Here is a 134557-nt window from a genome sequence, read left to right as displayed (position 1 = left end):
CATAGCTTTCCAGGTTCCTCTGTCCATGGGATTTCCCAAGCAAGAATACTGGAGTGGGTTGGGATTTCTTTCTCCAGGGCATCTTCTTGACCCAAGTATTGAACCCAAGTCTCCTGCCTCGTAGCCAGATTCTTTACCACTGAGCCACCAAGGAAGCCCCTCAACCAACTATATGCTGTAGTAAATATGTATCAATGCAAAACACTAAAGAGGAATAGTTATATTGGACTCAGCTTTGCATTAATTTAACAAATGCATTAAAGATTTTACTTTCTTTATCCATTATAAACTTAATGACACGTTTAATTAAAGTTTTAATTTCAGTATTTGATATATAACTGAAAGAAAAATGGCATCCATCAGCTTACTGAACTTTTTAAAACTTTTATTTATTTTAATATGGTATATTGAAAGTTACCTCCAATTTAAAAATAATTATATCACTGAAGTATTTCCTCTTGAATATGGGGCCTCCCAGGTGGTATAGTGGTAAAAATCTGCCTGTTAGTGCAGGAGATACAAGAGACTCAGGTTCCATCCTTGCGTCGAGAAGATCCCTGGAGTAGGAAGTGGCAACCTGCTCCAACATTCTTGCGTAGGAAATCCCATGGACAGAGGAGCCTGGTGGGTTACAGTCCATGGGGTCATGAAGAGTTGGATATGAGTGAGCACACATGCACACACACTCGAAAATGTACAATACTGAAAAGGCAAATAAATTCTATAGATTTATTGTGAAGACTGAATATGTATTTGTTAAATGTTATCTTTCTAAAAAGGTGAGTCATCCTGATATGTTTTGACTTTAACAATCATGTTTTGAGAACAGATCTTTCTTTGCTCTATTCTCAATTTATTTTTGCCAATTAGAATGTAGCAAATAGTTTAGGTCTCATGAGAGCTGTGCTGGCTATTCCTGGCCACCTGGCCATGAACACTATCTAAGTGCAAGCACCCATTTGGTTTCTGAGATTGGATACCCATTACATATAGGATTAACTTCAGCTCCATAGCTGCTGCTCACCTGGTAGCTCCTTCTGACTCTAGTTATCTACAGGTTTCTTCCTTTGCCTGAGAATCTCACTAATCTCTTAGAATGTTACTGCTATCTTTAGTGAGAATTGAAACTATGGAGGAAGAAACAGATGGTCAAAGATGTAGAAATGGAAGCACAAAGCAATTGCTGAAGACGTGGTCTCAAACCAGGAAGAGAATGGTGAAATATAATTACTATCTTCCCCCCATTGCCTAAATCCAGCTAGAAGCTACAGAACAGAAGAATTCAATTAATACAGTACACAGATGTGAGCATCCTGAGATACAAAATTTGAAAATAAAATTGAGGCTATTAGGTCTGGGGAGACAAATGAAGAATAACTAAAGCATTCCAGGATCACCATTATGAGCAGATTCAGAGGACGCTTTGAAGCGAGAATAAGGAAGAATGACTAGTTATTAGGAACAAAACTGGGGGTTCTTTCTTAGAAAACCAGGAGAGGATGATGCTTCAAGAATGAAGGGATGAACAATTATGAAATAAACATTCTAATTGACACCTGGTATAAAACCAAGGAACTTGTTAGAATACATTAATTTCAAAGTAAACATGAATTATTAAGAAAGAGACCAATGCATTCAATTTTACAGATACAATCATTTACTTAAAATTTTAAAAGTTATTAATTGAATAATCATGAGAAGTAATAACAGTTCAATAAAGTGAACAGCTCTGAAAAACTATATGAGTATTAAAATTCATTGAATATATTTTCTTCAGCTGTTTTGTTTGGTGATTTATGTACGTTTCTTTAGTACTTACAACCCTCTCATACAGACATGTTCACTTTATTAGAATGAGTAAGAAAGTTATATGCATTTAATATAACTTTATGGAAATATATTAATTTAAAACAGTAAGTGAAAAGAGGATGTTTATATATAACTATGCATATTTAGTTACATGTTTGCTTGATATTTACTCAAAATTATGCATGCTAATACAGGGCTTCTCCATAACTCAGCTGGTAAAGAATCCGCCTGTAATGCAGGAGACCCTGGTTCAATTCCTGGATCGGGAAGATCCCCTGGAGTAGGATATGGCAACCCACTCCAGTTTCTTGCCTGGAGAATCCCCATGGACAGAGGAGCCTGATGGGTTACAGTCCATGGGGTTGCAAAGAGTTGAACATGACTGAGCAACTAAAAACAGCACATATATGCTAATGAGCAACTACTAGAAATAAGTTTGAAATCTGATATTTATTTCATTCACTCATTTATTCAGCAAATATTTTTAGAGAAAATATGGAAATATTTTGGAGACTCAGTGTGCTCTTTTAGGGGATGTAATAGTTAACAAGATAAACACTGTATTTTTCTTTATGAAAAATTACTGTCTGATAGGGACTTTTAATGGGCCCATACTATAATCTCCATTGCTGATAAATAAATAGGAATAGTCATGTTCATAGCAGAAAAATGCAGAAAGATATGGCAATTTTCCACACAAAGAACAAAGGAAAGAGTCATAACTTTAAGAAAGCATGGCTATGAAAATAATTTAAGAAGTTTATTATTTGTACAGCATAGGATTTTACTTTCACCACCAAACACATCCACAACAGGGCTTCATTTCTGCTTGGCTCAGCCTCTGTATTCTTTCTGGGGCCATTTCTCCACTCTTCTCCAGTGGCATATTGGACACCTACCAATGTTGGGAGTTCATCTTTCACTTTCGTTTCTTACTGCCATTTCATACTTTCATAGGATTTTCAAGGCAAGAATGCCATTCCCTTCATCAGCGGATGGTGTTTTGCCAGAACTCTCCACCATGACCCATCTGCCTTGGGTGACCCTACACAACATGGCTCATAATTTCATTGAGTTATATAAGGCTGTGACCTTTGTGATCATTTTGATTAGATTTCTGTGGTTTCCATTCTCTCTGTCCTCTGATGGATGAGGATGAGAGGCTTGTGCAAGCTTCCTAATGGGAGAGGCTCTCATAGTCAACAAGAGTCCAAAATTCAGTACTCGAGCACAGTCTCAAAAATGACAGAGTGATCTCAGTTCATTTCCAAGGCAAACCATTCAACATCACTGTAAACCAAGTCTATGCCACAACCACAAATGCTGAAGAAGCTGAAGTTTAACGGTTCTAGGAAGACCGACAAGACCTTCGAGAACTAACACTAAAAAGAGATGTCCTTTTCATTATAAGAGACTGAAATGCAAAAGTAGGAAGCCAAACGATACCTGGAATGAGACAAGTTAGGCCTTGGAGTACAAAATGAAGCAAGGAAAACGATAACAGAAATTTGCCAAGAGAACACATTGGTCATAGCTAACACATTTTTACAACAACACAAGAGACAATTCTAAACATGGACATCATCAGATGGTCAGTACCAAAATCAGATTGATTATATTCTTCACAACCAAAGATGGAAAACCTCTATACAGTCAGCAAAAACAAGACCTAGAGCTGAATGTGGCTCAAGTCATGAGCTCCTTATTGCAAAATTCAGACTTAAATTGAAGAAAGTAGGGAAAACCACTATGCCATTCAGGTATGACCTAAATAAAATTCCTTATGATTATACAGTGGAATGAACAAATAGTTTCAAAGGAATAGGTAGGATAGACAGAGTGTCTAAAGAACTATGGATGGACGTTCACAACATTGTTCCCTAGGCAGTGATCAAAACCATCCCTGAGAAAAAGAAAGGCAACAAGTCAAAAAGGTTTTCTGAGGAGGCCTCACAAATAGCTAAGAAAAGAAAAGAAGATAAAGGCAAGGAGAAAATAAAAGATATACCCATCTGAATGCAGTAGCTCCTCTCGGCCGCCGCCCTTGACCTTGAATGTGGGGTAACTCCTCCCCTCTGCTCCTGTGCCGTCGCAGCCACCACACTGCTGAATTGAGGAATCAGTGAACTAAGACGGACTGAAATGAGTGAATTTAACTCAGACGACAATTATATCCTTTACTGTGGGCAGGGATCCCTTAGAAGAAATGGAGTGGCCATCATAGTCAACAAAAGTGTCTGAAACGCAATACTTGGATGCAATGTCAAAAATGACAGAATGATCTCAGTTCATTTCCAAGGCAAACCATTCAATATCACGGTAAACCAAGTCTATGCCCTGACCAGTAACACGGAAGAAGCTGAAGTTGAACGGGCCTGTGAAGACCTACAAGACCTTTTAGAACTAATACCCAAAAAAGATGTCCTTTTCATTATAAGAGACTGGAATGCTAAAGTAGGAAGTCAAGAAACACCTGGAGTAACAGGCAAATTTGGCTTTGGAGTACAGAATGAAGCAGGGCAAAGGCTAATAGTGTTTTGCCAAGAGAACGCACTGGTCATAGCAAACACCCTCTTCCAACAACACAAGAGAAGACTCTACACATGGACATCACCAGATTGTCAACACTAAAATCAGACTGATTATATTATTTGCAGCCAAAGATAGAGAAGTTCTATAGAATCAGCAAAAACAAGACCAGGAGCTGACTGTGGCTCAGGTCATGAACTCCTTATTGCCAAATTCAGACTTAAATTGAAGAAAGTAGGGAAAACCACTAGACCATTCAGGTATGACCAAAATCAAATCCCTTATGACTATACAGTGGAAGTGAAAAATAGATTTAAAGGACTAGATCTGATAGGCAGAGTGCCTGATGAACTATGGATGGAGATTCATGACATTGTACATGAGACAAGAATCAAGACCATCCCCAGGAAAAAGAAATACAGAAAGGCAAAATGGCTGTCTGAGGACACTTTACAAATAGCTGTGAAAAGAAGAGAAGCAAAAAGCAAAGGAGAAAAGGAAAGATGTACCCATTTGAATGCAAAGTTCCAAAGAATAGCAAGGAGAGATAAGAAAGACTTCCTTAGCAACCAGTGCAAAGAAATAGAGGAAAACAATAGAGTAGGAAAGACTAGAGATCTCTTCAAGAAAATTAGAGATACCAAGAAAACATTTCATGTAAAGATGAGCTCGATAAAGGACAGAAATGGTATGGACTTAACAGAAGAGGAAGATATTAAGAAGAGGTGGCAAGAATACACAGAAGAACTGTACAAAAAAAAAGATCTTCACAACCCAGAAAATCACAATGATGTGATTACTCACACTCACCTAGAGACAGACATCCTGGAAAATGAATGGCCTTAGGAAGCCAAGGACAAGTGGGCCTTAGGAAGCATCACTATTAACAAAGCTACTGGACGTGATGGAATTCCAGTTGAGCTATTTTAAATCCTAAAAGATGATGTTGTGAAAGTGCTATACTCAATATGTCAGCAAATTTGGAAAACTCAGCAGTGGCCACAGGAGTGGAAAAGTCAGTTTTCATTCCAATCCCTAAGAAAGGAAATGCCAAAGGATGCGCAAACTACTGCACATTCATACTCATCTCACACGCTAGTAAAGTAATGCTCAAAATTCTCCAAGCCAGGCTTCAGCAATACCTGAACTGTGAACTTTCAGATGTTCAAGCTGGATTTAGAAAAGACAGAGGAACCAGAGATCAAATTGCCAACATCCACTGGATCAATGAAAAAGCAAGAGAGTTCCAGAAAAACATCTATTTCTGCTTCATTGACTATGCCAAAGCCTTTGTGGATTACAGCAAAATGTGGAAAATTCTGAAAGAGATGGGAATACCAGACCACCTGACCTGCCTCTTGAAAAACCGATATGCAGGTAAGGAAGCAACAGTTAGAACTGGACATGGAACAACAAACTGGTTCCAAATAGGAGAAGGAATATGTCAAGGCTGTATATTGTCACCCTGCTTATTTAACTTATGTGCAGAGTACATCATGAGAAACGCTGGGCTGGAGGAAGCACAAGCTGGAATTAAGACTGATGGGAGAAATATCAATAACCTCAGATATGCAGATGACACCACCCTTATGGCAGAAAGTGAAGAGGAACTAAATAGCCTCTTGATGAAAGTGAAAGAGGAGAGTGAAAAAGTCGGCTGAAAACTCAACATTCAGAAAACTAAGATCATGGCATCCAATCCCATCACTTCATGGCAAATAAATGGGGAAACAGTGGAAATTGTGGCTAACTTTATTTTTTGGGGCTCCAAAAATCACTGCAGATGCTGATTGCAGCCATGAAATTAAAAGACGTTTATGCCTTGGAAGGAAAGTTATGACCAACCTAGACAGCATATTAAAAAGCAAAGACATTACTTTGTCAACAAAGGTCTGTCTAGTCAAGGCTATGGTTTTTCCAGTGGTTGTGTATGAATGTGAGAGTTGGACTACAAAGAAAGCTGAGCACTGAAGAATTGATGCTTTTGAACTGTGGTGTTGGAAAAGACTCTTGAGAGTCCGTTGGACTTCAAGGAGATCAAACCAGTCCATCCTAAAGGAGACCAGTCCTGGGTGTTCATTGGAAGGACTGATGTTGAAGCTGGAGCTCCAATACTTTGGCCACCTGACGTGAAGAGCTGACTCATTTGAAATGACCCTGATGCTGGGAAAGTTTGAAGGCAGGAGGAGAAGGGGATGACAGAGGATGAGATGATTGGATGGCATCACCGACTCAATGGACATCAGTTTGGGTGGACTCTGGAAGTTGATGATGGACAGGGAGGCCTGGCGTGCTGTGGTTCATGGGGTCACAAAGAGTCGGACACGACTAAGTGACTGAACTGAACTGAATGCAGTGTTCCAAAGAAGAGCAAGGAGAGATAAGAAAGTCATCTTAAGTAAACAATCCAAAGAAATAGAGGAAAACAATAGAATGAGAAAGACTAGACATCTCTTCAAGAAAACTAGAGATACCAAGGGAACATTTCTTTCAACGATGGGTATAATAAAGGATAGAAAAAGTGTGGACCTAACAGAAGCAGAAGATGTTAAGAACATATGGCAAGAATACAGAGGAAAAACTGTACAAGAAAGATCTTTAATGACCTGGATAAGTACGATTGTGTGGTCACTCACCTAGAGCCAGACATCCTGCAGTGTGAGGTCAAGAGGGCCATAGGAAGCATTACTAAGAACAATTCTAGTGGAGATGACAGATTCCAGCTGATCTACTTCATATCCTAAAAGATGATGCTGTGAAGGTGCTGTACTCAATATGCCAGCAAATATGGAAAACTCAGCAATGGCCACAAGACACTGAAAGGATGGAAATCCTTTCAGTTTCCATCTGAATCCCAGAGAAAGGAAATGTCAAAGAATGTTCAAACTGCCCCCACAATTGCACTCATTTCATATGCTAGCAAGATAATGCTCCAAATGCTTCAAGTTAGGCTTCAATAGTACATGAACTGAGAAATTCCAATGTTCAAGCTGGATTTAGAAAAACAGAGGAACCAGAAATGAAATTGCCAACACTTCTTGGATCTTGGAGACAGCATGAGAGTTCCATAAAAGCATCTGCTTTTGCTTCATTGACTATGTTAAAACTTTTGACTGGGTGGTTCACAACAACATGTGAAAAATTATTAAGGAGATGGGAATACCAGACCACCTGAGAAACCGCCTGAGAAAACTGTATACAGGTCAAGAAGCAACAGTCCAAACCAGATATGGAACAATGGACAGGTTCAAAATTGGGAAGAGACTACATCAAGGCTGTACACTGTCAACCTGCTTATTTAACTTATATGCAGTGTACCTCATGTGAAATGCCAGGATGGATGAAGCACAAGTTGGAATCAAGATTGCTGGGAGAAATATCAATAACCTCAGATATGCAGATGACATCACTCTTATGGCAGAAAGTGAAGAGGAACTTAGGAGCCTCTTTAGGATTGTGAAAGAGGTGAGTGAAAAAGCTGGCTTAAAACTCAACATTCAAAACATGAAGATCATGGCATCTTGTTCCATCACTTCATGGCAAATAGATGGGGGAAATATGGAAACAGTGATAGGCTTTATTTCTGGGGGCTCCGAAATTGCTGCTGAAGGTAACTGCAACCACGAAATTAAAAGATGCTTGCTCCTTGGAAGAAAAGCTGTGACCAATCTAGAGAGCATATTAAAAAAGTAGAGACATCACTTTGCTGACAAAGGTCTGTATAGATAGTGAAATCTATGGTTTTTCCAGTATTCATGTAAAGATATGAATTCCCTCGTTGTTCAGTGGTTAGAACACTCTGCTTCTACTGCAGAGTGCCTGGGTTCAATAACTAGTCAGGGAACTAAGATCCCCCATGCCTCACAGTGCAGCCAAAAAGATATGAATGTTAGACCTTAAAGAAAGCTGAGTGCCAAAGAATTGATGCTTTAAATCTATGGTGTTGGAGAAGCTTCTTGAGAGTCTTTTGGAAAGCAAGATCAAACCTGTCAATCCTAAAGGAAATAAACCTTGAATATTCATTGGAAGGACTGACGCTGCAGTTCTAATACTTTGGCCATTTGATATGAAAAGTCAACTCCTTGAAAAAGACCCTGATGCTGGGAAAGACTGAGGACTGGAGGAGAAGAGAATGACAGAAGACGAGATGGTTGGTTGATGTCACTGACTCAATGGACGTGAATTTGAGAAAACTCTGGGAGATAGTGAAGGATGGGGAAGCCTAGCATGCTGCAGTCTGTGGAGTCACAAAGAGTTGGACACAACTGAGTGTCCGAACAACAAATTATTTGTACAATCTGTGAAATAAGCTGGGATGAATAAATATTAGTAGGACAAAATCATGTAAGTCATGTAAGCTCTATTAAGCTGTGTGGACTTGCCCTCTGTCTGACCACCAGCCTATAATTAATGCTCGGACTTTGAATCTCTCAGAATTCAGTTATCACAAATAAAAGGATGAAGTACAGGAGGTCTCAATATTGCAAAGATGAGAAGGAAATTACCTATCCATTTCTTTAAGTCAAGATATTATAATGACTATGCACATACTCAATGGATAGCACGCTTAGATAAATAACCCACCACTCATCAAATTTATAGCCTTTTTGACTTCACTGGTGTGAACTTGAACATGAAAAAATAAAATCAATTAACAAGCACAATGCCATACACTGGCTATACAGTATCTGAGAGGTAGGTGAGCTGAACTTTGAATCATAGACTAAATGCTAAAAATATTTACATAAACTAACCTTTACCCTTCTGAAGAACTCTGTGTTCTTTGCTGGCTCTAGGCAGTGACCTCCACTCCTGTGTTATTGGGAGGGTGTCCAGGTTTTGTGAACCACTTCATAGGCCCCTGTTTCCATCTGTGGCCCTTCTTTCTCCATATTCAGCAATCCTCGCGTAGTGATAGGAGAGACTTGTGTCAGTGGCCACCACTGACAGTGAAGGACTAGGTGTTCTATGAAACAGAATTATGTTTGATGTCCAGCTCTGATGATAAAGACCAAACACTTACAGCAGAGGTACCTGTGATCCCCACTTCACCACATCTTTCCCCACACCCTGTGGAGACCAAGCCTGTGCGTGAGTCAAGAAATGGCAGAAGAGGCAGAAGCACCCACTCTCCTAGAGCCACAGGCAGCAAAGTCAGTGACACCAACAAGACCAGGGCACCAAGGACTCCAAAGTGGGGATGGTGCCAGCATCAGGCAACACGTCTGACAGAATTCAGTTCAGTTCCATCGCTCAATCATGTCCAATGCTTTGCGACTCCATGGACTGCAGCATGCCAGGCTTCCCTGTCCATCATCAACACATGGAGCTTGCTCAAACTCATGTCCATTGAGTCGGTGATGCCATCCAACCATCTCATCCTCTGCTGTCCCCTTCTCCTCTTGCCTTCAATCTTTCCCAGCATCAGGGTCTTTTCTAAAGAGTTAGTTCTTCACGTCAGGTGGCCAAAGTATTGGAGCTTCAGCATCAGGCCTTCCAATGATTATTCAGGACTGATTTCCTTTAGGGTGGACTGGTTTGATCTCCTTGAAGTCCAACGGACTCTCAAGAGTCTTCTCCAACACCACAGTTCAAAAGCATCAGTTCTTTGGCACTCAGCTTTCTTTAGAGTTCAACTCTCATATCCATACATGACTACTGGAAAAAACATAGCTTTGACTAAATGGACCTTTGTTGTCAAACTAATGTCTCTGCTTTTTAATATGCTGTCTAGTTGGTCATAGGTTTTCTTCTCTGACAGAGTTAGTGGAGGGTGAAAAGTGCCTACTTTCAAATATAACTAGAAAGAACACATGCAAGAAAAAAGTTTTTGTGCTATCATGCCACCTACTGGAAGGTAATAGAAGAACAATTAATTTCCAACCCACTGAATCATTACAATCAATAAAAAAAAATTACTTAAGAAAAAAAAAAGACATTCACTACTGCAGTGGGGCCAGCAAGGGAAGAACTTTTCAAGCTCCATGAAGATCCACAGGAAAATTGTATGAAAAAAGAAATGGCGGTTCTCCAAAAACCAATCGTTAAGCAAGGAATATCATGATCTGATAGAGAATTCAAAATGGTGATCATGAAGAAATTCAAGCTACAAGAAAACTCAGAAAGGCAACTCAGTGAGTTCAGGAATAAAAGTAATGAATTAATTAACAGAAAGAATATTTTACCAGGAAGATTTAAATCCTTAAAAACAAAAAAATCAAACAGCAAATCTGTAGATGAAGAACACGGTACACTGGAGGTACCATGCTCCCTGATTTCAAACTGTACTACAAAGCTTTGGTAATCAAGACAGCATGGAATTGACTGAAAAACAGACACAGAATTCAATGGGACAGAATTGACAGGCCAGAAATAAACCCACACGTATGTGGAGAATTCAGTTCAGTTCAGTTGCTCAGTTATGTCTGGCTCTTTGTGATCCCATGGACTGCAGCACACCAGGCTTCACTGTTCATCACCAACTTCCAGAGCTTACTCAAACTCAAGTCCATCAAGTTGGTGATGCCATACAACTATCTCATCCTCTGTCATCCCCTTCTTCTCCCACCTTCAATCTTTCCCAGCATCAGGGTCTTTCCCAATGAGTCTGTTTTTCGCATCAGGTGGCCAATGTATTGGAGCTTCAGCTTCAGTGTAAGTCCTTCCAATGTATATTCAGGACTGATTTCCTTTAAGTTGGACTGGTTTGATTTCCTTGCAATTCAAGTAATCCTCAAGAGTCTTCTTCAATACCACTGTTCAAAAGCATCGTTTCTTTGGCCCTCAGCCTTCTTTATAGTCCAACTCTCACATTCATATATGACCCCTAGAAAAACCATAGCTCTGACTAGACAAACTTTTGTTATGACAGGGTACCAAGGAATATATAATGTGTTCCTTGTTATTTTGTCATAAGAAAGTAACTACACTACATGCCCAGAAGTACAGTCCAGGCTTCCCTGGTAGCTCAGACAGCAAAAAATCCACCTGTAGCAGAAGACCTGGGTTCAACCCCAAGCTGCGAAGATCTACTGGAGAAGGCAATGGCTACCTACACAGTATTTTTTTATGATCGTTGGATCACAGAAAAAGCAAGAGAGTTTCAGAAAAACAGCTACTTCTGCTTTATTTACTACACTAAAGCCTTTGACTATGTGGATCACAACAAACTGTGAAAAATTCTTCAAGAGATGGAAATACCAGACCACTTTACCAGCCTCCTGAGAAATCTGTATGCAGGTCAAGAAGCAACAGTTAGAAACAGACATGGAACAGTGGACTGGTTCCAAACTTGGAAAGCAGTACATCAAGGCTGTATATTGTCACTCTGCTTCTTTAACCTATATGCATAGTACATCATGCGAAATGCCTGGCTGAGTGAAACACGAGCTGGGATCAAGATTGCTGGGAGAAATACCAATAATCTCAGATATGCAGATGACACCACCTTTAAGGCAGAAAGCAAAGAGGAAACAAAGAGTCTCTTGATGAAGGTGAAACAGGAGAATAAAAAAGCTGGCTTAAAGCTCAACATTCAAAAAACGAAGATCTTGGCATCCAATCCCATCACTTCATGGCCAATAGATGGGAAACAATGGAAATAGTGACAGACTTGACCTGTCAAAGATTTTCTTGGGCTCCAAAATCACTCCAGTTGGTAACTGTAGCCATGAAATTAAAAGATGCTTGCCCCTTGGAAGAAAAGCTATGACCAATCTAGATAGTGTATTAAAAAGCAAAGTTTACTTTGGCTACAAAGGTCCATCTAGACAAAGCTATAGCTTTTCCAGGAGTCATGTATGAATGTGAGAGTTGGACTCTAAAGAAAGCTGTTTGCCAAAGAACAGATGCTTTTCAACTGTGGTGTTGGAGAAGACTCTTGAGAGTCCCTTGGACTGCAAGGAGATCCAACCAGTCCACCCTAAAGAAAATCAGTCTTGAATACTCATAAGAAGGACTGATGCTGCAGCTGAAACTCTAATGCTTTGGCCATATGATGCGAAAAACTGACTCATCAGAAAAGACCCTAATGGTGGGAAATATTGAAAGTAGGAGGGGAAGGGGATGACAGTGGATGAGATGATTGGAGAGTATCATTGACTCAATGGACATGAGTTTGAACAAACTCTGGGAGCTGATGATGGACAGTGAAGCCTGGCCTGCTGCAGTATGGGGTCGTAAAGAGCCGCACATGACTGGGTGACTGAATTGAATTGAACCAGTATTTTTTCCTGGAGAATCCCAGGGATAGAGATGCATATCTAAGGCTATAGTCCATAGGGTCACAAAGAGTCGGACAATACTGAAGTGACTTGGCATGCACACACAAATGCATTAACTAGAAATGTGAATTCTAGGATATTCTTATATTTTATTTTAAAGGAAATAATTTTAAACTTTTTCACTTGAAACAAGGTTAAATTTATAACCATTCATATTAGTTCAAAGAAGTTGCTTTCTCTAATTCTGAAGAAAATTATTTTGTTGAAAATTGAAGGCTTAGACAAACATTTTAAAGCTCTTAATAATAATAATAGGGACTTCTCTGGTGGCTCAGAGGTTAAAGTGTCTGCCTGCAATATGGGAGACCTGGGTTTGATCCCTGGGTCGGGAAGATCCCCTGGAGAAGGAAATGTCAACCCACTCCAGTATTCTTGCCTGGAGAATCCCATGGACAAAGAAGCCTGGTGGGCTACAGTCCACGGGGTTGCAAAGAATCGGACATGACTGAGTGAGTGAATAATAATAATAATAATAATAAATTTTACCTTCTTTTCTTTTAACCTGCTAATAGTGTATTGTGGTTGCTCTTCAATCCCTCAGACATGTCCAATTCTTAGGGACCTCATGAACTGCAGCACGCCAGGCTTCCCTGTCCTTCACTATCTCTGAGAGTTTGTCCAAACTCATGTCCGTTGAATTGATAACATCCAGGCATCTTATCCTCTATTGTCCCCTTCTCCTCCTCCTCTCAATCTTTCCCCAGATTTGGGTCTTTTTCAAAGAGTCAGCTTCTTACATCACATTGCCAAAGTATTGGAGCTTCAGCTTCAGCATCAGTCCTTCCAATGAATATTCAGGATTAATTACCTTTAGGATTGACTGGTTTGATCTTCTTGCTGTCCAACGGACTCTCAAGAGTCCTCTCCAGCACCACAGTCCACAAGCATCAGTTCTTCAGTGTTCAGTATTCTTAATGGTCGAACTCTCCTATCTGTACATATCTAGTTTTGACTATATGCACATTTGTTGGCAAAGTGATATCTCTGCTTTCTAATATGCTGTCTAGGTTTGTCAAATGAATGCCGAAGAATGTTCAAACTATCACACAATTGCACTCATCTCACACACTACTAAAGTAATGCTCAAAATTCTCCAGGCCAGGCTTCAGTAATACATGAACGTGAACTTCCTGATGTTCAAGCTGGATTTAGAAAAGGCAGAGGAACCCGAGATCAAATTGCCAACATCCATTGGATCATTGAAAAGGCAAGAGAGTTCCACAAAAACATCTACTTCTGATTTATTGACTATGCCAAAGCCTTTGACTATGTGGATCACAACAAAATGTGGAAAATTCTTCAAGAGAGGGGAATATCAGACCACCTTACCTGACTCCTGAGAAATCAGTATACAGATCAAGAAGCAAGAGTTGGAACTGGACATGGAACAACAGACTGATTTCAAATAGGGAAAGGAGAATGTCAAAGCTGTTTATTGCCACTCTGTCTATTTAACTTAAATGCAGAGTACGTCATGCAAAATCCTGAGCTGGATGAAGCACAAGCTGGAATCAAGATTGCTGGGAGAAATATAAATAACCCTAGATATGCAAATGACACCACTCTTATGGCAGAAAGTGAAGAAGAACTAAAGAGCCTCTTGATGAAAGTGAAAGAGGAGAGTGAGAAAGTTGGTAAAACTCAGAATTCAGAAAACTAAGATCATGGCATCTGGTCCCATCACTTCATGGCAAGTATATGGGGACACAGTGGAAACAGTGACAGACTATTTTCTTGGGCACCAAAATCACTGCAGATGATGATTGCAGCCATGAAATTAAAAGACGCTTGCTCCTAGGAAGAAAAACTATGACCAACTTAGACAACACATTAAAAAGCAGGGACATTAGTTTGGCAACAAAGGTCTGTCTAATCAAGGCTATTGTTTTTCCAGTAGTCATGTATGGTTGTTAGAGTTGGACTATAAAGAAAGCTGAGCACCAAAAAACTGATGCTTTGGAACTGTGGGCTTGAAGACTCTTGAGAGTTCCTTGGACTGCAAGGAGATCAAACTAGTCAGTCCAAAAGAAATCAGTCCTGAATATTCATTGGAAGGACTGATGCTGAAGCTGAAACACCGATATTTTGGCCCCCTGATGTGAAGAACTGACTCATTTGAAGAGACCCTTATTTGGGAAAGATTGAAGGCGGCAGAAGGGCACAACAGACAATGAGATGGTTGGAGGGCATGACCAACTCAATGGACATGTTTTTGAGTAAACTCCAGGAGTTGGTGATGGACAGGGAAGCCTGGCGAGCTGCAGTCCACGGGGTCACTAAGTGTCTGACTGTGTGACTGAATTGAACTGAAGTGATATGATATTGAAAAATTTTCTATTAAGCTTTCCTTCTATCTTTAACTCATCTCTTGGTTATATTTTAAATATTCTCGTTCACCATTGAATCCATTTTGCTCATATTTTGATAAAGACATATTTGTATTCATGAGTGATTATGGACCTAGAATGTGTTTCTCCTTCAGCCCTTTTTAAGGTAAGTTTATATTGTCTTTGGGATTAATGAAATATTTCCTTTTTTCTAATCCTAAAAAAATAAGGATTTATTCTTGGAATTTTTTGCTAAAGTTTATCTGTAAAATCATGTGGGTTTAGTATTTTCTTTGTGCAAATGTATTTAGCGGCCATCTTGATTCTAGTAAGGAACAAATTTATAATGCAAATATATAATCTGGTTTTTAAATCTGTTTTTTACAACTTAGTGTATGTACTAGTACGCATCAAGTCCTGCTTGCAGGAGAGCACTGGAGAGGTGTCTCTGCAGATTTCCTTCAGGTACATAAGCACTACCGGGGGTCCGGCCCCTTCTCACAGGAGTCATTCTTGATAAATCCTGGGTTCACCATGGACTCGGGCTCATTCACTAAGGCTGTAGCATCTGTGGCCACTGCCATCTCCTCCTTGGAACGATCGCCCTTCTTAGGGTCTCTGCTCTGGGCCATGGCTGGAGATACTGGGTCACTCCTGGGCGTCTGCTGCCTTCTTTCCTGTCAAAAGTGCTAGATTCTCCTCTGAGCTCAGAAGGCTGGTCTGGCGATTCAGTGGTGGAACACAGAGCTGTTTTCCACTTCAGTGTGGGTGGCCAGCTTAGCCAGGAATGGTGGGGAGGGCATCACCCCCAGGTCCAGGGCCATCTCTGGCTTCTTCCACCTCCCTCCCTCCACAGAGACACATAGCCCTCTTGGCACTGGGCTCTGCTTGGGCTCCATGACCAGTTTAGCACCTACCTCATCACAGTCCTGGGCCCACTTCTGGTGGCAAGCCTCCTTCTTAGCCAGGGGGGCTCAGGGCCTGGCTCCAAGACAGTGGGAGATGGCTCCTGCCCATTCTCCTGGCACCAACTCCTGGGTCCCTAAAAGTTTCTTCAGCAGAGAGGACCATGTGAACAGAGGCATCTTCTTGTGCAGTGACAGCTGCAGGAGGCCACATTTGCAAGCCTGCACTTTGGTACAAGAACACCCCACTGCCAACCACTTGGGAGCCGCACCACACAGCCCGTGTCTGTGAAAGCAGTGTTGACTTCCTCCAGTCCCATGGGACCAATCCTCATATGCAGCTTGACAATCACCTCATCAGCACTCTGCCTCCAATTGAACACCAAGTCCAGGGAAGCCTGATGTCCTGCAGTCTGTGGGGTCTCAAAGACTCAGACACATCTGAGCCACTGAAGGACAACAACAATTGAAAAATTTGATGTAAGTAGATTTGATTAAAAGAACATAAAAATAGGGCTGAGTTGTACAGCTTGGTTGCAAAAAAAAAAAAAAAAAAAACAAAACCCACAAGTTTTAAAGAGCGAAAAAAGACTTGTAAGAGGAGGAACCAAGTAGACAACCAACAACTAGATTCAGAAGTCTCAGTCTATTCTCCATGCATCTTCACCATTCTATCATATTTCCTATTGCAATTTTTTTAAATTCAGAACTCAATTCCACATAACATCTTTTGATTTCTCTTTTGACTCAATGTTTATTTGTATGAAAGTGTTTTCTTTCAGTCGTGTCCAACTCTTTGTGACCCCATGGACTTTAGCCCGCCAGGTTCCACTGTCCATGGAATTCTTTAGGCAAGAATATTGGAGTGGATAGCATTCCATTCTCCAGGGGATCTTCCTAACCCAGGGATCAAATCCATGTCTCTTGGCATTGCAGGAAGATTCTTTACCATCTGAGCCACCAGAGTCTACTCTTCAATCTATCTATTCACTTAAATTTGATTTGTTGAATTATTAATTTGGAGAAATTCACTTTATTTCTTTAGCAAATTTTCATAATTATTCTTTTTAATTTCTTGTTCTTTGCACATATTTTCAGATTTCATTTTCATATCCTTAAACATATTGTAAAATCTAATTTATTTTTCATTTCAAACTATAAAACTACTTTACCTCATTGAGTTAATATTTCTGTTACTTCTGCTGGTTCCCAGTCTTGAAGCTTTCTTTTCTTATAACAGGGAGGTGCTTATTTAACTTGAAATTTTATCTATAGGAAACTTTGAAGCTTGGGGCAAAGTTTCTTCAAAGAGGTTTTTCTACTTTGAACTGTAAACCCATACCAAGGCTTATAGTGTTAAAAATTCTAAGGGAAGAGTTCTTTTATCCAGGGAGCACTAAGTCAAAACAAGCGATATTCCTTGCAGTAAACTTCTGTATAAGGGAATTCACTTGTAAAAGTGAGATCTTATCTTGAGAATCTAGCATTACATGATCTTGGGCAAATCTTCAGATTTTTGATCTCTCCACTCATGCCATATATTGTCTATTCTACAAAGAAATGGCAAGGGTGAACATCAGAATTCCTGCTTTGGTTTTGATTAGGGATTCTTCTGATTTTTTATTTTCTTACCAAATCAAAAACAAATTTTTATGAGGCAATTTTATATTTTATCTAGATTTTTAATATTTCAGTTGGATATAAGCAAACATATGCCTCCTATACTTTTAAATTTGTGTGAATAAATCCTTATTTGAAATCTGAGCTCTGCTTTAGTTTTCTCATATAATAAAATAACTTAGAAATATTTCTCTCCCAGTTTACACAAGTATGTTGAGGTCAATTTCTGAGGTATATTATATCTCTCCACTAAATTGTTTACAACATGTGAACTTTGTCATAGTGATTAGATAAATTTACCAGTTTTATTCTTTTTTTTCCAAATCACTTCTAGGTTATTTACCATGTATAAAAATACTTTCCTTTTTTAAGATTATATTGTTATCTCAATTTTCTTTTAGTGGATTCATGATTCTGTCCCATCTTCTTGTTTTGTGATTTTTTTTTTCTTTTTTGGATTCTGATTTTTACCAATTAATACAGAACTTATATAAACCCTAATTATGCAACAGGACACAACTCTTAATCCTTGGTCAAGGTTTTGTCTTGGCATCTTCTAAGCAAACCTACCCGGTGTTTTCATTTTAGCGAACAAAACAGGAAAAAAAAAAATTCTCAAGGGATTTGTAATTTCAGTATGTCTCTTCCAAATTATTAAAGTGAATATAATTTTGTAACTGAATATAACCCTTCATATAACTATGCCGCACTTCTTAGAATACAGATACATTAATATTTCCTTTTACTTCTAAGTGGTGCTTTTCCACCTGCTAAACAGACTCTTAAAGACAGCTAAGTCCATCATTCCCTTCCTCTACCAAAGAATCCCCTTTATAGGCTTTGCAATTCCTCAGTTCATCTCTACCTTCTCTGATCCTTCTCCCTTAAGCTTGCAGAATAAGTACTGGCTAACTGGCTAACTTATTTTGTCCAATAGTCTGTGAAATCATTTTGAATTAGAACTGTATTTTACTTGTTTTTTTATGCCCTGTGCATAATACAGAATCTAGTATACAGTAAGTACTAAAATTTGCTTGTTAAAGGTATGAAATATAAAGAATTTGGAGAGGAAGTGGAATTAAATTGAAATTCATGTGAGTGACTGAATATAAAATGAGTACTTCTAAATTCATCTTTCCTTTGAGATTCACAGACATGTCCTGTCTTTAACTTACACATTGCAGGTCAAAAACACTTCCCGTCGCTACTCCTTTAGTGTTTCATGAATTTGCTAGAGTCATTATCACACTCTGGTTGCTTAAAGCAAAAACCAAACACTTCCTGGTTAACTCTTGGTCACCTCTCACTTCCCATCAGTCATAAGACTCATTCTTTGCTCTCCATTCACAAATCAATATTTCAATATTATATTCTTACTTAGTTAAGACTAAGCCACTAAGCAGAGCACATTCTTACTGATAATCTCATCAAATCTTGCTTTCTTAATATATATTTTTTAAAAAGGAAAGAAAAGTGTGTTAGTCGAAAAGTCGTATCCAATGCTTTGCAACCCCATGGACTATAGCCCACCAGGCTCCTCCATCCATGGAATTCTCTAGGCCAGAATACTAGAGTGGGTAGCCATTCCTTTCTCCAGAGGATCCTGTTGACCCAGGGATAGAAACAAAGTCTCTTGCATTGCAAGCAGATTCTTTACTGTCTGAGCCACCTAATTTTAATCAATGACATATTCATTTTTCTCTACAACTCAAATCCTTTTTGTTGCCAGAATAGTTTTATTAAAGGATATATATGATCATTTTCTGTACCTCATTTGAAAATTTGAGTGGACATCTTTTTATGGTAATTAAACATGACCCAGAACATAGCATCCAAGGCTCTCCAAAGTGTCCTATTTTAACTAATATTTCCTTTTTCTGCACAGCTCTGTGTTAGCCTATGACTATATACATGGAACTGATATCTGTATATTTAAATGACCATGACTTACATATCATTCATCTTTTTCTCCTTTTCTTCCATACACTTTCAGAACCCTTTTTCTGTAATCTTTGCTTCTGGACTCAGTTGAAATGTTCCCTCCATTTTGAAGTTTTGACTGATTTTCTTCATATTGCAGTATAGCATCTTCTGGGGCTCTGAAACACTGTACCTTTGTACAGTATTTAGTATATTTCTCTTATATCATGTGATATTTGTGCTTTATTTGCATATTAGCATATGACCAATCTTATTTTTATGTTTCCCCATTTATTAAGTTCCATAAAACATGTTATTTAGTAGACTTACTAAAATGAATTTTTATGCTTTAAAATTGTCAATTAAAAATATCATTTTTCTATTTTAACCTATTTAAAGCAAGCTCCTAGAATGTCAAAATTATTTCCTCCAAAATGTATACTTATTACATATCTATTCCTGAATAAATACTATACAATACTGTGCCAATTAACAACTGTCAAAGTTCTCTGCATGTAAGTGCCATTTCCGAACTCCAGAAATTAACTCTTAACGTGATCTATGTCTAAATGGCCACTTCACTTCTGGGCCCAGCAAACATTCATCTTTTGCAGAGCAGTGTGTGAGGGAGCTGCTGTTACGGCATCTGAGAAGCGGGTTTCAGCAATTCCATTGCTGCAGCCCTGCTATATTGGCTGTGGATTCTGTGAGAAAGCTTTGGTGTGGCCCCTGACATGAGCCACTGGCTCAATCTGAAGGTTATTGTGGAGAAACTCTTGGAAAGAGGCCATGAAGTGACTGTGTTGGTGTCTCCACAAAATTTTATCATTGACTATAGCAAGCCTTCCACCATGAACTTCAAGATTCTCCCCATGCCACAGGACAGAGAAGCTAATGAAAATAGACTAAATGACTTTTTAGACCTATCAGTTAATGTCATGCCTTCATTGTCACCTTGGCAATCAGCAAAATCTGCAAGATTTTTTTTTTTCAAATGAGTGGCTATTTAAAACTTGTCTGTGAGAGTATTGTCTACAACTGGACAATCTTGAAGAAACTCCAGGACACCAACTATAATGTTATGATTATAGACCCTATGATGCCGTGTGGAGAGCTGATTGTTGAGATTCTAGGAAACCCTTCTGTATACACACTAAGGCATTCCATGGGTGGCATGATGGAGAAATACTGTGGGCAAATTCCATCCTAACCTTCCTACGTGCCTGTTGACATGGCAGGACTAACATACAAAGTGATCTTTCTGCAAAGGGTAAAAAATTTAATGCTTTCCATTTTCTTTGACTTCTGGCTCCAACCACATGACACTCAGCTATGGGACTAGTTTTAAAGTGAAGTGTTAGGTAAGAGACTCTGCTTTTCATTCTAAAGTACTTATCAGGAAAAGCTAAGGAGGTTTAAGAAAAGTCTAGGAAGATGAAAGGAATATATTTTTAAAACTGTCACTTCCCCCCTAATTCCACAATTAATATCAATGAACTGTGGTTCAACAATTAATTGGGAAAGGGAGGCAAGAAATGTCTTGCTGTGTTTCCTCTTTCTTTACAGTTATCTATTTTGTAGAATACTTCAATACCTAAACGATTGTTACCAAAACAAAATAAATATAAAACTTGCTGCTGCTGCTGCTGCTAAGTCACTTCAGATGTGTCTGATTCTGTGCAATCCCATAGACGGCAGCCCACTAAGCTCCCCCGTCCCTGGGATTCTCCAGGCAAGAACACTGGAGTGGGTTGCCATTTCCTTCTCCAATGCATGAAAGTGAAAAGTGAAAAGTGAAAGTGAAGTTGCTCAGTCGTGTTCGGCTCTTAGAGACCCCATGGACTGCAGCCTACCAGGCTCCTCCATCCATGGATTTTCCAGGCAAGAGTACTGGAGTGGGGTGCCATTGCCTTCTCTGATAAAACTTGCTAATAAGGGTCAATCCAATGAAAGATGTATTTTTTGTCACATGAAGAATATCACAAGTAAGTCTAATACACTGAGCTTTTCAGCAGTAAAGAATCTCCCTGCAATGCAGAAGACACAGGAATTGCAGGTTCAATCCCTGGATCAGGAATATACCCCACACTGGCAACCCACACTAGTATTCTTATTAGGAAAATTCCATGCACAGAGAAGCCTGTTGGGCTATAATCCATAGGGTTGCAAAGATTCAGACACAACCAAGCAACTGAGCACAAACACACAGCGAGTTTTCATAGGGGAGGACATTGGACTTCTGCTTCATTCAGTTCAGTTGCTCAGCTGTGTCCAACTCTTTGTGACCCCATGGACTGCAGCACACCAGGCCTTCCTGTCCATCACCAACTCCTGGAGTTTACTCAAACTCATGTCCATTGAGTCAGTGAAGCCATCCAACCATCTCATCCTCTGTTGTCCCCTTCTCCTCCTGCCCTCAATCTTTCCCAGCATCAGGGTCTTTTCCAGTGAGCCAGTTCTTCACATCAGGGGCCCAAGTGTTGGAGTTTCAGCTTCAACATCATTCTTTTCAATGAACATTCAGGACTGATTTCCTTTAGGATGGACTAGTAGGATCTCCTTGCAGTCCAAGGGAATGCTCAGTAAAGGTAATGTTTGTTAAATGAGGAAGATAATCTCCTTACCTGATTCCAGTAATAAACTGAAAGGGATTAAATTTGTTATTTGAATTTTTCTCTACAATTTTTGAAAATCACATTAGAATTTAAATTTATACCATCATTCTCTTTGCCCATAGTACCCTCTATTCCTATGTCTCTCTTAAATTTGGGATGAAAATGTAGTAAGTCCTATGTGAACTGCTTCATTATAGCTGGTCATATTGAAAAGTTTCCTAGTATGTTATACTCTTGCATGGATGCTCAATCACTTTAGTCATGTCTGACTCTTTGTAACCCAATGGACTGTAGCCCACAGGCTTCTCTGTCCATGGGATTCTCCTGGCAAGAATACTGGAGTCTGTTTTCGTGCCCTCCTCCAGAGGATACTCCCAACATAGTAATAAAATCCATGTCTCTTGAATCTCCTGCATTTTAGGTGGATTCTTTATTTACCCAGTGAGCCACCTGGGAAGCCTGTTATACTTCTTAGGGGAGTATGATACAGAAACCTAAAAAATTAAGTACAAACTTGAAAGAGTTTGTAGCTCTAAGTGTTAAAAAGAGCTTATTTTTCACTACAGTAGTTACATATATTCTATTTGTAATTGTTTGCCTTTCCTAATAAAGAATCACTTTCTTTTGCCATTTTCACATATCTAGGTTATATCTGATTCCATCAACTGAGGCCAGCTTTCATTCCAAATTCTTTCTTTTTTTTTTTAATAAAGTATAGTTGATTTATAAGGTTGTGTTAATTTCTGCTGTATAGCCAAATGATTTAGTTTTGCATAGTATACATTTTTTGTAATCTTTTTCATTATAATTTATCTTACAATATTGAATATATTTCTCAGTGCTTTACAGGGCTTCCCTTGTAGCTAAGTCTGTAAAGAATCTGTCTGCAGTGCAGGAGACCTGAGTTTGATCCTTGGGTAGGGAAGATCTCCTGGAGAAGGGAATGGTCAACTCACTCCAGTATTCTTGCCTGGAAAATTGCACGGACAGAGAAGCCTAGTGGGCTACAGTTGATAGTCAATGGGGTCACACAGAGTCAGACACAACTGAGTGACTAACACACACACCTCTTTAAAGGACCTACCTTCAAATACTCTCAGACTTCAATATATGAATATTAGAGGAACATAATTCAGTCCATAATTTTGATTTTAATAGATACATTGTTTAATAGAGCTAAGATAAAAAAAAATGCTTAAAAATCCTTAGCTTTACACATGACTTTGAATTTACATTGCATTTATTTCACAATAAATAATATAACAACCAATAAGCACTTCCTGGTGTAGACAGTGAATTAGGTACCTTATTCAAGGTAAATAAGACCAGGGCCTTGACCTCAATTCTTCATTCAGAAATACATGTAAAATATAGAATTAGAAATATATTCTGATAATTAGAGGTACTGTCCTAGTTCCACTCAGTAATTTTCTGGGATATTTGTTGTATTACTCATTAATATAGGGAAGGTATATGATTCTGTTGGGCTTCCCTGGTGGCTCAGCGGTAAAGCGTCTGCCTGCAATGCGGGAGACCCGGGTTCGATTCCTGGGTTGGGAAGATCCCCTGGAAAAGGAAATGGCAATCCACTCCAGCACTCTTGCCTGGAAAATCCCATGGATGGAGGAGCCTGATAGGCTACAGTTCATGGGGTCGCAAAGAGTTGGACACGACTGAGTGACTTCACTTCACTTCACTTCACTTCATATGATTCTGTATGGATATATATTATGAAACAAATATAGTACTTAGTAACAATTGGAAAATTTTAACTCTGTTATCTCTAACAGATCTTTCTTTTACTGTAAGCACTGTGCCTCCCTGATAGCACAGGCAGTAAAGAATCCACCTACAATGCTGGAAACCAAGGCTCTTCCTGAGTTGGGAAGATCCCCTGGAGAAGGGAATGGCAATCCCCTCCAGTATTCTTTCTTGGAGAATTCCATCGACAGAGAAGTCTGGTGGGCCACAGTCCATGGGGTCACAAAGAGTCAGACATGACTGAACAACTAACACTTTCACATCATCATTGATTTTCATTGCTGTACTCTATCATGTTCTTTATTAAGCAATTCTGAATGCACTATGAGTATCATTTCATTCTTGATATAATGATAAATATAGCTAACATAAACTGCTAAAAAATTGAATAGACAAAAGCATATATAATAAATGATAATCAGCTTCATGTTTTTCCTATATAAGAAGTTTTAACTTTTCTTGATTTTCATCAAGATATTGTCTATGTATTATTAAAATATATATATTCTTTTTACCAATAAGAACAATGACTAATCATCTTTATCTATTTTTTCACTTAATATGGATTTGATATATTTACTCACAACATATTAAAATCTACATTATTCTTTAAATTGATGCAGCAATATTCATATGAATGGATATAACAGATCGTTGAGTTGATCTAATGTGAAAGCCCAGACTTATATTTTCTAGCTCTGGTGTTACCAAAATAAATTGTTGCCCTAAACTCATTGTATTTATATCTCATGCACAATACCCTCTAACATTTTTGAACCATTTAGCTCTTATCCTCAGACCTTTATGTACATGTGTTAGTCACTTCATCGTGTTCAACTCTATGAGACCTCATGGACTGTGGCCCACCAGGCTCCTCTGTTCATGCAGTTCTCCAGAGAACACTGCAGTGTGTTGCCATTCCCTTCTCAGGGGATGTTCCCAACCCAGGGATTGAACCCTGGTCTCTTGTGTTGCAGGCAGACTCTTTACCATCTGAGCCACCAGGGAAGCCCAATTATTTCATTTTATGATGGGCTGTTTATCTTTTTGATCTCTAACTGGTCTGGTCTGGCATTTAGGGAATTTAAAGCCTTTTGTTAATGACATGTATTACAAACATCTTTTTAACTCATTAATTGACTTTGAAATTGTAACTAATTTATATCAACAAAATATTTTATAAATATTTTAAAGTATTATACATGTGATTTCAGATTTTAAAAATATCAAACCAATACAAAGTGAAAAAATACAAGTATATAGTTGAAATATATGAGGAAATAAACTTCTATATATCCTGTAAACAAGTTAAGAAATAGTTTGTTTTCTTAACAAGCTATTTCTTGTTCCTTAACAAGTTTCTTAAGAACACCTTTCTTCCAATAGAAACTACCAGACTGAATTTTGTGAACATTTGCTTAGAAATTTTATGTCTATCATTATATGTGATTTCCTCAACACTCTACAGTTTAGATTTTCTAAAATACTATACAAGTGGAATCACAGATGTGCTACTTATGCTGAATACTCTTAAAGATGAAATCATGTGTTTTCTTAATTTTTTAAGCTCAACGGATAGTGCTCTGTTGTGTGATTATAACATGACATTCTGTGGATGGACAACTATTTACAGTATTTTAGATGACGTGACTATTATCAACATTCCTGTATATTCCTCTGTTGTAGAAGAGAAATAGTACCAATAGGATATAAACTGTATATTTATATTTATATTTTCCCCTACTAGATAATTTTGGAGTTTTCTCCAAAGAAATTATACCCAAACCAAATCTATACAGATTTTTGCCTTAGCCAAAGCAGCATTCTAGTCCTCATTGTGCCGCATCAGTCAGTTCAGTTTAGTTCAGTGGCTCATTCATGTCCGACTCTTTGCAGTCCCATAAATGACAGCATGCCAGGGCTGCCTGTCCATCATAAACTCCCAGAGTAAACCCTAACTCATGTTCATCGAGTCAGTGATGCCATCCAGCCATCACATCCTTTGTCATCCCCTTCTCCTCCTGCCCTCCATCTTTCCCAGCATCAGGGTCTTTTCCAAAGAGTCAGCACTTCACATCAGGTGGCCAAAGTACTGGAGTTTCGGCTTCAGCATCAGTCCTGCCAATGAATACCCAGGACTGACCTCCTTTAGGATGGACTAGTTGGATCTCCTTGCAGTCCAAGGGACTCTAAAGAGTCTTCTCCAACACCACAGTTAAAAACCATCAATTCTTTGGTGCTCAGCTTTCTTCACAGTTCAGCTCTCACATCCATACATGACCTCTGGAAAAACCATAGCCTTGACTAGACGGACCTTTGTTGGCAAAGTAATGTCTCTGCTTTTTAATATACTATCTAGGTTGGTCATAACTTTCCTTCCAAGGAGAAGCATCTTTTAATTTCATGGCTGCAATCACCATCTACGGTGATTTTGGAGGACCCCCCCCCCCAAAAAAAAGTCTGACACTGTTTCCATTGTTTCCCTATCTATTTGCCATGAAGTGATGGGACCAGATACCATGATCTTAGTTTTCTGTATGTTCAGCTTTAAGCCAACTTTTAAACTCTCCTCTTTCAATCTCCTCTTTCACTTTCATCAAGAGGCTTTTTAGTTCCTCTTCACTTTCTGCCATAAGGGTGGTGTCATCTGCGTATTTGAGGTTATTGATATTTCTCCTGGCAATCTTGATTCCAGCTTGTGCTTCTTCCAGTCCAGCGTTTCTCATGATGTACTCTGCATATAAGTTAAATAAGCAGGGTGACAATATACAGCCTTCACGTACTCCTTTTCCTATTTGGAACCAGTCTGTTGTTCCATGTCCAGTTCTAACTGGTGCTTCCTGACCTGCATATAGGTTTCTCAAGAGGCAGGTCAGGTGGTCTGGTATTCCCATCTCTTTTAGAATTTTCCAGAGTTTAGTGTGATCCACACAGTCAAAGGCTTTGGCATAGTCAATGAAGCAGAAATAGATGTTTTTCTGGAACTCTCTTGCTTTTTCCATGATCCAGTAGATGTTGGCAATTTGATCTCTGGTTCCTCTGCCTTTTCTAAAACCAGCTTGAACATCTGGAAGTTCACGGTTTCACATATTGCTGTAGCCTGGCTTGGAGAATTTTGAGCATTACTTTACTAGCATGTGAGATGAGTGCAATTGTGCAGAGGTCTGAGTATTCTTTGGCATTACTTTTCTTTGGGACTGGATGAAAACTGACCTTTTCCAGTCCTGTGGCCACTGCTGAGTTTTCCAAATTTGCTGGCATATTCAGTGCAGCACTTTCACAGCATCATCCTTCAGGATTTGAAACAGCTCAACTGGAATTCCATCACCTCCACTAGCTTTGTTCATAGTGATGCTTTCTAAGGCCCACTTGACTTCACATTCCTGGATATCTGGCTCTAGGTGAGTGAGCAGACCATCGTGATTATCTGGGTCGTGGAGATCTTTTTTGTACAGTTCTTCTGTGTATTCTTGCCACCTCTTCTTCATATCTTCTGCTTCTGTTAGGTCCATACAACTTCTGTCTTTATCAAGCCCATCCTTGCATGAAATGTTCCCGTGGTATCTCTAATTTTCTTGAAGAGATCTCTAGTCTTTCCCGTTTTGTTGTTTTCCTCTATTTCTTTGCATTGATTGCTGAGGAAGGCTTTCTTATCTCCCCTTGCTATTCTTTGGAACTCTGCATTCAGATGCTTATATCTTTCCTTTTCTCCTTAGATTTTGTTTCTTTGCTATTTACAGCTATTTGTAAACCCTTCTCAGACAGCCATTTTGCTTTTTTGCAGTTCTTTTCCATGGGGATGGTCTTGATCCCTGTCTCCTGTACAATGTCACAAACCTCATTCCATAGTTCATCAAGCACTCTGTCTATCAGATCTAGTCCCTTAAATCTATTTCTCACTTCCTCTGTAAAATCATAAAGGATTTAATTTAGGTCATACCTGAATGGTCTAGCGGTTTTCCCTACTTTCTTCAATTTAAGTCTGAATTTGGCAATAAGGAGTTCATGATCTGAGCCACAGTCAGCTCCTGGTCTTGTTTTTGCTGACTCTATAGAGCTTCTCCATCTTTGGCTGTAAAGAATATAATCAATCTGATTTCGGTGTTGACCATCTGGTGATGTCCATGTGTAGTCTTCTCTTGTGTTGTTGGAAGAGAGTGTTTGCTATGACCAGTGCATTCTGCTGGCAAAACTCTATTAGCCTTTGCCCTGCTTCATTCCATACTCCACGGCCAGATTTGCCTGTTACTCCAGGTGTTTCTTGACTTCCTACTTTTGCATTCCAGTCTCTTATAATGAAAGGGACATCTTTTTGGGGTGTTAGTTCTAAAAGGGCTTGTAGGTCTTCATAGAACTGTTCAACCTCAGCTTCTTCAGTGTTACTAGTTAGGGCATAGGCTTGGATTACCATGATATTGAATGGTTTGCCTTGGAAACGAACAGAGATCATCCGGTGGCTGCTATGGACATTGCAGAAAACGTGATGGCTGCGTCGGACCACTCAGGAAGCATGACTGAGAGGAGCTACCCCACAGCCAAAGTCAGGGCAGCAACCGGAGCGCCAGGCTGCGACGGCACAGGAGCAGCCAAGTGGAGCTACCCCATGGCTGAGGTTATGGGCAGCGGCCGAGAGGAGCAACCCCACGTCCAAGGAATGGCTGCGCGGGTGCAGGAGGGCCGAGAGGAGCCTCTCCACTTTCAATGTCAGGAGGGGCAACTCATCCAAGGTAAGGAGCAGCGGCTGTGCTTTGCTGGAGCAGCCATGAAGAGATACCCCACATCTGAGGTAAGAGAATCCCATGTAAGAAAGTAGGTGTTTTGAGAGGGTTCAGAGGGCAGACACACTGAAACCATAATCACAGAAAACTAGCCAATCTGATCACACAGACCACAGCCTTGTTTAACTCAATGAAACTAAGCCATGCCATGTGGGGCCACCCAAGACGAATGGGCCATGGTGGAGACGTCTAACAGAATGTGGTCTGCTGGAGAAGGGAATGGCAAACCACTTCAGTATTCTTGCCTTGAGAACCCTATGAACAGTATGAAGAGGCAAAATGATACTGAAAGAGGAACTTCTTAGTGCCCAATATGCTACTGGAGATCAGTGGAGAAATAACTCCAGAAAGAATGAAAGGATGGAGCCAAAGCAAAAACAATACCCAGCTGTGGATGTGACTGGGGATAGAAGCAAGGTCTGATGCTGTAAAGAGCAATATTGCATAGGAACCTGGAATGTCAGGTCTATGAATCAAGGCAATTGGAAGTGGTCAAACAGAAGATGGCAAGAGTGAACGTTGACATTCTAGGAATCAGCGAACTAAAATGAACTTGAATGAGTGAATTTAACTCAGATGACCATTATATCTATTACTGTGGGCAGGAATCCCATAGAAAAGATAGAGTAGCCATCATGGTCAACAAAACAGTCCGAAATGCCACATCATTACTTTTAGCATATTATTGAATGAGTTTTAGTAACAGTCATCTTGAGAAATAATTGACATACCATAAAATTTCCCCACGAACTGTGATATTTACTGTGTTTACAAAGTTCAACCATTGTCTCCATGTTCTAATTCTGTAATGCACCCAAGAAATGATTTTTTTTTAAGTTTTGTTAGTTAGATGGGTCTGAAATGGTATCTTAGGTTTTATTTAGATTCCCTTGGTTATTCCTGAGATTGAGTAAATTTTAATACAGGGGCTTTTGTCAGTTCATGAGCCACTTCAAGGTCCACAGCTGGTACTGAGGTCTGGATATTTACTACTCAGCGTGGAGGTGGGAATAACTCTTCTTGTGTGCCTTGGCATATGGTGTGGGTGATACAATCAAAAAGAAACAGCCTGTCCCTGAGTTCTCAGAGATATAAAGCTTTTTGCCATGTCTGCAGCCAGGAACACACTCTTTGGGTCTGTAACCTTGTGCAAACTTCCCTTCTCAAATGTCATTTTCTGTTTTGGAGTGCACCCAAATTTCACAATCTCCTATCTGGATCCCAGAGCTCCCACAAAGACACATAGGTCTGTGAATAAACACCAAATCATTGCTGGGGAGAGTACATGAGACACATCTTATTTGGTCATCCTGCTCAAAATATTTGGAAGGGTAATACTCCCTTCCCTTGTATTTCTTCTGGAGTACCTTGATTATTCTTAGCTTTCTGTTCTTTTATTATGGATTTTAAAAATTAAAAACAAAATTCTACAAAAATCATCAAACTTCATGAAGCTTGGGGTTTTGAAATTTTAGTAAGAATTACAAGGAATCTGTATACTGATTTGAAGAGAATGGTCATCTTTATGATTTTTGATTTCCTACCAATGAATGTGATAGCTCTTTATTTTACTATAATGGTAAAACATTATAATTCTAATTATATAAAGTTTGCATATCTTTTTTATAACTATTCAGGAATTATAAGTCAAAGTATACATTTTAGTTATATTTTCTTTTATTCATACACAAAAATTGTCATTTTATCTTTTTTTGTATTCATTGAAATGACAGACTGTCACATTTATTCTAATAACAAATCTGTATATTCTTTTGGAATAAACAGAGAATTTCAGATTATCTAAACAGACACTCAAGAGCAAAAACTCAGGATGGGAAATCACCACAGGAACCAGTGCCTAGGTAGGAACACCTGAAATGTAATTGATGAATTGCTGGAGATTCACTGTGGATAATTCTGAGAAAAAAATCCATTGGGATCCAGTCCTATGGGGGTCCCCAAAATATAGTAAGTTTTACTTCCAGAAACTCAAGCAATTTCCATATTAAATATCAGAAAAAAATCTCTTCCTTTCAGTGAGGGGAGGCAGAAAGGAAACATTCTGAAAGAAGCCGGAACACTGTTCTTTCCAACAAGGTCTGTCCTCAGAGTAAATTAGTTAATAGGTGCACAACGTGCTGGGAGAATTATCAGAGCCTAACTGACCTGGGGCAAGAAAAACTCCATACTCTAGGTCCCTCTAGACTACTTCATGGAAAAGGGATATTTTAACTCTAGACCATCTTGCTCCATATAAAGTGGAAAAAAAAATTGAGAAATAGTTGTGAAGAGTCCAGAGACTTAGACTAATACTGAGACTAATCCTAGGACTCTAGGATGCTTCTCTCCCCAATTTACCACCACATTTTAAAAAATCCATTTACAATTCTACCCAGTACATAATGTCTGGGTATCAAGAAAAAGATTACAAGGCACATCAAAAGGCAAAAACACATTCTGAGTAGACAGAGCAATCATCAGAACCAGAAATGCCAAGAATGTTGTAATCAAAGCAAGGATTACAACAACTCTGAGTAATATGCGAAGGGTTCTAATGGATAAAGTAGACAGTATGTAAGAATAGATCACCTTATAAGCAAAGACATGCAAAACCAAAAAAGAGATAAATACGTTGTAACAAAAATGAATTCAAGAATGAAATTATGCTAATTCTATGCAGTCATTTTTATTTTATTTTCCAAGGAAGAGCTAAATGCAAGTTTATTTATATATATATATTTAAAAAAATTTTTTTTTACTTTACAGTACTGTATTGGTTTTGCCATACATTGACATGAATCCGCCACGGGTGTACATGAGTTCCCAATCCTGAACCCCCCTCCCATAACCCTCCCCATATCATCTCTTTAGGTCATCCCAGTGGACCAGCCCCAAACATCCTGAATCCTGTATCGAACCTAGACTGGCGATTAATTTCTTACATGATAGTATACATGTTTCATTGCCATTCTCCCAAATCATCCCACCCTCCCCTTCTCCCACAGAGCCCAAAAGGCTGTTCTATACATCTGTGTCTCTTTTGCTGTCTCTCATAGAAGGTTATCATTACCATCTTTCTAAATTCCATATATATATGTGTTAGTATGCTGTATTGGTGTTTTTCTTTCTGGCTTACTTCACTCTGTATAATCAGCTCCAGTTTCATCCACCTCATTAGAACTGATTCAAATGTATTCTTTTTAATGGCTGAGTAATACTCCATTGTGTATATGCACCACAGCTTTCTTATCCATTCATCTGCTGATGGACATCTAGGTTGCTTCCATGTCCTGGCTATTATAAACAGTGCTGCGATGAACATTGGGGTACACGTGTCTCTTTTTAAAGGATAGAAATTGAGGGAATAATTTCTAACACATTTTATGAGAATTGTTGTTCTTGTTTAGTTACTAAATGCTGTCCGATTCTTTTGTAACTCCATGGACTGTAGCCTCCTAGTCTCCTCTGTCCATGGGATTTTCCAGGCAAGAATACTGGAGTGGGTAGCCATGTCCTCCTCCAGGAGAATCTTCCCAACCTAGGAACTGAACCTATGTCTCTTACATCTCTTGCATTGGTAGGCGGGTTCTTTACCACTAACACCACCTGGGAAGGTCTTAGTGCCCATTAATCAATTATTTATATAATTCTCCACTGTGTTCATAACTCATTTTGTGTAATATAATTCCAGGAAAAAGATTAGCAGTAAATTTTAATTCCATATATTTTTTTTAACCAGTCCTCAGTATGACATTTAGAATGTCTTAGGAAATTATATAACAAATTTTGCACACTTTTGCACAATTTTGTTCTTTTCACATTTGATTGACTTTGCATTTCACACTGTGCATAACTATTTCAAATAGAAAATTCTACTGAACACTTTAAGCTTGGTCTTTCTTAAAATGTGGCCTGCAGTTTTAATCAATAACTTTACCCAAGGACTTAGGATTCAAAGCAGGATGTCACACATATGGAACAAGACATGAGAAGAACATAAACATATTGGTAAGAAAACTAAGGCAGTGCTCTCATCTAATCTCTGACATTTTCAAGCTCACTATCCCTGGAAATTGCCTCTTTACTATCAAATTAAATCATTGCCTATGTTACTTCAGACATATATCCAAACACTACAAAGTAGTAACAATTCTAAAAACAGGTTATCCATCCTAGGGAATATTTGATCACCAATTTTGAATAAAACCCTCAAGAAATGAGCATTCAAGTTTCTTTTTTTGTTTTGTTTTGTTTTGTTTTTGTTTGTTTTTTTTTTCTTTTTTTCTTTTAAAATTACTTTTACTTTATTTTACTTTACAATACTGTATTGGTTTTGCCATACATTGACATGAATCCACCACGGGTGTACATGCGATCCCAAACATGAACCCCCCTCCTACCTTCCTCCCCACAACATCCCTCTGGGTCATCCCCACGCACCAGCCCCAAGCATGCTGTATCCCAAGTTTTCTGTGTATATAAGTGATTGACTGGATACTTGCAAATACATGTTTTTTTCCTCCATAATTTTCTAATATTAATACTTGGAATCTGTCTCTTTCAAAAACATCATTGAGAGATAACACTCAAATAAGTGTTTGATATTAATAATGCATGCATGTGTGCTCTACATTCCAGAGATGATTGTATTAGGTATAAGTTATTCTGTGATTTCCTACTGAGAAAATAATGGAAAATCAATGAAGTGATGATATTTGACTCAGCAAGTTAAGGTAAACTGATATTTGTGAGATTCTTCAACAGTGAAAGTGAACAAGCAGCAGTGGAAGCTGAAACAAGCTGAAAAGTAAAAATAGAGGCTGAATGGAAAGAAAACCACTGAGAGTTGATTTGGTGTTAATAAGCTAGAACTACTCTGTCATCTGCATTTAATTGGGAAGAAACAATGAGTATTAAATCCACCGGTACTTGGAGTAGTGTTTAAAATTTTTGATTGAATTTATTTCCTGAAAGAACTTATTTTTGTCAAAGAATTGCATTTTATTTGATTTTGTTGAATTTATTTTTATTTTACACATTACTGTTCTTTCACTACCCAAACATTCTTTCTGCCTCCTTCCCACCTCCCATCCTTGTCTTCTATCCTTTTTCCTTTGTTCCTTCCCTCCCTGAATCCCTTCTTCCTTATTCCTTTGCATTTCCTTTCCTTTTAACATCTAGATGTGATAAATCTAGAGAAACCACATTTATTGTTTTCCCCTGTAGCACATCAGAAAATCAATGCTGCAATTTTCCCCCAGCAAGTATGTACACAAATAACTTGGAGAAAACTTTATTTTCTCCAGGAAGACTCACTATGCTTTGTGAGACCATGGGAAAAGCAGAATTTGGCTCATCAGGACTTATTAGGATTTTGAATTTCCTTGCCCATACCTACTGAATTTTGAGTTTGTAGGTTTGTATTGCATATCTGCCAAACCATTACCTAAGGTAAGTCTATTACAGTAAAGGGATTTTTTTTGTGCGTCTTTCATGATAAAATCTTTACTGTTCTTTAAAGTTTATGTTTCAATAACAGAGGTATGCTGCTTAATGTCTTCAGTTTACTACTCCAAATATATTTTCAAAGCCATTGGGGTCTCATATGAATGTTGTTACCTTTTTTTCTTCCCCCTTACATTGATATTTAAGCAAAAGAATGAAGTCTTCCAAGTGACATGTTAAAAAATATGTGTGTTCATATATTTGCAGATATTGGGTTGAAAGAACCTTGGAAATCACTAAGGAGCCTGCTGTAGTCTTCCTAACAAGCATGATGGACTTATGAATAAGGGTATTTATTATAATCAGCTGAGTGATAAGTTGCTTCAGTGAGTCTTGAGCAGACTCGTACTACAGACTTTGGTCAGTAAGAAGAAGTTAAGTGTTGCTGGAAGACGTGAAATCAGATAGGGCTTCTTGGAGAGCAATGGACTTTACTCAGTCAGGAAAGAGTTGAAAAAGTTTTCTGATATGACGATGAGTTCAATTTCAAGTTCATTTTAAGAAGTGAAAAGAATTTTCTGGTGAAGATTTCTAGAAACTGTCTGGTTAATACAAAGTTTCAGTCTCATCAGAGAGCATAAGAAATAAATCAGGAGTAATCAACATAAATTAGAAAACATAAAACTGAGAAATCTAAATGTTGAATTGGTTCTTTATGACCATAATATCTGGGTATTTTGGACTGAAAAAGAAAATCAGATATCAATATTTCAATGTTATTAAAGAATAAATATGAGCTGCCAGAAATATTGGAAGGAAACAATATTTAGAAGTAAAAGGAAATAAGAGGTAAACATAGAAAGAATATCGTTCTATGTCAATAGGCAGTGAGGAGACAGTTATTCATTAACCTGGGTGTAGGTAAATGATCTGGTAAAGAATTTGTCCATGATATGGGAAACCCCAGTTCAATTCCTGGGTCTGGAATATTCCCTGGAGCAGAGGTAACCTCCAGTATTCCTGAGCTTCCCTGGTGGCTCAGATGCTAAAGAATCTGCTTGCAATGTGGGAGACCTGGGTTCAATCCCTGAGTTGGGAAAATTCCCTGGAGGAGGACATAGCAACCCACTCCAGTATTATTGCATGGAGAATCCTCATTGACAGAGGAGACTGGTGGGCTGCAGTCCATGGGGTCACAAAGTTGCTCACATGAGCAGCTAAGCACAGCACAGCACAGGTAACTGAGCATAATCTCTGTAGGAGGTAGCAGGTGAAGAGATATTCCCTGGAGAGTTCTGATTTCTGTTAAGGGTAACATTGATACTGAAATTTAAATTTTCACTTCATTTGGAGGAGAACAGATGCATATATGTGTGTGGCTGAGTCCCTTTTTGCCCACCTGAAAATATAACAATATTTTTGGTCTGCTATATTGCAATATAAAATATGACAATAACTTTTTAAATGAAATTTGTTAACTACAAATTGGCACTTACCAAGAGCATTGCCAATGACTGAACAACAAGGCAGTTGTCATCTGCCTCTACTGAGATTGAAGCCCATGCTGCTATAGCTGTTGACCTTCAACAAGCCCTGAGGGAGTTCAGGGTGGAGTGAGGCACTCTGTGCTCCAGGGACTCTAGTAGGACAGGTCTTTAGATAGTTGGATGTTTCTAAGAACAGATTTTATGATCTCAATCCTTACATCTCCTCATAGCTAGAGAAGCACTAAATCCCTTCATGGTGACATCAGACCCTCATGACTAACAAAAACCTTTTGTAAATTGAGTGCTTCATGATATTGAACTCCCCCTTCACCAAAACCTTATATATTGACTTTCCCCCACTGCTGCTTTGGAGCAGTGCCTCAGAGCTATCTGAGATGCTGCCTCCTGGGCTGCAGTCCTCATTTTGCCCCAGATAAAACTTAACTCACAACTCTTAAGTTGTACATCTCTTTTTAGTAGACAAATTTAACTTCAGGATTCTGAATATGTTTTCATACCAATCAAGTTATAGCTGAAGACAAGCTCTATTGAGTGTTATTACTGGAGATAATAATATATTATCTAAAATAGTTGAAGGAACAGAAAGAGACATGATGTATTCCATGGCTCACCAGATAATACCATGCCACGTTATTACATTTATCCTTCCACCCCCAACTTTTCACATGCAATTTCAGACATGTTTCATGAGGGGGAAATTATTCTATTCCAAACCCAATTATTAATATAGATACTTGCATAATATGAATACCAATCATGGCTTATGTCTCAGATGAAAAAATTATGCCAGTCACTAAACACAGAATAGAAAAGCATTGTAAGTTAAATCAAGACTCCTAATGAAACATGGTATAAGTGTGTAAGTCTTAATATATCTGTGTGTGTAATTTTTTTTTTTTCAACCACTGTTTAGGGAGATGAATCAAAATGGTAAAACACCAATTCCTAGGATATCAGATATTCTCTTAACATTAGTTAAGCTAAAAATAGTCTACATTTGTTTATGGCACTATCCTTCCCCTGGTAATTTTACTAGTTTTAAATAAAGACACATCATTAATTGTAGGGTGACTACAAATAGTTACAAAGAGATAACACATCTTTAGAGGGTAACATTCACATATATTCCATTTCTTAAAAGATCGTTTTTAGCCCTATTAATAAGTGAAGCAATAAAGGTGAGTAAAGGCTGCGCAGGCACAGGAGAGCCTAGAAGAGCTATCCCACATTGAAGGCCAGGAACGGTGGCAGTAAAGAGATACCCCTTGTCCAAGGTAAGGAACAGCGGCTGTGCTTTGTTGGAGCAGCCATGAAGAGATACCCCAAGCCAAGGTAAGAGAAACCCAAGTAAGATGGTAGGTGTTGCAAGAGGGCATCAGAGGGCAGACAAACTGAAACCATACTCTCAGAAAACTAGTCAATCTAATCACACTAGTACCACAGCCTTGTCTAACTCAATGAAACCAAGCCATGCCTGCGGGGCAACCCAAGACAGGTGGGTCATGGTGGAGAGGCCTGAACAGAATGTGGTTCACTGGAGAAGGGAATGGCAAGCCACTTCAGTATTCTTACCTTGAGAACCCCATGAACAGTATGAAAAGGCAAAATGATAGGATACTGAAAGAGGAACTCCCCAGGTTATTAGATGCCCAATATGCTACTGGAGATCAGTGGAGAAATAACTCCAGAAAGAATGAAGGGATGGAGCCAAAGCAAAAACAATACCCAGTTGTGGATGTGACTGGTGATAGAAGCAAGGTCTGATGCTGTAAAGAGCAATATTGCATAGGAACCTGGAATGTCAGGTCCATGGATCAAAGCAAATTGGAAGTGGTCAAACAAGAGATGGCAAGGGTGAACGTCAACATTTTAGGAATCAGTGAACTAAAATGGACTGAAATGGGTGAATTTAACTCAGATGACCATTACATCTACTACTGCGGGCAGGAATCCCTCAGAAGAAATGGAGTAGCCATCATGATCAACAAAAGAGTCTGAAATGCAGTACTTGAATGCAATCTCAAAAATGACAGAATGATCTCTGTTCGTCTCCAAGGCAAACCATTCAATATCACAGTTATCCTAGTCTATGCCCCAACCAGTAAAGCTGAAGAAACTGAAGTTGAACAGTTTTATGAAGACCGACGAGATCTTTTAGAACTAACACCCAAAAAAGACGTCTTTTTCATTTTACGGGACTGGAATGCAAAAGTAGGAAGTCAAGAAACACCTGGAGTAACAGGCAAATTTGGCCTTGGAAGGCGGAATGAAGCAGGACAAAGACTAATAGAGTTTTGCCAAGAAAATGCACTGGTCACAGCAAACACTCTCTTCCAACAACACAAGAGAAGACTCTACACATGGACATCACCAGATGGTCAACACCAAAATCAGATTGATTATATTCTTTGCAGCCAAAGATGGAGAAGCTCTATACAGTCAACAAAAACAAGACTAGGAGCTGACTGTGGCTCAGATCATGAACTCCTTATTGCCAAATTCAGACTTAAATTGAAGAAAGTAGGGAAAACTGCTAGACCATTCAGGTATGACCTAAATCAAATCCCTTATGATTATACAGTGGAAGTGAGAAATAGATTTAAGAATCTAGATCTGATAGAGTGCCTAATGAACTATGGAATGAGGTTCGTGACATTGTACAGGAGACAGGGATAAAGATCATCCCCATGGAAAAGAACTGCAAAAAAAGCAAAATGGCTGTCTGCGGAGGCCTTACAAATAGCTGTGAAATGAAGAGAGGTGAAAAGCCAAGGAGAAAATGAAAGATATAAGCATCTGAATGCAGAGTTACAAAGAATAGCAAGAAGAGATAAGAAAGCCTTCTTCAGCGATCAATGCAAAGAAATAGAGGAAAGGAACAGAACGGGAAAGACTAGAGATCTCTTCAAGAAAATTAAAGATACCAAGGGAATATTTCATGCAAAGATGGGCCCGATAAAAGACAGAAATGGTCTGGACCTAACAGAAGCAGAAGATATTAAGAAGAGGTGGCAAGAATACATGGGAGAACTGTACAAAAAAGATCTTCATGACCCAGATAATCATGATGATGTGATCACTAATCTAGAGCCAGGCATCTTGGAATGTGAAGTCAAGTGGGCCTTAGAAAGCATCACTATGAACAAAGCTAGTGGAGATGATGGAATTCCATTGGAGCTGTTTCAAATCCTGAAAGATGATGCTGTGAAAGTGCTGCACTCAATATGCCAGCAAGTTTGGAAAACTCAGCAGTGGCCACAGGACTGGAAAAGGTCAGTTTTCATTCCAAATCAAAAGAAAGACAATGCAAAAGAATGCTCAAACTACTGCACAATTGCACTCATCTCACATGCTAGTAAAGTAATGCTCAAAATTCTCCAAGCCAGGCTTCAGCAATACGTGAACCATGAACTTCCTGATGTTCAAGCTGGTTTTAGAAAAGGCAGAGGAACCAGAGATCAAATTCCCAACATCTGCTGGATCATGGAAAAAGCAAGAGAATTCCAGAAAGACATCTATTTCTGGTTTATTGACTATGCCAAAGCCTTTGACTGTGTGGATCACAATAAGCTGTGGAAAATTCTGAAAGAGATGGGAATACCAGACCATCTGACCTGCCTCTTGAGAAATCTGTATACAGGTCAGGAAGCGACAGTGAGAACTGGGCATGGAACAACAGACTGGTTCCAAATAGGAAAAGGAGTATGCCAAGTCTGTATATTGTCACCCTGCTTATTTAACTTATAAGCAGAGTACATCATGAGAAACTCTGGACTGGAAGAAACACAAGCTGGAATCAAGATTGCCTGGAGAAATATCAATAACCTCAGATATGCAGATGACACCACCCTTATGGCAGAAAGTGAAGAGGAACTAAAAAGCCTCTTGATGAAAGTGAAAGAGGAGAGTGAAAAAGTTGGCTTACAGCTCAACATTCAGAAAACGAAGATCATGGCATCTGGTCCCATCACTTCATGGGAAATAGATGGGGAAACAGTGGAAACAGTGTCAGACTTTATTTTTCGGGGCTCCAAAATCACTGCAGATGGTGACTGCAGCCATGAAATTAAAAGACATTTACTCCTTGGAAGAAAAGTTTTGACCAACCTAGACAGTATATTCAAAAGCAGAGACATTACTTTGCTGACTAAGGTCAGTCTAGTCAAGGCTATGGTTTTTCCTGTGGTCATGTATGGATGTGAGAGTTGGACTGTGAAGAAGGCTGAGCACTGAAGAATTGATGCTTTTGAACTGTGGTGTTGGAGAAGACTCTTGAGAGTCCCTTGGACTGCAAGGAGATTCAACCAGTCCATTCTGAAGGAGATTAAACCTGGGATTTCTTTGGAAGGAATGATGCTAAAGCTGAGCTCCAGTACTTTGGACACCTCATGTGAAGAGTTGACTCATTGGAAAAGACTCTGATGCTGGGAGGGATTGGGGGCAGGAGGAGAAGGGGACGACCGAGGATGAGATGCCTGGATGGCATCACGGACTCAATGGACGTGAGTCTGAGTGAACTCCGGGAGATGGTGATGGACAGGGAGGCCTGGCGTGCTGCGATTCATGGGGTCGCAAAGAGTCGGACACGACTGAGCGACTGAACTGAACTGAACTGAACTGAAAGTATCCTGAACTAATAACAGGAAGTTAGATCAAGTTATTTAAAATATATTGCCTATAAACCGGTATGCTACAAATTTTAAAAGTCTAGTTTGAAACTCTTCTTGGGCTTCCTTATTAGGAATATCTTTACAAATTTGTGAACAGGTCTGTTGGTTCATAAAATTAAATTTTGAGAGGCAACAGTAAAGAATCTACCTGCAACGCAGAAGACCTGGGTTTGATCGCTGGGTCAGGAATATCGCCTGGAGAAGGGAGTGGCAACCCACCCCAGTATTCTTGCCTGGAGAATTCCATGGACAAAGGAGTTTGACAGGCTACAGTCCATGAGCTTGCAAGAATTAGACACAACTGAGTGACTAACACACACACCATGTGAACATCTGGCTTTTATCACTTATTCATTTTGGATAATGTTTTAGTTCCATGTTTTTAGGTGTAATAACTCATTATATACTAAAGCCATCATTTTCAGAAACTCATTTCCTCTTAAGCAAACTAGATGGCTCTAGGTGGCAGGAGACAGAATCAGTCTAACAGTGTCTCTCACAAATCTCTCAAGTCTGCCTATCTGGAGGTGTAGGAGAGCTTCTTCCCACTAGGATCCTGCACTTGCGTAACAGAGAGAAATTTATCCCTGCAGGAAATGGAAGAATTTGCTCAAAGTTCAGGCGAATATAGTATTGTGATGTTTCCTCTGGGGTCAGTGGTCACATACTTCACAGAAGAAAAGGCCATTTGCATTGCCTGAGCCCTCGCTCAGATTCTAGAGAAGGTTAGTTCAAACTCCAATCCTGGTGAGAAGCCACTTTACAAACTGGAGAGAATGTGTAGCTAATAGTACTCTTTTCAGATGAAAGTTGTAACTCATCCTTTACTGAGTGGAACTAGTACCACCTTTAAGTAAAAATGTCTCAAAACATTCAAATGTATACGGGGCGCATTTTACCGTTTGCCTTCTGAGTCTTCACATTACTGAAAATACATCTTTTTAGGAAATCACTGATTTTCAATGAAAGAGAGATGAAAATGTTAAGATTCTAGTAACTTTTTATTGTTTGAAATCTTATGACTTGTACTGATTCTTTCCAAAAGTTCTCAGAGGTGTCAGCTCCAAGGTCCAGGAAAAGAGAGGTAACACGTAGAGGGGAATCACACTCAAGAATATTCTTTATGTCTCTAGGCTTTATTAAGACTTAAAGTGTAGTTGGTTTAGAAATAGAAGCTTAATCTTCCAACCAGTCCATTCTAAATGAGATCAGCCCTGGGATTTCTTTGAAGGGAATGATGCTGAAGCTGAAAGTCCAGTACTTTGGCCACCTCATGCAAAGAGTTGACTCATTGGAAAAGACTCTGATGCTGGGACGGATTGGGGGCAGGAGGAGAAAGAGACGACAGAGGATGAGATGGCTGGATGGCATCACTGACTCGATGGACGTGAATCTGAGTGAACTCTGGGAGTTGGTGGTGGACAGGGAGGCCTGGTGTGCTGCGATTCATGGGGTTGCAAAGAGTCAGACACGACTGAGTGATTGAACTGAAATGACTGAATCTTTCTAAATTGAATTTTCTATAGTTAGAACAATTAAAAATCTTAATGCTATTGTCAAACAGTGTATATTTTCTTTTTTATTGCATTCAATTAACTTTGTTTATTCTAAATTTCTACTCTTCATATATTCCCATTCATGAAATACCCTATCTTTATATTTTTATACTAAAGTACATAAAACTCTATAATTGTACTAATTAGGCCTGTTAAAACTCTGTATTTTTAATTTTAGCTGTTCTAGTAAAAAGTTTGCTACCTATTAGTATTTAATCTGAAATTCTTCATGCGGAGTTTAAAAAAGAAAAAAAATTATGTAACAAAAAATTAGCATCCTAATGAAAAGTTGTTACTGAACCACGGAACATGCTGGGATTCTTGGCCTCTGGAGAAGAATTCAGTCCAGGGCCAGGGACGAGGCTTGATCGCTCAGAGCTTCTGTGTAATAAAGTTTTATTAAAGTATAAAAGAAATAGAGAAAACTTCTGACACAGACATCAGATGAGGGCAGAAAGAGTGCCCCCCTGCTAGTTTTTAGCCAGATGTTATATAGCTACTGCTGCTGCTGCTGCTAAGTTGCTTCAGTCGTGTCTGACTTTGTGAGACCCCATAGACGGCAGCCTGCCAGGCTCCCCTGTCCCTGGGCTTCTCCAGGAAAGAACACTGGAGTGGGTTGCCATTTCCTTCTCCAATGCATGAAAGTGAAAAGTCAAAGTGAAGCTGCTCAGTCATGTATGACTCTTAGCGACCTCATGGACTGCAGCCTACCAGCTACTAGCAATCTGCTAATTAGAGTAAGGCAACGTCTCAAAACTCAGAGACTGGCACCAGTCCCCTCACCCACAACATACTTTTTGTGATAACATTGGCACCAGGTGAGTTATCCGGGGTCATAAAACGATTGACATGAATCTGGAAGAAAGGCAGATTTCCAAGTAAATATAGAGTTCCATTAACATAGATTAGGAGACCAATGTATGAGTAAAACATACTGGTTTGTCAAGTTTGTTCTGAGTCTTAGGCGAACTTCAAGTCTTAGACTTGAAGACAAGAGTCTAGGGTAAATACATAGTTCGTTAATATAGCTTAAGGCAAACATTTCCAAACAATGATTAAGAAAAACGCATTGGTTAGTTCAAGGTTTGAGAAAAGTTAAGTTCAAGTGGAGCCAGGTGTCATCATGGCAACACAGAATTTTAAAAGAAACCTCTTTTTAAATTTGTATGGAGAAGAGGGAAAAATCTAACACTTGTATGTTTCCTCCTGCCACTTAAAGTGAAACTGAAGTCACTCAGTCGTGTCCGACTCTTTGGGACCCCATGGACTATAGCCCCAAGGGTCCTCTGTCCATGGGAATTTCCAGGCAAGAATACTGGAGTGGGTTGCCATTTCCTTCTCCAGGGGATCTTCCTGACCCAGGGATTGAACCTGGGTCTTCTGCTTTGTAGGCAGACACTTTTACCGTCTGACCTTGTAGACTCTTTCCTCCGTTTAGAGACCTCTGGCCTTCCTGCTTGTTACCCTCTTACTAACAAGATACTTCGTTAAGTAATAGAGTATAAGCAAATCCTCTATCTCATCCCCCTTTAAAAACCAAACTGACAGTATCTGTACAACATTGAAATGGGCTAGAATAGTATGATTTAAGAAAACTAACAAGAGGATTTTTTAACAGCTTAAGTCCCCATAAACAGACTTATTAAAATAAGCTTTACCTCTAGTGATTTAAGAAGTACAGATTCAATAAATGATTCAAACATCTTAAAAAAAGAGAGAGACAGGAAGAGAGAGAGAAAAAAACAGGAGAGAAAAAGAAGGAAGGAAGTGAGGGAAGGGAAAACACAGCAAATCAGTCAAAAAGCAGACAATAAAAATTTAAAGCTAATTAAATTTTTGGAAAACATTACATTTGAAACTTAAGAGTTCAGATGCCCTCATGACAAGTAGTAACCATGTTTGTTTTAATGCCTCTTAACACTCACCTTCTGTCTAAACTCATCCTGTGTATTTTCTATTTTTCACTTACAATGCCACTCTCGAAAGCCCTTCAAAAAAAGAAAAGACAAATAGTTTTACTTAATCTCAATGTTTGCAAACTACCTCTTTTGTTTTGATGTGCTCCTCTTCAACTTTTAGTTCTCTCAAACTAAATGGCTCAGACCGTAAAGCGTCTGTCTGCAATGCAGGAGACCCAGGTTCCATCCCTGGGTTGGGAAGATCCCCTGGAGAAGGCAGCCCACTCCAGTACTCTTGCCTGGAAAATCCCATGGACAGAGAAGCCTGGTAGGCTACTCTGTCCACGGGGTCGCAAAGAGTCAGACACGATTGAGTGACTTCACTGTCACTTTCACTTTCTCAACTATCACAGAAACTAGGACCGGCTACAAGAACTCTATGTGAGCGGGGTTACCCACACAGAAGAAATGAGGGTTTGTGCGCCACCTGCCGGTCATTCAGGGCAGAGCAGGATGAATTTAGAGGACATGCGTGCCCACCCTACTGGCTGAGATGTTAAGTCCCTCTGTCTGTCAGCGCCCCCAGATACTTTGCTCATGGCACCTAGTGATGTTCTGCTCCAGTCATGCCTACTTTCCTGTCTGGGACGTGCCTCACTCCTTGGAGCCAATACGTGTGAAACAAAAGAGTCAGCATTTTAGGCTACTATAGTGAAAAGAAAAGAAAAAAAACAAAAAACAACAACAAAAAAACCCCCTTTATCCTGTCTCATCAGATTTTCCTCCACTGGATCTTCATCCGGTTAGGCACAGAGAACTGCAGCTCTGCTTAGAATAAAATCCTACTTGATAAAGTACTATGCTATCTTGATCATAATCACAAATTAAACTAAAGGATAAGATGAAAGTGAAAAATATTTCGTATTGTCCCATTTGGGAATTGAAGTACAGAGTCGACTCCAAGAAAGCAGGGGCTATCTGAAGCTGTGGAATACAACCGTCATGTCTTGGAGCTTATCAGGGAAGGAGTCACTCTCAAAATATAAAGGAATAAGGAAGAAATTTATGTTCATGACCCTCTCTATTCAATTGTATTTTTATGCACGAGAGTAATTGGCATTCATACCAGTTATAAAATAGCTGAAAATATGTTTCATTACCTCCGATTGTTTCATAATCTGATCTTTGAGGTGTTATTCAACTCTCAAGTTCTCACTTTATTTAAACTCTCTTCTTCTTTTGAATTATGTGTAATGCCGAATTACATTGTAAGTTCTTAATTTTTATGTATTTTTCCCTAATGTTGTGCAAGTTGTTGTTAAGTCACATTTTTCATCTTGCTTTCAGTGTTTGCTCTAAATGTGAATAGATACCATATTTTAAAATGTATTTCCAAAAAAAATAAAATAAAATGTATTTCCAGGTTATCTCAGACTCAATCGTTTTTATTCAGACACAAGTCTCGGAGCATAGTTATAACATTCCATGAACACACTGAAACATGAACGTCAGGAGGTAGGAGAGAAGGTACACTCAAATGAAATATTGTGCAGCTTTTCTAGAGGAGCTAGTCTGTGAAAACCACCTGCTAAAAGCCCTAGAGACAAGCCTTTCTAGACAAAGACGTCAATGTATTCATTTCCAAAGGAAAGACACTCAAGATTTGCCATGTGTGCATTCTGAAAAGTCATCCTTGTGGTCCATTTTCCACTCCCACCCATATTCTAGTCCAAAGATTTTTGTCTAGATACGTGCTCAAGTCATAATTTTCATAACATTGTAAATTTCATCAAGAGCAGGAAAGGGAGTTAAGAAGCTTCATCAGGCCTTGCTATGATGTTTTGTTTCTCAGAAATGATGATCTTGATGTCTAATTGTTTTGCTGTTACCAAGTTGTTAATTGCTGATAATTTAGTTCATTTTACTGAATATCAGATTGGTAAATTCCATAATTTTAAAAAATTCGACTTCTCTTTATTAAAGGCTTATAATTTTCTTGTTGATTTGGAAGCATTGCTGTAAAAATTATAAATACACTTAGAGTATTCCAAAAAAATACTTGAAATTGTTTATTTTACAATGCCTTAACATGAATCCTGAACTTAATTTTAAGTCTGAAATTATCTGAGTATAAAAGTGTTTAGTGTACAGTGTATACATATAATGTATTTATATTCCATTTTTTTATTTAAAAGAATTAAGGAATACAAGGATTATACTTAAATACATACACATAGCAACTTTGAGTATTCATAATATTCTAACATAACAATCATAAAGAAGTAGGGTACTGCTGTATTGTTCAGTCGCTAAGTCATGTCCCTCTCTTGACCCCGTGGACTACAGCATGGGGCTCCTCTGTCCTTTACTATCTCCTGGCACTTGCTCAGATTCATTTCCATTGAGTAGGTGATGCTATCTAATCATTTCATCTTCTGTAGCCCCCTTCTCCTGCCTTCAATCTTTCCCAGCATCCTGGTCTTCTCCATTGAGTCAGCTTTTCGCACCAGGTGGTCAAAGTATTGGAGCTTCAGCTTCAGTATCAATTTTTCCAACGACTATTCAGAATTGATTTCCTTTAGGATTGACTGGTTTGATCTCCTTGGTGTATAAGGGACTCTCAAGAGTCTTCTCCACCACCACAGTTCAAAAGTATCGATTTTTTGGCGCTCAGCTTTATTTATGGTCCAACTCTCACATCCATGCATGACTACTGGAAAAATCATAGTTTGACTAAATGGATCTTTGTCAACAAAGTAATGTCTCTGCTTTTTAATATGTCTAGGTTTGTCATGTTTGTCAAGGCTGTATATTGTCACCCTGCTTTATTTAACTTCTATGCAGAGAACATCATGAGAAACGCTGGACAGGAAGAAACACAAGCTGGAATCAAGATTGCCGGGGGACAGGGGAGGGAAAGATGGCGGAGGAATAGGACAGGAAGACCACTTTCTCCCTCACAAATTCCTCAAAAGAACATTTCAACGCCGAGCAAACTCCACAAAACAACTTCTGTAGGCTGGCAGAGGACATCAGGCAACCAGAAAAGCAGACCATTGTCTTCAAAAACAGGTAGGAAAAAATATAAAAGACGAGAAAGGAGACAAAGGAGGTGGGGAGGGAGCTTCGTCCCGGGAAGGGAAGCCCATCCCGGGAAGGGAATTTGAAGAAGAGAGGTTTCCAAACACCAGGAAACACTCTCCCTGCCGAGTCTGTGGCGAGCCTTGGAAACACAGAGGGCAACATAACAGGAAGGAAAAATAGATAAATAATTAAAACCAACAGATTACAAGCCCAACAGTAACTCCCCCAGCGGAAAAGCAGCACAGACGCCTGCATCCGCCATTGGGAAGTGGGGGCAGGGCAGGGACGCGCGGGAGGCGCGGGCTGCAGAACTTTGTAAGAATCGGGCAGGAACGCCCCACGTGCAACCAGAACGATCTAACTAGGGCTAGCAAACCAGACTGTGGGATAGCTACCACGCGAAAAGCTCGAACATAAGACACCACCAGGACCAAGCACAGAACAAAGGACGGAACGGAAAAAGCCGGCTGCAGACCATCCCCCGCCGGGGACAGGCAGCCAGAGCCATAAAGACTGGAAAGGGGCAACTGCAGACCCGGAGAGACTTTACGTACCTAACTGCAAGCAGGCTCCTTTGCTAAGACCTCTGGGGGTGCTGGACAGTCACAATCTGCCTCACGGGGTGCGCCAGCGGTCCACCCAGAAAGCTGAGCAGCAGCGGCAGAAAAGGTGACAAGCCGCGGCGATCGTGCTAGCCAAACTCCTGAGCTACTCGGACCTGGGAAGGGCACAAAGCGCAGTCCCAGCCGAATTTGTGCCTCTGAGGGCTGCCTAAGCACCGAACCTGAGCGGCTTGGACCGGGGGAAGTGCACGCAGCCTAGGGCCGGCCCCAGACGGTTCCCGGCTGAGCATCGTAGAGCCGGAGAGGTTTGTGCGCCGTGAGAAAGGACAGGTCAAGCGGGGCTGAGATACGGGGTGCACACGACAGTGCTATTTGTTTGCAGCATCCCCCCTCCCCACAGCGTGACTGAACTAGTGAGCCTAAAAAAACAGCAAACAGAAGAAGTTAAACAGAGGGAACCACCTTGGAAGTGATCCCACACGGCCCATAACATCAGAGAAGGGCCAGATATATTTTTGACTATTTTTAAAATCATTCCTTTTTTATTTTTTTTGCTTTTTTGTTTTTCTTTTTTTTTTCAAACTTTTTTTAATTGTTAAGTCTTCTATTTCTCCTCTAATTTTTATTTCTATAACCTATTATTACTATTTAAAAAAATACTTTTTTTTTGTTTTAAGTCAAACACCATATATAGTCTTTGGATGGTTGTTGGTGTTTTTTTTGTTTGTTTGTTTGTTTTTTAATAATTCTTTTTTTTTCTTTCTTCCTTTTTCCTTCTGCTTTTCTTTAATATTGTATCTTTGAAAATCCAACCTCTACTCTAGATTTTTAATCTTTGCTCTTAGGTTTTTGTTGTCAATTTTGTACATTTAAAAACCCAAACTTCACTACCCAAGTTTACCTGAGAGCAAGATTACTGGCTTGATCACTCTCTCCTCCTCTGGACTCTCCTTTTTCTCCACCAGGTGGCCTCTGTCTCTTTTCTCCCCCATCTCTTCTCTATCCAACTCTGTGAATCTCTGTGTGTTCCAGACGGTGGAGAACACCTAAGGAACCGGTTACTGGCAGGATTTGTCTCTCTCCTACTCATTCCTCTCTCTTATCCTCCTGGTCACTTCTGTCTACTTCCTCCCTCTCCTCTGCCCCGTATAACTCTGTAAATACCTCTGAGCGGTCCAGACTATAGAGCGCACATAAGGAAGTGACTACTGGCTAGCTTGCTCTCTCCTCTTTTGATCTCACCGCACCTCATTCCAGTTACCTCTAACTACCCCCTCCATCTTCTCTTCTCCTTGTAACTCAGTGAACCTCTCTGAGTATCCCTCAATGTGGAGAAACTTTTCATCTTTAATCTAGATGTTTTATCATCGGTGCTGTATAGATGGAGAAGTCTAGAGGCTACTGTAAAAATAAAACTGAAAACCCGAAGCAGGAGGCTTAAATCCAAAGCCTGAAAACATTAGTGAACTCTTGAATTCAGGGAACATTAAGCAATAGGAGCTCATCAAATGCCTTCATACCTACACCGAAACCAAGCTCCACCCAAGGGCCAACAAGTTCCAAAACAAGACATACCACGCAAATTCTCCAGCAACACAGGAACATTCCCCTGAGTTTCAATATACAGGCAGCTCAAAATTATCCCAAAACCTTTGATGTCTCATAACCCATTACGGGTCACTCCACTGCACTCCAGAGAGAAGAAACCCAGCTCCACCCACCAAAACTCCAACACAAGCCTCCCTAACCAGGAAACCTTGACAAGCCACTGATAGAACCCCACCCAAAGTGAGGAAGCTCCATAATAAAGAGAACTCCACAAATTACCAGAATATAAAAAGGCCACCCCAAACGCAGCAATATAACCAAGATGAAGAGACAGAGGAATACTCAGCAGGTAAAGGAACAGGAGAGTTGCCCACCAAACCAAACAAAAGAGGAAGAAGTAGGGAATCTACCGGAGAAGGAATTCCGAATATTGATAGTGAAAATGATCCAAAATCTTGAAATCAAAATGGAATCACAGATAAATAGGCTAGAGACAAGGATTGAGAAGATGCAAGAAAGGTTTAACAAGGACCTAGAAGAAATAAAAAAGAGTCAAAATATAATGAATAATGCAATAAATGAGATCAGAAACACTCTGGAGGCAACAAATAGTAGAATAACGGAGGCAGAAGATAGGATTAGTGAAATAGAAGATTGAATGGTAGAAATAAATGAATCAGAGAGGAAACAAGAAAAACGAATTAAAAGAAACGAGGACAATCTCAGAGACCTCCAGGACAATATGAAACGCTCCAACATTCGAATTATAGGAGTCCCAGAAGAAGAAGACAGAAAGAAAGATCATGAGAAAATCCTTGAGGAGATAATAGCTGAAAACATCCCTAAAATGGGGAAGGAAATAATCACCCAAGTCCAAGAAACACAGAGAGTTCCAAATAGGATAAACCCAAGGCGAAACACCCCAAGACACATATTAATCAAATTAACAAAGATCAAACACAAAGAACAAATATTAAAAGCAGCAAGGGAAAAACAACAAATAACACACAAGGGGATTCCCATAAGGATAACAGCTGATCTTTCAATAGAAACTCTTCAGGCCAGGAGGGAATGGCAAGACATACTTAAAGTGATGAAAGACAATAACCTTCAGCCCAGATTACTGTACCCAGCAAGGATCTCATTCAAATACGAAGGAGAAATCAAAAGCTTTACAGACAAGCAAAAGCTGAGAGAATTCAGCACCACCAAACCAGCTCTCCAACAAATTCTAAAGGATATTCTCTAGACAGGAAACACAAAAAGGGTGTATAAACCCGAACCCAAAACAATAAAGTAAATGGTAGCGGGATCATACTTATCAATAATTACCTTAAACGTAAATGTGTTGAACGCCCCAACCAAAAGACAAAGACTGGCCAAATGGATACAAAAACAAGACCCCTCTATATGCTGCTTACAAGAGACCCACCTCAAAACAAGGGACACATACAGACTGAAAGTGAAGGGCTGGAAAAAGATATACCACGCAAATAGAGACCAAAAGAAAGCAGGAGTGGCAATGCTCATATCCGATAAAATAGACTTTAAAAAAAAGGCTGTGAAAAGAGACAAAGAAGGCCACTACATAATGATCAAAGGAACGATCCAAGAAGAAGACATAACAATTATAAATATATATGCACCCAATATAGGAGCACCGCAATATGTAAGACAAATGCTAACAAGTATGAAAGGGGAAATCAACAATAACACAATAATAGTGGGAGACTTTAATACCCCACTCACACCTATGGACAGATCAACTAAACAGAAAATTAACAAAGAAATGCAAACTTTAAATGATACATTAGATCAGTAAGACCTAATTGATATCTATAGGACATTTCACCCCAAAACAATGAATTTCACCTTTTTTTCAAGTGATCATGGAACCTTCTCCAGGATAGATCACATCCTGGGCCATAAATCTAAACTTGATAAATTCAAAAAAATCGAAATCATTCCAAGCATCTTTTCTGACCATAATGCATTAAGATTAGATCTCAATTACGGGAGAAAAACTATTAAAAATTCCAACATATGGAGGTTGAACATCACACTTCTGTATAACCAACAAATCACAGAAGAAATCAAAAAAGAAATCAAAATATGCATAGAAACGAATGAAAATGAAAACACAACAACCCAAAACCTGTGGGACACTATAAAAGCAGTGCTAAGAGGAAAGTTCATAGCAATACAGGCATACCTCAAGAAACAAGAAAAAAGTCAAATAAATAACCTAACTCTACACCTAAAGCAACTAGAAAAGGAAGAATTGGAGAACCCCAGAGTTAGTAGAAGGAAAGAAATCTTAAAAATTAGGGCAGAAATAAATGCAAAAGAAACTAAAGAGACCATAGCAAAAATCAACAAAGCCAAAAGCTGGTTCTTTGAAAGGATAAATAAAACTGACAAACCATTAGCCAGACTCATCAAGAAGCAAAGAGAGAAAAATCAAATCAATAAAATTAGAAATGAAAATGGAGAGATCACAACAGACAACACAGAAATACAAAGGATCATAAGAGACTACTATCAGCAGTTGTATGCCAATAAAATGGACAACGTGGAAGAAATGGACAAATTCTTAGAAAAGTACAATTTTCCAAAACTGAACCAGGAAGAAATAGAAAATCTTAACAGACCCATCACAAGCACGGAAATTGAAACTGTAATCAGAAATCTTCCAGCAAACAAAAGCCCAGGTCCAGACGGCTTCACAGCTGAATTCTACCAAAAATTTAGAGAAGAGCTAACACCTATCCTACTCAAACTCTTCCAGAAAATTGCAGAGGAAGGTAAACTTCCAAACTCATTCTACGAGGCCACCATCACCCTAATACCAAAACCTGACAAAGATGCCACAAAAAAAGAAAACTACAGGCCAATATCACTGATGAACATAGATGAAAAAATCCTCAACAAAATTCTAGCAATCAGAATCCAACAACACATTAAAAAGATCATACACCATGACCAAGTGGGCTTTATCCCAGGGATGCAAGGATTCTTCAATATCCACAAATCAATCAATGTAATTCACCACATTAACAAATTGAAAAATAAAAGCCATATGATTATCTCAATAGATGCAGAGAAGGCCTTTGACAAAATTCAACATCCATTTATGATAAAAACTCTCCAGAAAGCAGGAATAGAAGGAACATACCTCAACATAATAAAAGCTATATGTGACAAACCCACAGCAAACATTATCCTCAATGGTGAAAAATTGAAAGCATTTCCCCTAAAGTCAGGAACAAGACAAGGGTGTCCACTTTCACCGCTACTATTCAACATAGTTCTGGAAGTTTTGGCCACAGCAATCAGAGCAGAAAAAGAAATAAAAGGAATCCAAACTGGAAAAGAAGAAGTAAAACTCTCACTGTTTGCAGATGACATGATCCTCTACATGGAAAACCCTAAAGACTCCACCAGAAAATTACTAGAGCTCATCAATGAATATAGTAAAGTTGCAGGATATAAAATCAACACACAGAAATTCCTTGCATTCCTATACACTAATAATGAGAAAGTAGAAAAAGAAATTAAGGAAACAATTCCATTCACCATTGCAACGAAAAGAATAAAATACGTAGGAATATATCTACCTAAAGAAACTAAAGACCTATATATAGAAAACTATAAAACACTGATGAAAGAAATCAAAGAGGACACTAATAGATGGAGAAATATACCATGTTCATGGATCGGAAGAATCAATATAGTGAAGATGAGTATACTACCCAAAGCAATTTACAAATTTAATGCAATCCCTATCAAGCTACCAGCCATATTTTTCACAGAACTAGAACAAATAATTTCACAATTTGTATGGAAATACAAAAAACCTCAAATTGCCAAAGCAATCTTGAGAAATAAGAATGGAACTGGAGGAATCAACTTGCCTGACTTCAGGCTCTACTACAAAGCCACAGTCATCAAAACAGTATGGTACTGGCACAAAGACAGACATACAGATCAATGGAACAAAATAGAAAGCCCAGAGATAAATCCACACACATATGGACACCTTATCTTTGACAAAGGAGGCAAGAATATACAATGGAGTAAAGACAATCTCTTTAACAAGTGGTGCTGGGAAAACTGGTCAACCACTTGTAAAAGAATGAAACTAGATCACTTTCTAACACCACACACAAAAATAAACTCAAAATGGATTAAAGATCTAAATGTAAGATCAGAAACTATAAAACTCCTAGAGGAGAATATAGGCAAAACACTCTCCGACATAAATCACAGCAGAATCCTCTATGATCCACCTCCCAGAATATTGGAAATAAAAGCAAAAATAAACAAATGGGATCTAATTAAAATTAAAAGCTTCTGCACAACAAAGGAAAATATAAGCAAGGTGAAAAGACAGCCTTCTGAATGGGAGAAAATAATAGCAAACGAAGCAACTGACAAACAATTAATCTCAAAAATATGCAAACAACTTATGCAGCTCCATTCCAGAAAAATAAACGATCCAGTCAAAAAATGGGCCAAAGAATTAAATAGACATTTCTCCAAAGAAGACATACGGATGGCTAACAAACACATGAAAAGATGCTCAACATCACTCATTATTAGAGAAATGCAAATCAAAACCACAATGAGGTACGACTTCACACCAGTCATAATGTCTGGGATCCAAAAATCTGCAAGCAATAAATGCTGGAGAGGGTGTGGAGAAAAGGGAACCCTCCTACACTGTTGGTGGGAATGCAAACTAGTACAGCCACTATGGAGAACAGTGTGGAGATTCCTTAAAAAATTGCAAATAGAACTGCCTTATGACCAAGCAATCCCACTGCTGGGCATACACACCGAGGAAACCAGAATTGAAAGAGACACATGTACCCCAATGTTCATCGCAGCACTGTTTATAATAGCCAGGACATGGAAACAACCTAGATGTCCATCAGCAGATGAATGGATAAGAAAGCTGTGGTACATATAACACAATGGAGTATTACTCAGCTGTTAAAAAGAATTCATTTGAATTAGTTCTGATGAGATGGATGAAACTGGAGCCGATTATACAGAGTGAAGTAAGCCAGAAAGAAAAACACCAATACAGTATACTAACACATATATATGGAATTTAGGAAGATGGCAATGACGACCCTGTATGCAAGACAGCAAAAAAGACACAGATGTGTATAACGGACTTTTGGACTCAGAGGGAGAGGGAGAGGGTGGGATGATTTGGGAGAATGGCATTGTAACATGTATACTATCATGTAAGAATTGAATCGCCAGTCTATGTCTGACGCAGGATACAGCATGCTTGGGGCTGTATCCTGCGTCATGGGGATGACCCAGAGAGATGTTATGGGGAGGGAGGTGGGAGGGGGGTTCATGTTTGGGAACGCATGTAAGAAATAAAGATTTTAAAATTTAAAAAAAAAAAAACTGAAAAAAAAAAAAGATTGCCGGGAGAAATATCAATAACCTTAGATATGCAGATGACATATGGCAGAAAGTGAAGAGGAACTAAAAAGCCTCTTTAAGAAAGTGAAAGTGGTGAGTGAAAAATTTGGCTTAAAGCTCAACATTCAGAAAATGAAGACCATGGCATCTGGTCCCATCACTTCATGGCAAATAGATGGGGAAACAGTGGAAACAGTGTCAGGCTTTATTTTTTTGGGTTCCAAAATCACTGCAGATGGTGACTGCAGCTATGAAATTAAAAGACACTTACTCCTTGCAAGGAAAGTTATGACCAAACTAGATAGCGTATTGAAAAGCAGAGACATTACTTTGCCAACAAAGGTCTGTCTAGTCAAGGCTATGGTTTTTCCTGTGGTCATGTATGGATGTGAGAGTGGGACTGTGAAGAAAGCTGAGCACCGAAAAATTGATGCTTTTGAACTGTGGTGTTGGAGAAGAATCTTGAGAGTCCTTTGGACTGCAAGGAGATCCAACCAGTCCATTCTGAAGGAGATCAGCCCTGGGATTTCTTTGGAAGGAATGATGCTAAAGCTGAAACTCCAATACTTTGGCCACCTCATGCGAAGAGTTGACTCATTGGAAAAGACTCTGATGCTGGGAGGGATTGGGGGCAGGAGGAGAAGGGGACGACCGAGGATGAGATGGCTGGATGGCATCACTGACTCAATGGATGTGAGTCTGAGTGAACTCTGGGAGTTGGTGATGGACAGGGAGGCCTCGCGTACTGCGATTCGTGGGGTTGCAAAGAGTCAGACATGACTGAGTGACTGAACTAAACTGAACTGAGGTTTGTCATAGCTTTTCTTCCAAGGAGCAATTGTCTTTTACTTTCATGGCTGCACTCACCATCTGCAGTGATTTTGAAACCCAAGAAAATAAAGTTTCTCACTGTTTTCTTTGTTTCACCATCTATTTGCCATGAAGTGATGGAACTGGATCTTCCCTTGGGCTTCCCTCGTAGCTCAGCTGGTGAAGAATCTGCCTGCAATGCAGGAGACCTGGGTTTGATCCCTGGGTTGGAAAGGTCCTCTAGAGAAGGGAAAGACTACCCGCTTCAATATTCTGGCCTGGAGAATCCCATGTATCGCAAAGAATTGTACACAACTGAGCAACTTTCACTTTGATATTTCTTCTTGATGGGACCGGATGACATGATCTTAGTTTTCTGAATTTTGAGTTTTAAATCAACTCTTTCACTCTCTTCTTTCACTTTCATCAAGAGGCTCCTTAGTTCCTCTTCATTTTCTGCCATAAGGGTGGTGTCATTTGCATGTCTGAGGTTATTGATATTTCTCCCAGCAATCTTGATTTCAGCTTGTGCTTCATCCAGCCTGGCATTTCGCATGATGTACTCTGCATACAAGTTGAATAAGCATGCTGACAATATACATCCTTGACCTATTTCATTCCCAATTTGGAACCTGTCCATTTTTCCATGTCTAGTTCTAACTGCTACTTCTTGACCTGCATACACATTTCTCAGGAGGCAGGTAAGATGGTCTGGTATTCCCATCTCTTTAACAGTTTTGCAGTTTGTTGTGATCCACACAATTCATGACTTTAGCACAGTTAATGAAGCAGAAGTTTTTCTGGAATTCTTTTTCTTTTCCTATGATCCAATGGATGTTGGCAATTTGAATTCTGATTCCTCTGCCTTTTCCAGATCCAGCTTGTACATATGGAAATTCTCGGTTCACATACTGCTAAAGCCTAGCTTGAAGGATTTTGAGCATAAACTTGCTGACACGTGAAATGAGAAGACTTGTTTGGTAGTTTGAACATTCTTTGACATTGCTTTTCATTGGGATTAAAATGAAAACTGACCTTTTCCAATCCTGTGGCCACTGCCCAGTTTTCCAAACTTCCTGACATATTGGGTGCAGCACTTAATATTATCATCTCTTTGGATTTTAATTATCTCAGCTGGAATTCCATAACCTCTGGTAGTTTTGTTCATAGTAATGCTTCTTAAGGCCCGCTTGATGGACTACATCACACTCCAGTATGTCCAGCTCAAGTTAGTGACCACACCATTGTGATTATCCGAGTCATTAAGACTTTTTTTTAATAGCTTTGTTTATTCTTGGCACCTCTTCTTAATCTCTTCTGCTTCTTTTAAGCCCTTATAATTTTCCTCCCTTATTATACCCATCCCTAAATGAAATGTTCCCTCAATATCTCCAGTGTTTTTGAAGAAATCTCTAGTCTTTCCCGTTGTATTATTTTCCTGTATTTCTTTGCATTGTTCATTTAAGGAGGCCTTCTTATCTCTCCTTGCTATTCTCTGGAACTCTGCATTCAGTTGTATACACCTTTTCCTTTCTCCCTTGCCTTTTGCTTCTCTTCTTTCCTCAGATATTGCAAAGCCTCTTCAGACAATCAGTTTTCCTTCATGCATTTCATTTTCTTGGTCACTATCTCCTGTACAATGTTATGTATTCTCATCCATAGTTCTTCAAGCACTGTCACCTGATGTAATCCCTTGAATCTATTCATTATCTCCACTGAATAATCATAAGGGATTTGACTTAAGTCATACCTGAATGGCATAGTGGTTTCTCTACTGTCTTAAATGGAAGCCTGCATTTTGCTATAAGGAGTTCATGATCTGAGACACAGTCAATTACATGTTTGTTTGTTTGTTTTTTGTTGCTGATTGTATAGAGATTTTCCATGTTTGGCATTAAAGAACATAATCAATCTGATTTTGATATTGATCATCTGGTAATGTCCATGTGTAGAGTCATCTCTTGGGGTGTTGATAATGGGTCTTTGCTATGACCAGTGTGTTCTTTTGACAAAATTCTGTTAGCCTTTGACCTGCTTCATATTGTAATCCAAGCCCAGATTGCCTGTTATTTCAGGCAGCATAGTATAATTAACAGTATGGTCTAGGCTGTTGGAATATATTCTTTTTCAGTCTACTTTCTTCATCTTATATATGTACTTGAGTTTTAAAATAGTATTTGAGTTTAAAATAGTTTGTATAAATTTAAATGAATAATTTTTTATAATCTTCACTTCACATTTACATTAGTATTGTGAAATGAAAATATCTAACTTCCATATTAATAAATAAGAATGTCACAGCCATCAACAATTTCTGGCCTGCAAATGAGAATGAGGTCTCCCAAAACTGTGATCACGTGGATGCTGCCACCTCCCACAGTGACTGCTGAGGAGCTGGGGGGTGGGGCGGGGAGGATGCAAGAAGCAAGGTAAACTAGGAAAACAGAATTGGCCCAGATAGCTGAGGTACATATGAAAAGAATGAGTTCAGGGAGCCCAGAGGCTTGCATCTTCCCGTACATAGAATGCTAAATTCCTTAGCTTGATACCTGATCTTTGATGATCAGACTGCCTGCTCCCTTTATTGCAAATTTGTACACAGCCTGACTTCCCTCCTGCCTCCTTGGAAAAGTTTTCTCAGAGCTCCTTAGATGCTGTCTCCTGGGCATGGAGTCCTAAACATGCCCACCAAATGAAATAGCTCTCTACTTTTAGGTTGTGACTCTATTTTTTAGTTGACAGTATTTAGTGGGAAATGTTTTTGAGCTTTTTAGGGTTAATTTTCATAAAATAGCTCTCTACTTTCAGGTCATGACTGTATTTTTTAGCTGATAGTATTTAATGGAAAATGTTTTGAGCTTTATAGGGTTTTTTTCTCCTTCACTGTTTCTTTACAAGACAGTTCTTAATAACAGAGAAGTTCCTAAATTTAAATAAACCAGTATAAATGTTGCAAATATGAAAAATATTAATATGTTAACTAACTTTATTTTAAGATACTGCCTTTTTAATTTTTAGAATTAAGTAGAACAATTTTGGAATTAATTAGAAATCAGTTTAGAAACGTGTTTTTAATTTTTAGAATTTACTGCATAAGTTATAAGTGGCAATTTGTTTCAAAAAATTAAGAAAATTTCATTATCTTAGCATGATACTCAATGTGCCTGCCCTAAGTAAAATATGCATATTTGAAACACAGCTACAGAGATAGGTTCCTTGCAGTTATTTTTAGGCCACACCATACACTGTGGTTGGAGAAGGCAATGGCAACCCACTCTAGTACTCTTGCCTGGCAAACCCCATGGACAGAGGAGCCTGGTCGGCTGCAGTCCACGGGGTCGCTAGGAGTCGGACACGACTGAGCGACTTCACTTTCACTTTTCACTTTCATGCATTGGAGAAGGAAATGGCAACCCACTCCAGTGTTCTTGCCTGGAGAATCCCAGGGATGGGGGAGCCTGATGGGCTGCCATCTCTGGGGTCGCACAGAGTCGGACACGACTGAAGCGACTTAGCAGCAGCAGCAGCAGCATACACTGCGGTATGCAAGTCGTTTCTTCCCTAGCAGTGGAGAAAAACTTAGATCAGGATTCCAGTAAGTCATGCAGATTTTCTTAATCTTAAAGCATGTGGAAGAATGGTGTTACACAAGAAATACCTGGGCCATTTTGCAAAGCTGGTTTAAAGAGCACAGAAGATAAAGTTACAAAAGGGCTGGAGTACTGTAAAAGTTGCAAATGTGTAGTTAAATCAATAAAGTTATAAAGGCAAGTTTTGTCGTGTAACTTATTCAATATTAGAGAGGCAATGCTGCCGCTGCTGCTGCTGCTGCTGCTAAGTTGCTTCAGTCATGTCCGACTCTGTGCGACCCCATAGACGGCAGCCCACCAGGCTCCCCCGTCCCTGGGATTCTCCAGGCAAGAACATTGGAGTGAGTTGCCATTTCCTTCTCCAATGCAGTATCAAATATTTCTCTTGACCTTTGACAATAAAAATATCACAACTGACTTAATCCTTTCCTGTTGGAAGAGCTTGCTTTTCCTGTTCTGAATTCTACTGGCAAATATCCTGGTACTTGGAGTTGGTTTGTATGTCTTTAGACTTTAACCACCACCTTAACAATGCAGCAGTCTGAGTATTGTAATTGATTCATTAAGTGCTGATATTAAAAACACAGCAAAATTTAAAAAAATATATCAATGTTTTTAAGAATTATGAGAGTTTAGATTTTTACTACTATGAAATTTTTAATAATCACATTTATTCCTATATATTTTAAATAAAAAACAGTTATCCTACAAAAGTCCCTCAATTCAATGAAATAGATTTGTACCAGAGAAAAGTAGTGCTATTTTCTTATATCATCTTAGAGGTAAAGCACCAAGACAGATGTGTTAATGACCGTCTGATATAAAACGGTATGGGGTAAAGAAGACTAATCAAAAAATTAATAAAATTTCTGGATGAGGCAGTTAGTGAATTCAGTTCAGTTCAGTCGTTCAGTTGTGTCTGACTCTGCAACCCCATGGACTGTAGCACGCCAGGCTTCCCTGTCATCACCAACTCCCAGAGCTTACCCAAACTCATGTCCATGGAGTCGGTGATGCCATTCAATTAGCACATAGTGTGATTTATTTATCAATTCTTAACAATAGATGGCAGTAAAGAGAAAGGTTTTGTAAAGAACTTGCCATATTGCAGCAAAGCAGGATTTCTTAAAATGAGTAATAAAAACATCTATATTCTATTAGACATGTCAAAAAATATAAGAACCAACCAGAAAAAAAAATAGCTTATTAATTTGTCCCAGGGTGATAAGATGTGACCAACGAAAGTAGTATACTTATTAAAACACTTAGCTTGCTCAGTAAGACAAGACTCAAGACCTCAATTCACTGTGTGGAGCAATCTAAAGTTATGCCATTAAAAAATAAAATAATAAATTAATGTCATAAGCCTTGTTCAGTGCCAACCTCTTCCTTACATTACAAAGTTCCCCTCGATTTCACTTTCCAGGCCTCAACACCCTAATTATCTGGCCCAGACTTCCCTGTTCTGAAGCAGTAGTAAAGTCCTGTCAAAATACTTCACACCCTTCCTGTTATGAATCAAATTAACTTGGCTTTGTTGATTTTCCTATTTCATAAGCTTCTGACCATAGTACATGATAAATGGCTGTTTGCTTTGTATCTCCTCCCATCAAGAGGTGGAGGCTACTTCTCCACCTTTTGAATTTGGAATTGACTAATGACTTGTTCTAAAACTCAATAGCAGAAGCAGAAGTGACATTGCATGACTTCCAAACTCAGGGCTAGAACTTTTATGCAAGCTGGTCTAGGATTCTGTTATCATGGGAAAAGTCCAAGGTTGTCTGCATAGAGGCCACAGGAAGGTGAGAATCAAGGATTATTGCTAAACCACAGCCAAGAGAATGATGTCTTCTTCGATCATTCTCCCTCAGCTAAGATAATGGCTAACTGTATAGTAAAGAATAAGCTCAGGAAATTAATAAAGAGGGCATTTCCATGGGCCCAGCCCTAATTGCTGATTACAGATGTTCATGAACAAATACTACAGTGCTATTTTAATTGTAAGTTTAGTATTGTTTGATTATACAGCAATATATAACAGAGATATTATGATTTAAGATAACTGATACATATGTAACACTTTAAAGAAACAAACCTAAGAAATATTAACATAGTTGATCAATGTCAAATTAGAGCAAGGTCCAAAATCTCAAAGACTTCTAGGTTGCTTGTACAAACTCTCAATAATGGTTGAAAAACATCCATTCATATTTCTATTTCCTCACCGCTCTTCACAAAATATATGTTTAATTTATAATTCATATATTATGCATATACTACTGGAAGAGTTCAAGGATAAATATCAGAATGATGAGGACCATTGTTACCCTAAAATCATAATCATTTGACACATTTTTAGGCCTGAGAATTTTCAGATCTGATCCATTGACTAATGAAGAGACTGGGTCCATCAGAGGAAGAATGGTGTAACATCCTGTGAAAGTGAAGTGAAATTGTTAGTAGTTCAGTCATGTCCAACTCTTTGTGATCCCATGGACTTTAGCCCACCCAGCTCCTCTGTCCATGGGATTATCCAGACAAGAATACCGGAGTGAGTGGGTAGCCATTCCCTTCTCCAGGGGATCTTCCCAACCCAGAGATCAAACCTGAGTCTCCTGCATTGCCGACAGATTCTTTGCCCTCTGAGCCACCTGGAAATTCACAATAATATACTGTAGTCAACTGTCAGGCACTGTTGGGATTCAAACCCTGGATCTCCTGTTTACTAGACAGCTTCTTTAGCATGTACACTATGATGTTACCATCTGAGTCACCAAGGGCTTCCCTGCTGTACATGCTAATGATCCGCTCAATCATTTCTCAAGAGGACAGTAGTATCACAGTCACAACCAAGGATTTTCTCAATTACCAAATGGGTAATATAATAGATACACTTTGATGTTGGCCCAAACCCAAATTGTATTCCTGGCCTGTGGAAAAAGAGTAGAAAAAATCAAGTAGAATACTCTGTATTGGGTTTCTAGGGCTGCTATAGCAAATTGCCACAAACTTGGTAGCTTACTGTAGTGTTTGTTGTTCGGTCGTGTCTGACTCTTTGCGACCTCATGGACTGCAGCCCACCAGGCTCCTCTGCCCATTGAATTCTCCTGCAAAAATACTGGAGTGGGTTGCCATTCCCTTCTCCAGGGAATCTTTCAGACCCAGGGATAGAACCTGCATCTCCTGCCTTGCAGGCAGATTCTTTACCATCTGAGCCACCAGGGAAGCCATGGCTCAGATGGTAAAGTATACTTTAACAGAAATTTCTTCTTTCACAGTTTTGGGAGCCAGAAATCTCAAATCAAGGTGTTGCCACAGTTCATTATTTTTTGAGTTTTTGAAAGAATCCATTTATTCTTGTCTGTTGACTACTGATAGTGCATTGTGTTCCTTGGCTCTGAAAGTGAAAGTGAGGTCGCTCAGTCGTGTCCGACTCTTTGCGACCCGTGAACTGTAGCCCACCAAGCTCCTCTGTCCATGGGATTCTCCAGGCAAGAATACTGGTGTGGATTGCTATATCCTCCCCCAGGGGATCTTCCCAACCCGGGGATTGAACCCAGGTCTCCCACATTGCAGGCAGACGCTTTAACCTCTGCACCACCAGGGAAGCCCTCCTTGGCTCTGAGACACTGTTATACCATCTATCATAGGATAGGCATTAAGCAATAACATAAGCCAAATTACCCAGCCAGGCCACAACAGACAGCCTCTATCATGATCTACCCCAGTGACAGTCCCTAGAACAAATTAACCAAATGGCTGTGGTAATGGCAAGTGAAGCTATACATGGTCCTCAATGTTTGGACTCCTATTCACCAAACTCATGTAACTGTGTGCCAGAGTCGAGCTCTAGCAGCCAGGGATTCAACCTGAAGGTGTGGGGGGTGTCGGCAAGAAAGTGAGGCAGCCTCTCATTTTTCTTGGACTGCCTGTTTATTTCAAGCTTATGATTCCCTTTTATACTTTATTCAAAAGCATTAGGTCAGAGGTTTGAAATTTTTAGTTCCCATTGACCCAGATTTGTTTATCTCCAAAAATCATTGTTGCCCCTCAAAAGGAGTTCCTTCCTCAGTGATTCTTCTTATCTACTTTTTCTCATTTGTCCTTAAATGTCTGGGCTGCATACCACATTCCTCAGTTTAATTCTTATCTTTCTAAGTCCTATTTGCCCCTACTATCCTAAGCTCACTATTTCTTAGAAAGGGCTTCTAGCTAATAATATCTCTAACGTCCCTAATTTCTATAAGCTATAGTAGAATATTGTAACATTACAGCAATCCTTAAATCTTTAGCTTCTAACTATTTTAATTATTCCTAAGCCCTAAATTCAGCAAACTCCTTTGCCATAAACACTTTTCTCACAAATGGGCTTCAGATAGCAATCCCTCCCATGGCCTCAAGCTGTGGCCTGTGTGCTCACCTTGGAACACTTTTTTGTAAAAGTTCTTGAACAAATGTCAGTGATTAACTTTATGAATTATTCTTTCAGCACAGCTGCAGAAGGCTTTATGCCTTCTCATGCTCCTCTCAAAAACAATAAGCACCTTAATATTCTCTACAGTTAACTCAGCTGAGGAAAGGAAAAAACAAGTCAGAATCACAAAGCCTAACTTCTTCATTCCAGGTCCGGATCTGTGCCTATGGAACAAAGTGAGAGGATTTAGGGCCGTGCCTCTATTTTGTCAGTAATGCCTAACGTGGCTCCTAACAACTATGCCCTAACTGAGTGTCAGGAGGATCACATCTGCTGGAGATCTAATTAAACACTGAATTCCTGATATGGCACCATAGTTTGAGTAGATCAACTGGATACTTGGCACCTACTTTCTAAGTGGATCTCTTTCACAGTGGCTATTTACCCTGATAGGAATAGTCACATATACTGGGAATGATTTTATTTTATTATCTGCATGAACTCAGCAAAATGGTTACATGCCATTAACCTGACATTTTTAGCAATTTTAGCTATTCATAAGACTGGGATATATAAAAGTGATATGAGCCACTGGTTTTCCAATCTCATTAATTGAGTATATTATCCATTTCCCTTTTAATGTTATTTGACCCCATATCAAATATTAGCTGATGTTATATTTGACACTTGTTTAAATTCTCATTTCTGTTCCATTGGCGTATGTGCATAATTTATGCCAGTGTCATACTGTTTTATTATTATTGCATTGTGACATAATTTGAAGAAGAAGTATAATGCCTCCAGTTTCGTTCTTCTTTCTCAGAATTGCTTCAACAATTCAGGGTGTTCTGTGGCCTATACAAATATTCAGATTATTTTCTATTTGTTTAAACATGCTTTGTAATTAGTATATTAATTGCATTGAAAAAAGTCACCTTTGATTAGATGGACATTTTGACAATATTAATTCTACTCATCCATGAATATATAGATACACACACACACACATATATATATATATATATATCATTGTAACTTTTTATGTTTCTTCTATTTATTTCAAAGAAAGTCTATAGTGTTCAGAACTTTCACTACCTTGTTAAATTTATTTCCAAGTACTTTATTGCTTTTGTTTTGATTTTGAATAGGGTTGTTTCCTTTCATCATTTTTAAGATGTTTTGCTGTTGGTGTATAGAAATGCAACTTAGTTTTGTATGGTGATTTTTACCCTAAAAATACTCTGAATCCATTAATTGCTTCTAACAGTTTTTGGTGGAATCTTTGAATTTCTTATATATGAGATCATATCATCTGAAAAGGAAGAAAATTGTATTTCTTCCTTTCCGATTTGGATATCTTTTATTTCTTTCCCTTGCCTGATTGTTCTGGCTAGGACATCTATTTTTCTATTGAGTAGCACACATGCATTATTCCTGATGGAATTTTAGAGGAAAACTTCCAGCCTTCCTTCATTTTGTATGATGCTAGCTATAGGCTTGTGATGCTCAGTCACTTCAGTTGTATATGATTCTTTGCAACCCCATGGACTATAGCTCCCCAGGTACCTCTCTCCATGGGTTTTTTCCCAAGCAAGGATGCTGGAGTGGGTTCTATGCCCTCCTCCAGGGGATCTTCCTAAAAACCTAGGGATCAAAACTGCATCTCTGTGTTTCCTGCACTGCAGAGGGAGTTTACCACTGAGCTGTAAGAGAAGCCCAGGTTGGTCATAGATGGACTTTATTATGTAAATCATGTTGTTTTTATATCCAGTTTGTTAAGCATTTTTATCATGAAGAGTTGTTATGTTTTCCAAATTTGTTCACATATATTAAGATGAGCCTTTAATTTTGTTTTTCATTCTCTTAATGACGAGTACCGCATTATTGATTTATGTATCTTGACCCATCCTTGAAACCCATAGACAAATTCTGTTTGATCGTGGAGTATGATCCAATTTTTGTGCTGTTGAATTTGATTTGCTAATTTTACATCTTCATTCATCAAAGATCCTGGTCTGTAATTTTGTACTCAGATTTTGTTTGTCTGACAATATGTTGACCTCTCTTTTATTTCTGAAGAACATCATTTTCACATAAAATTATTAGGGATAGTGCTTCTTCTTTAAGAACTTTGAATGTATGAACCAACTCTGTTTTGGCCTGGACTTCTAAAAAAATCAGTAATATCCCTGTGCATGCATGCTATATAACTTCAGTCATGTCCGAATCTGTATGACCCTATGGACCATAGCCCTCAAGACTCCTCTGTCCATGTGATTCTCCAGGAAAGTATACTGGAAAGAGTTGTTATGCCCTCCCTCAAGGGATCTTTTTGACCTAGGGATCAAACCCATGTCTCTTAAGTGTTCTACACTGACAGGAGTGTTCTTTGCCACTGGTGCCACCTGGGAAGCCTGAATATCCCTATAGGGTTTCCTTTGTATGAAAAGAGGTGTTTTATTTCTTCACAGTTCTTTCATAATTTTATCTTTGGATAATTACTGAATTATATTTTCATTATTAGCCAATTATTTTTAAGATGATACTATTATCATCACATACTTTTATTGATTATTCACTTGAAGAAAGTTAACTTTTTAAGCAGAAAAGTTATAGATGAAGTTATTGCCCTAAATATCACTGAATCCATTTTTACACTAGATCATGGCTTCCACGAGTAAAAATCCAAGCCCCTCCCCTCCAAAAAAAAGGAATTCTACATTATAAGAAATATCTTCAAACAGAAAGTAAAGGAAATAGAAGCAGATACCCTTCGAATGAAGGATAAAATTATCAAGATATCTTTATGACATACCTTTTCCACTGTGAGATATCTTTTCACAACATAATGTGAATCAGATCTAGAATCTGAACTTTAATTCATATTTACAGCTATAGTAGAAAGATACATTTATCTCTTTTTCATAAAGATATATGTCATTTAGTGAAAAGAGCACTTTATTTAACATCAAAATATTTATTTGAAAGTGTCTCTGCCTTAACACCTCTTAAAGTGGGCATATTCTTTCCTTATGGCAGTAAGTGATGTTCTCTTTTCTATGTGGAATATCTAGTATAATTATCACTAAAAGAAATACTAGAGATATTTATACACTTTTGATCAAATGAACATTTAAATAAAGCCAGAGAAAAAGATCCCAAACATCCAGTCTTAATTAAATATGCATACCTGATGATGAATTTTCTTAACATTATTTAAAAGTTATTATGGGTTTATATTTAACTTTAAGCCCTTTCTTTTGATATTCTCTGAAAGAAACTTACAAACTCTTCTTCTGAGTTTTTTTCTCTTATTTTTTATTAACTTTAATCAACATTTTTCCAATCAATAACACCTACATTTCATTTTAGTCTTTATTGCAAAGTACACAATTCAAAGTTCAGCCCAACCTACTATAAACTTGGGAGAATTAAGGAAGAGATCTTTGAATTGTGAGTTTCACACACTTGGCTTAAGCCCAAATTTAGTTTGAGCAAGAGTTAGTCACGAAGACTGTGAAAGACTTCTGTGTCCTTTTCATGCTGATTCTATGTCTCTTTGACCCTGGAGAGTTTCCCTCCTAGCTCAGTGGGTAAAGAATCCACCTGCAATGCAGGAGACCCCGGTTCAATTCCTGGCTTAGGAAGATCTTCTGGAGCAGGGAAAAGCTATGCACTCCAGTATTCTTGGGCTTCTTTTGTGGCTCAGCTCATAAAGAATCTGCCTGCAATGCGGGAGACCTGGGTTTGATCCCTGAGTTGGGAAGATCCCCTGGAGAAGGGAAAGGCTACCCACTGTAGTATTCTGGCTTGGAGAATTCCATGGACTGTATATTCCATGGGGTTGCAAAGAATCAGACATGACTGAGTGACTTTCACTTTTCACTTTGACCCTGGAAGGATGAGGAAAGTACTGGAAGGCCTGAGAATTTTAGTTGATTGGATTAAAAGTTATTCTGGAAGAACTCCACCTTCCTAGACACAAGATACCCTTTCTTGTACCTTCACCAAGCCTTCTGATGGATCATACCAAGATTCCTTTTAATGTAGAGATTATCCAATGGCCAGTAAGTAAACAAACTCTCATGGAAGGGCTCAATACTGATCTCTATACAGTTTCTTTTGAACTGCCCAAACTGTCACTGTGGGACTTGAAAAAAATGCAAGTAAACCGGAAAAAAACTAATGAATACTTTATTAGCAAAAGCCAAAAGAGTATGTGATAGTGCTATTACAAATAGGAGTTACCTAGCACGCTACAGGCAGCTAAGTTTGATATCTGTATTGCTGATCCTTTAAATTTTTGTGGAGAGTTGGTGGCTGAGCTCCTCAACATTCCCTTTATATAAATCTTTTCGGAAAAAAAAAATTTTTTTTTCGGGTTTCCTTTGGGAATATCATTGAGCAATTGTGTCCTGGACTTCTATGCCATTTTCATATGTTCCTGTCAGTGCATCAAGACTGACAGACAACATAACTTTTGTACAGAGACTGGTTAATTGTTTATTGTATACAATGAGTGATATGACTTATTCATATTATGTATTTCTACAATGGAATGAGTATTACAGCAAGGTTTTAGGCAAAAGAAATTTACATGTAAGAATGATTCTTATTTCATATGTATAGTGTAAATATTTATCTGATTGTATGAAAATTTAGAAAAGATTTTTAAGTGAAATCTCACATGGTCCTGTTGCTAAATTGTTTTGAGTGAAGAAAATACTTTTTCTTTTTTTTTTTTTAACTTTCTTTTCTTTTTATTCTTTTTTTCTTTTTCTTTTTGTGTTTGTTTTATATGATTGAGTACTGAACACATATCAGAGAAGGAATATTCTCTCTATTTATGAGTAAAACCTGCTTGATGCTGCTAAGTTAAAAAAAAAAAATTCTGAAAAAACCCGAATCTTACAGTGTGCTTATTTTCTATAACCTTGGTTTACTTCTTTTTTGTTTATGTCTCCTTTTTTACAGCCTGCTTTCTTTCTGATTAATCTATTTCTCAGGCTTTTTTTTGCATCCTATCTAGACTTGGTTGGCTGGTTGTAGGGCTTGACATGTGGTGAGCATGAAACTAAAAAATAAATATATCTTGTTTTCATCTGTTCTTGTCTTAGAAAAGGGAAAACAAAATTATGATTTTTCTGTAAAGGACTATGTTTATAAACTTTTAATCTAATTGCATTTTTCCTTATTCCTCCTGCTCCTGCTTAGTTGCTCAGTTGTGTCTGACTCTTTGCGAACCCATGGACTGTAGCCTGCCAGGCTCCTCTGCCCATGGGATTCTCCAGGCAAGAATAATGGAGTGGGTTGCAATGCCCTCCTCCAGGGGATCTTACCAACCCAGGGACTGAACCCAGGCCTCCCACATTGTAGGCAGACTCTTTACTGTCTGAGCCACCAGGGAAGCCCCTTTTTCTTGTTGGTGGTGTTCTATTCATAATTGCATTAGCAGTCCACTAGAGAGCTGTAACCCTGAGCACATTTTTTTTCCTCTATTTTAGCACATCTGTTTACTCTTTTGTTTTCCCTTTTGCATAATTGATCTTTTATATATAATTGTGTTAGGAATGATTTTGCCTAAAATATCTTTGAGAAAGCAGTTCCCTGCTTATACTCAGTTTGATGTTTTAAAGATATATTTAACATAACACATTGCATTAGTTTCAGGTGTCAGTGAAAAATTAATCAATAGTCATTATACAAAATAGATTGAAAATCTTAATCAAGTCAAATTTAGGATTATAACCCAGAAGATAGTCTTTCAGAAAGCACTGAAGAAATTTCTCTGCCCATTAGAAGTCAGAAACATATTTGTATAGGTTTTTGATATAAAGGGTTATACATCAGAGTAATATTGACAGATTCCATAGGCCAACAAGGCAAGTGGTGTGTCATTGTGACCCTTTACGTGATTAAGGAAGGAGTATTATCTTCCGAGGCGTTAATTTTCTGGCAGCAGGAAGAAGTTTTTTGTTTTGTTTTTTTGGTGAGTAGGCATTTCTGAGACTTCTAAGGGGATTTAGTTAATGTATAATGCAGATAAATTGAAGGAGGGGATGGAGTATTATCACAAATGACAGAGGAAATTTTGTATTAAATTTTCCTTGTCCTGCCTTAAAATCATTTTCCTTTATCACAGATATATGATATAATGATTTTATATGTGTCCTATTGTGAAATGAAGGCTTCCCAGCTGGCTCAGTGATAAAGACTTAGCCTGCAATGCAAAAGACATGGGTTCAGTCCCTGGGTTGGGAAAGTAAGGAAATGACAACCCACTCCAGTATTCTTGCCTGGGAAATCCCATGGACAGAGGAGACTGACAGGCTACAGTCCAAGGGGTCACAAAAGAGTTGGACACAACTTAGTGGCTAAACAACAACACTCACTTCAGTGTGCTTGCCTGGAGAATCACACGGACAGGGGAGCCTGGCAGGCTATAGTCCATGGGTCGTACAGAGTTGGACTTGACTGAAGTGGCTTAGGATGCAAACAACAACACTGTGAAATGAACACCACAAGAACTCTAGTTAACACTCATCATTGCACAAAGTTACTTACAATCAACACATTTTTTGCCAATGAAAAGTAAGTTTATTCCTGTAGCATAAAAATCTTGGAAAACATTTTCTGCATCCCGCTGGTTGTGGAAGCATTTTTCCTGCAAAAAGTCATGGAGATCCCTGAAGAAGTGATAGTCAGTTGGCAAGAATGAATATGGCAAATGAGGCAAAACCTTGTAGCCCAATTGGTTCAACTTTTAAAGCATTGGTTGTGCAACTTGTGGTTAGGCATTGTTGTGAAGAAAAATTAGGCCCTTTCTGTTGACCAATGCTGGCCTCTCATTGATTTTCTGAGCATACTTCTCAGATATAATGGTTTCACCAAGATTCAGAAAGCTGTAGTGGATCAGTTGTGCAACAGACCACCAAACAAAGACCAGGGCTCATTTTTGGTGCAAGTTTGGCTTTGGAAACTGACTTGGAGCTTCTTCTCAGCCACTGAACTGGTCATTGCTAGTTATTGTATAAAATTCACTTTTTGTTGCACATCACAATTTAATACAGAAATGGTTCTTTTTTGCTCCATAGAAGAGAAGAAGATGACATTTTAAAATGATGATTTTTTTTTTTTTTTTTGACTTGCAGTCAGGTCATGAGGCACCCACTTATTGAGCTTTTTAACCTTTCCAGTTTGCTTCAAATGCAGAACAACTGTGGAATGGTCGATGCAGAGTTCTTAGGCAACTTCTTGTGTAGTTGTAAGACGATCAGCTTCCTGGTCCTTTCTATTGGTCATTATCAACTTCTGAAGGTCAGTTACTGTGCTGCTCATCTTCAAGGCTCCAGCCTCCTTTGCAAAACTTCTTGAACCTCCTCTACACTGTACGTTCATTAGTAGTTCCTGGGCTAAATGCAGTATTGATGTTGTGAGTTGTCAGCACTGCTTTATGAGCCATTTTGAACTCAAATAAGAAAATCACTAGAATTTGCTTTTTGTCTAACATAATTTCCATAGTCTAAAACATACATAAAATAAATAGCAAGTAATAATTCATTAGCACAAAATAATGTAAGAAATACATATTAAAATGATGTATATCATAACCACATTTAAGAATGTATTCCAATATCAAATGTCAAAGGTCAACAATGCAAGACTGAAATTATTTTCCCACCAACCTAATATCTCACTGTGGTTTTAATTTGCATTTCCCTGAATAGCAATGATGAGCATCTTTTTATGTACTTGTTAGCCACTTGAATATCTTCTTTGGAAAAAAATTCTATATTCAGATCCTTTGCTAATTTTATAAAATTGACTTTTGGTACTGAATTGTATTCGAGTTCTTTAGAGATTTTGAATCATAACCCTGAATCATATATATGGTTTACAAATATTATCTCTCATCTATGAGTTGCCTTCTCAGTTTGCAGATCATTTCTTTTTCTATGCATAGTCCTTTTTGTCTGAATTAATCCCGCCTGTTTATTTTTAATTTTATTGTTTATGCTTATGGTGTTAATTTAAAAAAATCATTGCCAGGATCTGTATTAAGAAAATTTCTACCTTATTTTCTTCTAGGAAATTTATGGTTTCAAGTCATACATCAAAGTCTTTAATCCATTCCTAGTTAATTTTTGTAGTGGAATAAGATTGGGGTCTATTTTTATTCTTTTGCATGAGAATATTCATTTCTTCAGGAAGAATTATTTAAAAGACTATCTTTTTTCCATTGAGTATTTTTGGCTCCATTGTGAAATATTCGTTGACCATATATATATACATGAGTTTATTTCTGGGATTCTGATTGTGTTCTGTTGGTTCATGTGTCTGTTTTTATACCTGTACCATATGACCTTGATTAGTATAGTTTTATACCATTACTTGAAACAAGAAAGTGTGATGCCTGTGGGTTATTCTTTTTTCTCAGGATTGCTTAGTCTATTGGGGTCTTTTTCAATTTCATATGAATTTCAACATTGTTTTATTTATTGATATTTTTGACAAAAGGATCTCTAATAATATATCATTACCAAAAAACAACAACAACCTATTTCTTAAAAATTAAACTATCAGCACCTGATAGTTGCAGCATCTTGTTTTATAGCCATTTCCCCTTTCCATTTTTTTGAGTATCTGTTCTAAATTTCCTGTAAGGAATTATTTCTTCAAAGACTCACAAACAACATGAAAGCTTTTAATGAAGTATGCTGCCAAGAAATAGGAAATAAGTTCAAAAGGCATATGACCTAATCAAGGTTGACTTGTTGCATTGAGACAGTTTCCTGAAATTTTGTAACAGAAATAGGTGCTGTTTCTCTAGTCTTTACCCTAAAAAATGTAGGGGAAAACTGCTGCATATATTGCTCACTCATGTTTAGAGTCCACGATACAAGAGGCAAAACTGAAAACAGATAACTTAAAATCTCATCCTAGTGACATTTTCTGAGTCATGGACCAACCAGTGACTGACCTATACCTGGATCTAAGTTGTTTACTTCTGGTTCCAGCAGTTTGGTACTCAGTTTTGGAACCTCTTTTATAGTGAAGTATTAATAATGAGATAAGATTCTGATTCTCTCCTAGCTCTTTCTATTCTCCCCTAAAATATTCTTTGAGAAATATATCATTAATGTGAGAAAGAAGAATACAGTCTTGTAAAACAGAAGAAAAACATTTATTTTACTTTCTTAAATTAAAAAATACTATTAGATATAGATTGTCATTCAGGATCAGTTTAGAATCTTCATTATATAATGTATTCCAAGTATATCTTTAAAATTTAAAGATATAAATTATAATTTATATAATTATTAAAATATGTACCAATATGTTCTTATAATTGAGGAAGAAACAAGTAAGAGAACATCTGGTTCAAAAAATATTTTGAGGAACTATAAACACCTTGGGGAAAAAAGAGTGCAAAGATAATATTATTAGGGTATACACAAAAATAGTTGATGTCTAATAGGGCAATAAATCATAATTTAAGGGATGATTTTTTTTTACCAGACAGAAATATGCAAGTTAACATTTAACTTCACAGTGTCTAAACACAAAAATCTGCATGAAATCAATAATAAATACAAAATAAAACATAGGTGCACTTTTCTATAAATGTAAAATATCTTTCAATCATTCATTCTTCAACAAATGCCCTAGCATAGTATCAAAAGTGGTATGTACTTTTGGAAATGGGGAAATGCGTTTCCAAATTTGAAATATTTTTCTCACAATTTCTTTATCCAGATCAATTATATCAATAATTGATATAGTTTTTAGTTTTCCTACTATATTGTCTTCATTTCAATAAGATGTTTGAAGCACAGTGGATTACTAAGGAGAATCCCAGGGACAGAGGAGCCTGCTGGGCTGCCGTCTATGGGGTCGCACAGAGTCGGACACGACTGATGCGACTTAGCAGTAGCAGCAGCAGAGATTTAACAACAACCAAAAAGTATCTTGATATGAAATAAAGCAAATCAATGACATGATCCCACAATTCTACTCATAGGTCTATAACCAAGAAAAATGAACCCATTTTCCCACACAAAACACATACATGAATGCTCATAGCTGCCCTATTCTTAGTAGCCAAATAAGAAAACAACCCAAATCTTTATCAACTGATGAGTGGATGAAAAAAAATGTACATTATCCTTGAAAAAATAGTATTCAGGAACAAAAAGTAATGAAATATTGATACATTTGGCCACACTATGAACCTTGAAAATGTTACGCTAAGTGAAAGTGGCACAAAAGATCACATAGTGTATGCTTTCGTTTATATTAAGTGAAACAAGGTTTTTCTGAAATAGGAAAAGAGAGAGAGAAAGTAGAATAGTGGTTGTCAGGGGCTGAGAAGAGGAAGAAATGGGGAATGGCCATGAATGGATACAGGATTTCTTTGGGGAGTAATAAAATTTTCTAAAATGTAATGACGGTGATGGTTTCACGGTGTTATAAACATACAAAAAGCTATATAGATGTTTAGATAAAAGGAATAATTACATGATGTTTAAATTCTATCCTAATAAAACCTTCATAGGCTTAAGGGCATGGGAATAAATCATTTCACAGAGAGAATAAATTATACCCTTGGCTGACACCAGTAAGGCTCCAAAATGCAATATATACTGAGTCTGAAATAGGGTTTTGATTTTTGGCGTTACCAGAATCAAACCACTAAACTACAGAGTTTTGCTTGTGATCTCTTATGTATACAGATTTTCTTGACAGATCAAAATCCTCACATTTCCTAATTAAAACTTTAGCACACTTGGAACACCAAGGAAAATATTCAAAAAGCCTTATGGTGAGAAACCAGAGAGCTACGGTTTCCTCCTCTCAGTGATACAGAATGCATATTTCAAAAAGACACCAACTCTGAGTAAGGTTCCCTACACCACAGTAGTTATACAGAATTCAGAAATGAAGCTCAGGCTGCAAACTAAGGAAAGTGATTTAATTCAGAGTCACCTACTTGCATTCTTATTCTGTAAATATTCACTTGCTTTCCACTTTGTTTGGAAGGGAACTCTTTTGTACTGTTAGCAAATATGTTAAAAGAGCAAATATTTAGCCGCCAGATTATGATGCAATACTCTATTTTCACAAAAGGGGACAAAGCCGTAGGAAACAGAAACTTTCATTTTGTATAAAATGAAAGAATTACTTTAAAATTTTTATTGTAAGATTTCCTCTCTGGATAGGATGTAATTAGTTGTGGCAGCACATTTCCAAACACCAGGAAAGAAAGAAAGAAAAAAAAAGTCAATTACAAAAGTCATTATTAAAGCTATCAAAGGCTTTTGGAGTGAAGAGGATAAGATAAAATGGAATTCCAGAAGAGAATGAGCTTCTACCATAGAGGGCTGAGGATCACTGGCTGAGTTTCTTGTTCATTGCTAGAAGCAAGTACTGATTCTGAGCATGGAGTGGGGCTCGGGTTTAGCTCAAACAGAGAGAAAGCAGCAGGCTTTTGGTTTGTTCCATGCTCAAATCAGCGTTTGTTTCTTCATAATCTCAGTGTTGTGTACTCTTGGTGGGAGAAGAACTATTGATTTTTCATGGGTTGCCTAAGACTAATATAGGTTCTTTAAAGACTTTACTCAGAAAATTTGATGGCAATACATGTATCAGATTGTTTTCCCTTTATCATCTTTCATTTTGTTCAGGAAAACCTACCACATTATGTAAGATTATGGGAAAAAGCTGAAATGTTGGTTTGAACAGAATTTTGAATTTCCATACCCTTACTTAACCTAACATTGAACTTGTTGGAGGACTGCAATACAAGTCTGCAAAGCCCCTGCCTAAGGTAATTAACCATGCTTCTTTTTACTTCTCTGAGTACTTACTTCCTGGAATGATTTCCAGTTTATTTAGCATTTAACACTCAAACTGAAAACCTGAGCACAGGAATTAATGGGAATTATCCACCTTAGATTGTTATGCTACCAGAAGTATTTAATTCATTATTGTGGTAATCATTTGTAATGCTCAACAAATATGCCAGATATTTGACAACAATAATGCCCCTAGTCCTTGAGCTTAGTACAATTGTGCAAAACTCTCTGACCAATGAAAATGAACTGAAGTGGCATGTATCAGTTCCAGGTCCAACACATAACTGTTAGGTCCAGATACTCCAGGGGCTTCCCCGGTGGCTCAGCAGTAAAGAATCTGCCAACAATGCAGGAGCTACAGGAGACTTGGGTTCGATTCCTGGGTTGGGAAGATCTCCTGGAGGAGGGTATGGCAACTCACTCCAGTTGTTCTTGCCTAGAGAATCCCATGGCAGGCTACAGTCCAAAGGGTCGCAAAGAATCTGACACAACTGAAACGACTTAGCTCGCTAGATACTCCAGAGTTCTCTTTTCCTTTGTGATGTCAACAGGATGTGTCCCAATGTTGCTACTCTGTCGACTTGTTATTGTTCAGTTGCTGAGTCCTGTCAGTCTCTTTGCAACCCTGTGGAATGTACCATGTCAAGCTCCTCAAACTATTTCCCAGGGTATTCTTGAATTGCTGTCCATTGAGTTGATGATGCTACTTACCAATTCATCCTCTTACAGCCCCTGTTCCTTCGATCTTTCCAGGCATCAGGCTCTTTTCCAATGAATCAGCTCTTTCCATCAGGTGGCCAAAGTATTGGAGCTTCAGCTTCAGCATCACTCCTTCCAATGAACTTTCAGGACTGATTACCTTTAGGATTGATTGTTTTGATGTCCTTGCAGTCCAAGAGACTCTCAAGTCTTCTCCAACATGACAGTCTAAAAGCATCAATGCTTCAGTGCTCATTCTTATTTGAGGTTCCCTCACAGCTCAGTTGGTAAAGAATCTGCCTGCAATGCAGGAGACCCGGGTTTGATTCCTGGGTCAGGAAGTCCCATGGAGAAGGAAATGGCAACCCACTCTGGTATTCTTGCCTGGAGAATCCCATGGACAGGCTACAGTCCATGGGGTCGCAAGAATTGGACATGACTTAGTGACTAAACTATCCTTCTTTATGGTCCAACTCTTATATTCATATATATCTAGTGGAAAAACCATAGCTTTGAGTATAAGGACCTTTGTCAGCAAAGTGATGGCTTTGGTTTTTAATATGCTATCTAGGTTTATCATAGTTTTCCTTCCAGTGAGCACACATCTTTTAATTTCTTGGCTGCAGTCACCATCCTCAGGGATTTTTGGAGCCCAGGAAAATAGTCTGTCACTGCTTCTATTTTTTCCCCCCTTTTATTTGCCATGAAGTGTTGGGCCTGGATGCCATGATCTTAGTTGTTTGAATGTTGAGTTTCAAACTACCTTTTCCAGTCTGCTTGGTCACCCTCATCAAGAGGCTCTTTAGTTCATCTTCACTTTCTTTCAGTAGAGTGGCTCCTATTGTTGTTCAGTCACTAAGTCGTGTTTGATTCTTTGCAACCTCATAGACTGCAGCATGCCAAGCTCCTCTGTCCTCCACTATCTCCCAGAGTTTCCTCAGATTCATGTCCATTGAGTCAGTAATGCTATTTAACCAACTCATTCTTTGCTTCCCTTTCTCCTTTAGTTTCCAACCTTTCCCAGCATCAGAGTCTTTTCCAGTGAGTTGGCTCTACCCATCAGGCGCTAAAGTATCAGGGCTTCATCTTCATATCTGAGATTGTTGGTATTTCTCCCAACAATCTTGATTCTGGTTTGTTATTCATTCAGGCTGGCATTTCACATAATGTACTCGGTATAGAAATTAAATAGACAGGTGACAATAAGCAGCCTTGTCATGTGCCTTTCCCAATTTGGAACCAGTCAGTTCCATAACTGTTTCTAACTGTTGCTTCTTGACCCTCATACAGGTTTCTCAGGAGATAGATAAAGTGGTCTGTTATTCCCATTTCTTTAAGAATTTTCCACATTTTGTTGTCATCCACACAGTTAAAGGTTTTAACATAGTCAATCAAGCTGGAGTAGACGTTTTTCAGGAACTCCCTGGCTGTCTCTAGGATCCAAGGAATGTTGGCAATTTGATCTCTGGTTCCTCTGCCTCTTCAAAAGCCAACTGGTACATCTGGAGGTTCTCAGTTCACTTATTGCTGAAGCCTAGCTTGAAGGACTTTGAGCATAACCTTGCTAGCATGAATGAATACAATTGTAAGCTCTGTAGTAATTATATGGCTACTTTGTTTCTAACCGTGTTTGTGGTAGCTCACACAAAGAGAAAAGTATAAATAATGTAGACTCAATTGAAACTTAGACAACAGAAAAAATGTAAATACTTCAAGAGTATGCCATTATACTGACTGTGACTAAACTGAAAAATGAAAGAAAGATAATCTTATTAACATCCACAGTCTAACAAAGTACAGCATCAGAACTATTTAACTTAAAGCAGAAATCAAAAGTTCTTCATTCAGAGCATTGTGGAGAGAGTGTCAGAATGGAATAATGTTTACTGAATATACTCATTGGCTCTACAAAAAACAAGCTTAATTTAGAAATTTACCTCTGCCAATTACTGCTCTGTAGCCTTGGACAAATTACTCAACTTTTCTGAGATAGTTTTCTCATCTGCAAATATATACATATCTGTGAAGATTATAATATATCTAACTTAAATGATAGCATATTCAAAAGCAGAGACATTACTTTCCAACAAAGGTCTGTCTAGTCAAGGTTATGGTTTTTCTAGTGGTCATGTATAGATGTGAGAGTTGGACTGTGAAGAAGGCTGAGCGCTGAAGAATTGATGCGTTTGAACTTTGGTGTTGGAGAAGACTCTTGAGAGTCCCTTGCTCTGCAAGGAGATCCAACCAGTCCATTCTAAAAGAGATCAGCCCTGGGATTTCTTTGGAAGGAATGATGCTAAAGCTGAAACTCCAGTACTTTTATGGCCACCTCATGTGAAGAGTTGACTCATTGCAAAAGACTCTGATGCTGGGAGGGATTGAGGGCAGGAGGAGAAGGGGATGACTGAGGCTGAGATGGCTGGATGGCATCACTGACTTGATGGACGCAAGTCTGAGTGAACTCCAGGAGTTGGTGATGGACAGGGAGGCCTGGTGTGCTGCAATTCAAGGGGTCACAAAGAGTCAGACACGACTGAATGACTAACCTGAACTGAATTTTCCTAAAAACCAATGATTTCAGGTCATATTTTATACTCCTAAACGGTTATTCTAATAATTCAGACACATTGTGAAAAGTGTGTGACTCATTCTTATAACATAAACTTTCATATTTCATGGGCTAGTTTCTAGGAGTTACAAGAGTTTGATGTTTACTCTTGGGTCAGTGGTCCAAAACCTCACAGAAAAAAGTCTAATATGATTGCATCAACCCTTGCCCAGATTCCACAAAATAATCTTATTTTCTGAGGGGCAGTTATTTTAACATCCATGAAGCTCTCCTTAAAACTGAGCTTAAAATGTAGGAAAAGTTTTTGGCATTGTCCCTGGTGGCTCAGGTGGTAAAGAATCTGCCTACAAAGTGGGATACCTGGATTCAATCCCTGGAGGAGGGCATGACAACCTACTCAGGTATTCTTGCCTGGAGAATTCCCATGAACAGAGGAGCCTGGTGGGCTATAGTCCATGAGGTCACAAAGAGTCAGAAACCATTGAAAGACTAAGCACATACATACAATGTCAATTTAACTAAACTATAAAAAAAAAAGTATTAAATGTTAAAACAGGATATTTAATTTGTATCCTAATTTAAACTTGGCATTACAAATAAGAAGCATATTGCAGAGGTTTCTTTAAATAATGAATGAAACTTGTTATTGACTATTGTTAATCAGTAAGCTTTGTGCCTAGGTTTTAAGGCTTCTGTGTAATTTAACATTGTTTTGCTGTTCCTATTTGTTTTTTCAAATGTGAGACCTATACACAAGTTACAACTGTCATCATGGATAATTAAGGAATAGATATTTTAAAATATAATTTTGGTTCACAGAATACCTTGGGACTGTATTCCCTTTTAAATAATGAATTTGAACCAGGCCCTGTTTGAGCCTGAAACTGACAATATAGACTACTAGAATATGCCTAAATAGCTCTACTTGTTTATAAACAATTGAAAACTTTAATTATACAGTAAAGAGTTCTGCAGTTCACTCTACGATGTTCTGACAAATTAAAAGTCTTATTGATATCTTTTTATGTTATAACTAAGTGATGTTCTTAAACAACTGGGGACCTGTTTTCCCTTATCCTTACTTAAAATAAAGAATTACATGTAATTTTAAGCTATGAATGCTCATAATAATTATTCTATTCATAATTTAACTGAATACTGTTAAAAGAATTCTGTTCAGTTCCGTCCCTCAGTCGTGTCTGACTCTTTGCGACCCCATGAATCGCAGCACACCAGGCCTCCCTGTCCATCACCAACTCCCGGAGTTCACTCAGACTCACATCCATCGAGCTGGTGATGCCATCCAGCCATCTCATCCTCTGTCGTCCCCTTCTCCTCCTGCCTCCAATCCCTCCCAGCATCACAGTCTTTTGCAATGAGTCAACTCTTCACATGAGGTGGCCAAAGTACTGGAGTTTCAGCTTTAGCATCATTCCTTCCAAAGAAATCCCAGGGCCGATCTCCTTCAGAATGGACTGGTTGGATCTCCTTGCAGTGCAAGGGACTCTCAAGAGTCTTCTCCAACACCACAGTTCAAAAGCATCAATTCTTCGGCGCTCAGCCTTCTTCACAGTCCAACTCTCACATCCATACATGACCACAGGAAAAACCATAGCCTTGACTAGACAGACCTTAGAGAATTAAGTCCCACCAAACCAGGTGTACAAGAAATGTTAATGGGGCTTCTCTAAGTGAGAAAGAAAAGACCACATCTAGAATCATGAAAATTACAAAAGCAAACATCTCATGGTGAAGAGAAATATACCATAGTGCTAGTAAATCAGCCAGCATAAAGCTAGAAGGAAGGTTAAAAAACAAAAGTAGTACAATCATGTATACTTCGATAAGTAGTCAAGGGATACAGAAAACAGTAAGATTTAAAATGCAATTTCAAAAACACTTGAGTGTGGTAAGAAAGTAAAAACGCAAGATTCTTAAAATGCATTTGAACTTAAAAGATCATGAACTTAAAATAATCATATCTTTTACATATATACGTATATTTTTGCCAAGCAGAGTGAGGGAACTATACACAGTAACTATGTAATATTGTTATATATTGTAATTAGGTTTACTGTTGTGATCATTTTGAAATACATAGAGAACCCAAATCACTATGTTGTCTACCAGAAACATACTGCTGTGAAAGAAAGTGAAAGTGAAAGGCACTCAGTCGTGTTCAACTTTAGGCCAGAATACTAGAATGAGTAGCCTTTCCCTTTTCCAGGGGATCTTCTCAACCCAAGAGTGAACCCAGGTCTCTTGCATTGCAAGCAAATTCTTTACCAGCTGAGCCACAAGTGAAGCCCAAGAATAATGGAGTGGGTAGCCGATCCCTTCTTAGGGTATCTTCCAATCTTCCAGACCCAGGAATCGAACCAGGGTCTCCTGCATTGCAGGCAGATTCTTTACCAACTGAGCTATCATGCTTCAAAACAAGAAAGAATTAAACAAACTCAGAGAAAAATAGATCAGATTTTTGGCGCTCAGAGGCAGAAGACTGGGGAAGGGTCAACTGGAAGAAGGTGGCTAAAAGGTTCAAACTTCCAAACCAAATAAATACCAAAGATGCAATATACATCATAAATTTAATGAACACTGATGTATGTTATACACAGAAATTGTTGGGAGAGTGAGTTCTCATCTCAAGGGAAAAAAAAATTTATTTCTGCAAATTTGTACCTATATAACATGACAGATGGCGCTTCCCAGGTAGCTCAGCTAGTAAAGAATCTGCCTGCAATATGGGAGACATAAGAGATGTGGATTCGATCCCTGGGTCAGAAAGATCCTCTGGAGAAGGGAATGGCTCCCCTCCAGTATTCTTGCCTGGAGAATCCCATGCACAGAGGAGCCTGGAGGGTTATAGTTCATAGGGTTGCAAAGAATTGGACACAACTCAGCGACTTAGCATGCATGTATGTCAGCTATATATCAATACAACCAGAAGAGAAGAAAGGCTATTATAAAAATTGTACAACAAAATTAGACAAGCTAGAGGCTATGGGTAAATACCTTAAAAAACTCACCTTACTTAAGCTTTTTGCTTATTTATAATAATTTATTTGTATAGCAACTATTGAATTGCTTTGATCATCCATCTACATAATAGTGTTAGATCCCAGTATTATATTTATTATTACTAAATGTGTTTTTTCTATACTGGTAGAAATCAAACAAAATGGTTGCATCATAATTATGTAATTACATGTCTACCAACTCAAGAATCCTCAAATTAATTAACTTTTGAAAAATTTGTCCAGATTTAAAGGTTTCTTTCAATTTACAGTTATTACAAAATATTGGCTATACTCCCTGTGTTGAACAAGAGATCTTTGAGTCTGTCTTTTACACAACAGTTTGTGCCTCCCCTTCCCCCTACTCATATATCACTCCTACCCCCTATCTCGCTGACAATCACTAGTTCTCTGTATCTGTGAGTCTGAGTAAAAAGTCAATTATTTCAACAGATTTATGTCAAATTAAGAGATTGAATAAATAAGCAAAAGTCTCCCAAAAAGGAAAAATCCTGGAGAGATAATATAACTGGTAAATTCTATTAAACTATTAAAAAATTAAATAAACTAATCCTTTTCAAATCTTCAAAAAAATTTAAGAGAAACTTGTACTAAATAATTTCATGAGATCAGATTCACCCTGATACAAAAGCCTGATAAAGGTACAGATCTCCCTCTGGTACAGATTACCTTTTTATTCTTTATCTCCTAAATGAGAATTAACCTGATGATGACAGCCTAATGATTAAGATTTTTGCAAGCACTTGAAAATATGTCTATAAGGTCAATATTTAAAAACATTAATTGCTTACATAGGGCCTCAGTTTGCTTGTGTATTACTTGGAGTTATTGAACCAAATTAATTCTAGGTTAGTTGGCTTCCTCTGATAGGATATGAAAAACCTAAAAATCTTCTAATAGTGTAAAGACATTTGTCTTAACAGGTTCTGTGAAGATACACAGGAAAGAAATCAGAAATATTAGGAGCCAATACCTAGCTATATGAATGGATTCTACAGAATGATCTTCTCGGTAAGACCAAAGAAAAGAATATTAAATAGAACTGAATGAGGGATAATGTGAACAATTACTCAATAACAAATAAATTCAACAAATTTGCATTCAAAATAAGCAAAAAAAATTTTTTTTTGGTCTTTTTCACATTTCTTCTAGAGAAAAAAATATTCACGACACTTGCTAAGACTGTAAGGCACACTTTATTCAAGATCATTGTGATAAATATAGTTGCTACTACAGTAAGTCGAAGAGATTGGATTCAACTGAGTACAAAAGGGGAAAGTGGTCAAAGTGCAGAGTGGGGAGTCACCAGATAGAAAATTCCTGAGAGGAAACATCAGAAATATGGGTTATTCAGTTTCTCAGTCGTGTCTGACTCTTTGTGACCACATGGACGGCAGCATGCCAGGCTTCCTTGACCATGATGTCTTTCATCATCTCTTGGAGTTTGCTCAAAGTTTACTCCCTTCTCTGGTGGCTTATATGGTAAAGAATCTGCCTGTAATATAAGAGACCTGGGTTCAATCCTTGGGTTGGGAAGATCCCCTGGAGAAGGGAATGGAAACCCACTCCAGTTCTTGCCTGGAGAATTCCATGGACACAGGAGCTTGATGGGGCAATAGTCGAAGGGGTTGCAAAGAGTTGTACTGATTGACTGAACGACTGACACAGAGAAGGGGACTCTGGCAAAAGCCAACCTAACCAGATGCATGCTTAATGCAGGCCAGGGTGGAAGATGGTAAGAATGAATCAACAGCGAAAAAGGTGATCAAATATCAAGGTTGGAGAAGTCTAGCTAAACTGACTCAGTAGGATGTTTGCTAAAATTGAGTAATGCAGGGATTAACAATCAAGCTTCCAAATCAGGACCTGGTTGAGAAGAGAGTTCAGAAGAGCCTGACTAGACTTTGGTCAAGGACAGAATCTTTATCAAGCTTTAACATAAATATGAAATTTATAATTTTCCCATTTATGATGCAAACTCTCCCACTTCAGCATCACGGTAAAGGAAAATATGTTTAAATCAGGTTCTCATTAACTTTTGTACAGAATACTGCAGCACTCTTTGACTGTCTGTATCCATTCTCTCCCACCTCTCTGCACTCTCCCCACAGTAAGTATCTGGAAAAAAAAATGTGAAACACCATTTTATTATCTATCATATTATAAATGCTTCCAGATTCCTATGGGCTTCCCTGGTGACTCAGTTGGTAAAGGATCTACTTACAATGTGGGAGACTGGGTTCAGTCCCTGGGTGGGGAAGATTCCCTGAAGGAGGGCATGGCTACCCACTCCAGTATTCTGCCCTGGAGAATTCCATGCATTGTATAGTCCATGGGGTCACAGAGTTGGACATGACCTAGTGACCAGATTGCTATAAATTCAAATACAAAATCCTGTTTTCTTAAACATATATTTCATGAACTTTCACTAGTTGATCTTTCTAGCCTGTGATGCCAACATTCTCTCATTGAAACCCTGCATATCTCACCTTCAATTTCCCATTCACACAAGCATTTGTTTACTTAAATTCCTCCATTCCTGTTTATTAAAGTATCCTCACCCCAACAACCTGTCCAGTGGCAAGTACCCTCCACATTTAACTCTACACAAAACTTTCAGAGGTTAGTGGAATTACTTAACTGCTGGAATTACTAAATGATGCTTAGCCAATCAATTACTACCTTCTTTGGAGCTTATAGGAATTTATATATGGCCTCATGGCACAGAATTATATAGAAGATGTTACTTAATTGAATTAATGATTTATACGGGTGCCATGATTTTCTGTGTGTGAAGCTATTACCATTTACCATTTAAACACTTGTATATATATATTTCAGGCCATTCCAAAACCACAGCTTTTATCACTCACTGTGGAACCAATGGGATCTATGAAACTGTTTATCATAGGTCCCTATGGTGGAAATTCCCTTGTTGGGTAATCAGCTTGATAATGTTGCTTGAGTAAAAGCCAAAGGGACAACTGTTGAATTAGACTTGCATAGAATGATGAGTTCTGATCTGCTTAATGCTTTGAATGAAGTTATTAACAACCTTATGTGAGTATAGGATGCATGCTTTTCTGAGAAGCATCAGTATTTTAAAAGGAGTAATTCATTTCATTCAATTAAATTTAGTACTTTTACATAATCTCCAGGACATAGCTAAAATCAAAAGGAATTGTCTTGTATGTCTTAATTTCTATGAAAGTATTAGATTCCAACCTCAAAGAAATTTATTTAAAGAAACTAAGCTATTTTAAAAAAGACATATTTTTTTCATTGTTAATATTTATTTTTTAAAAGATATTACTACTGTAAAGAATTTAGGTAATATGACAAAAATATACAAAAATAAAAATGAAAAAAGTCACTTAACTCACCTCATGTAGTTATAACAAATTACCAGTATAGAAATATTAATTTAGATATTTTTGTGCTAGTTTATAAATAGAAAAGAAAAAAGAAATAATTATAAAAATGGAACCATGCTACTTAATAATTATTTAAAATATTCTATATTGACATATTTAAATTAAAGGAAGAGAAAGTTCTTGAAGTAAAATGGAGAGATACAAATGGAAACATAGAATAACCCGGCCTCACTACTCCCTAAGGTCAACAATTAGTCACTACCCATGAACAAAAACATCTTTGAGAGATCTAAAGTCCACTTATGATATTTCAGCAACACTGTGGAACAAAAACAAACAAACAAACCTGAGAACAGTCACACAGTTTGGAATGAAGAAGACAGCTTGCTCCTGGCTGCATCATCATATTCTCAAGCCAGCATTGCTTAGCTCCAAGAGAGAACTTCACAGCTAGAAAGAGTTCCTCTAGGAACCTAGCTGGGAAGAATGAGTTGAATGACCAGCTTTTAAAGCATTTTGGGGCACAGAAATGGAAAAAAAAAAAATCCTAAATATTTATGAAGTCTCAAAGAACTGAAATAGCCACAGGAATCCTGAGAAATAATAATGAAGCTGGAAGCATGCCACCTCTTGTTTTAAACTCTATTACAAAACTATAGACATTTTAAAAATATGGTATTATCATAAAAAACACATAGATGAGTGAATAGGATGATAAACCTTTACCTATAAAATTGAATAATATTTGACAAAAAAACCCCAAAACAATAGGAAAATGGTCATCTGTTCTATGAATAGTACTGAGGAAACTGGATAATCATATGGAGGAAAATGAAATTTGGACCCCTAGAGGTTAAAGCGTCTGCCTGCATTGCAGGAGACCTTGGTTCGATCCTTGGGTTGGGGAGATTCCCTGGAGAAGGAAATGACAACCCATTCCAGTATTCTTGCCTGGAGAATCCCATGGACAGAGGAGCCTGGTGGGCTACAGTCCATGGGGTCGCAAAGAGTCGGACACGACTGAGCGACTTCACTTTCACTTTCATTACATCACCAAGAGAACATTTCATGCAAAGATGGGCACAATAAAGGACAGAAATGGTATGGACCTAACAGAAGCAGAAGAGATTAAGAAGAGGTGGCAAGAATACATAGAAACAATACAAAAAAGATCTTCATGACCCAGATAACACAATGGTGTAATCACTCACCTAGAGATAGGCATTCTGGAATAAGAGGTCAAATGGGCCTCAGGAAACATTACTACGAACAAAATTAGTGGAGGTGAAAGAACTAAAAGATGATGCTGTGAAAGTGCTGTACTCAATATGCCAGCACATTTAGAAAACTCAGCAGTGGCCACAGGACTGGAAAAGGTCAGTTTTCATTCCAATCCCAAAGAAAGGCAATGCCAAAGAATGCTCAAACTACCACACAATTGCACTCAGCTCACACGCTAGTAAAGTAATGCTTAAAATTTTCAAAGCCCGATTTCAACAATACATGACCTGTGAACTTCCAAATGTTCAAGCTGGTTTTAGAAAAGGCAGAGGAACCAGAGATCAATTGCCAACTTCTGCTGGATTATCAGAAAAGCAAGAAAGTTCCAGAAAAACATCTATTTCTGCTTTATTGACTATGCCAAAGCCTTTGACTGTGTGGATCACAATAAACTCTGGAAAATTCTGAAAGAGATGGGAATACCAGACCACCTGACCTGCCCCTTGAGAAACCTGTATGCAGATCAGGAAGCAACAGTTAAAACTGGACATGGAATAACAGACTGGTTCCAAATAGAAAAGGAGTACATCAAGGCTGTATATTGTCACCCTGTGTATTTAACTTCTATGCAGAGTAAATCATGAGAAACACTGGGTTTTAAGAAGCTCAAGCTGGGATCAAAATTGCTGGAAGAAATATCAATAACCTCAGATATGCAGCGGAGAAGGCAATGGCAACCCACTCCAGTACTCTTGACTGGAAAATCCCACGGACGGAGGAGCCTGGTAGGCTGCAGTCCATGAGGTTGCAAAGAGTCAGACACAATTGAGAGACTTCACTTTCACTTTTCACTTTCCTGCATTGGAGAAGGAAATGGCAACCCACTCCAATGTTCTTGCCTGGAGAATCCCAGGGACGGGGGAGCCTGGTGGGCTGCTGTCTCTGGGGTTGCAGAGTCCAACATGACTGAAGTGACTTAGCAGCAGCAGCAGCAGCAGCAGCAGATATGCAGATGACACCATCCTTATGGCAGTAAGCAAAGAAGAACTAAAGAACCTCTTTCAGTCATGTCCCACTCTTTGTGACCCCATGGACTGTAGCCCACCTGGCTCCTCCATCCATGGGATTCTCCAGGCAAGAATACTGGAGTGGGTTGCCATTTCCTTCTCCGGCAATCTTCCTGACTGAGGGATCAAACCCAGGCCTCCCGTATTACAGGCAGAAGTTTTAACCTCTGAGTCACCAGGGAAGCAGATGATGAAAGTGATAGATGAGAGTGAAAAAGTCTGTTTAAAACTCGGCATTCAGAAAACTACAATCATGACATCTGGTCCCATCACTTCATGGTAAATAGATGGGGAAACAGTGGAAAAAGTAGCAGACTTTATTTTGGGGTGCTCCAAAATCACTGCAGGTGGTGATTGCAGCTGTGAAATTAAAAGACGCTTGCTCCCTGAAAGGAAAGTTATGACCAACCTAGATAGCGTATTAAAAAGCAGAGATATTACCTTGCCCACAAAGGTCCATATAGTCAAGGCTATAGTTTTTCCAGTAGTCATGTGTGGATGTCAGAGTTGGACTATAAGGAAAGCTGAGCCCTGGAAGTGATGCTTTTGAACTGTCGTGTCATAGAAGACTCCTGAGACTCCCTTGGACTGCAAGGAGATCCAACCAGTTCATCCAAAAGGAAATCAATTCTGTATGTTCATTGGATGGACTTATGTTGAAGGTGAAACTCCAATACTTTGGCCACCTGATGCGAAGAGCTGACTCATTTGAAAAGACCCTGATGCTGGGAAAGATTGAGGGCAACAGGAGAAGGGGATGACAGAGGATGAGATGGTTGGATGGGATCACCGAGTCTATGGACATGAGTTTGAGCAAGCTCTGGGAGATGGTGAAGAATGGTGAAGCTTGGTGTGCTGTAGTCCATGGGGTTGCAAAGAGTTGGACACGGCTGAGTGTCCAACAGTAGAGACTTGGCAGGCCAAGACAGTTGTTTGGTATATTCAAAGTTCTGAAAGACAAAATATGTGACTTTTTATTAGACAGTGAATTCCTTCTTAAATGAGAAGACATAATTAGTTCCCAGACAATCAAAATATGAGTGGGTACAAAATTATAGACAAATATCCGTGGCTCAGTGGATAAAGAATCTGCCATCAGTAAAAGAAATATTAGAGAGACCATTCTGTTCAATGAACATTCAAATCAAATCAGAGGAAAAGATCCAAAAAATCTAGTCTTAATTGAATAGTCATCAAATAATGATGAACTTTCTTAACATTATTTAGAAATTACTATGAATTGATGTCTAACTTCATGTCCCCTGTGTTTGATATCCATGAAAAGAAGTTTTGAAAATCTCATTCTGAAGTTTTTTGTTTGTTTTGTTTTTTCTGTAGCTATTTCTTCCTGACCCTGGGATTGAATCCAGGTCTCCTGCATTGAATGCAGATTCTCTACCATATGAATCACCAGAGAAGCTCATAAAAGAAGCTTTGAAACTCATTCTGAGGTGTTTCTCTTTTTCCCTTAATTATTTTATTGACATTATAGACTGTTTCTTTTTTTTTTTTCCCATCAAGGAAGTTTCATTTGGCTTTAATCTTTAATACAAAGTACATAAATCAAAGTTCAGTCCTACCTAGTATAAATTGATTGGGAGAGTCAAGGAAAGATGTTTGGATTTTGAGTTTCATACACTTGGTTCAAGCCCAGATTTAGTTTCAGAGAGTTGATTATGAAGACTGTGAAAGGCTTCTATGTCCTTTTCATGCTGCATCTATGGTTCTTTGACTCTGGAAGGACCGGAAAGATACTTGTGTGGCCCATGGATTTTAGTCACTGGATTAATTTAAAGGTTATTCTGGATGAACTCCACCGTGGTGGGCATGAGATAACTGTCCTCGTACCTTCAACAAGTTCTCTGCTTGATCATACCCAGATTCCCTTTAACGTGGAGATTCTTCAAATTCCAATAAGTAAAGAAAGTTTCATGGAAGAATTCAATGCTAATCTCTACACAGTTTCCTTTGAACTGCCGAAAGTTTCATGGTGGGAGAGGCAAGTACAACTGACAAAAATGTTAAAAATGTTTTTAGCAACAACCAGAAGCATTTGTGACAGTGTTGTCACAAACAAGGAGTTGCTCACCAGGCTTCAGGCAGCTAAGTTTGATATCTGTATTGCTGACCCTTTAAGCTTCTGTGGGGAATTAGTGGCTGAGCTTCTCAATATTCCATTTATATACTCCTTTCGATTTTCCTATGGAAATGTCTTTGAGAGATTGTGCGCTGGGCTTCCTATGCCTTCTTCATATGTTCCTGGCACCATATCAGGACTGACAGACAGCATGACTTTTACACAGAGGCTGGAGAACTGGTTATCGTATACAGTGAATGAGCTGATGTATTCATATTTTGTATTTCCAGAATGGGATGAATATTACAGCAAGGTTTTAGGTAAGAGATATTTGCATGTAATAATATTCTTATTTCATAGGGAAAATGTAAATGTTTATCTGACTGTATGGAAACTTAAAAAAGCTTTTCTTTGAGTGATACTCAAGCTCATGTTTACTTAACTGTTTTGAATAACAACAATAATAACAATTCTTTATCTTTCTGTATTCTTTTCTTAAACTTTTCCTTTTTTGTTTTTAGATTATTGAGTACTAAAAATTTATCAGAGAACAAATATTCTCTATATTTATCCATAAATCCTATTCAATGCTGCTAATTTTTTTTTTTTCAGGATATGTACAAAACCCAAATCTGACAGTTCCATAACCTTTAAGTTCTATAACCTTGGGCTACTTCTCTCTTGCTTACTTCTCCTTGTATGTGCTGGTTTCCTAGGTGGTGTTAGAAGTAAAGAACCTATCTGCCAATGCAGGAAACATAAGAGACAGGGGTTTGATGATTCCTGGGTCAGGAAGATCCCCTAGAATAGGGCACTATACCTTCCGTTTTCTTTCTGATTAATCTACTGTTTCTCAGGCCTTCTGTTTGCATCCTCTGAAGGCTTGGTTTGCTGATTCCCAGGCTTGTAACGTGATGAGTAAGAAACTGGAAAATAAATAAACATACATGGGTTTCATTTGCTCTTTGCCTTCCAAAAGAGAGAGAAACAAGAAATGTTTTTCTCTAACTAGACTTTTAAATGTATTTTATTGTTGCCTTATTGTTGCTGTTCCATTCATAATTGGATTAGAAGTGAGCTATTGAGCTTTGATCCTGAGCTCAAAGATTTTATCTGTTTCAGCAAGTCCTTTTATGCTTTCATTTTTCCTTTTGCATAACCGATATGCTTATTTTTTTTTAAATAAAGTTTATATAATTGTGTTAAGGAGGATTTTGCAGAAGATCTTTTTAGAAAGCCATTGATAGGGCCCACATGGGATTTCATTGATAAGATGGCTCCTTATGTCAACCTCACAAATACAGAATAAAGCACAGTGATCTGTGAGATTGCCCAAATTGCCCAAATGACATCTGGTTATCTCACTGGCTCCTATCTTCTCAAAGCTGTGAGACCACCAAATTCCAGACCTCCAGCTATGTGACCATCCCTTCAGAGAAGTTTCCTTTGGTGGGATATAAGGAATCCATCACAAAGGGAGAATGCTGGTTCTCCTTAAGGGCCAGTCACCCTCTCTTTTCCCTCTAATAATTTCCCTTTTCCTGTCTGACTGCCTGGATCGCTCTCTTTTTCCCTGCACTTGCGTTACATTTTGGTGCCGAAACTCAGGAGGGAAGATCCTGGGTGGGCTCCTCTCACAAGCCCACATCCGGTGGTCCCCTCCCTTGGACCGTGCTGAGAAACTGAGATGAGCTCTGGGACGGGACTCTCCACTCGCCTTGCTGGACTGACATCCACACACCAGCCCACATTTCATCCATCGGTTACAAGGGTGAGTGAAATACCACCTTTGAGCCACTGCTCTACATGGCTCCAAGCCTCCCTCAACCAACAAAGAAAGGAAGCCAACTGGTTCCTGCTTCAAATGTGGCAAAGAAGGCCACTGGGCCCACTCATGCCTAAAGCCAAGGCGCCCTCCAGGTCCATATCCCAGCTGTGGCATAAAGGGACATTGGAAGGTGGACTGCCCAAATCCACCTTCAGGGATCCAGACATCCCCTCTTGGTCCAGAGCAGGAGTCCTCTGACCCAACTCTGCCTAGCCTCCTCAGACTTGCCTCAGACTTGCCACTGAAATCTGAAGGTACCCAGGGCTCCAGGCCCCAACTCTCATCACCTCTATGGAGCCCAGGGTAACTCTTACAGTGGCAGGTAAGCTGATCTCCTTTCTCATTGACACAGGGGCCACTTACTCCGCTATGCCTGCCTACTCTGGAAAAACCAAGGTCTCTCAGGTCTCTGTTATGGGGGTTGATGGTTTAATAGCTACACCACAAATAACGAGCCGTCTTATCAATGAGACCCCATGTGGGCCCTATCAGCCATTTCTGCTTGCATTATTCAGTTAGATTTTTTTAAGATATAATTGACATGTTACTTTGTATTAATTTTAGGTGTCAACAAAATATTGTCAATCTGTAGAAAAAATTGCAAATTGTAATTGAGCCAACTTTAAGATTATAACCTGCGAGACAGTTTTTTAGAAAGTTCTGAAAAAAGTCCTTACATTAGAAGTCAAAGCACAGTTATATGAGTTTTTGAGATAGAGGGTTATACATCAAAACTTTATCTATCAGAGTAATGCCGGCAACTTATATAGGCCAAAGCGAGTGGTGGGTTATTATGATACTTTATAGGATTAAGGAAGAAATGTTTTCTCCTAAAGAGTTACCTTGCTAGCAAAAGGAAATTGTTTTGTCCATTTGTTTGTTTGATGAGTTGGTATTCCTGTGTCTTCTAAAGAGACCTAGTTAATGTGGAATATAGATATGCAATATACGCTAAAGAGGAAGGTGGTGAGTGACTCAAATGGCAGAAAAAAACTTTTTTTTTGCCTTGCTTCAAATTAATTTTTTTTATCACAGGCATATAATGTAATAATTTTGTATTTATACATATTGTGAAGTGATCACCAAAAGGTCTCTAGTTAATGGTCATCACCTCACATAGTTACAACTTTTCAATTTTGAGATGAGAACTTTTAAGATCTACTCCCTTAACTCATTTCATATATACAATACAGTATTGCTAAATATAGTCAACATGCTGTACATCATATCCCCAGGACTTACTTATCTTATAAGTGAAAGCTTGTACCCTTTCACCACCTTCACCTACCTATTGTACCCACTTTCCAATCCTGGCATTTGACAACCAACAATCTGTTCTTGGCTTCTATGAGTTCATTTTCTTTTTTGTTTTGTGTGTGTGTGTGTGTGTGTGTTTTAATATTCCACATTTAAGTGATTTCACATAGTTTTTGTCTTTACCTCTCTGACTTCTCTTACCATGATTTCCTCAAGTTCCATTCATATTGAGGCAAATGACAGGTTGTCTTTTATTTTCTCATGATTTAATACTATTTCATGGTATATATAATCATATTTTCTTTATCTATTCACCCATTGAAAAACATTCAGAATTTTTCCATATTTTGGCTACCGTAAACAATGCTACAACACTGCAGTGAACATGGGAGGTGGTAGCAGTTTTATCATTTTATTTTTTGATGGACCTGCATACTGTTTTCCAGAGTTTTGCACCAGTTTTCATTCCTACCAACAATGCACCAGGGCTCCTTCTCTCCATATCCTCTCCAGCATTAGTTATCTCCTGCCTTTTCACGATAGCCATATTAACAGGCATGAGGTGATATCTCATTGTGGCTTTAATTTGCATTTCCCTGATTAACAATGGGGAGCACCCATTTATGTACTTGTTAGCCATTTGAATATCTTCTTTGGAAAAATGTCTATTCAGGTCCTTTGCTCATTTTTACTGGAGAAAGGCATGGCAACCCACTCCAGTATTCTTGCCTGGAGAATCCCATGGACAGAGAAACCTGGTGGGCTACACAGTCCATGGGATCACAAAGAGTTGGACACGACTGAAGTGATTTAGCATGCATGCACGCATGCCCATTTTTACATTAAATTATTTGTTTTTTATTTTTGTACTGAGTTGTATGAGTTCTTTAGACATTTTGAATGGCAATCTTGTATCAGATATATGGTTTGAAAATATTGTCCCTAGTTTTATAGGTTGCCTTTCCATTTTGTTGATCATTTATTTTGCTGTTCATAGTCTTTGTAGTTTGAAGTAGTCCCATTTGCTTATTTTTAATTTTGTTGCTTATGCTTTTGGTATCATGTTTAAAAAAATCACTGTCAAGACTCATATCAAGAAAAGTTTCTGCCATGTTTTTTTCTAGGAACTCTATGGTTTCAGATCTTACATTGAAATCTTTAATCCATTTCCAGTTAATTTTATGGTGGAGTAAGATTGGAGTCTAGTTTCATTTTTTTCATTTGAATATCCTTTTTCTTTTTTTTTTTTTCCAGTAAGAATTATTTAAAAGATGATCTTTTCTCATTGAGTATTTTTGGCTCCCTTGTGAAATATTAGTTGATCATATATATATGGGCTTATTTTGTGGCTTTTGATTCTGTTCCACTGGTTCATGTGCCTGTTTTTATGCCTATACCATATGGCTGTGATCACTATAGCTTATAATATTGCCTGAAATCAGAAATGTTATGCCTGCAGGTTGCTTTGGCTTTTAGGAGTCAGTTTTAGTTTTATATACATTTTAAAGTTGCCTTTTTTTTTTTTTTTACTATTTTGAACAGAAATATCTCTAATAATATGTTATAACTAAATGATTAGTTTATTACTAAATTTAAAAATTTTCCTTTACAGTTGTAATCTTTTGTTTTATATAGATCTTTTCATTTTCCTTATTTTCAGCACATTTAAATTTCTATGAGAAATCATTTATTCAACAATTCAGAAACAATGTGAGTGTTTCTAATGAAGTATTCTGCTCAGGAATAAGTTGTGTGTTCAACAAGGCATAAGAACTAATCCAGGTAGACATGTAACACTGAGACAGTTTCTAGGCATTTTGTGACAGAAACAGGTGTTTATTCCTCTAGACTTGACCCTAAAAATAGGCAGAAACTGTTGCACCCATCGCTTGTCCAAAGTACAAGGTACAAAAGGTGAAACTGAGAAAAGGTCATTGATATCTCATCCTGGTGACATTTTCTGAACCGTGGATCAAGAAGTGACTGACCTACAGCTGGATCTAAGATTTTTGTGTACTCCTAGTTCCAGCAGTTTGATACTCAGCTTAGGAATGTATTTTAGTGTGAAGTTAGTGATAGGACATAACTCTTGTCTCTGATTCTTTCCTAGCTCTTGGCAGTTGAGATATTCTTTGGGGAATATATCAATAATCTGAAAAAAAAAGAAAAAAGTCATAAAAGGAAAACATTTATTTTACTTATAAATTTAAAAATACTATTAGATACAGCTTGCCATTCAGGATCAATTTATAATCTCTATTATATAATGAATTCTAAGCATATTTTTTCAAATTTAAAATATAATTTATGTAATTATTAACTTTATTATGTATGAATATGTTCTAATAGTTGATGAGGAAACAAGTAAAATGACATCTGCTTCAAAATATTTTGAGGAACTATTTACAAACAGTTTTGGAGGAAAAAGAATATTAGGATAATACTATTAGGTTAGATACAAAAATAGTCAATGTCTAATAAGGCAATAAAATCATAATTTAGGAGATGATTTTTTCTCCTAAATAGAAATATGCAAGTTAACATTTAACTTCACAGTATCTAAAAACAAAAATCTGTAGTAAATCACTAACAAATAGCAATATAGAATGTAGATACATTTTTCTAAAGATATAAATAATCTATGAATTGTCCAGTACCCAACAAATGCAACATCATAATACAAAAAGTGGCATTGCTTTGGAACTTTGGGAAATGGCTTTCCAAATTTGAGATAGTGGCTCACAATCTTTATTCAGATCAATTATAGTTTTTGTACAATATTGTCTTCCTTTCAATAAGATGCTTGAAGCACATTAGATTAATAATAAAAGAGTGCAGATTTTAACTAAAAAAGATATTATTTGGATAAAAAAGGCGAATCAATGATATGACCCCATAACTCTAATCATAGGCTTATAACAAAGATAAATGAATGCATTTATCCACACAAACTACATACCTTAATGTTCATAACCACATTTTCATAGAGCAAAATATGAAAACAACACAAATATTCAACAATTACTGAATGGATTAAAAAAATGAAGTATATCTGTATAAAAGTATTATTCAGAAATAAAAATTCTTGAAGTACTGATTCATATGATCTTAGGAATCAATCTTGAAAACTTGCTAAATAAAAGAAGGTAGCATAAAAGACCGCATAGTGTATTTAAAAGGAAGAATTGTATGGTGTAAACTGTATGTCAATAAAATCATCATTAAAAGAGCAGAGGAGCAAAACATTTCAGAAAGAAAATAAAATTATACCCACAGCTGACACTGAAGGCTCAAATATGAGGTCTATATTAGATCTGAAACTGGAATTTGAATACCTTGGACATTACCAGAATCAGACCCCTAAATTACTGAGATTTGCTTTTGATCTCTTAAGCAGATAGGTTTCCCTGACAATTCAAAAATCCCTCATATTTTCTATTCAAAACTTCAGCACTCTTAGAATATCAAGGAAAATATTTTTTAAAAAAATCATGTGGTGAGAATCCAGATAGCTATAGTTTCTTTTTATTGGTGATGTGGAATACATATTGGAGAAGGCAATGGCGACCCACTCCACTCTTGCCTGGAAAATCACATGGATGGAGGAGCCTGGTGGGCTGCAGTCCATGGGGTCGCTAAGAGTCAGACACGACTGAGTGACTTCACTTTCACTTTTCATTTTCACGAACTGGAGAAGGAAATGGCGACTCACTCCAGTACTCTTGCCTGGAGAATCCCAGGGATGGGGGAGCCTGGTGGGCTGCCGTCTATAGGGTCGCACAGAGTCGGACACGACTGAAGCGACTTAGCAGCAGGGGCAGAAGGAGTACATATTTCAAAAGAACACTGACACTCTGAATAAGGTTCTTTATACCACAGTAATTATACAAATTCAGAAATGAAACTTTTGCTCCAACTAAGAAAAATGATTTAATTCAGAGTCACTAATTTGAGCTGCTATTATGTTAATATTCACATGCTTTCCATTTCTTTTGAAAAGGGACACTTTTGTCCGGAAGTAGGTCAAAATAGCAAATATTTTGCCACCAGATTATGATGCAGTGCTTTATCTTCACCAAAGAGGACAAAGTTTTGTGAAACTAATTTTGTAAAGGAGATAATCACTTTAAGATTTTTATTATAAGATTTCCATTCTGGATAGGATATACTTAGTAGTAATAGGAGATTTCCAATACCAGAAAAGAAAACAGTGGTTCAATTTAAAAAGCTGCTTATTTTTAAAGCTATCAGAAGCTTTTGGAGCAATGAAGTGAATTCGCTCAATCTTGTCTGACTCTTTGCCACCCCATGGACTGTAGCCCACCAGGCTCCTCCCTCCATGGGATTCTCCATGCAAGAGTACTGGAGTGGGTTGCCATTTCCTTCTCCAGGGGATCTTCCTGACCCAGGGATTGAACCCAGGTCTCCTGCATTCCAGGCAGACGCTTTAACCTCTGAGCCACCAGGGAAGCATTGGAATTCCAGAAGAGGAGGAGACTGTACCACAGTAGGCTGAGGATCACTGGCTGTTTCTTGTTCATTGCTAAGAGCACCTGCTGATTCTGAGCATGGAGTAGAGCTCAGGTGTAGCTCAAGCTGAAAGATTTTGTTGGTAGAGATAAAGCAGAAGATCTTTGGTTATTCCATACTTAATTCTGTGTTTGGTTCTTCCTAGTCTAAGTATTTTGTACTCTTGGAGGGGGAAAAGCCTATTGATTTCTCTTGGTTTGCATAGAACTAATATTGGTTCTTTAAAGATTTTGCATAAGAAATTTGATGGTAAAACATGTCCCACCTAGCATATCAAGTAATTTTCCCTCTGTCATCTTTCATTTTTGTTCAGGAAAATCTACCAAATTTTGTGAGATTATGGGAAAAGCTGAAATGTGGTTGATTCGAACTAGCTGGGATTTTGAATTTCCTCACCCTTACTTACCTAACTTTGAATTTGTTGGAGGACTGCACTGCAAGCCTGCAAAACCATTGCCTAAGGTAATTAAATGTGTTTCTTTTTGCCTCTCTCAGTATTTACCACCTGGAATGATTTGTAGTTTATTATTTCTAGTATTTGATATTCAAACTGAAAGCCTAGACACAAGAATTAATGGGACTTACCCACATTAGACTTTTATGCTACCAGATTTTCTACATCATTGTGGTAATCATTACTGATGCTAATCAAATATGCCAGATGTTTAGCTAAAATAAAATTCCCAGCCCCTGAGTTTAGTGAAATTGTTCAATATTCTCAGGGCAATGAGTATGAGCTGAAGAGGCATGTAAAACTTCTATATCCAACTCTTAATTGGTAGATGCACTTACTCCAGAGTTCTCTTTCCCTTTGTGATGTGAAAAGCGTGTGTCAATCTGAATCCTGATTAAAAATACATGGAATAACAGATATATGGTAAAAGAAAGAAGCTGTTGCTTTAAGGCACTGAGATTCTTGAGCCTTTCATTTACTTGTTTATTTTTGGCCATACTGTGGCAGCATGTGGGATCTTTGTTCCCTGACCAAGATTACACAGGCGTCCCCTGCCTTGGAAAGCAGAGTCTTCATCACTGGGACAGCAGGGAAACCCCAAGACACTGAGATTTTTGTTGCAAGTTATTCAGCATAACCTAGTCTAAGAAATGGACATAGTAGAGGAATTATGATACTTTGAGAAAACATCAAATAGAGGTGTGATGGCTCACCCGAAATCTGGCAGAACTTGCAGTAATTATTTGTTTGGTTTAAATAGAGGAAAGAAATTAGCCTGGAAAGATGATCATAGGATAAATTATGAAAAAAGCAACTGAGCAATACTAAGTAGTCTTTGAGCTTCCACCAGATGGTCAACACCAAAATCAGACTGATTATATTCTATGCAGCCAAAGATGGAGAAGCTCTATACAGTCAATAAAAACAAGACCGGGAGCTGAGTGTGGCTCAGATCATGAACTCCTTATTACCAAATTCAGACTTAAATTGAAGAAAGTCGGGAAAACCACTAGACCATTCAGCTATGACCTAAATCAAATCCCTTATGATTATACAGTGAAAGTGAGAAATAGATTTAAGGGTCTAGATCTGATAGATAGAGTGCCTGATGAATTATGGAATGAGGTTAGTGACATTGTTCAGGAGACAGGGATCAAGACCATCCCCATGGAAAAGAAATGCAAAAAAGCAAAATGGCTGTCTGGGGAGGCCTTACAAATAGCTGTGAAAAGAAGAGAGGCGAAAAGCAAAGGAGAAAAGCAAAGATATAAGGCATCTGAATGCAGAGTTTCAAAGAGTAGGAAGAAGAGATAAGAATGCCTTCTTCAGTGATCAATGCAATGAAATAGAGGAAGACAACAGAATGGGAAGGACTAGAGATTTCTACAAGAAAATTAGAGATACCAAGGGAACATTTCTTGCAAAGATGGGCTCGATAAAGGACAGAAATGGTCTGGACCTAACAGAAGCAGAAGATATTAAGAAGAGGTGGCAAGAATACATGGGAGAACTGTACAAAAAAGATCTTCACGACCCAGAGAATCATGATGATGTGATCACTAATCTAGAGCCAGACATCATGGAATGTGAAGTCAAGTGGGCCTTAGAAAGCATCATTATGAACAAAAAGCTAGTGGAGATTTTGGAATTCCATTGGAGCTTTTTCAAATCCTGAAAGATGATGCTGTGAAAGTGCTGCACTCAATATGCCAGCAAGTTTGGAAAACTCAGTAGTGGCCACAGGACTGGAAAATGTCAGTTTTCATTCCAATCCCAAAGAAAGGCAATGCAAAAGAATGTTCAAACAACCGCACAATTGTACTCATCTCACCTGCTAGTAAAGTAATGCTCAAAATTCTCCAAGCCAGGCTTCAGCAATACATGAACCATGAACTCCCTGATGTTCAAGGTGGTTTTTACAAAAGGCAGAGGAACCAGAGATCAGATTCCCAACATCTGCTGGAGTATCGAAAAAGCAAGAGAGTTCCAGAAAAACATCTATTTCTGGTTTATTGACTATGCCAAAGCCTTTGATTGTATGGATCACAATAAACTGTGGAAAATTCTGAAAGAGATAGGAATACCAGATCACCTGACTTGCCTCTTGAGAAATCTGTATGCAGGTCAGGAAGCAACAGCTGGAACTGGACATGGAACAACAGACTGGTTTCAAATAGGAAAAGGAGTACATCAAGGCTGTATATTGTCACCCTGCTCATTTAATTTATATGCAGAGTACATCATGAGAAATGCTGGGTTGGAAGAAACACAGCTGGAATCAAGATTGCTGGGAGAAATATCAATAACCTCAGATATGCAGATGACACCACCCTTAAGGCAGAAAGTGAAGAGGAGCTAAAAAGCCTCTTGATGAAAGTGAAAGAGGAGAGTGAAAAAGTTGGCTTAAAGCTCAACATTCAGAAAACAAAGATCATGGCATCTGGTCCCATCACTTCATGGAAAATAGATGGGGAAACAGTGGAAACAGTGTCAAACTTTATTTTTTTGGGCTCCAAAATCACTGCAGATGGTGATTGCAGCCATGAAATTAAAAGACGCTTACTCCTTGGAAGAAAAGTTATGACCAACCTAGATAGTATATTCAAAAGCAGAGACATTACTTTGCCGACTAAGGTCTGTCTAGTCAAGGCTATGGTTTTTCCTGTGGTCATGTATGGATGTGAGAGCTGGACTGTGAAGAAGGCTGAGCACAAAGAATTGATGCTTTTGAACTGTGGTGTTGGAGAAGACTCTTGAGAGTCCCTTGGACTGCAAGGAGATCCAACCAGTCCATTCTGAAGGAGATCAGCCCTGGGATTTCTTTGGAAGGAATGATGCTAAAGCTGAAGCTCCAGTACTTTGGCCACCTCATGTGAAGAGTTGACTCATTGGAAAAGACTCTGATGGTGGGAGGCATTGGGGGCAGGAGGAGAAGGGGACGACTGAGGAAGAGATGGCTGGATGGCATCACGGACTCGATGGACGTGAGTCTGAGTGAACTCCGGGAGATGGTGATGGACAGGGAGGCCTGGTGTGCTGCGATTCATGGGGTTGCAAAGAGTCGGAAATGACTGAGCGACTGAAGTGAACTGGTGGCTCAGAAGGTAAAGAATCCACCTGGAGTTGAGGAGACTTGCATTCGATCCCAGGGTAGGGAAGATCCTCTTGAGGAGGGCATGGCAACCTATCCCAGTATTCTTGTCTGGAAAATCCCCATGGATTAGAGGAGCCTGGTGGGCTATAGTTCATGGGGTCGCAAAGAATCAGACACGACTGAACAGCTAAGCGCAGCATAGTACAAGTACTCTTCACCTCAAATTTAATATCAATGACAGATCAATATATAATTTTTAAGCAATAAAGTGATACAGCTTACCACTTCATATAGTTTGGTTATTGAATTCTTTGGAATGGAATACAATTTAAATAGGCTGAGATGTAATGGGCTGAGAAATAGGTGCAATAGTTTCAGAAAGACTTTATAGAAATCCGAACTGAAATATGATAATAATTTTGAGTATAAATCGAAAGATTTGGTGAATATTTACAAAGAAAGTCAGATTTTCAGATAGCCTGGAGGTGGCAGTTCAGAGTGACAGTTTCAGAATTAATCCTTAGCTTTTTATTTCTTGTATATGTCATACCTTTGTATTTACTCTATTGTATGGGAATTTAGTATAGAATGTTGTCATTTACTAAGTGAAGAAGGAAAAGGAGCAATTTTGAGGGAAAATGGTCAATTCATGTTTGTATATGATGAATGAGGTACAATGCAGTATCTAGCAAGCAGCTATTAAACACACTGTTTTAATCACAGGAGACAGGTCAATTAAGTATTTATGAAGTTTTTTAAATTAATAAACTATTTTTAGAGACATTTACATTCACAGCAAAATCTTAAAGCACAGTGTTCAATATTTTGAAAAGATAGATGATGTTGGATATCCATTCTACATTGTCATAAGCCATTTTTTTCAGCTCAGAAAGTAATCCTTTAAGTATTCTGAGTTTTTTTTTTTTCTTCATTATTTTTAATAAAAGATCTATGCCTTATAAACATTCAGTTCTAAATTCCTAGAAATCAAATGTTGGAGTAGTGTGAGGCTTGCTTATAAACATATTAGATATATTTAACAGCTCAAAAATATGAAGATTCTTCTATTGTCTTAGTATTGACCAATAACACATATGTATGTGTAATGTTTAATGTGTATGTATATGTATGTGTAATGTTTAATGTGTATGTATATGTATGTGTAGTGTATGTATTTAAGTATTTATTTATCAATAATGTGGCATCAAGGGTCAATCTGTTATTTTTTGCAGGGGGTCCAGAAAGCGTAAGAGCTTTGTAGATTTTCCAGTGAATCTATCTCCCCATCTCCACCCACCAGAGAACACTAGGGCCCTGGGGACACTACAAAAGCACAATCACATCTTGGCAGTCACATAATGACATGCTCTCACACATATGAAAAAAAACAAAGATTCTTAAATCTATGATATTAGTAGGATTCTTCAATGTAGCAAGCATTTTCATAACATTGAATTTTTTGAATAATTTGTATTGCTAAGGCTTTGATGCTGGGAGGGATTGGGGGCAGGAGGAGAAGGGGAACACAGAGGATGAGATGGCTGGATGGCATCACTGACTCGATGAACGTGAATCTGAGTGAACTCTGGGAGTTGGTGATGGACAGAGAGGCCTGGTGTGCTGCGATTCATGAGGTCGCAAAGAGTCAGACACGACTGAGCACATGACTGAGCGACTGAACTGAACTGAACTGAATGTTGGTTCAGTAATATCCCTAATTACAAAAATTAGACAACAAAGGACACTAAATCAACATGTTATATACAGCTACAAGAGTCAATGCAAATGTGCAAAGTAAGGCATAAAGAGGGTGAAGAGTAAAGTAATCACGAGGTTTGAGGCTCTAATAGAAAGGAATATGATGGAGAACCTGGTGAAACTTGAACCTTTTCATGAACAATAACAGCTTTTGTGGGCTGTTTCAGAGTTAGTGCATGTACAATGGTAAGTGATGAGTAAGCCAATGGCTATATTCAGTTCTCTTTATTACCTTTTAGCATCCTCTCTACAATGGTCCAAATGAATAACATTTGATTCTTAAGTAGTTCTGGTGCTTCACCTCATATTTAGCCATGGATGCTAATAAGATTTATCTTTCATTTTCTATTGAAGCACAGTCAATATAATGACATATTTTTGGTACAGTTACTTTGTTCTGTTTTCTAAATTTCAGTTTTGTTTTATATTGCCTATTTTTTCTCTTGGTAGAAGGTTCCACAGCACATTTAGAAATGAGATGGCTATATAACTTCCTGACTGGACAAGTAATGCAGAAGTACTTGAGAATGACAGTAATATAATAGACACATATAGCATCACATTCAAAGTAAAATGGCATATTTAATCGTGCTGAAGTAACTTAGAAATTTGGCTAAACCCTACAGCTGTGTGAAAGTGAAAGTCACTCAGTTGTGTCCAACTCTTTGGGACCCCATGGACTGTAGCCTGTCAGGCTCCTCTGTCCAAGGAATTCTCCAGGCCAGAATACTGGAATGAGTAACTGTTACCTTCTCCAGAGGATCTTACCAACCCAGGGACCAAACTCAGCCCTCCCGCATTGCAGGCGAATTCTTTACAGTCTGAGCCACCAGAGAAGCTCAAGAATACAGGAGTGGGTAGCCTATCCCTTCTCCAGCATATCTTCCCACCCAGGAGTGGAACTGGGGTCTCCTGCAATGGAGGTGGATTCTTTACCAGCTGAGCTACCAGGGAAGCTCTATAGCCTTGGACAATTTACTTAACCTTTCTGAGATAGCATTCTCATCTGCAAATGTATACATATTACTTTAGTTACCATGTATCAGAGTCAAATGATACAAGTAAAGAGCTCAGCAATGGCAAAAGATACATATAGTCAATGATTTGTAAAGACATACACACACACATCTCTAATGTGCTAAAAGGGAACCTCCAATTTAAATCATTTTTAATTTGCCTATTAACCAATGATTTCAGGTCATATTCTGTACTCTGAAATGGTTAACATGAAAAAAATAGAATCATTCTTAGTTCAGGCACATTGAGAAAAGTGTGTGACTCATAACTCTAAACTCTCACATAACAAAGACTGTTTTCTTTACAGGAGTTCGAAGAGTTTGTTCAAAGTTCTGGAAAAAATGGAGTCGTGGTGTTTACTCTGGGATCAATGGTCAAAAACCTCACAGAAGAAAAGTCTAAAATGATTGCATCAGCCCTTGCCCAGCTTCCACAAAAGGTCAGATATTTATATTTTTTGAGGGAGGGGCAGCTATTTTAGAATCTAGGAAAAACTCTTTAGTTAAAAAGTGTGCTTTAAAATGTAGAAGTTATTGGTACTGTTATTGTCAATTTAACTGAGATATTAAAAAAAGTATTAACTGTGAAAGCGACATATGTAATTGCTGTCCTGGCATTGCTAGCAGGAAAACACATTGCAGAATTTTCTTTAAACAATAAGCTAATACTGAATCATTCACCACTGTTAATCAGTAAGCTTTGTGCTTAGATTTTAAACCTTCCATGTAATCTAACATTGTTTTGTTGTTTGTATTGTTTTATTTTAATATGAGGCATATATACAAGTTACAACTGCCATGATTGAGAATAAAATAATATTTATTTTAAATATTTTGAATGTTTATTTTTAATATTTTAAAATATTTATTTAAATATTTTAAAGACTACAATATTTTAAATTGTAGTCTTGATTCACAGGATGCCTTGGACTATATTTTCTTATAATTAATGGGTTTGGGTCAATCAGGACCTGGTTGATCCTTGAAGTAACAACATAGATTCTTGGAATACTCCTAAGCAATGATTCTTCTATTTACATAATTGAAAACTTTAATAACATTAATTCAATAAAGATTTATGTAGTTCACCCTATGATGTTACCCTAATTATAATTTTTATTGATACTATTCTAGGTTATAACTGAATAATATTCTTCTTAAACTCCCAAAGACATTTTTCCCCCTAGCTTTAGTGAAAACAGAGAATTACCTGTAATGTTAAGTTACAAATGCTCGCAATAATTATTGTAGTCATAGCCAAATTACTTTCAAAAATTGTTTTGTGGAAGTAATATCTTCTAAATATTTAATGTAAAACAGCATCTTCATAACAATATTGAATTGTATTAAAATATACAATGCTTAGGGGTTAAACCAGGGCAGAATCTGAAGCACCAAGACCTCACTCTCTGCATAAACAAAATTGTTTCAGCAAAAGCTATCTGAAGTAACCATATTTGAACTCAGGACTCCTAAGTACCTGCAACTCACAGTGGAAAGACTGGGTGGAAATTGTGGTTAATTTCAGTCAATTTCAGGCCTTCCAGTCATCACCCAGCCTCACAGTAGCCAACATGCCTGTACCCCTGGTGTGATTTGTGGCACCATGAGAGGCAACAGAGACTTTAACCTCCAAATACTGTGTGTCTGAAATTTAATTGCTGACTACTGCCTGTGATAATTGAGGTGAGGCACAAAATTTGACCACAGTCATTTCAATCTTCATTAGAAGGTGCAATTTCCAGGAACTTTAAAGGATAAGCTTATTTTTTCCAATTTCCCATTTTTGTCCAATTGGGAGCAAGTCACTGAGTTAGGCCTTCAAAAAACAACCTCACACAGTGGAATTTAGAAAGCTGTATGCAGGTCCATGAAAAGGTAATGGTTCATAAAATATTTAGAAGGCCTAAAGCTTTAACCTCAGGCTGTTTCCTGGCAAAGAAAAATGCTTCAATAGTCAAACAAACAAATATACAAAGCAAACCCTACCAAAGGGACAAATCAGATTTCCAGAGTTAGAATCTTATTTAAAAATTCAATGTACACATCTCAACCAATATTACAAGACATAGAAAGTTAGATGAAAATATAGCCCAATAAAAGGAATGAAGGGGGAAAAAAAGAAATAATATAAATTGAGAAAAACAATTTCTGAGGGACGCTAGATTTTGGAATTACTATAAACAAATACTTTAAAAACTCTGTCCTAAAGATGGACAAAGAAACAAAGGAAGACAATGATAAAGAGAAGAAAATGATACAGGGACAAAAGGAGATACTGGCAAAGAGAAAGAAATTATTTTTAAAAGAATCAAAAAGAAATTATAGAACTAACAGTTACAATAACTAAAGTGAAAAATCCATGGAAGGGGTACTAAATCAGACATGAGTCAAAAGCATGAGCAAATGTTCAGCTCAGTTCAGTTCAGTTGCTCAGTTGTGTCTGACTCCCTGTGACTCCATGGGCTGCAGCAGGCCAGGCCTCCCTGTCCATCACCAACTCCCAGAGTTTATTCAAACTCATGTCGATTGAATCAGTGACGCCATCCAACCATCTCATCCTCTGTTATCCCCTTCTCCTCCTGCCTTCATCTTTCCAAGCATCAGGGTCTTTTCAAATGAGTAAGCCTTTCGCATCATGTGGCCAAAGTATTGGAGTTTCAGCTTCAACATCAGTTCTTCCAATGAACACTCAGGACTGATTTCCTTTAGGATGGACTGGTTGGATCTCCTTGTAGTCTAAGGGACTCTCAAGAGTCTTCTCCAATACCACAGTTCAAAAGCAACAATTCTTCGGCACTCAGCTTTCTTTATAGTCCAACTCTCACATCCATACATGACCGCTGGAAAAACTATAGCTTTGATTAGATGGAACTTTGTTGGAAAAGTGATGTCTCTGCTTTTTAATATGCTGTCTAGGTTGGTCATAACTTTCCTTCCAAGGAGTAAACATCTTTTAATTTCATAGCTGCAGTCACCATCTGCAGTGATTTTGGAGCCCCCAAAATAAAGTCTGCCACTGTTGCCACTGTTTCTCCATCTATTTGCTATGAAGTGATGGGACCAGATGCCATGATCTTCATTTTCTGAATGTTGAGCTTTAAGCCAACTTTTTTCTCTCCTCTTTCACTTTTTCATCAAGCGGCTCTTTAGTTCTTCTTCACTTTCTGCCATAAGGGTGGTGTCATCTGCATATCTGAGGTTATTGATATTTCTCCCAGCAATCTTGACTCCAGCTTGGGCTTCATCCAGCCCACCTTTTCTCATGGTGCACTCTGCATAGAAGTTAAATAAGCAGGGTGACAATATACAGCCTTTACATACTCCTTTTCCTATTTGAAACCTGTCTGTTGTTTCAAGTCCAGTTCCAACTGTTGCTTCCTGACCTGCACACAGGTTTCTCAAGAGGCAGGTCAGGTGGTCTGGTATTCCTGTCTCTTGAAGAATTTTCCACAGTTTATTGTGGTCCACACAGTCAGAGGCTTTGGCATAGTCAATAAAGCAGAAATAGATGTTTTTCTGAAACTCTCTTGCTTTTTCAATGATCCAGCAGATGTTGGGAATTTGATCTCTGGTTTCTCTGCCTTTTCTAAAACCAGCTTGAACATCTGGAAATTCATGGACCACTTATCGTTGAAGCCTGGCTTGGAGGATTTTGGTCATTACTTTGCTAGCGTGTGAGATGAATTCAATTGTGCAGTAGTTTGAGCATTCGTTGGCATTGCCTTTCTTAGGGATTGGAATGAAAACTGACCTTTTCCAGTCCTATGGCCACAAGTGAGTTTTCCAAATTTGCTGGCATATTGAGTGTAGCACTTTCACAGCAACATTTTAGGATCTGAAATAGCTCAACTGGAATTCCATCACCTCCACTAGCTTTGTTCGTAGTGATGCTTCCTAAGGCCCACTTGACTTCACATTCCAGGATGTCTGGAATGCAAATGTTAACTGGGGACTGGAATGCAAAAGTAGGAAGCCAAGAAACACCTGGACTGACAGGCAAATTTGGCCTTGAAGTACAGAATGAAGCAGGGCAAAAACTAATAGAGTTCGCCCAAGAGAACGCACTGGTCATAGCAAACACCTTCTTCCAACAACACAAGAGAAATCTCCACATATGGCTATCACCAGATGGTCAACACTGAAATCAAATTGATTATATTCTTTGCAGCCAAAGATGGAGAAGCTCTATGCTGTTGCTAAATCTCTTCAGTCATGTCCAACTCTGTGAAACCCCATAGACGGCAGCCCACCAGGCTCCCCTGTCCCTGAAATTCTCTAGGCAAGAATACTGGAGAGGGTTGGCATTTCCTTCTTCAATGAGAAGCTCTATACAGTCAGCAAAAGCAAGACTGAAAGCTGACTGTGGCTCAGATCATGAACTCCTTATTGCCAAATTCAGACTTAATTTGAAGAAAGTAGGGAAAACCACTAGACCATTCAGTTATGATCTAAATCAAATTCCTAATGATTATACATTTGAAGTGTGAAATAGATTTAAGGGACTAGATCTGATAGACAGACTGCCTGATGAAAAATGGATGGAGATTTGCGACATTGTGCAGGAGACTGGGAGCAAGGCCATCCCCAAGGAAAAGAAACACAGAAAAGCAAAATGGGTGTCTGAGGAGGCCTTAGAAATAACTGTGAAAAAAAAGAGAAGCCAAAAGTAAAGGAGAAAAGGAGAGATATACCCATTTGAATTCAGATTTCCAAAGAATAGCAAGGAGAGATAAGAAAGCCTTCCTCAGTGATCAATGCAAAGAAATAGAGGGAAACAATAGAATGGGAAAGACTAGAGATCTCTTCAAGAAAATTAGAGATACCAAGGGAACATTTCATGCAAAGATGGGCTCAATAAAGGCCAGAAATGCTATGGACCTAACAGAAGTAAAGAATATCAAGAAGAAGTGGCAAATGTTAATAAAGAATAATTGAAATTATCAAGTTTGAGGAACAGAAAAAGAAAAAAATGAAGAAAAATGAACAAAGCCTAAAAGTTGTGAAGATCCATCCTGTGAATTAGCATATTTACTGAGGGAGTCCCAGAAAGAGAGAAATAAGGAGATAGCATACTAAAATAAATAATGGCTTAAAATAGCCCCAATTTAATAAAGGTATGAATCTATACGGAGCTTCCCAGTTGGTGCTAGTGGTAAAGAACCTGTCTGCCAAAGCAGGAGATTTAAGAGCTGTGTGCTCAATCCCTGGATCAGGAAGATCTCGTGGAGGAGGGCACAAAACCCACTCCAGTATTCTTGCCTGGAGAATCCCATGGACAGAAGAGTTTGGCAAGCTATAGTCTATCGGGGTCGCAAAGATTCAGACATTATTGAAGCAGCTTAGTATGAATGAATTCACACCTCCAAGACGCTTAATGAACTTCCAGTTGATAAACTCAAAGCAACCTACATTAAGACATATTATAAGCAACTTCTTGAAAGCCAAAGATAATGAGTAAGTATTGAAAGTAGCTAGGAAGAAAGAATTCATTACATATATGGTATCTTTAACACAGTGATCAGCCAATTTCTAATCAGAAACCTTGGAAAGACAGTAAGTTGTTAAATTCAAAGTGTTGAAAGACAAAATTGTCAACAGAATTTTATATGATGAAAATGTCCTCAAAGCTGAAATACAAATTAAGATATTCCCAGAAAAGAAAAGTTGAAGAACATCATTAACATTAGATTTTCCCTGTAAAAAGTGCAAAAGGAAAACTTTCTGGTCGTAATAAAAGTCTGCTAAACAGTAACACAAAACTATATGAAGAAATAAAGATCTGCAGTGATGTGAAATTGCAGTAAATTCAGTTATAAAAGTTAGCATTTTTGTAGTTCTGGCTGTATATCTAACTTTTAAAAATCTCAAAAATTTAATATTTAAATGTTCATAAACAATTATGTAGTTAGGAACACAATGCATAAATATATAAATTATGATAACAGCAAAAGAAAGGATGAATCTATAAAGAAGAGGAGCTATTTTCTGCTGTTGGATCAATAGGTCAAGGAATAAGGCATGAGAGTAATTAGAAAATATCTTTTTAAATGAATGAAAACACAAGAGACAAAAAATATATGGTGAGAAAGGAGGGCCATAGAAAAAATTTTAATTATCGAATTTGAATTTTAGTAATTAAGTAGTGTTCAACTCTTTTGGAACCCCATGGACTATAGCCCACTAAGCTCCTCTGTTCATGGGATTTTTCGCAAGAATGCTGGAGTGGTTGCTGTTTTCTACTCCAGGGGATCTTCCCAACTCAAGGACTGAACCCATGTCTGCTGCATTGACAGGCAGATTCTTTACCATTGAGCCATCAGGGAAGCCCTCATAACTTTATGTAACTACATTGAAACATAGGAAAGATCTAAAACAAGCAGCCTAAGATTATACTTTAAAGAACTATAAAAAGAAGGCTAGCTGAACCAAAGCAAAGAAATAATGATTATTAGATCAGAGATAAACAAAAATAGGTTAAAAATAAAACAGGGATAATCAATAAAATAAAAAGCCAGTACTTTAAAAAAGTCAGCAAAATTATCAAAATTTAGCTAAACTGGAAAAGAGAAAAAAGAGAGTTGATGCAAAAAATTAAAATTAGAAATGATCCTAGATAAAAAGACTATGAGAGAATATAATGGCAGTGTGGCTCATACCACACTGAGTAGAGTAGAAAGACCCCAGCTTACCTTTTTCCTTAGGCACACTAAAATAGATCCTATTTACAAAGTAATTATTGATGAGAACAAGCAGAAGACAGGCTGTAAAGATCTACACCTAAAGGCATAAAGAAGGAACTACAATTAGATAAGAAGGATGGAGATTGAATACAATCAAGACTCATATCCCCAAGTAGGCTAATTAGCAGAGGTGGTTCCCAAAGACTGAAAGGTTTGAGCCCAGTCCTGGACTCCTTGGCCTAGGTATTCTGTGCTCAGAATTTAATCCCCTCAGAGCACTGACTTTGAAGGCAAGTAGGTATTACTTTCAGAGGAGCCAGTGGCTCACAGCAGTCAATCTGATCTCAGGGAAATTTAGCAGGCAGTGGCTTGAAGCAGGGTGTCAATTCCTTAACCAGATATTGAAACCAGGTCTAGGCAGTGAGAGTACTGAGCTATTAGACTGTGAGGGCCAGTAGCAAGTGAAAAGGCCCTGTCTTCTTAGCTTTGTAAAAATGAATTTCAACAAAGAGACAGAAATTAGTGAAACAAGTGAAGTGTTTATTGGGAGAAAAAAGAAGAGTACTTGTGAACAGACACACATGGGCAGGTTCAGAGAGAGAGTTGTGATTTGTGGTAGCTTAAATCACTCTATGGATCATTTCTTTCCAAATTTCATCTGGCTGATATTGCTTTACCTGGCTCTGAGTTTTATTGGTATAACTCAGAGTCTTCCCCTGTGTATGCATGCATCGCTTAGCTAGGATGGATTCCATCTCAGAGGCCTGTGGGAAGGTTTATACTACCTATTATGGGGTGGCACTCCGTTCCTTTTTGACCCCTAAGAAGACTCTCTGCACATGTGTGATGGAAAAGGTCTCCTTGACCTCAAGAATGAAAAATCTGTGGTCTCTTTATATGAGCAGAACTGAGCTCCTCTCTGCCCCGTATCATTTTTATCTCGGATTATTGGTCCACAGGGGACAGACTTCAACTGCTCAGCCCGGGGCCCATCTCTCTGCTGCCTCAAACCCATAACAGAAAGATGCATGTAGCCCAAACACGGGCACCCCAGTAGCTAACAACAAGACACTGGCTTGTCTGCTTTGTAAAAATGAAGAGGTAACCAGAGGAGGGTACACTGCTTGGATGCACAGGATATCTCCTACAAAAGGTCTCTTCTCCAAGATCAAGCAAGGTAACCAAACTATAAGTTACATAAAATAAAACAGAAAGTAAGGTGTCATAAGGTGATAGAAGAATATGGTCAAGTGGAACAACAATATAAAACTCCAGAAAAAAAGAACTAAGTGAAATGGAAGCAGGCAATCTGCCTGGTGGAGAGTTCAATTATTATGGTTGTAAAGATTTTCAAAGAACTTGGGGGAAGATTGGATGAACAGAGTGAGAAGTTAGAAATTTTTAACAAAGAGAAAATATGAAGCACCACTAAATAGAGATGAAGAATATAAAAACTGACATGAAAAATACACTAGAAGGAAAAAACAGTATATCAGATAATGTAGAGAAACAGGTCAGTGAGCAAAAAGATAAAGTACTGGAAAACACTGAAGCTGAAAAGAAATAAAAAAAAAAAGAAATGAGGGCAGCTTAAGAGACCTGCATGACCGCATCAAGCACACTACATTAGTATTATAGGGGACCTGAAGAAGAGGGAGAAAGGGGCAAAGAATGTATTTGAAGGTGTAACTACTAACCTGCAAAAGGAAACAAGCATCCAATCATAGGAAGCAGAGACAATCTCAAACAGGACCAGTTCAAAAAAGACCACATTAAGACACATTGCAATTAAAATGGAAAAAAATAAAGATAAAGAAAAAAATGTAAAGCAGCAAGGGAAAAGAAACAAGTTATGTACAAGAAAACTCCCTTAAGACAACAGCTGATTTTTCAGAAGAAACTGTAAAGGCCAGAATGGAGTAACTTGACATATTTAAAATGATGAAAGGAAAAACCTACTACCAAGAATACTCTATATAGAAAGGTTCTCATTCAGATTTGATGGTGGGATCAAAAATTTTGCAAGCAAGCAGAAGCTAAAGGAGATGGGAGCCACCGAACCAGGTTTACAGAAATGTTAAGAGAACTTCTTTAAGTGAGAAAGAAAAGGTCAAAACTGGAAACATGAAAATTACAAAAGGAAAAATCTCATTGATGAAGAGAAATTTACCACAGTGCTAGTAAATCAGCAAGGTATAAGGCTAGCTGCTGCTGCTAAGTTGCTTCAGTCATGTCCGACTCTGTGCGACCTCATAGACGGCAGCCCACCAGGCTCCGCCGTCCCTGGGATTCTCCAGGCAAGAACACAGGAGTGGGTTGCCATTTCCTTCTCCAGTGCATGAAGGAAGGTTAAAAGACAAAAGTAGTACCATTAAGTATACTCATAATAAGTAGTTAAGGATACACAAAACAAGAAGACTTAAAATATGATATCAAAAGCAATAAGTGTGGTGAGAGGAGTAAAAACACAGGTTCTTAAAATGCATTTGCACTTAAGAGGTCAGCAACTTAAGATAATCATATATTTTACATATATTTGTATGTATTTTGCCAAGTACAGTGTGGGGAATGACTGTGTAATATCTTCACATGTTGTAACTACATCTATCATAATGATCACTTTGAAATATATAGAAATATCAAATCAATATGTGGTCTAACAGAAACTAACATAGTGTTGTAGGTCAATTCTACTTCAAAACAACAGCAACAAAAAATTACAGAAATTCATAGAAAAACAGATCAGATTTTTGGTTACCAGAAACATGGGATTGGGGAAGGGGCAATAGAAGGAAGGTAGTAGGTTTAAACTTCCAGTTACAAGATAAATACCAGGATGCCATATACATTAAAAACTTAATTAACACTAAGTGAAGTCGCTCAGTTGTGTCTGACTCTTTGCGATCCCATGGACTGTAGCCTACCAGGCTCCTCCATCCATGGGATTCTCCAGGCAAGAATACTGGAGTGGATTGCCATTGCCTTCTCCAAGGAATCTTCCCAATCCAGGGATTGAACCCAGGTCTCCCACATTTCAGGCAGACGCTTTAACCTCTGAGCCACCAGGGAAGCCCTGCTGTATGACATACACAGAAACTGTCAGGAGAATAACTTCCTGATTTCTCATCTGAGGATTTTTTTCTATTTAATTTTATACATATATAAGCTGATAGATATTCACTAAGCTTATTGTGACAGTCATTTCCTAATATATGTAAGTTGAATCATTATGCTGTACAACTTAAGCTTACACAGTGCTGTTATGTCAATTATATCACAACAAAACTGGAGGAAAAAGTGATATAAAAATTGCACAGCAAAATTAAACAAACTAGAGGTCATGGATAAATATCTTGAAAAACTCAATTTACTTAAGGTGATTTTTTTCTCTTATTTATAATAATTTATTTTTACAGTAATATTGAATTACTTTGATTATTCATTTATATAATAGTACTAACTCTCAATATTATGTTTTTATTACCACATCTGCTTTTACTGTCTTAGTAGAAATCTGACAAAATGGTTGAATCAGAATGTGACAATTGAACATGTCCTATTCAATTACACCTGAAATACCCCTGAAATATTCCCAGTGAAATGTGTTATGCAAATCTGCACCATAAAAATCTATAAATGTCAAATTATACACTTTTTTAAAAAAAAGGTTGGCAATATTAATATAAGAATTTAAAAATTTCTCTTCCATTTTTATTAAATGTTATTTAACTCTTTAACTGTCTTTTGAACCTTCTGAAAAATGTGTTGTATAAAAATCACACACTTCCAATCATCTATAATTGCATGTATATGACCCAAGAATCATTAAATTAATAAATTTTTAAAAAATTACACAAATTTTAAGGGTTAGTTTCTATTTATAGTTACCACAAACTATTGGCTGTGTTCCCCATGTTGTACAATACATCTTTGAGCTTATCTTATACTCAATATTTTGTGCTTCCTACTCCCTTACACTTATATTAACCTTCTTCCCTTCCCCATTGGTAGCTACTAGTTTCTTCTCTATATCTGTGAGTCTGATAAAAAAAAAAAAGAAATAGATTATTTCAACAGACATATCAAATTCAGAGATTGAATTATAAATTATAATAAAAAATCTCTCCTAGAGGAAAAATCCAGGACAGATCACATCACTAGTAAAGTCTACCAGACTTTTAAACAATAAAATTAGTTAATCACTTCCAAGTTTTCAAAAAATTTTAAGGGAACACTAAATAATTCTGTGAGACCAGATTCACCCTGATACAAAAGCCACATAGAGACATCACATAACATAAAATTATAGACCATGATCAGTTTTAAATGTAAATATTAAGATACTTAAGAAAATATTTGCAGATCAAATCCAGTAGAATATTGAAAAAGAGTATTCACCATAATGAAATGGTATTTAATTTCCTTACATGAGGATGGTTAAGCAAAAGTAAATCAATCAGTATAATAACTTGATATGAGTGTAATGATCATACTCAGAGTTATAGAGAAGAAAATAGTGGCTACCAGTGGGGAAGGGCAGAAGGGTAATATATGTGTAGGGGAGAAGGAAGCACAAAATATTGGGTATAAGATAAGCTCGGGGATGTATTATACACCATCAGGAACATAGCCAATACTTTCTGACAACTATAAACGGAAAGTAACCCTTAAAATTTGTATGGTTTTTTAAAAGTTAATTAATTTAATGTTATTTGGTTTGTAGACATATTATGAATGACTGGAAATGTGTAATTTTTACAGTAACACATTTTTCAGAAGATGAAAGAGACAGTTAAAGAGTTAGGTGACATTCAATAACAAGGGGGATAAAAAAACCCAAAACAAACAATCATTACAAGCTACACATTAAAGAAAGCTGACAAAACCCAATTTCTCTCATGGTAAAAATTCTTAAGAAACTAGGAAGAGTGAAAAAAACCCTCAACATGATACAGAGTATTAAAAAAAAAAAATCTAGTATCAAGCTCAATGATGGAACCTGAAAGCTTTCCTCCTAAGATCAGGAAAAATACAAGAATGACTACTTGCACTGCTGCTATTTACCTTTTACTAGAAGTTCAGCATGGAAATGACACAAGAAAAAGAAATGAGAGGCTTTCATGCACATTAGAATGAGAGGTAAAACAATGTGTATTTGCAGATGACATGATCTTATACATAAAAAATCTCCAAGAACTCACAAAAAGCTACTAGGGCTAAAAACCAAATTTAACGAAAGTGTAGAATACAAGATTCACACACAAAAATCAGTTTTTCTTATTATGCACACAGTATCAATGAGCACACTGAAGGTGAAATTTTAAAACTTTCTTTACAAGAACAATGAAACAATTTAAATACTTAAGAATGAATCTGACTGAGGAAGTTACATATTTGCGTGTGGAAAAATATAAAACATTATCATTGTAAGGAATTAAAGAATGCCTAAATACATGGAAAGCCATCCTGTGTCCACGGATAGGAACATTTAGCATGTTAAAATGTCAACACTATCCAAAGTAATCTATGGATTTATTAAATACCTATCAAAACTCTTTAACAGCCTTTTTTGTCAGAAATGAAATATCCAATTAACAACCTCATATGGAATTTCAAGAACCACAAATAGACAAACAATATTGAAAAACAAAAAAGTGAAAGGACCCATATTTTCAAACATTGTAATTAGAAACATTATAAACCAACAGTAAATTAACAGTGTGGTATTAGAAGGGTAGATTCTTTCCATGGAATTCTCCAGGCAAGAATCCTGGAATGAGTTGTCATTCCCTTCTCCAGGGGATCTTCCCAATCCAGGGATCTATCCTGGGTTTCCCACATTGCAGGCAGATTCTTTACCATCTGAGCTACCAAGGAAGCCCATGGGCTGTGGAAAACATTTTGTGTTTTCTCAGGAAGTTAAACATGAGTATATCATACAAACCAGTCATTCTAATTCTGGCTATATATCCAAAAGAATTGAAATCATGGGCTCAAACAGCTATTTGCATTCCAGTAGTCACAGCAACATTATTCACAATCATGAAATGACTGGATAAAATGTGACATATACACACAAAGAAATATTATCCACCTTTTAAAAGAAGGAAATGCTGGTATGTTACAATATGTACGAACTCTGGGACATAACATTAAGCGAAATAATGTTAAGTCAGAAAGTAATGCATGATTCCACTTAAATTACCAGAGTAGTTAAATCTGCAGAGACAGAAAATAGAATAGAGGTCACCAGGGGTTATGAAGTGAAGGGAATAGGGAGTCACTGCTGAATGATACAGAGTTATATAGGGATAATGAAGACATTTGGGATATTGATGGTGCTGATGGTTTCACAACATTGTGGATTATAATGCCTAATGTAAGTTCTAGTCATACAATACCTTAAAATTATAAATATCATTATATATATTTTATTATAATAAAGACAATACTCGATTCTATGTCACTACCAAGTATATAACAAAGTGCTAACAAGCTCTTAGGTTAATAACATCCATCCCCTTTACCTCTGAAAATTTTGTTGTGAAATTCCCTTTACCAGAATAACCTAGAAATGCCAATACATAATTGTTTCAGCTAAAGATTGTCTTTTTTTCCTTCATCTTTTAAGTGAGAATTAACCTGTTAGTATATAGATTAGGATTATTGTAAGCATTTGAAAATATGATTGTAATGTCAATGGTTTAGAAACATTCATTACTTAATCACTAGGGCCTCATTGCTTGTGTAATATCTGGAGGCATTAAATCTGATTAATTCTAAGTTAACTGCCTCCTTCTGATAGGATATGGTTCCAAAAATCTTCAAATGAAATAAAGACACTTGCCTTAACAGGTTCTGTGGAAATATGGAGGAAAGAAACCAGAAAATTTAGGAGCCAATACCCGGATATATGAATGGATTCCACAGAATGATCTTCTGGGTAAGACCAAAGAGAAGAAAATCAAACAGAAAAAATAAGAGATAATCTGAATGATTACTCAATAATAAATAAAAAATTTGCATTCAAAATAAGAAATAAAAACCTCGATGGCTTCTTCACATTTCTTCTGGAGTTTGTTAAAGAAAAAATTATCCATGACACTTGTTAAAGACTAAACTGAAGTGAAGTGCAGTGAAAGTTGCTCAGTCGTGTCCAGCTCTTTAATACCCCATGGACTATACAGTCCATGGAATTCTCCAGGCCAGAATACTGGAATGGGTAGCCTTTCCCTTCTCTAGCGGATCTTCCCAACCCAGGGATTGAACTAGAGTCTCCTGCATTGCAAGTAGATTCTTTACCAAGAATCCTGAGCTATCAAAAAAAGCCCCAAATGACTGGAAGCCCTAAAAGACTGTAAAGAACACTTTATCCAAGACCATCAGGATTAATACTACTGCAATAGACTTTCACAGCAAATCAGAGATTGGACTCAATCTGAGTCAAAAAGGAAAAGTGGAAAATTTATAGATAAAGTACAGAGTGGATGGTCATTAGATGAAAAATTAATAAGAGTAAGCATCACAGACAAGGGGGGGATTCTGGCAAAAACAACTGAATCAGATTCTTGCTGAAGGCAGGCCAGAGTGATCAGGTATCAAATAGGGGGATGGTGAAGGATGAATCAACAATCAGAGAGGTGATCAAATATCAAGCTTTCAAGAGTCTAGGGAAACTGACTTCATAGGATGCTTGCTAAAATTAGGTAATGCAGAGAGAAAAAAGAAACCCCCAAACCAGGACCTAGTTGAGAAGAGAGTTCAGAGGAGCCTGACTAGACTTTGGTCAAGGATAGAATCTTTTTCAAGCTCTAACATAAATATGGATTTTATAATTCTTCCGCTTATGATATAATCTCTGCCTCTCCAGGATCAGGGTAAAGGAAAGTACCTTTAGATAAGGCTCTCATTACTTTTTGTATAGAATATGGCAACACCTTCCCAACTCTCTGTATCCATTTTCTCCTCTGTATCCATCCTCCTCTCTGCATGTTCCCTGCAGTAACTATTAAGGGGGAAAAAATCTGGTAAACCATTTCATCATCTAGCATATTACAAATGGCTCCAGATTACTATAAAATTACATGCACAACTGTTTTCTTAAACAGGTAGTTAATGAACTTGCCTTGGTCTATCTTTCTATCCTGTGCTGCCAACATTCTCACATTGAAACCCTGCATATCTCTCCGCCCATGTCCCATTCACAGAAGCATTTTTTCTTAAATCCCTTGATCCTGTTTATTACAGTATCATCATCCCAATTACTTGTCCAATGGCAGGTACTCTCCATCATTTAACTCTGCACAAATTTTTCAGAGGTTTATGGAATGACCCACTTGCTGAAATCACTAATTGCTGCTTAGCCTGGAATAATCAATTGCTATTTTCTTTAGCACCTATAGGAATCTATATATGGCTTCATTGTACACAATCACATAGAAGATGCTACCTAACTGAATTAATTATTTATAAAGATATTATGGCTTTCTATTTCTAAAACTCTTTCAATTTAGAATACTGATTTTTTTTTTTTCTTTTAAGGTCATCCCCAAACCAGAGCTTTTATCACTCACTGTGGAACCAATGGGGTCTATGAAGCTATCTACCATGGGGTCCCTATGGTGGGAATCCCCCTGTTTGGTGATCAGTATGGTAATGTTGCTCGTGTTAAAGCCAAAGGAGCAGCTGTTGAATTAGACTTGCAGAGAATGACGAGTTCCGATCTGCTTAACGCTTTGAAGGCAGTTATTAACAACCCTATGTGAGTATAAAGTATACAGTTTTCTGAGAAACATTGGTATTTTAAAAGGAATAATTGTTTCATTCAGTTTAATTCAATACTTTTATATAATTACCAGGACATATCTAACATCAAATAAATTATTGCCATATACTTTTCAAATTCTATGAAAATATTTACCTATTGTTATGGGAGAATAGATTTCATCCTCAAAGAAATGCTAAATTTATTTAAAACAGATAAACTAGTTTTAAAGAGTCACACATACTTTTGCTAATATTATTTTTTGTTCATGTGTATGCTCAGTGCTGAGTCATGTCAGCTATTTTGCAACCTCATTGACTTTAGTCCACCAGTCTCCTCTGTCTGCGGGATTCTACAGGCAAGAAGACTGGAGTGAGTTGCCATTTCCTTCTCCAGGGGAAATGGAGGTTTTTATATATAAAAACCTATATAATCCAGGCGATCTTCCTGACCCAGGGATCCAACCCACATCTCCTGCATTGGCAGGCATATTTGTCACCACTGAGCCACCTGGGAAGCCATTTATTATGTCTTTAAAATTACAGATATTACTACTATAAAGAATTTAGGCAATGTGACAGAAATACAGGGAAATAAAGTTGAAAAAATCACATAGCTCCCTTCAGGTATCTATAACCTATTACCAGTATAGAAATATTACTTCAGATATTTCTTTGTACTAATTTATAAAGAGAAAAGAAAAAATGTATAAAAATGGGACCAGGCTACATTTTGGGACTTCCCTGGTGGCTCAGATGGTAAAGAATCTGCCTGCAATGCAGGAGAGGTTCGATCCCTAGGTCAGGACGATATCCTGGAGAAGAAAATGGTCACCTACTTCAGTATTCTTACCTAGAGAATTCCATGGACAGAGGAGCCTGGAGACTTACAGTCCATGGGATTGCAAGAGTTAGATACAACTGAAGCAACTTTGCACAGTATGCTTGGTATATCTATTCCTGAATGGCTTGTTTTTATTAATTTTTTATCTGACAATTTTTTTTTCTGTGTCTCAGAGCTATTGTTTTTTCCTTGTTTTCCTGAGATATATCTAGAGGTATTTATTCATTAAATTCTTGTAATTAAGAAAGACCTGTCTTTTTTTTTTTTTTTTAAACCAAATGGTGACAGGGTTTTGCATACTTTTTTTATTTTGGCTCACAATTCTGTTTCTCAGAACTTTCTACATATATTTCATTATTTTTGTACAATTTAATGTCCTGTACGCTCTATCAATGATAAGTGCACTTCAGTGTGGGAGAATAACCTTCCTCCTCCATCTCCTTCACAAACCCAAAGGAATACTTCCTCTAAGTGAGCCATTAAAAACTCTAAACCTAGAGCCTATTTTACAAAGAGAAAGAACTCAGAAAGAGAAAAACAAATGTATTAACTCATATATACAGAATCTGGAAAAATGGTACTGATGAACCTGTTTACAGGGGAGGAATAGAGATACAGATGTAGAGAGGATGGTATTGTGGACTCAGCAGGGGAAAAAGAGGGTGGGACAAATTGAGAAGAGTAGCCTTGACATACTTTCCCTTTTCACTTTCACGCATTGGAGAAGGAAATGGCAACCCACTCCAGTGTTCTTGCCTGGAGAATCCCAGGGACGGGTGAGCCTGGTGGGTTGCCGTCTATGGGGTCACACAGAGTGGGACACGACTGAAGCGACTTAGCAGCACAGCAGCAGCATTGACATACCATCGACTTACTCTCAGCCCCTACTCCTTGCCCAGAGGATCACATCAAGTTTCTTGTTTTCATCTGGAATGTCAGGGCCATGAAAATCTCAGACTGAAATCTTTCCTGCTGCTGTTGAAAACTAGCTTCTTTTAGCACTAATACTGAACTGGGGAGAGGGAAGGGGAGTACAGGAAGAGTTATTTTCTCATAGCTCTGTCCCTTAAATGCTGCGTCTGTCACTATTATGTTCCCAGCACCACATTCAGCAAAAGATAAAAATTCTGTATTCTCAAATTACATATTCTACATTCTTCTTTCTGAATCTTTATGCTACTTCCAGTTAGAAATTCTCCCCTACCTCCAATTATTGTAGAGACTGTGAAATATCCAACAAATTTCAGTTAATAAACTACCATATCTAGAATATCTCGAGTAAAAAAATCTTTTATGTATATTCTGTGCTGTTGGAGATATCATTTATGACATAATATATTCATAATTATGTAATATACTTTTAATAGTATATAACAATTTTAGGTATATCATTTCCTTAACAAAATTTTCAAGTGGCTCTCTATATATTTAATCCTTAGCTATAAAGAGAATGCTATGGAGTTATCAAGAATTCACCATGATACACCGGTGAAGCCCCTAAAACGAGCAGTCTTCTGGATTGAGTTTATCATGCGTCACAAAGGAGCCAAGCACCTTCGACCAGCCTTCCATGACCTCACCTGGTACCAGCACCACTCTTTGGATGTGATTGGCTTCCTGCTAGCTTGTGTGGCAACTGTTATATTCCTGGTCACTAAATGTTGCCTGTTTTGTTGCGGGAAGTTTGGTAAAATTTCAAAGAAGAAAAAGAGAGAGTAGTTTTTTTTTTTTTTTTAACAATTGGATTAGAAACCTTGATGCAATCCATCTGAATTACACCAGGCACTGATTTGAACAGATTCCTACTCTCTTGGGTTCTTGTCCATTCCTCAGCTTATTGAGTCGAAGTTCAAACTCTCACTCCAAAAATATGCCACATGATTTATAATTATGGTTTAAAAGAATCTTTTCTTTAAAAAGAGAGGATAAACAAATAAACATGTAAAAGTTGGTACCATTAACGATGTAGTGGTTTACTTCATTCATTGCTTTCAGTTCAATCAGTTGAGATGCTTGTTGGAGGCTTTATGAACATAACAAGTAATTCTATTTTCAGTACTAACCATATTGAATATTTCCTTAATATCTGACATGATTTTGGGTTCCATATTCTAAAGGAACTAGACAAGGAGTAATGTAGAGCACATTCTAGTCAGAGCTTTCCTTCCAGTCAGGATGATCAGGAAGCTCGTAGGGTTTCTACTCATCTGTAAAGCACATTTTACACCATCAATTTTCTTTCATATCATACGTTAGGTGTTGTCCCTCTTGAAATTCAAAGCTTTGCTTTGTATTTGATTTGAAGATTGCCCTTCACTTGGATATTAGTAATGATAATGTTCATTTGATAATAATAATAGTACTTAATTTGTATTGTAACACTTTATAGCTTCAGAGAACTAGTGATTATCATATATTAACATGGTTGTTGGTATGATGGAGCAAAAGCAAATGACTGGAATTCAATACCTGTCGTTTCAAAGTAACAATTTTTTAAACATTTATTTTAATTTATTTATCTTTCACTGTGTTATGTCTTCATTGCTGCACATGGGCCTTCTCTAGGTGTGGTGAGCAGGGGCTCCTCTAGTTGCAGTCTGTGAGCTTTTCATTGAGGTGGTTTCTTTTACTGCAGAGCACAGGCTCTAGGATATGTGAGTGTCAGCAGTTGTAGCTTGTGGGCTCTAGAGTGGGAGTTCAGTAGTTTTATTGAACAGGCTTAGTTGCCTGTGGCAGGTGAGCTCTTCCTGGACCAGGGATTGAACTCATGTCTCCTTCAGTGGCAGGTGGATTCTTAACTACTGGACCAACAGGCAAGCCCTAAACTAATTTAATTTAAAAATTTTTTTTCCTATATTAATTTTACTTAGAACATATACATTTGGAGAGAAGAAGCAAATTTCTTAGAGCTGCACTGCAGATTCATTGGGGAAAATGCATTTCTCAGAAATACTATTTGCTATGGGGAATGATTTCTCCATCTAAAGAGAAACTCAGTGGGTTTTCTCATTTCTTCCTTCACTTCCATCACTTCCCCTGGTCTTCTCATAAATGGTCCTTTGATCACTATTTACAAGCACAAGTACTTAGGCTTCTTACTAAGTAGCATCTGCTGGAAATCTGCAGTAAGCTTGAAAACACAGCTTGAATTTCAATAAAAAGAGGTATCTCTTAAAAAAAAAAAAAGAACATTCCCTTTCTTTCTTCTCTAATCATACAGGATGAGTTTTGGGGGGTCTGGACAATATTTTGAATTCCACCCAATTCTCCCCTTTAAAAAAGATGTCTCTAACATTCTTTTCTAAAAGTCTATCTCCAAAAAGTTATTTAACATAATACACGGTTGGATGGCATCATTGACTCAATGGACATGAGTCTGAGTAAACTCTGGGAGTTGGTGATGGACAGGGAGGCCTGGGGTGCTGCAGTCCATGGAGTCACGAAGAGTCGGATGCGACTGAACTGAACTGAACTGATATCAACCAGATTTAGTAATGATTTATCATAAACTTTTATATTAATATCTCAGGCAAAATCGACCTTAAATTACAATCTCAGAATAAATATTAGTTTATCAGATTAGTCCAAGAACATAAAAATATATTAGAATGAATATAGAATTATCTTAAAGAAAGTTATCTTAAAGAAAGTATCCAACACTTTGGACCCTGCGGACTGTAGCCTGCCAGGCGCCTCCATCCATGGGATTTTCCAGGCAAGAATACTGGGGAGGATTGCCATTTCCTCCTCCAGGGGATCTTCCCAACACAGGGATTGAACCCGGATCTCACGCAGCACAGGCAGACTCCTTACTGTCTGAACCACCAGGGAAGTAGGACAAATATGGATGATTTGGGCATTTTTCAGTTTTACTACAGGAATAGTGGCACAAATAAGAACAAGGTAACCATAAATTTATTCTTCAATGGGGAATTAACTATAAAAAATATATCAGAAAATTATTTATTCTTAATTTTATGAGTTTGAAATAATTATTATACTTTAAGATATAGAGTTTAAAAAACATAAACACTAATGTTGCTTGTTTTAAGACCTAATTCATGTAATCAAAGCAGTAATTTATCATAGTGCTAAAGCATTTTTTCTGACAGTAAGATAATGTCCTTTTCTATAATACTCTTTCAGTTCAGTTCAGTTCAGTTCATTTCAGAGGCTCAGTCATGTCCGACTGTTTGTGACCATATGAATTGCAACACACCAGGCCTCCCTGTCCATCACCAACTCCTGGAGTCTACCCAAACCCATGTCCATTGAGTCAGTGATGTCATCCAGCCATCTCATCCTCTGTCGTCCCCTTCTCTTCCTGCCCCCAATCCCTCCCAGCATCAGAGTCTTTCCAGTGAGTGAAGTCTTCTCATGAGGTGGCCAAAATATTGGAGTTTCAGCTTCAACATCAGTCCTTCCAATGAACACCCAGGACTGATCTCCTTTAGTCCAAGGATCTGGTTGGATCTCCTTGCAGTCCAAGGGACTCTCAAGAGTCTTCTCCAACACCACAGTTCAAAAGCATCAATTCTTTGGTGCTCAGCTTTCTTCACCATGCAACTCTCACATCCATACATGACTACTGGAAAAACCATAGACTTGACTAGATGGACCTTTGTTGGCAAAGTAATGTCTCTGCTTTCAAATATGGAGCCACCCAATATGGGTGTGTCAAGGTGGAGAGGTCTGACAGAATGTGGTCCACTGGAGAAGGGAATAGTAAACCATTTCAGTATTCTTGCCTTGAGAACCCCATGAACAGTATGAAAAGGCAAAAAGATAGGACACTGAAAGATGGACTCTCCAGGTCAGTAGGTGCCCAATGTGCTAGTAGAGATCAGTGGAGAAATAAATCCAGAAAGAATGAAGGAATGGAGCCAGATCAAAAACATTACCCAGTTGTGAATGGGACTGGTGATAGAAGCAAGGTCCAATGCTGTAAAGAGCAATATTGCATAGGAACCTGGAATGTTAGGTCCATGAATCAAGGCAAATTAGAAGTGGTCAAACAAGAGATGGCAAGAGTGACTGTTGACATTCTAGAAATCAGCGAACTAAAATGGACTGGTGCTGGGGTCCAGCCCCAGTGGATCCAGGGTAATTCGAAGGGAGATGGAATCGGCGTCCTAGGAAAAAACTTATTTAATTACAGATATAGAAAGAGATTAGAAACGGATAGTGTAGTAGGAAATATTAGAGGAGAAAAAGAGGCTGAATAACTTGGTTTACGTGGAATACCAATAAAACTCCAAGACAAGGAATTTGCACCATCTACGTTGGGCCACCGGTGCCTATTTGAATATTGGAGGGTGCCCCACCTTGGGCTCCCTCTCTCATGGATCTTAGAAGCCAGGGCAAGTAAATAGACATGATGAGCACCCACGCTCCAGACGGGAATTCAGCCAGAAAAATGGGGAACAAGAAATAATGACACGGGGGAATCAGTCTTTCCAGAAATTGATCCAATTTCTTTCTTTTTTAGGTTTGCTTATATACCTTTTGTTACACATAGAGACAAATGGAAATTTTAAAGTCACACAGGGGTCAGCAGTCCTGACCTTGATCAAAATCAGGTGCTTCACATAAATGTATAAAAAAAGGACTTAGGGGTTTTACATTATCTTCTGGCCATGAGGCCTGCTGACATTTTACGATCCTTTCTTTCTGATAACCAAAACACTTATTTTTTTCCTAGGGTGATTTTTCTTAAACCAGGCGTCACCCTCTGAAGGTACCAGATAAAGTTGCATTCCTATAAGGTGAGGGTGTAGTGGGTTACAACTAAGAAAGGAATTTATTTAACCTAAGGTTAACATGATTAATCTTAAAGGTTAATACTTATTTCTCCTATATGCTAGTTATATTTATTATAAGGGCAGGGAATATGGAGATTTAGCAGCAAACATCAGCCCAACAAATGAAAAACCTTCACCAATGTGCCCCTTAAGATCTATTTAGTCTTAAGATGGTGATAAAGTTAGATTTTTACATAGCAAAGACACAGTGATTTATAACAAAGTACAATGATCTATAACAAAAGAGAAAATTCATTAACTTAAAAAGTCTAGTATTGTTAACATCAAAAACTGCTATATTTCCTTTTCTATATTCCAAATACATTAATATATTCCCAGGTGCCTAAGGATATGGAGGCCTAGCAGCAGTCATTGACTCAACAATGAGAAAAGCCCTATGCTAATTAAGATTTTCAAAATACTCCAAACTCTCTCTGCTGTTTATGGTTGAGAGGTAGTAAACAATCATGTAGGTGCAGGAGTGTGGATAATCCTGTCACACAAGCTAGTCTGCCATCAGAGAGATCTGACCTGAGACACACTTTTCACGCCCAGGAATTTTTACTGGCTGGAGCTGCAAGTTTACTCTTTCTCCGAGAGAACCAGTGGGGAATAGCACCCCCTCCATAAAGTCAGAGGTGTAGGTGGGAGCATAAAACAGTAAAGTAGGCACTCTGGTTTTGGGAGTAGATGCTTGGGAACAGGGGGTTTCCCGAGGCTCGATCCCGCCTTTACTTATGCTGAAGCCTTCTTCCTCATGACCTTTGCCATGGGCGGAGTTCTTCACGTTGGCTCCCGGCAGACTGGAATGGGTTAATTTAACTCAGATGACCATTATATCTACTACTACTGTGGGCAAAAATCCCAGAGAAGAAATGGAGTAGCCTTCATGGTCAACAAAAGAGTCCGAAATGCAATACTTGGATGCAAACCATTCAATATAACAGTAATCCAAGCCTATGCCCCAACCAGTAATTCTGAAGAAGCTGTAGTTGAATGGTTCTATGAAGACCTAGAAGACCTTTTAGAACTAACAACCAAAAAAGATGTCCTTTTTATTATAGGGGACTGGAGTGCTAAAGTAGGAAGTCAAGAAACACCTGGAGTAACAGGCAAATTTGGCCTTGGAGTACGGAATGAAGCAGGGCAAAGGCTAATAGAGTTTTGCCAACAGAACACACTGGTCATAGCAAACACTCTCTTCCAACAACACAAGAGAAGACTCTACACATGGACATCACCAGATGGTCAACACTGAAATCAGATTGATTATATTCTTTGTAGCTAAAGATGGAAAAGCTCTATATGGTCAGCAAAAACAAGACCAGGAGCTGACTGTGGCTCAGATCGTGAACTCCTTATTACCAAATTCAGACTTAAATTGAAAAAAGTGGGGAAAACCACTAGACCATTCAGGTATGACCTAAATCAAATCCCTTATGATTATACAGTGGAAGTGAGAAATAGACTTAAGGGCCTAGATCTGATAAACAGAGTGCCTGATGAACTATGGAATGAGGTTCATGACATTGTATAGGAGACAGAGATTAAGACCATCCCCATGGAAAAGAAGTGCAAAAAAGCAAAATAACTGTCTGAGGAGGGCTTACAAATAGCTGTGAAAAGACGAGAAGTGAAAAGCAAAGGAGAAAAGGAAAGATATAAGCATCTGAATGCAGAGTTCCAAAGAATAGCAAGGAGAGATTAAAAAAAAAAAAAAAAGCCTTCCTCAGTGATCAATGCAAAGAAACAGAGGAAAACAACAGAATGGAAAAGACTGGAGATCTCTTCAAGAAAAATAGAGATACCAAGGTTACATTTCATGCAAAGATGGACTTGAAAAAGGACAAAAATGGTATGGATCTAACAAAAGCAGAAGATATTAAGAAGACGTGGCAAGAATACACAGAAAAACTGTACAAAAAAGATCTTCAGGACCCAGAGAATCACGAAGGTGTGATCACTCACCAGACATCCTGGAATGTGAAGTCAAGTGGGCCTTAGAAAGCATCACTATGAACACAGCTAGTGGAGGTGATGGCATTCCAGTTGAGCCATTTCAAATCCTGAAAGATGATGCTGTGAAAGTGCTGCACTCAATATGCAAGCAAATTTGGAAAACTCTTCAGTGGCCACAGGACTAGAAAAGGTCAGTTTCCATTCTAACACCAAAGAAAGGCAATGCCAAAGAATGCTCGAACTACCACACAATTGCACTCATCTCATACACTAGTAAAGTAATGCTCAAAATTCTCCAAGCCAGGCTTCAGCAGTACGTGAACCGTGGACTTCCAGATGTTCAAGCTGGTTTTAGAAAAGGCAGAGGAACCAGCGGTCAAATTGGCAACATTTTATGAATCATCGAAAAAGCAAGAGAGTTCCAGAAAAACATCTATTTCTGCTTTTTGACTATGCCAAAGCTTTTGACTATGCCAAAGCTTTTGACTATGCCAAAGCTTTGACTGTGTGGATCACAATAAACTGTGGAAAATTCTTAAATAAATCGGAATACCAGACCACCTGACCTGCCTCTTGAGAAACCTATATGCAGGTAGGGAAGCAACAGTTGGAACTGGACTTGGAACAACAGACTGGTTTCAAATAGGAAAAGGAGTACGTCAAGGCTGTATATTGTCACCTTGCTTATTTAACTTATATGCAGAGTACATCATGAGAAACACTGGGCTGGAAGAAGCACAAGCTGGAATACGACTGCAGGGAGAAATATCAGTAACCTCAGACATGCAGACGACTCCACTGTTATGGCAGAAAGTGAAGAGGAACTAAAAAGCCTCTTGAAGAAAGTGAAGGAGGAAAGTGAAAAACTCTCCTCTTAAAACTCAACATTCAGAAAACTAAGATCATGGCATCTGGTCCCATCACTTTATGGGAAATAGATGAGGAAAGAGTGGAAACAGTGTCAAATTTTATTTTGGGGGGCTCTAAAATTACTGCAGATGGTGATGCAGCCATGAAATTAAAAGACGTTTGCTCCTTGGAAGGAAAGTTATGACCAATAATACTCTTTAAAAATGATAATTGAATCTTTCACCATTTTATGCCAAAATCAAGATGTCTTGCATAATATAAAATTATGTTAACATAAAGGAGCTTAAGTAATTCACGGTTTAGGTACTTTATTTCTGAAATTTCTCAATTTTTTTCAAAAAAGCTACTCTGATAAATAAGTGAATCTATTCTATTTTATAGAAACTGGAACTTCTCTTAAACACTAATATTTGCCTTTTTAAATCATCTATACATCATTTGATTAAATAAACAATATGCTAATAATTTTAGGTATGCAGAGGCTAAGCCTTTGTAACATGCTTTACTTTTCCAGTTTAGTTTTAATAGGCATTTTTTCCCCTGCATTTTTATGACATCTGGGTTTCCTAGTCTTTTATAATAACATATTCTAAAATACTTTGTATTTAAACTAGTTACATCTCATACATCATTATGTTAGGAAATCCTGCTCAAATTTCTTCCATATCAAGACTTAATTTAAAATAAAAAATTTTAAATTATCACAGGTATATGCAAATATTTTGTACATATGTGCGTATATATATGAACACAATGTCAAGTTCTATGTGTCATAAATAAAAAATAATCCATGAAATTCTATGCTTTGCTTTCTAAACGTGGCTGTCTTTTATGGTGAAGGAGGTATTTGTTTTGGCTATATTCAAAATATTTTAGCAAAAATAATGATTCATCTGTAATCTCAGATCTAACATTATCCATATATTTATGAGGATATCAACTATAATATTTTAAAAAGTAGTACAGTTGGGGCTTAAAATAATATGCTCTCTATGGAGCAGGGAAACATCAGTTCTGCAATTCACATTGGATTGCCACTGACCTTTTGTTTCTCAATTTTGTGTCCTCCCTAGGTTCTTTGCTTCTGAATCCCACTCCATTACTACTAATGTTCTAGATTCTGGCTCTAAACTTGGCTGAGTAGACTGAGATCCTAAAAATCACAGTCTCACTTCCTGGCATTTATTTACCTGGAAGTTGTCCTTTTTATACCCTTACATACAATTCTCTTGTATATAATATCAGCAAACCATGTGACATCATGAAATACAAGTACTTATCTTTCACTCTTTTCATACTTTTAAAACTCAACATTCAGAAAACTAAGGTCATGACATCTGATCCCATCACTTCATGGCAAATAGATGGGGAAACAGTGGAAACAGTGACAGATTTTATTTTTTGGTGCTCCAAAATCACTGAAGATGGTGACTGCAGCCATGAAATTAAAAGACACTTACTCCTTGGAAGAAAAGTTATGACCAACCTAGACAGCATATTAAAAAGCAGAGACATTACTTTACCAACAAAGGTCCATCTAGTCAAAGCTATGATTTTTTCCAGTAGTTATGTATAAATGTGAGAGTTAGACTATAAAGAAGGCTGAGTGCTGAAGAATCGATGCTTGTGAACTGCGGTGTTAGTAAAAACTCTTGAGGGTCCATTGGACAGCAAGGAGATTCAACCAGTCCTTCCTAGAGAAAATCAGTCCTGAACATTCACTGGAAGGACGGATGCTGAAGCTGAAACTCCAATACTCTGGCCACCTGATGCGAAGAGCTGACTCATTTGAAAAGACCCTGATACTGGGCAAGATTGAAGGTGGGAGGAGAAAGGGATGACAGAGAATGAGATGTTTGGATGGCATCATTGACTCATTAGACATGACTTGGAGTAAGCTCTTGGAGTTGGTGATGGACAGGGAAGCCTGGCATGCTGCATTCCAGGAGTCGCAAAGAGTTGGACATGACTGAGTGGTTGAACTGAACTGGTTCTAACAGTGTTAGCTGATATATCAAAGTGGCTATGATTTGCATTTCTGTGAGGTTTAGAAATACATTTCAATTTTGGGGGGACATACATATGTTTTCTTTGGAAAAAATATTCAGTGTGCCTGATCAGTTTTAAATCAGATTATTTTACTATTAATTGCATGAGTTTTTTTTTTTTAATTAAATTTTATTGGAGTATGGAATCCCAGGAATGGCGGAGCCTGGTGGGCTGCTGTCTATGGGGTCGCACAGAGTAGGACACGACTGAAGCGATTTAGCAGCAGCATAGTTGATTTACAATGTTGTGTTAATTTCTGCGGTCATTGTTGTTTAGTTGCTCAGTCATGTCTGACTCTTTGCGACCCAATGAACTGTAGCTTTCCAGGCTCCTCTGTCCTTGGAATTCTCCAGGCAAGAATACTGGAGTGGGTTACCATGTCCTTCTCCAAGGGATTATCCCAATCCAGGAACTGAAATTTTGTCTCCTGCTTGGCAAGTGGAGTTTTTACCACTGAGCCACCATTTCTGCAGTACAGCAAAGTAAATTGGGAGATTGGGTTTGACATATGAGTTCTTTATATTTTGGGGATATTAATGCCTTAACAGGTATGTGGCTTGCTGATACCATCTGTCAGTTGCCTTTTCTTTCCTTTTTTTTTTTTTTTTTTATGCTGTGCACAGCTTAATATTTTGATGTTATCCCACTTGTTTACTTTTGTTCTTACTGCTGTGCTTTTGGGGTCAATCCAAAAAACTGCTGCCAAGACCAATATCAAGGAACATGTTCCCTATTTATTCTTCTAGGAATGGTTTAGGTTTTTGTTTTTATGTCTAATTCTTTATACTTTTCAGGCTAAGTTTGTAGGTGGCATTTGGTAGAGGTCCAGTTTCACTCTTCTGGACATGGTAATCTGATTTTCCTACATTGCATATTGCAAGGATTGTCCATTCTCCATCTACTGTTATTGGAACTCATGTTGAATATTAGTTGCCCATATTTCTTACTGTTTTTTTTTTTTAACTTTCAACTCTGTTCCAGTGGTCTTTGCCCATATTTTATGCCAGTGTCATTTCAGTTCATGATTCTATTTCTTTGTAACATAACTTGAAATCAGGAAGTGTAATATCTTCAGCTTTGTCTTTCTTTGGGGGATTGTTTTGGTGATTCAGGGTGTTTTATGGCTCCATACACATATTAGGAGTGTTTTTCCTATCTTTGTGAATATGTCTTGAAAATTTTATATTAACTGTATTAAATAGTAGTAACAGTGCAGTGTTAGTTGCTTAGTCATGTCCAACTCTTTGTGACCCCACAGACGACCTCCCAATGTCTCTTCCACATTGATTTCTCCCTCTTGTGGGGGATTTATTTAAGTTGTGTATCTCCGTTTGATCCCACAATACCAGCCTCATGTTGAGAGTTTCCCATTTGTCCTCTTAAGTATAGTGTCCTGAAATGTTCAAGGTTGTGAGTATTCTCCCAGTACTACAGATATGGGTGAGATTTTTGCATTTGCTAACTCTTGCTGTCCATGGCAGTGCACAGAGGAGATGATTCTGTGGGTTAGGGAGGAGGAGTGGAGTGGTGTGAGTGAAACAGATGAAACACTGGGGAAGCCTGTGGCTACTCAGACTGGTCTGAAGATAAGGTGTCCAAGCTGATGGTGGGAAGTCCACCTGATGGAGTCTGCAAATTGTTTAGTAGGAAGAACCACAAAGTTGTTAGTGGCGTTGCTTTGAGGAGTTCCAAGACTCAGCAATGATACCAGCCTCTTGTAACCCCTTAGCTTTGTAGATCATTCAGTAATCTTGGCAAGGTTAAAAAAAAAAAAAGAGGCATTCTGAATTGTTGGGACACCATGTACTGACTCATACAATTTCACTTTCTCCATATGGGAGAAATTACATTTTACATGGATCTTTTGTGGCACTGAACCATGATAATTGGGGAAGAAGTGACAGAAAAAGCAAAACTGTTCATCTTACCCTCTTCAATGCATACATTCTTGGGATTATTTGCTCCCATGGTGGGCTGAAATTTCTCCATTGGGCTTTCAGATTCCCAGAAAGTTATGCTCATCCTGAGGTAACTACCAAAATCATTGTTCTATGGGGATGACAGTAGAGATCTCCTATTCTGCAGTCTTGCTGATGTCATTCCAGAGAAGAAATTCTTACCATGAAAACCTCAAAGAAAGCTGATATCAATGGAGAAGGAATGTGGAACAACATAAGATTAGAAATCAAGGCAGCATTTTGTGGGCCATTTCAAAGAGCATAGATTTTAATATCTATATAAGATATAGTTATTAAAACATTGGACTCAAGTAAGATAATTTGTGAAAGAGAATTTAAAAAAAAATCAGTGAAGTTTCTCTAGCTTCCCAGGTGACTCAGTGGTAAAGAATTTGCCTGCTAAGCAGGAGATTCAGTAGAGGCTGGTTCAATCCTGGGTCAAGAAGATCCTCTGGGGGAGGAAATGGCAACCCATTCTAATATTCTTGCTGGAATAATCCCATGGATAGAGGAATCTTGCGAGTTACAGTCCATGGGGTCCCAGAGAGTCAGACACAATTTAAACTGCAGCAAAATTTCTCTATGGAATATGAGTTGCATGTGTGCAGGATTTGAAGCAGTGAGACCACAAGGGTTCTGTAGTAATTCCAGATTAGATATATAAATGACTATAATGGTGAAGTCTACAAATGTAAATAGATTGACATAATTTTGGAGTAGAATGTATAGAAATAGTAAAGAGTTGGATAATTACATGATTATATTTTTGTTAAGAAACAACTATTCTTATAACAATGGTATAATTATATATTTCTATTGTTTAATTACTTGAGGAAAATAAAATTTTTAAGCAAATGTCCCTAAATATCATTGGATTCATTTCTACAGAGTGTAGTGAGTTCAAGTTGCAAAATTTCAAGCAAAGAAAAAAGGAATTTTACATCATAAAAATTATTTTAGAACAAGAAGGCAAAGATAATGCAATTAGATTTTCTGGATAGAAGGATAATATTATCAAGTTATGTTCTTCATGACTTCCTTTCTTCACTCTATTAATAAAGTATCTCTTCTCAACATAACATTAGTCTGATGAGAACCAGAGCTTAAATAAGCTGAACTAATAGTGAAAAGATATATTTCTCTGTTTCTCTTAAAGATAAATGTGATTTAGCAGCAGAGCACTGAATTCAGCATCAGAACCTTTGGATCTAAATCTCTCTGCCTTAACGTCTCAAAGTATGCATAGTCACTCCATCTGGCAGTAAGTGATGGCCTCCTTCTTATCTGAATATTTGGCAGATTTATCAGTAAGAAAAACACTACAGAGACTATCCTGTTCAAACAAACATTCAAATAAAAGCAGAGAAAAATAAACAAAATATCCAAAAAAAAATTCTCAGTTCAGTTCAGTTGCTCAGTTGTGTCCAACTCTTAGTGACCCCATGGACTGCAGCATGCCAGGCTTCCCTGTCCATCACCAACTCCCAGAGCTTGCTCAAACTCATGTCCAGTGAGCTGGTGAGGCCATCCAATCATTTCATCCTTTGTTGTCCCCTTCTCCCTTCGCCTTCAGTCTTTTGCAGCATCAGGGTCTTTTCCAGTGAGTCAGTTCTTTGCATCTGGTAGCCAAAGTATTGGTTTCAGCTTGAGCATCAGTCCTTTCAATGAACATTCAGGACTGATTTCCTTTAGGATGGACTTGTTGGATCTTCTTGCAGTCCAAGGGATTCTCAAGAGTATTCTTCAACATCACAGTTCAAAAGCGTCAGTTCTTCAGCACTCAGCCTTCTTTATAGTCCAACTCTCACATTCATACATGACTACTGGAAAAACCATAGCTTTGATTAGATGGACCTTTGTTGTCTAAAATAATGTTGACCAAAGTATTTTTCCTGCTTTTTAATATACTCTCTATGTTGTCATAGCTTTTCTTCCAAGGAGCAATTGTCTTTTAATTTCATGGCAGCATTTACCATCTTCAGTGATTTTGGAGCCCCTCAAAATAAAGTCTCTTCCTATTTCCATTATTTCCCCATCTATTCACCATTTATTTATTTATTTGCTAAAAATATCTAGTCTTCATTGAATACACATGAGATGATGATGTATTTTCTTAATATTATTTAGAAATTATTATGAATTTATGTTTAACTTCACATCTCTTTTATTTTTTTGATATCAACTAAAGACTCATTGGAAAAGACCTTGATGCTGGAAAAGATTGAGGGCAGGAGGAGAAGGGGACGACAGAGGATGAGATGGTTGGATGGCATCATCAACTCGATGGACATGGGTTTGGGTGGATTCCGGGAGTTGGTGATGGGCAGGGAGGATTGGCATGCTGCTATTCATGGGGTCGCAAAGAGTCGGACACTACTGAGCGACTGAACTGAACTGAACTGAACTGAAAATAAGTTTGGAAACTCTCATTTTGAGGGGTTTCTTTGTAACTCATTTTATTGACTTTATTGATATTTTTCTTTCCATCAAAACAGTTGCATTTCCTTTTAATCTTTAATGCAAAGTACACAACTCAAATTTAGCCCAACCATCTATAAATTGACTGTGAATCTCAGAGAGACCTTTGGATTGTGAGTTTCATGAACTTGATTTAAACCCAGATTTTGTTTGAGCACAGTTAATGTCATGAAAACTGCAAAAGGCTTCTGTGTCCTTTTCATGCTACATTTATCATTCTTTGACCCTGAAAGGAAGG

General features: G+C 38.0%; 1 protein-coding gene and 3 pseudogenes across 3 annotated transcripts; all 4 read left to right on the top strand.

The window, feature by feature from the left end:
- LOC102183682 lies at positions 19954-41912 on the top strand (annotated as a pseudogene).
- On the top strand, positions 62431-88374 carry LOC108633316 (annotated as a pseudogene).
- LOC102183140 (UDP-glucuronosyltransferase 2A1) lies at positions 88487-121165 on the top strand. 3 transcript variants are annotated; one of them, XM_005701541.3, is made up of 6 exons: positions 88487-89297; positions 96906-97054; positions 103223-103354; positions 116453-116540; positions 118139-118358; positions 120644-121165. In XM_005701541.3, exons 1-6 carry the CDS (start codon positions 88577-88579, stop codon positions 120921-120923), a joined length of 1590 nt encoding a protein of 529 aa, XP_005701598.2. In that variant the 5' UTR covers positions 88487-88576; the 3' UTR covers positions 120924-121165. The 3 variants fall into 3 exon arrangements, with proteins under 3 accessions (XP_005701598.2, XP_017905017.1, XP_017905016.1); XM_018049528.1 differs by lacking the exon at positions 88487-89297 and adding an exon at positions 90624-90748; XM_018049527.1 differs by lacking the exon at positions 88487-89297 and adding an exon at positions 90942-91127.
- The window catches only part of LOC102183411, a 13104-nt pseudogene continuing 13034 nt past the window's right edge, over positions 134488-134557 (top strand).

The sequence above is a fragment of the Capra hircus genome, chromosome 6 (assembly GCF_001704415.2).
Source record: "Capra hircus breed San Clemente chromosome 6, ASM170441v1, whole genome shotgun sequence".
Taxonomy (NCBI): Eukaryota; Metazoa; Chordata; class Mammalia; order Artiodactyla; family Bovidae; genus Capra; species Capra hircus.
This window is presented reverse-complemented; position numbering and strand designations above follow the sequence as displayed.

Bases quoted from the DNA above. Each gene is read 5' to 3' on its own strand.
- LOC102183140 (XM_005701541.3), top strand. From the start codon at position 88,577: ATGAAGACTGTGAAAGGCTTCTATGTCCTTTTCATGCTGCATCTATGG. The intron at 89,298-96,905 runs GTAAGAGATATT...ATTTTTGTTCAG, and splicing joins ATATTACAGCAAGGTTTTAG to GAAAATCTACCAAATTTTGT. The intron at 118,359-120,643 runs GTGAGTATAAAG...TTTAATCCTTAG, and splicing joins GCAGTTATTAACAACCCTAT to CTATAAAGAGAATGCTATGG.